The sequence below is a fragment of the Oryza sativa genome, chromosome 5 (assembly GCF_034140825.1).
Source record: "Oryza sativa Japonica Group chromosome 5, ASM3414082v1".
NCBI classification, from domain to species: Eukaryota; Viridiplantae; Streptophyta; class Magnoliopsida; order Poales; family Poaceae; genus Oryza; species Oryza sativa.
In genome coordinates, this window is record NC_089039.1 from 22,284,202 (window position 1) to 22,423,725 (window position 139,524).

At 45.3% G+C, this 139,524-nt stretch overlaps 11 protein-coding genes, 2 long non-coding RNA genes, 3 other non-coding genes and 1 pseudogene across 29 annotated transcripts; 11 read left to right on the forward strand and 6 right to left on the reverse strand.

The window, feature by feature from the left end:
* Positions 1-13,298: 13,298 nt before the first annotated feature.
* Positions 13,299-17,982, forward strand: LOC4338963 (O-fucosyltransferase 19). Of its 2 annotated transcripts, XM_015781945.3 has the most exons (9): positions 13,299-13,640; positions 13,721-14,360; positions 15,536-15,608; positions 15,696-15,766; positions 15,842-15,930; positions 16,013-16,145; positions 16,239-16,468; positions 16,574-17,050; positions 17,123-17,982. In XM_015781945.3, the coding sequence occupies exons 2-9, from the start codon at positions 13,785-13,787 to the stop codon at positions 17,325-17,327; spliced, it is 1,854 nt and encodes a 617-aa protein (XP_015637431.1). In that variant the 5' UTR covers positions 13,299-13,640; positions 13,721-13,784; the 3' UTR covers positions 17,328-17,982. The 2 variants fall into 2 exon arrangements, with proteins under 2 accessions (XP_015637431.1, XP_025881577.1); XM_026025792.2 differs by lacking the exon at positions 13,299-13,640 and having other exon boundaries at positions 13,645-14,360.
* Positions 15,852-16,645, reverse strand: LOC107280830 (uncharacterized). The gene is made up of 3 exons (XR_001545703.3): positions 16,505-16,645; positions 16,302-16,427; positions 15,852-16,169 (listed from the first exon to the last, which is right to left on the reverse strand). It is a non-coding gene; the product is annotated as an uncharacterized lncRNA (long non-coding RNA).
* A 3,523-nt stretch (positions 17,983-21,505) lies between the features above and the next one.
* On the forward strand, positions 21,506-26,465 carry LOC9268261 (uncharacterized). The gene is made up of 5 exons (XR_010741483.1): positions 21,506-22,134; positions 22,514-22,593; positions 23,327-23,399; positions 23,746-25,812; positions 26,221-26,465. It is a non-coding gene; the product is annotated as an uncharacterized protein (transcript).
* Positions 26,466-27,537: 1,072 nt separating this feature from the next.
* On the forward strand, positions 27,538-28,791 carry LOC136351123 (uncharacterized). Of its 4 annotated transcripts, none has more exons than XM_066310665.1 (2): positions 27,538-27,677; positions 28,196-28,791. In XM_066310665.1, the coding sequence occupies exon 2, from the start codon at positions 28,207-28,209 to the stop codon at positions 28,378-28,380; it is 174 nt and encodes a 57-aa protein (XP_066166762.1). In that variant the 5' UTR covers positions 27,538-27,677; positions 28,196-28,206; the 3' UTR covers positions 28,381-28,791. The 4 variants fall into 4 exon arrangements, with proteins under 4 accessions (XP_066166762.1, XP_066166765.1, XP_066166763.1 ...); XM_066310668.1 differs by having other exon boundaries at positions 28,203-28,791; XM_066310666.1 differs by having other exon boundaries at positions 27,538-27,656.
* LOC112939120 (small nucleolar RNA snoR26) lies at positions 27,732-27,827 on the forward strand. Its single transcript, XR_003242662.1, has one exon. It is a non-coding gene; the product is annotated as a small nucleolar RNA snoR26 (small nucleolar RNA).
* LOC112939121 (small nucleolar RNA snoR26) lies at positions 27,920-28,015 on the forward strand. Its single transcript, XR_003242663.1, has one exon. It is a non-coding gene; the product is annotated as a small nucleolar RNA snoR26 (small nucleolar RNA).
* Positions 28,792-37,843: 9,052 nt separating the features above from the next.
* Positions 37,844-41,585, forward strand: LOC4338967 (uncharacterized). The gene is made up of 3 exons (XM_015782428.3): positions 37,844-38,234; positions 38,321-38,837; positions 40,719-41,585. The coding sequence occupies exons 2-3, from the start codon at positions 38,326-38,328 to the stop codon at positions 40,939-40,941; spliced, it is 735 nt and encodes a 244-aa protein (XP_015637914.1). The 5' UTR covers positions 37,844-38,234; positions 38,321-38,325; the 3' UTR covers positions 40,942-41,585.
* Positions 41,586-43,895: 2,310 nt separating this feature from the next.
* Positions 43,896-48,813, reverse strand: LOC4338968 (phosphatidylinositol:ceramide inositolphosphotransferase). 2 transcript variants are annotated; one of them, XM_015781930.3, is made up of 12 exons: positions 48,438-48,813; positions 48,237-48,326; positions 46,834-46,920; positions 46,690-46,758; positions 46,341-46,421; positions 46,191-46,262; positions 46,008-46,068; positions 45,831-45,933; positions 45,615-45,710; positions 45,489-45,535; positions 45,253-45,398; positions 43,896-44,265 (listed from the first exon to the last, which is right to left on the reverse strand). In XM_015781930.3, the coding sequence occupies exons 1-12, from the start codon at positions 48,468-48,470 to the stop codon at positions 44,173-44,175; spliced, it is 978 nt and encodes a 325-aa protein (XP_015637416.1). In that variant the 5' UTR covers positions 48,471-48,813; the 3' UTR covers positions 43,896-44,172. The 2 variants fall into 2 exon arrangements, with proteins under 2 accessions (XP_015637416.1, XP_025881578.1); XM_026025793.2 differs by lacking the exon at positions 46,690-46,758.
* Positions 48,814-53,189: 4,376 nt separating this feature from the next.
* Positions 53,190-53,691, forward strand: LOC136356682 (uncharacterized; annotated as a pseudogene).
* A 14,543-nt stretch (positions 53,692-68,234) lies between these two features.
* Positions 68,235-70,861, reverse strand: LOC4338970 (uncharacterized). 2 transcript variants are annotated; one of them, XM_015785226.3, is made up of 5 exons: positions 70,334-70,861; positions 69,895-70,260; positions 69,488-69,794; positions 69,279-69,386; positions 68,235-69,194 (listed from the first exon to the last, which is right to left on the reverse strand). In XM_015785226.3, the coding sequence occupies exons 1-5, from the start codon at positions 70,532-70,534 to the stop codon at positions 69,088-69,090; spliced, it is 1,089 nt and encodes a 362-aa protein (XP_015640712.1). In that variant the 5' UTR covers positions 70,535-70,861; the 3' UTR covers positions 68,235-69,087. The 2 variants fall into 2 exon arrangements, with proteins under 2 accessions (XP_015640712.1, XP_015640711.1); XM_015785225.3 differs by having other exon boundaries at positions 69,488-69,812.
* Positions 70,862-92,319: 21,458 nt separating this feature from the next.
* Positions 92,320-96,269, reverse strand: LOC4338971 (guanylyl cyclase 1). 6 transcript variants are annotated; one of them, XR_010741510.1, is made up of 9 exons: positions 95,645-96,269; positions 95,298-95,425; positions 94,658-94,769; positions 94,505-94,579; positions 94,324-94,412; positions 93,726-93,787; positions 93,541-93,613; positions 93,069-93,164; positions 92,320-92,825 (listed from the first exon to the last, which is right to left on the reverse strand). XR_010741510.1 is itself a non-coding variant. In XM_026025790.2 (9 exons), the coding sequence occupies exons 1-9, from the start codon at positions 95,777-95,779 to the stop codon at positions 92,763-92,765; spliced, it is 777 nt and encodes a 258-aa protein (XP_025881575.1). In that variant the 5' UTR covers positions 95,780-96,269; the 3' UTR covers positions 92,320-92,762. The 6 variants fall into 6 exon arrangements, 4 of the variants coding, with proteins under 4 accessions (XP_025881575.1, XP_066166815.1, XP_015637405.1 ...); XR_010741511.1 differs by having other exon boundaries at positions 93,053-93,164; XM_026025790.2 differs by having other exon boundaries at positions 93,069-93,144; positions 94,658-94,733.
* Positions 96,270-105,510: 9,241 nt separating this feature from the next.
* Positions 105,511-107,956, forward strand: LOC4338972 (universal stress protein PHOS32). Of its 3 annotated transcripts, none has more exons than XM_066310704.1 (4): positions 105,511-105,840; positions 105,920-106,047; positions 106,141-106,259; positions 107,679-107,956. In XM_066310704.1, the coding sequence occupies exons 1-4, from the start codon at positions 105,648-105,650 to the stop codon at positions 107,752-107,754; spliced, it is 516 nt and encodes a 171-aa protein (XP_066166801.1). In that variant the 5' UTR covers positions 105,511-105,647; the 3' UTR covers positions 107,755-107,956. The 3 variants fall into 3 exon arrangements, with proteins under 3 accessions (XP_066166801.1, XP_015637839.1, XP_015637838.1); XM_015782353.2 differs by having other exon boundaries at positions 105,938-106,047; XM_015782352.3 differs by lacking the exon at positions 107,679-107,956 and having other exon boundaries at positions 105,938-106,047; positions 106,141-107,098.
* A 2,750-nt stretch (positions 107,957-110,706) lies between these two features.
* LOC9268604 (uncharacterized) lies at positions 110,707-113,158 on the forward strand. The gene is made up of 7 exons (XM_015782982.3): positions 110,707-111,017; positions 111,508-111,575; positions 111,777-111,890; positions 112,005-112,167; positions 112,244-112,390; positions 112,468-112,517; positions 112,809-113,158. Exons 1-6 carry the CDS (start codon positions 110,943-110,945, stop codon positions 112,492-112,494), a joined length of 594 nt encoding a protein of 197 aa, XP_015638468.1. The 5' UTR covers positions 110,707-110,942; the 3' UTR covers positions 112,495-112,517; positions 112,809-113,158.
* Positions 113,159-122,732: 9,574 nt separating this feature from the next.
* On the forward strand, positions 122,733-126,413 carry LOC4338974 (rop guanine nucleotide exchange factor 7). The gene is made up of 7 exons (XM_015782934.3): positions 122,733-123,283; positions 123,364-123,480; positions 123,572-123,726; positions 124,363-124,437; positions 124,555-124,845; positions 125,318-125,668; positions 125,766-126,413. Exons 1-7 carry the CDS (start codon positions 122,971-122,973, stop codon positions 126,168-126,170), a joined length of 1,707 nt encoding a protein of 568 aa, XP_015638420.1. The 5' UTR covers positions 122,733-122,970; the 3' UTR covers positions 126,171-126,413.
* A 500-nt stretch (positions 126,414-126,913) lies between these two features.
* LOC107276514 (pollen receptor-like kinase 3) lies at positions 126,914-128,005 on the forward strand. Its single transcript, XM_015783503.3, has 2 exons — positions 126,914-127,302; positions 127,397-128,005. The coding sequence occupies exons 1-2, from the start codon at positions 127,059-127,061 to the stop codon at positions 127,588-127,590; spliced, it is 438 nt and encodes a 145-aa protein (XP_015638989.1). The 5' UTR covers positions 126,914-127,058; the 3' UTR covers positions 127,591-128,005.
* A 502-nt stretch (positions 128,006-128,507) lies between these two features.
* Positions 128,508-129,806, reverse strand: LOC136356545 (uncharacterized). The gene is made up of 2 exons (XR_010741405.1): positions 129,391-129,806; positions 128,508-129,287 (listed from the first exon to the last, which is right to left on the reverse strand). It is a non-coding gene; the product is annotated as an uncharacterized lncRNA (long non-coding RNA).
* A 2,996-nt stretch (positions 129,807-132,802) lies between these two features.
* On the reverse strand, positions 132,803-135,590 carry LOC4338976 (uncharacterized). Its single transcript, XM_015784914.3, has 6 exons — positions 135,271-135,590; positions 134,919-135,006; positions 134,417-134,586; positions 134,269-134,329; positions 134,134-134,185; positions 132,803-133,035 (listed from the first exon to the last, which is right to left on the reverse strand). The coding sequence occupies exons 1-5, from the start codon at positions 135,367-135,369 to the stop codon at positions 134,169-134,171; spliced, it is 435 nt and encodes a 144-aa protein (XP_015640400.1). The 5' UTR covers positions 135,370-135,590; the 3' UTR covers positions 132,803-133,035; positions 134,134-134,168.
* Positions 135,591-139,524: the final 3,934 nt, after the last annotated feature.

Consider the following 139,524-nt stretch of genomic DNA (forward strand, 5'->3'; position numbering starts at 1 on the left):
TCTACGTCTTCACCGACCGGCCGCCTCGACCGCCGCCGACTGGTGTTTCCGCCTGAACGGCTGGCCTTTATGCCGCCGTTGTTGGGCGTCTACGTCTTCACCGACCGGCCGCCTCGACCGCCGCCGACTGGTGTTTCCGCCTGCACGGCTGGCCTATTATGCTGCCGTTGTTGGGCGTCTACGTCTTCACCGACCGGCCGCCTCGACCGCCGCCGACTGGTGTTTCCGCCTGCACGGCTGGCCTATTATGCTGCCGTTGTTGGGCGTCTACGTCTTCACCGACCGGCCGCCGCATCCGCCGCTGACTGGTGTCACCGCCTGCACGGCTGGCCTGTTATAACGCCGACTGATGCTATCTTCTTCACGGCTGGCTACATCGCAGTCACTACTAATAGGCATCAGTATCTTCAACACAAGCTGCCTACGTTTGCCATGGCTGCCGACTGGTTTCTTCACTTCCATGGCTGCATGATTCTGCCAGTGTTGATTGGCCTTACCATCTTCATCGCCGGTCGTCTCGTCTGCTGCTGACTAGTGCCCTCGCCTCTACATCTGGTTTATACAGCTACCACTACTGATGGACATCATCATCTTCCGTCGCCGACTGATTATGCCGCCGCCGACTGAGCGACTTCATCTTTATTATCTTCGGCACTGGCAAACTCTATTGCTGCTACTTCGCAAGTTTTGCTACTTCACCAACCACGACGTATTTGTGAGCCTCGACATCTCGGCATGCGATGCCATGTTATTTTACTACAACAAGAGGCTCTCCAATATTCATGATTTCTACTTGGACATCTTCAACACATATCTTCAATCAAGCAATAACTATTCGACGACAAGAGGCTACAGTTTTCGACTCTATGTTCAGTTGTTTCCCAACTAATCAAAGAGTCGGGGGCTACACAAATACAAGGCTCAAAATTTGACAAATTTTATGTCAAGCTGAAGAAATCAATTCATCAACCCACGAGTCAACTCCAGGAGTCATTATCTTCATCTTTGCTTCGGAGCAAACATTCTACTTCAACGGTTGACCTACTATGCAAATGCTGATGAGCGTCTTTGTCATTATCATTGGTTGCTACATTGCTATTGGCTGGATCACCGACATCGTCATCTTCATCATGTCGGTTGCGTTTGTCGTCGTCAACTACACAACTTTATCGCTGAGCGCCTTCATATTCATTGCTGGCTGACCTGACTGCCGCCGACTGGTTTCTTCGCCTCCATGGCTATGCGACTTCAGTACTTTTGATTGGTATCACTATCTTCACTACCACCAATATTTTTGCCACCTCTGGTGGGCAATATTCTCTCTATATTGGTTGTCTTGTCTCTATGCCAACTGCGTCAGCTACCATCAATGAACAATTGTGACTACGTGCTCAGGGGCTTACTAGCTCAAATACAAGTATTATATCTTCAATTTGGACTTGCTCCGGATACATGCAACATGAATTCATGATCATGGGTCTATTTTCTATGCTCAAAGACTGGACTATTTATTATTCCCCGTAAGGGTTATCAACCGAATACTTGCGCCAGTCGGGATTCAATTTTTATATCTATTTTGGAGTATCCCATAAGGGATAATCACTCAGATCAGAAGCTATTCATATGAGCTACGCTTGGTCTATATTACCCGGAAGATTTATTACTCGGGAGCATGTTACATGTGTCATCCTTTAAAGGGTGTCGAGGGCATATTTTTTGGCCTAGGCCTAATATGTCTGCAGCCCATATTTTCAGGTGTGGCCTGTCACGTTCTTTTAGGGACTTAGGCACTTTTTGCTTAGGCCAAAGTGCGCGTGATCAAGTGCCCAATACCTTAAAATCCTTTTATACCGCAGTTACTTAACTTTTTAGGAGTTGGTACAATGCATCTTAAAAGGTGTCAAACAGTAAAGCTTTATATAGCTGTCCCGCTGACTTTTTTATATATAAGTCAAGGTGCTGTTTGGGTTTTTAAGCAATTGATTGGATACAATATCATCGCTTTTCGCCACGTAAGTGTGCATTTTTATTGACCAATATTATGACTTAGGCTAATTATATATTGTGGCCATTTTCTAGGCGGTTGGTAAATCCTTTATGAGTTTATTTACTCGGATTTTACACCACATATGCCATATATTTCCAGGTGTGGTGAAACCATGTGTCTTCTAGGGACTTAAGCACATCTGTTAAAGCAGTGTGCGCATGGCGTATGCCCAATACTTTGAAAATTTCTTTATTCACAATATACAAGCTTCTTTATAGCTATTTTGCTATATCACTCATCATATTTTACAAAGCAGTTGGTATATCACTCGGATCATGTTATTTGGAGGATTCACACCGCATATGCTATATATTGATATCAAGTCACTTGGTTGAGTACGATTATCAAAACCACTCGGTTGGTTGGATTATTTATTCCTTGACTATATGCTTGGTTTGTTCAATTAACCACATTGTCGGGGGCTACACCTATTAGGTGCATCTAGTCGGTGCACCTGACTTTATTTTCCAGCCCTCCACAGTCTTCAGATTTGGTAAAAGTACTCGGGAGACCATGACAAAGATGATTGAAGCACTCGGCTTTGGAGTAATCTGGTTCGAGAGAAGATTATCTTTTCGACTGCGAAGGTCTCAGGGGCTACTGTGGAGATTATGGGTACCCCATACCCACACGGCATGGTTATCCGACTAGTTATAGGGGATAACTTATATATATGTAATATGTAACAGATCATGACTTGGGTGTTACGTTTCCTTGTATATTACGGAACGGCCTAAAGTCCTGATCTAGGAAACCGATACCGTATTGGTTAAGGTTTCTATCTTGTAATCCTGCCCCCCATCCTATATAAGGTGGGCAGGAGGCCCTCTAGGGGGCATATATAAGACAACCTGATCGTCAGATCAATACACACTCGGCGGATTCAAATCCCCAAACAGGAGTAGGGTATTACCTCTCATTGAGAGGGCCTGAACCTGTCTAAATCCTTTGTCTCCACATCCATCCACTTTTAGGTCTCGTGCGCTACCCCGTTTCATTATTGCCGAATTCATGTTTCGACAAATGCCTAAATATATTTAATGTTGGATTTAATAAAACTAATTTGGTATTGTAAATACATTTTTTATAAACTTGGTTAAATTTGATAAGGTTAGGAGCCTCTTCTACAGTAATTTTCTTTTAAGAAAATTTAAAAGTTTGATTCAGGACAAATTAAAATGACTTATAATATATGAAGCGGACTGGGTAGCATTTCTTAATTTTATCTCTAGAACGGAACTAACTTTTCACTAATCTGCCAGTATACCTCTCAACAGACTTATTTTTCCACTCCACTGTAGCACAAAGCTGGTACGGGCAAACCGATATAAAATTAACCTGCAAGCAAGATGGCGTGAAACATATTCTGGAAAGGAAAAAGTAGAGAGCGAGTATTAGTATTTTGTTGCGGAGAAAGACGACAAGAACAACACGATAATCTTGTCTGAGATAGCCGCCACAGCTTAGTGGTGCATTGCACACTAGGCTCTAGGTGATTAAGTGGTGTCCTTTTGCTTTCTGATGTTGGGTGAGTGTGTGTGTGTATGGAGGGGGGGAGCCGGATCGAGCTGCGTTGTGTGCTCCATTATCCCGGCGCATGCGACCATCCATACCCTGAAACCGACCTGTGGCCCGACGGAGAGTGACCCATACTTGACCATGCCCGACCCACTATCTATTTCTTTCTCTGTGTGGATGTTCGATGGTCGGCTTATAAACCAAAGCGAAATTTAAATTTTAAATTAATATTTTTAGTCTTATTTTTAACAGATTAAGAATATAAATATAAAAGTTGTACCATAAAATCATCATTTCTAGTTGTTTCGTTTATTTTCCACCTCTTGTTTATTGTTGTCACTGCTGGAGAAACCATCTTCACTCCCGGTTCGCAGCCCCTCACAAATTCACAAAAACCTCATAGATCATATCGCCACCACCCACTACCGAATCGCGTGCGGCTCGCTGCCTGTGGCCTGCCAGTGACGCGCCTCCTCCCGCTAACGCCCACGACGCGCCTCCTCCCGCTGACGCCCGCGACGCGCCTCCTCCCGCCGACGCTGCCGACCTGCCTCCTCATGCCGCCACACCTCCACTTGCCGCCGCACCTCCACCTGCCGCCGACGACGCTGGCGGCCAGCCTCCGCCCGCCGCCGCCCGTGGCCTGCCTCCTCCCGCCAGCCGCGCCTCCACCCACCGCTGCCGACGCGGCTCCGCCCTCCTCTAGCCACCGCTGATGCCCGTGGCCAGCCTCCTCCCGCCGACGCGCCTCCGCCCGACGCCCGCTGACGGAGAGAGCTGGTAAAGGGAGGAAGGATCTGAGGAGAGGGGGGGATGTCACCTCGGAGAGGGCTGGGAAGGGGAGGAGGCTGGGATCTAGAGGAGGGAGGAGGAGGACGAAGAGATAAAAGACTAAGGATGGGAGCGCGAGGAGATAAGGATGAAGGAGGAGAGGAGGCGCATGCGGCAGCGTTTTTTTTTTCAATCTTTGGTCCCGGTTGGTATAAACAACTTGGTACTAAAAATAGTGAGGGGCCTGACACAACTTGACAACATGTTGAACCGGGACTAAAAATGATCTTTAGTCCTGGTTGGTAACATAAAGTGTCGTGCCGCTTTTGAACCGGGGCTAAAAATGTTTTTTTGTCCCAGTTCCTATTCGAACCGGGACTATTGTGGATTTTGCACCACCTAGCAAAGATCAGTTTTTCAGTAGTGTGTGTTTACCTTTTCGATTAAGCGCCAGATCACTACCCTCGGCAGTATGCGGGTTTTCATAAATGTTTATCAAAATTTGACATATTTCGATCAAAATTTGGTCAATTTTAATGTTTTATATTTGAGTTCTCAAAAACTATTCGGAATTTCACCCGGAGTATACTTTCTTGGGGTATCGAAACATCAAAATTTCGCGATTTTCGGTCAGTTTTCATAAAAATGTGAACATGATTATTGCTCAACCAATGAGATATAGTTTGTGTAGTCCATTGCTACATCACATTCTGGTGTTTATACGAGAGTTACGATGACTATGTATGTGTACATGTACGATAGTCTCGTGCTCTCACTTAACACGTTCAGCGCACAAACACAACATTATTGTTCCTACATAGATCACGCATGCGTACGTTCAATCTGTTTGTGATATATATATGCATCTAAAAGAAAGTGAGCCATTATCACGAGATCTGCATATATACATGTTAGTATATTGCTCCGTACGATAGTCATTGGTGCGTGTCAACTTCGGTTTTGATCGCTCGACGAGTCGATGATAGGCATCAATGCGACTTTCAGGTCCCACGCCGTGGAACATTGCCTCTTACACCAACCCGATCAATCATCAATCAAGGCCAGCAATTAACCCCAACCGAACCCTGCACCGTAGAACCTATCTTGCCATCTGTACACAACATGTACACAAGCTCACGCTCGAATGTTCGATATATCCCTTTCGGCTTAATTAATTACACGCGTCGCATTAACCACTCAGATGATGACCAGGTTAACCATCTGTTATTAGTTAATTTACCGGACAAACACTACTTAGAAAAAACATTTTTTACAGACGGCCAAAAGTAATTTTTCCAGGTAGGGAAAGGACCGCCTGCAGATCAACGACTACGAAAATCATTCATTTTTATAGGCGGCCCAATGGCCCGTATGTAAAAATCCTCTAGACGAAAAAAAAATTGCGCCCAGCCAGCCCCGCACCTCGCCGCCGCCGCTCTCCCCCGGCCTTCCTCCGGCCAGATTTGTAAGGAGAGGGGAGGGGAGCCGCACCGGAGCCACCGTCGCCGCCCCACGCGGCATCGTCTTCGCCCCGCGCCTCGTTGACGCTGCCCTCCCCGGGCCTCCCTCCGGCCGGATCTGGGAGGGGAGGGGAGGGGAGCCCCGCCGTTGCCGCCGTCGCCGCCGCCGCCCCGCGCGTCATCGTCGCCACCCCGTGCCCCGCGCCTCGCCGCCGCCGCCCTCCTCCGGCCGGATCTGGGAGGGGAGGGGAGGGGAGCCGCACCGGAGCCGCCGCCGCCGCCGCCCTGCGTCGTGGCCGGCCCCGCGCCTCGCCTCGCCACCACTACCCTTCCCCGACCTCCCTCCGGCCGGATTTGGGAGGGGAGGGGAGCCGCGCTGAGAGCCACCATCCCGCGCGTCGTCGTTGCCGCCCTGTGCCTCGCCTCGCCGCCGCTGCCCTCCCCCGGCCTCCCTCTGGCCAGACCTGGGAGGGGAGGGGAGGGGAGGAGGAGGGGCCCGGTGGGGAGAGGAGAAGAAGTGTTGAGGGAGAGAGAGAGAGTTAAGAGGGAAATGAGTGGTGGAGGGGTGGAAGGAGAAGATAAGAGTTAAGTGGTCCGTCTGCGAAAATCATTTTCGCAAGCGCCGCTTAAGTGATCCGCAGCGAACTTCACCCCAATTTATATTTTTATAGGTGGTTATTTGGCTAAAGGGTTATGTCCGCCTGCGAAAAAAAGATCCTATGTCAGGAAAAGTGATTTTTCTAGTAGTGAAACCAAATTGCAAAAATATACCTGTTCGGGAGGGTTTTAAATCATTAAATCTAACTCTAAAAACGGAGTATGGAACGGACATATGAAGCAGCCTAAATTAACCGTGTTGAATCGGTTCCACTCTTTCATATCACTTTAGCCCTTCGTTTTCTGGGTGAAGTTTAAATCATTTGATTGGACTTTAAGAAGAGATGAATCTAGAGCTAGCGGCCGGAGCCTGTCAAACATGCCTTAATTATAACTCTCATAATCTAATATTGCGCTGGTTAATTAAGCTGGTGTTACTTTCTCACTTGTTACACGGGACCCATCCGTGGATGTGATTAGCTGTAGAGCCATGCTGTGGGCTGTGGCATGGTAATGATGGTACGAAAGCCAAGGCGGTGCCAAGTCAACTACTAGCTGCTTCTAGTGTAGCTTTGGCACGTACATACAACGGCAAAGTCAGCTTGTATATATACACGGCGCGTGGCAACCGTAGATGCCAGTAGAGAGAGCACGAAAAATTCCAGAAGAAGAAGCGTACGCTGCTATACAAAAGGGGCCTTCACGAGACCACGAGTTTCAAACATGAATTTAAAAATTCCAGCTCTGCTGTATGCTTCAAATGTCAACGACTTGCACGAGTTGAATCAACGGCAATTAAACAATTTAATCGCACGTTTCTTGAACCATTATGTTTTGCCTATTTCAAGTCACTACTACATAAACCTAGATAGGTAAAACTAGATAGGGGTCGAATTTTTCAACCGACACATAGAAAGCATAACATATTAGAAAAATCAAAGGTGCTGGTTACAGAACCGACACCTTTAAGGTCCAAAAAAAAGAAAAAAGCGGCTTAATGCATGGGCTCGAATCGAGCCGATGCATCGAGCAGCTCCCCTTCACCCGATTTCACCCAACATTTAATTCATACAATCAATTGGCATCAAGAATTCAAGAACATTGATCCAAGAACTTCAACAACATCAACACAAACACAAAACACAGAGAAGATGGAGAGGATGGACGACGGCCTCCGTGAAGAGGATGGAGTGGCATACGAGCAGCACGTCGGGTCCCATCTCGCACAGCTCGTCGGTGGTGGCGAAGAAACAGATCTAGCAGCACGTCGGAAGGCGTTGCCCGTCGTTGCCGCCTCACCTCCCACCATCGCTAGCCGCACGCCACTACCATCGCCTCCCCCCCCCCCCCCCGGGTCGGATCTGGCGAAGGGGAGGGTGCTGCCCGTCGTTGCTGCCTCTCCTCACACCGCCGCACGTCGTTGCGACCAAGAGAGCCGACAGAGAGAGAGAGGGGGGACCGAGAGAGAGGGGAGAGGATGCGGTGGAGATTATAATTAAGACGGAGAGGATATGGATAGATGGTGCTGTGCGGTTTGGCTCAGCTCGATTAAGGGGTGTCAGTTTTTTTAAGGAAAAAGTACGTTTTACCCCCGTACTATTGCGGTTGACCGAAACCCCCCCCCCCCACCGAACTCGAAAACCAGTCATTTCGTACCCCGAACTATTAAAACCGGATAGTTAACCCCCCTTAAGCACACAATGGGGCGGTTTTGACTGGAGTCGTGCGCACGTGGCAGTCCAACGTGGCAAGGCGGGCTGAGTCAGCATAGTCGCGCCTGGTTTATAGACTTGACCCAGAAAAATTTCCCCTCCCTCCCTTTCTCTCTCTCCCTCCCAAAAATTTCCCCTTCTCTCGAAAACCCTAGCTAGCACAGGCGATCTCGTTGGCGACTCCTGCACGGCGGCGAGGGTGGTGCGCTCCAAAGCAGGTGGGTGTCGTGGTCAGAGGCGACGGGGCCGGAGATCTCCACCACGGACGCGGCGGCGACGGTCTGCAGTACGGCCACCTCGACCTCGTTGGCATGATGACGAGCTCAGGTACGTCCCGGGGCTCAAGGTCGTCTTCTTGGGCTGGAGGTCGTGAACGAGGAAGGATGCAGCCGCCAGTACCATATAGGGAGGGGCCTCTCGATTATGAGCCGCCAGTGCGGCTAGGTGGATTTCGTGGAGTCCCAGTAACCCCGGGAGAAGATATTTCACATGCTACAATGCGCGTGTGAGTAAATTTGTATTTATTTTTGATTTGGCTCATTTGTTTGGTTTCAAACTCATTCGATCTTGGATTATACATTTATTTGTGTAGTCTGGTTGGTTGCGATTTTTGGGAGTGGCATGACCCTGAGTCAGATCCATATTGGAAGCAATTCCTGCTTGATTTGAGGAATGCTGTGTGGACTGTAAGAGAAAAAATCAATGGGCTAAAGGCTCATCTCCAGGACAGCAGGAATGAAGCCTTGAAGAACAGGTACAGTTGGGACAAGCTTCTATATTGCAGTGCAAAATAGAACAGTGAAATGGAAATACAAAGAAATAAGAGCACTAGTTATAGTTGGTGGAGCATCTGGCTGAACAACTTTCGTACAGCCTGCTAGGAATCCCTGTTTGCAAGCAGCCAGGCAAATATATATCCTTTTGAATATAGGACTAGGCTGGTCAGTATCTAACTTGACAACAACTGTACTCCCAGGATTACTCCTCAGCAACTCTAACTGATAGTCAAAGATTCTAAAGTATTCACCCCTGGTGGACTCATATATCTTCCTGAATACAAATGCTTTGGCTCTCTTGCACTGCCCAACACTAACATTTGCAAACATTTCCTCTGAAACAGTGGACTGCATGCTCTGTATACTCCAAGTTGGATTATCTGTGATCATCTTCTCATACTTCTGAGCAATCCTCTTGTATGTCACTAGGTGGTTATCCTTCCTTGGTGGGCAGGTGTGTTCATCAACTAGACTAGCTATTTGCCAGCTTTCTGTCCTGCTATTCTTTGATAGCAAACAAGCCCACGGGCAAGTTGCCAAATCACACTTGGCCCTTGTTCTGTAACCTTCATCCTTTATAAACCTTATGAACCTCTTGCTGTCCAGTGCAAGCTGCACCACTGCCTCTTTGAATTCTTTCTTGCCATCAAATTTCATTCCTAGTGCAAGCCTAGCAATTGGCCTATTCACATTAAATCTGGGGGTATTTGGACTTCTTTCTGACCAGCTGTCCATCACTATCCTCTTCATAGGAATCATCATCTGCACTGCTATTGTCATATGGGCTAGCACTGTCATCACCCTCAATCTGAACCAAAGCTCTACTATTTGTCTGCCTAGATGACCCCTCACATATAACATCATCCAAATTCCCTACCTCACCATCCTTCAGTTTCTTCTTGAACTCTTTGTAAGCCTTCCTGATTTGCTGAACCTCTTCATCTTCTTCTGATGAACATGAGTCTCCACCAACATAATCACTGTCAGAGTCAGAAATCACAGGTTTCTTCGGCCTCTCTTTACCTACTACCACTGCCTTCCCCTTATCACTAGGTTCAGCTACTACCATTGCTTTTTCTTTATCAGGTGTACGAAATGCTCGCACTTGTTCCAGATCTCTCTTTGTCTTCTCTGGTGTAGACACTATGACAAGAACTTCCTTCCCTATATTCAACTCAAACAAATCCTCATCTTCCTCATCATCCCATTCATCATCTGCAGGAGATATGTCCTGCAGTTCATCTTCAAAGTCACTATCCTCCTTGCTGCCAGACTCACTGGACCCCTCTGCCATTACTGTCTCCACATAAATATCAGCAACACCACCTTCCCCAACACAGTTTGACATATAATTGTAGACCTCATCATCAATCAAAACCCTCAGCCCATCTGCAAGTTCTTTGCCAGGAAACAACCATTGCAGAAGCATGCCAGGGATCACTTCACAATGATCTTTCAAATGTCCAACTATCTCAGGCAGAGAGACCTTATCACGTTTGATGTAGGACATCCCCTCAGATCCACCAATATAAAAGGTTTCCCTCCCATTGTTAATGAAATCCCCACCAAAGTGAAATCTAACAGGTAAATACTCTAGAGGATCCATTCTTAACCTAAAAACAACATAGTAATGGCAGTACACAATCAATCCTTTTGCCTAAATCAATTACAAAAATCAAAGGAAAACAAACTCTCACACATCCAACTGATTCCATATGCCCTAGTAAAAAAATCCTACACTTTTCTAGGATCTACATCACATACCTGCAAAGCCTAGCTGCGTCGCTCTTACTTCATCCTCCTCGACAAGCAGCTGGTGCTGGCCGATGTGGAGAGCGTGGCCGCCACGACCGTGCCGCAGAGATCCCTCCTCGTCGCCTTTGAGCGTGCCACCCTCGTTGCCTTGGGCGCAGCTCACTCGCCGGCGTGGAGTGCGCCGCCCATCCTCACCGGAGTCGCCGACGAGATCGCCTGTGCTAGCTAGGGTTTTCGAGAGAAGGGAAAATTTTTGGGAGGGAGGGGAAATTTTTCTGGGTCAAGTATATAAACCAGGCGCGACTATGCTGACTCAGCCCGCCTTGCCACGTTGGACTGCCACGTGCGCACGACTCCGGTCAAAACCGCCCCAATGCGTGCTTAACTATTCGGTTTTAATAGTTCGGGGTACGAAATGACCGGTTTTCGAGTTCGGGGGGTTTTTCGGTCAACCGCAATAGTACAGGGGTAAAACGTACTTTTTCGTTTTTTTAATAGGTGCATATTTTTTAAAAGAACCGACACCTATTTTTATATTATAGGTGTAGGTTTTTTTTTCCTAAAATTGACACCTCTAGTGTTTAAAGGAAGGTGTCGGTTCTGTATATTTTTCATCGTGTGGAGGTGGGAAAAGATCTATAGGTGCCGGTTGGTACCTATATGGCCGGTCCTTATGAGAATTTTTGTAATAGTGAGTTTGCAAAAGTAGTGTACTGAGTACTGTACGTACGTAAAATAATGTCTAATCAAGGCCGTATACGAAGATCTGGACGGTTAGTTTGATCAGTTTTTCTCGGCCAAGAGCAGCAACGGAGCAACCAAACCTGACTTAGTCGCAAACGGATAAATAATCTCATAAATTTATAACGTACGATCGGTGCATGGTCTTGCTCGTCTAACGAACTCCTCGTCCCTGCTACTGCAAATCATCGAAACTCCAGTTGAAAATTAGTTGGGCTTGCACACAAGTGCTGTCCTAACATATGCATCAGCTGGACCACCTCCACTGGCCATAAAGCTCACAATGGAAAATCTTGCACCTGTTTTAATTAGCTATGATCCACCATAGTATGTATATGGTCCATACATGCATGCAAGGGCACATAATTAGCTTAATTAATTAGCTAGTCCTTTTCCTGTGCCTCAAAAAGTGACAAAACATTTCTTATGTGCGGCTCTAGCTAGCTAAGGTAAGTGGACCCATCAAGTTCGAGATGATGAAAATGCATGCATGTTTGTAGAATGAGGCTGATTTGTGAAGGTTTAGGTGGTGTTTAGATTCAGGGACCAGTCCTGTTACATCAGATGTTTGACACTAATTTGAAGTATTAAACATAGACTACTTACGAAACTAATTGCATAAATGAAAGATAATTCGTGAGACAAATTTTTAAGCCTAATTAATTTATAATTAATACATGTTTACTGTAGCATCACATAAGCTAATCATGGATTAATTAGGTTCAATAGATTCGTCTCGCAAATTAGGCCAGAGTTATGAAATGAGTTTTATCAATAGTCTACGTTTAATACTTGTAATTAGTGTCAAACATCCGATATGATAGGGACTAAGAATTTTAGTGCCATCCAAACAACCCCTTAGTTTGCATGTTCCAAGATATACTTTGATGATCATCGACATGCATGTGGGTGTAAATTGGATTTGGATTTGTCTTATTGATGCTCTACCATATCAGGAAAGTAGTCTTAGACATTATAAATAGACGTGACATTTTTCATAAAATAGGGGGATACACTGTGATACGGGTACAAATTAAACTATACAAATACAACAAGACACTAGCTTATTTCCATCCAAAGTCATGTATATAAAGCTTGTTTCGGTTAGAGGAAAATTGTTTTTTTACTGTTTAATCTGCAGATTGAATATTGCAATCAGAAGGATGAAAAAAAATTAAAATTGGTGCGTCACACGAAGTTGCTAAAATTACAGACATGGCATGTTCTAGATCAAAATTGTTGTAAGATTCCCATTGGCCCAATTTGCCTTACCCACAAACTGAATTCCCTTTCCGGCATCTTTGTCTAGCAGGGGTACCGAGTGCCGAGTACAACCTAAACGACCAAACCGTTGCAAGCCCTGCTCTGAATCGATCATCTCCATGACTCCTTTCTGGTGTTTTGGAAAGCAAAGTCTTGCACCTTACCTCTTTCTGTCTTCAGTCCACCCGGGGTCAAATTGTAGATGCCTCTCTGCTTCCGTTTCTTGGGTAACTGTTCAGCACTCCCAAGTTCCAACTCCAAGTGATCATGATAGCAAAAGAAAAGGGGTAAATAATAAGGAAAAGAAAAAAACAAGACGCACAACAACGCAAACGTATACAGATCACATGTACACTTTCTGCATTTCTTAAACAAAAACAGTACAAAGAACATTCCATTATTCCATATACCTTCGAGCATGCTTGCCATATAAAGGTGCCATGTCTGAGTCATCCTACCAAAGTAGTCCCAAGGCAAACCCAATCAACCCGACCTAACTAACGCCCTCCGTCTTATCATAGCCGTCCATTGCCACGATCGGGCGGCCGCGCGCGTAGTCACCGACCTTTTCGTAACAATTCAGTTACAATGTAGTACTAGTACAAGTCTATTGTAGCACAGCTTCACGTTGCCGAAGCAGAGGTTGCGGTGCGGTGCCGCCGGTGCGGCTGTCACGTATATGCGCGCAGCGCGCAGACGATCGATTCGTCTGCGCATACGAGCTGACGCCCACTACTAAAAACCCACGGAAACAACGCCACGCGCGGCGTGAGATAGATCGATTCGTTCGATCGAGGCGCGGGACTCGCCCGGTGGATCGCGTTGCGTACGAGCGTACGAGGGAGACCGACGCTGCAGCGCACGTACACACGGGACGCGACGAGACGCTGCAGCGCAGCGCAGCCTCGCGCGCGCACGGCGAGGGGAAGAAACACGCACGCGGGGGCTGGATCGCGCGCTGGCTGGCTGGGGGGAAGCGGCGGTTGGCGAGCAGAGCAGAGTGAGTTCCCGTTTCTTTCTTTGTGTTCCCGGGCTTTTCTCCCATTCATCCACGCGCCACCACGCGGATCCTATTCTTAGGCTCCCGCGGCCGGACCTAACCGGGGCGGTTAAGCGAGGGCCGCACGTTCGCGGGAGGCAGGCTATGGCCACGGCCGCGACGACGACGTCGTCCACGGCAACCACCACCACCACCACCTGCTCGTCACCGTCGTCGACCACCAGCCCCATCCACCCGGCCGTCCCGCACCGGCGGCGCCTCAACGACATCGAGCGCGTCGACTACGCGCACGGCGCCGCGGCCGACGACTGCGCGGCCTGCGGCGGCGTCGCGCCCGACGCCGCCCTCGCGGACGACGACGAGTGCGGCCACGGGCACCCCGTCGTCGGGGCCGTCACGCCCTGCGGCGGCGGCGGGAGGGCGGCGCTGCTGTTGGCGCGGAGGAAGCGCGCGTGGGTCGTCGGGGCGGGCGGGCAGGCGTGGATGAGGGGCGTCGTGCTGTGCCTGCTCGGCCTCGTCGCGGTCGTCGGGTTCTTGGGATCGCACCGGCGAGGCGGAAGCGGCGGCGGTGGCGGTGGCGCAGGCTCTGGCGCCGTTGGCGGCGGCGGCGGCGACGACGGCGGGAGGCTCGTCAAGAAGGTGGAGGTGGCCGACGCCGACGTGATGGGGTGGACGGAGGAGAACCTGACGGCTCTCACGCGCCGCCCGCCCGACCCGCCGGTGCGTACGTGCACTCGCCGTTAATCACTCGATCAACTCTTACTTCACTTGATCGACACTCTTTTATTACCAAGATCATTTAGTCGGTAATAACTACTCCGACATAATCACACCTGCTCTTGGTTTTACTCTGGGAATTCAATGAACTCTCTGAAGTGTGTTTCTTTTCTGATCAAATGGGACTAATGTTCTAATCTAAAAGCATTTTTTAGTCAATGTCTAATCAAAACCATTTTTTTTTGTTACAAAACATTGGTCCAAAGGGAAAAAAAAGAAGAAAAAGAAGATACAGAGGTGTGCTTGCATCTAGGCCAGCTGAGGATTGAGTATATGAGAGAAAGGATGGATGATAACGACAAGGATATTTGCTTGTATTTGTTGCTAGCGTGATTCATTGGCATAAAAAAAAGGGAGGCAGAGACTATATGACATTATGACGTTAGTTTCAGAGTCTAGAAACAAAGCATCCCATTTAAGGCATTTATCTCTCGACTGCTTTTGTGCAAATGATTTCCTTGTTCTTTCCGCTGTTTATTTGTCTCTGCAAATAAGACGCATCGCTTTAGTTCTTTTTTTTCTGGTCGCTGTTGGGCAATTGCGGCCTCGCAAGCTAGTAGTCACTCGTAATGAGATGTTAGGACCTGACTGACCTGCGGTTGGTGCCGTTGAGGTTGCTTTCACTTGTAATTGTCAAGTGATGCATTTCAAGGTGTGAAAAAGGTTTTAGTGCATAAACAGAAAGAGTTTTGCTGGTAAAATATTAATCAATATCACATTTCTGTTCTCTAAACTAATGTTAAGTTTTATTGCACAACTGAGTTTAATTGACTAAAAAGGGACGTAATTTTCCATCAGACAGCTTAATATTGTAATGCTCTTCTTTTGGGGTTTGTGATTGATAGACTTCGTAAGATTCATATTTACCCAATCGGCGGTTCTCTTAGGCGATCGTTTTGAGTCAGAATATATATTGAGAAACCCTTCCTTACCTGGTAGTGGTAGGGACATCAAGATTTATGGCTGTATAGGTTTAGGACAGAGCTGGCAGAGACTGTCCGAAAGCAATATTGTGCTTATGTTCAGACAAGAAATTTCATTCACGAAAGCAAGACATCCATTCAAATGCCGTGCTGTGCGGCCTGAATTTACTCGAGTTTCCTTTATAACATCGACAGATACCTGAGATATGGATGAAGCCAGACAGTGAGGGTTATAGCCAATGCATTGAACGCCCAAAGAACCAGCGCAGTAATTTCCCTCTCTATATCTTTCACTTCAATCTGTTCCAGCTCCAGTTCCATGCTCATGTTCTCTAGTTGGGTGCTCTTATTGCAGGGACTAACAATGCAACTGTCGGTTATCTAATTGTTGATGCAAACGGGGGGCTAAATCAGATGAGAATGGGTGTACGTATCTATTTAAACGGTTTAACATGCAACGCTTTTCAGCTAACCCATACTCCTTCGAAATTATTCTTACAGATAAGTGATATGGTTGCAGTGGCAAAGATCATGAATGCATCACTAGTAATTCCCACTCTAGATCATCAGTCATTCTGGACTGATCCAAGGTCTGTACCTTTTCTACTCAAGGATCATCCCTCATGCCCTTATAAAACATCAAGTAAACTGACCATAAGTCCTTGAATATAGTGATTTCAAAGATATATTCAATGTTGAGCACTTCAAGGAAATATTAAAGGAAGATATTGTAATCGTGGATTCCCTTCCACCAACTTACAAAAGGGTGAAACCCTATATGAGAGCACCTACCTCCTGGTCCAGGGTAGGTGTTCAAAAACATTTGTTCCTGCAATTGCATAGCTTAGAAATTCAGGAAATATGAGCAAGCTAATGAATTGATAGCTCCATTTTGCAGGCTTCCTATTACAGAGATTTTTCAAGGATACTAAGGAAGTACAAAGTAGTGAGGTTTACTCACACAGATTCACGTATAGTCAATAATGGTCTTGCTCCTTCCCTCCAACGTCTCCGTTGTCGTGCAAATTACAAAGCACTTCAATATAGGAAGGAGATAGAGGAGCTCGGTCGCACCCTGGTAGATAGACTGAGAAATGGAATGGATCATTATATTGCACTTCATTTAAGGTATTGAAAATTCAAAACATTCAGAGACCACCTTACTTCATTTCCTGCAAAGAAACCGTTTACAGATCAGCAATCTTCCATTTTGCTTTGTTGATTGATTTACAGATATGAGAAAGACATGCTGTCCTTCACTGGTTGCAATCACAACCTGACAGTACATGAGGCAGATGAACTGACGGACATGCGACTCAAAGTGAGACACTGGAAGGAGAAGGAGATCAACAGTGAGGAGAAGCGACTCCAAGGCGGTTGTCCCATGACTCCTCGTGAAGCTGCTGTCTTCCTCAAAGCTATGGGGTATCCTTCCACCACAAAGATATACATTGTGGCTGGTGAAATATACGGCGCACATAGCATGGATGCATTAAAACTTGAATACCCGAACATCTACACACACTACAGTCTAGCCACAGCAGATGAATTAGAACCTCTTGAGTTGTATCAGAACAGGCTAGCTGCTGTGGATTATATAGTAGCTCTTCAGAGTGATGTTTTTGTATATACATATGACGGAAATATGGCCAGAGCGGTGCAGGGTCACAGAAGATTTGAAGGATTCCGGAAAACTATAAACCCTGATAGGTATGTACCTTCATACAGGTCAAGTTTTTTTTTCTGGTTTTCAACTTACAATATATATATTTTTATCTGTAGGCTGAAGTTTGTAGAGCTCATTGATAAGCTGGATGAAGGTTCCATGGACTGGAATGAATTCCAAAGTGAAGTGAAGAAGCATCATGAAAACAGACTTGGAGGTCCATATGACAGATTACCTGGTGAAAGTCCAAGGCAAGAGGAATACTTCTATTCAAATCCTATCCCTGGGTGCCTCTGCAGAAAGGTACAAAAGACTAGGTAAAATAGATTAATCTCAAAGGGAGATGATTCAGTCTTCAAAAAGACATGAATTGTACAGTCTTCAAAGGAAAATAGTTTCGCAGCTGCATTAAGGATGGAGATGACACTTCCTCACAAGTCACAGATTGCATCAAAGTGGAAGTCCTAGTAAACTGACAGAGACCGGTCATTTTGATTATTTATCCTAGACTGACAACACTCGTAGTTCAGGGCGTGGGGCCAAGAAGTGCTGCATTTTCAAAGAAATGTTCATCCAAGGAAGGAAGATGAGATTCTGAAGTAGTTGAAGAATTAAATGTATCATCGATTATAGGAACAGCCAGAAGGAAAACTCTTCATGGAGGCTGATTGTAGTTAGTCCATACACACTTCCCCTGTTCTTGACGTTATCTGATTCGTTGTAGTGGGCATCTTACATCTGGATGGATTCATAACAGTAATGGAACAAACCACACTATCAGTATAGAATGACAGACAAATATTTCAGTAGCTTAGGTCAGATCAATAATTCTTTGTAATCTAGCAATGTGCCAATGTCATGCACATCAGATTAGCTTCTTGTAAAAGTATGTTCTTTGTTGCAGTGGCATCTGCATCTGCACTATCCTCTAGGAGGAATCAATGTGAGTTTCAGAAACAAATTAGAAACAAAGAAATGCATGAAAACAAAAGGAAAACCGTCTAAGGAAGGTGGCTTCACCCCATGAGACGTTTACCGAGGCAGGAGGCAGTGTCGAGGCGGAAGTCGAAGACGGCGGAGAGGAGGCCTCAGACGCAGAGGAATCGGGACGAGCGGAGGTGGTCGGGGGATGCGAGTGTGCCATGACGGGCCTGAGCGAGCTCAGCGAGCAGTCGGAATCCGGCACTGACCACGGCCACGACGCGGCGGCGGGGTTCGGACGAGGCGAGGAATACAAACCTGCCGGAATCGGGTACCCCACTCGGCCACTCCCCGGAAGAGTAGCGGGAGAGCCGGCGGCGATCCGGCGGCGGCGCGGGGCGCTTCTCCGACACACACGGAGACCGGCAGCCGGAGAGGCCCTTCTCCTTCCGAAAGACACGGGCCGCGCGTCAGCCAAAGTCCAGTTCCAGCCCAATTAACAGATTTAACACAGACCGCACGTCATCCGCAGCCCCATTACGGCCCAACCAATATTGGGCCTCATCAAACATAATACTCTTTGGAATAAGTTCATCTTGGGTCCCTTCATTTTACACCGAATCTCAAAACCAGATACAACCGGTCCCTGAACTAACCGGTGCAAACGAGATCTCTCGGCATTTTGGATTTTGGAAGGCGGTTTTGTCTGACGTGGCACCTTCGTGGTTGGTTTGACTAGGTCTCCGTTCCACGTGGCATTGACATGGCGCTTACGTGGCAATTATATCTCGGAAAAATAACAAAAACCATGGGCCCACATGTCAGCTACACACAAAAAAAATTTAAAAAATTGTGAGGCCCACGTGGGCCCCACATGTCATATCCTCCCCTCACTCAACTTTCCCTCTTCTTCCTCATCGCGCCGCGGCGCCACCTCACAGTCATTGTCTAAGTCCTCACCGCCTCCGATGACAACAACGGCCGAAGCATGCCGGCGGCAGGCCGCAGGCGGCAGAGGTGGCCAAAGAAGGAAGAGGCAGAGAAGGTCGCCGGCCAGCGCGGCAGTTGTGGCGGGTTATCTCCTCCCACCGCCGTTGGTCGCTCGTCGCTCTTATTGCTGAGGTCGGGCGAGGATTTTCTCGATGCCGGGGAGGGGTCGGCAGCGGCAAGCCGCGGGCCGCGGGCCGCGGGCGGCGGAGGTGGCTGGAGGAGGAGGAGGCAAAGAAGGAGGTTGCTGGCGAGCGCGACAGCTGTGGCGGGTTATCTCCTCCCGCCGCTGCTCGCCGCTCATCGCTCTTGTTGACGAGGTCGGGCGAGGATTTTCTAGATGCCGGGGAGGGATCGGTAGTTAGGAGGATGGGGGGTCGGCAGCGGTGGTAGAGGGGTAGAGATGGCGGCATCGTTGCCAAGAACGACCTCCACCGCTCCAACCCGGCTGACACCCACCGAAAATAGAGCTCCTCGCCGGGGATGGCCAGGCACCGTGGGTGGGGGTTCGATGGTGACGGGCGAAGGGAGAGGTGCGCAACGGCCGAGCGTGTCCTCACCGCCGGGATCCAAGGCCGCCGTCGCCAGTCCCCCGGACGACCTCGATTCCCGCGAGCTATCCGCCTGCCCGCCGCCCCGTTGTCGTCACGCGCCGCCGCTCGCCACTGCTCCTTGCAGACTGCAGAGCAAGGGAGAGATAGATGGGGGATAGAGAGAAGAGAGAGGAGTAAGGATGACATGTGGGGCCGACGTGGGTCCCGCCATTTTTTATTATTTTATGTGTGAAACTGATATGTGGGTCCCACGGGTTTTTATTTTTTAATCAAATTGCCACATAAGCGCCATGTCAATGCCACGTGGGACGAAGATCTAGTCAAAGGAGCCACGTAGCACAACGTCAGCCAGAACCGGGAACAATATTGTCCGAGGGACCTCGTTTGTACGGTTTTGTAAGTTAAAGGATGCATTGTACCCGATTTTGCACTGAAGGGACGAATTTTGGACTCGGCAACAAACTGAGGGACGTAAGGTGAACTTATTCCATATCTTTAGTTGGTCTCTGTTCTGTAAATTGGCATATTTCTTGTTCTTTTGTTTGCTTGATCTTTTTTTTTAAAAAAATTAGTTAATACTTAATTAATCATGTAATAATATGAGCTTCGTTTTGTATGCCGGGGAGAAGGGTTGCCAACCCCTCCTTCCGAACACTACAATTCCTAGTTCTGTACAATGCATATGGAACTCTTGAGGCTTATTTCCAACGTTATCGAAGTGCTTGCTCTTAATTGCCCATCCTGAGGAACATTTTGCACAAAGTTATTTTGACTGTATTTTACGAATTTTGGTCTTTTCCTCGGTGAAATTTGTTTGAGCATACACGAGCCACTGACCAGAGCGGAGCATGACAAATACGGGCGTCGAAATGCCGATTGCATCCTTCATCTGGATCTGGATTGGCCCATTATGTCTCTATAAGCTTATTTGGGCCCATAAATTTCACTCAAAAGGAATAAGTCCATTTTACCTCCCACATCTCTTGCCCTTCGTCGAATAACATCCCTCAACTAAATAATTTTTTTAAAAACCGGTGCAAATCAACTCCACATGTGGTTCTGTAAGTGGTTTATGCTGATGTGGCAGCCAGGTCATCAAAGCGATTGAAATAGAAGTGGGTCCCACATGTAAGTGACAAATGCTAAAATAAAAAAGTGGTGGGGTCCACTTGTCAGCCCTATTTTTTCTTATCTTCTTCTTCCCATGTCCCTTCTATCTCTTTCTCGTAGCCGCACGCGCGGAGGCTGATTCGGCCAGCCGATGGCGGTGAACGTTAGTCGGGGGTGGCCTCGGAGGGCTTGAAGACGTGACTCATCTACTCCTACCCCCCGTGTCACCAGGGAGGGGGTGTAAGAGATGGCTTCATGCTAACCTTCCTGAAGGCGGCGAAGACGAACTAGGCGAGGCTCTTGAGCAGCGTGCCCGGTGGCAGTGGCGCCCTTCTCATCCCAGCGAGCTCCTCCTCTGCGCTCGGTGGGCCGCAACCACCCGATGAGCTCCCCGGCGGCTGGCCGGCCGTGGCCTCCCGATGAGCTCCTCTCCCGCGTCCGGCCGGCTGCGGCATCCCGGCGAGCCCCTCCCCCGCGCCTGGCCCGCCGCGCCCTCCCGACGAGCTCCTCCCCAACACCCGCCGCCGCCGCTCGAGCCGATGGAAGGCGTGAGGCTGTAAGATATGAGGAGATGAAAGAGAGATGGGAGGGGTGATAGGTGGCCCCACGTGGGTCCCACCTATTCTTTTTATTGTGAATGCCATCTAGATGCCACGTGGGATGAAGAATTAGTCAATGTGCCATGTGGATGCCACATAAGCTATAACTGGACTCAATACTGTCTTGGGGGTCGATTTGCACCGGTTTTCGGAGATGAGGTAGTCGTTATACCTGGTTTATCTACCCTATAGTTCAACAAATGCTTTTACTCATTCATCATTCATCATGTCACACATCCAATGGCCCAAAATCAACAGAGGAGGTAGATCCGACCGCCCAGCGCATCTCTCGCATCTCCCACCACACAGAGCCGCATCTCCTCTCCTCGCGCTCTCTCCGCATCCTCCACCATCAGCGCCGCATCTCCTCCTCGGCGTCCTAGCGCTCTCTCGCCCCCTCGCCGCCGTGCGCCTCCCCCTCGCTCCCTCGCCGCCGTGCGCCGGATTTTTCATTGAATCGACGCGCTCCTTCTCCGGACTAGGGAGGGGAGGCGCGGCGATGGGCGCCGGCGCGGCGATGTGGGGGAGGCGCGACGAGGGAGGGGTGGCGCGGCGATTTTTCGCAATACGGAGGGGCGCGCGGTGCGATGGTGGTGCGGACTACGGAGGAGGGTCGCGCCTCCCCCACATCGCCGCGCCGGCGCCCACCGCTCTCCACCGCGTCTCCGCCGCCCATCGCTCTCCACCGCGCCGCCATTGCGCCTACGCCCTCCCTCTCTTTCAGGTCGCCTCCCCCGCCGATTACCTCGCGATTCCCAACCCTAACCCCCGCCGCCGGCGCGTAGCGCCGCCGCCGCCCCTGCTGCCCAGGATCCCCCCGCCTTTTCTCCTTCCGCCCACCTGCCACCGACGCCGCCACCCCTGGCAGTGACTCCTCCTCCCCGCCGCCAACGCCACCGCCGTCGACGCCTACTCCTGTGGCAGTGTGGAGGACTGCTGCTTCCCTGTCTCCATCAGGTGTGTGCACGATTTGTGTTTGTTAAAATGCTTATGTGAAAAAGCTGTGGGTATACAATGATATGCTGCAGATTATCTTTTCCTGTTATAGGTTGATCAATAATGGTTTCCTTAATTCAACTTTCATATTGCTGAATCTTTTGGTCTACATTGATAGCTGATGCATTGGGGTGTGATTATACAAATGATTTCTGTTGGTAATGATTTTTCCCTACCTTGCAGACAGAGGAATACCGGACAGTTTTTTTTCTTTCTTTTCTTCTGTTGGGGTGGGTTCATTTCAGAAATACCCAATTTGTTAGGTTGACCACATGTCCCCATTTTGATCTGCAAGGTCACAGACAATTCTCTTGTAATGTGTATGTGCATTGTTTGTCAGAAACCTGTCGAATGGGAGGCACCATCATAATTATATGATCTAATAATATGAAGTAACCATCAACTGATCTGAGTGTGGAGGTAATTTCTAACCCTCACCTCTGATGTTTGATGAATTTCATTTTCTCGTATATACTTTGTTTGACCAGATTTCCTGCTATGTAAATACACATATATGATTGTGTACATACTAGCTAGATCTTTCCTCTTAGAGCATGGACAATATAATGGTTCAGGCGACTATTATCTACATAATCTAGACCACACAATAGAATATTTTAAGCAGATTTTTCATAAGTGCCAACCACTGCCTATGTTTTGCTATTAATATATAGTATAGTTCCTTTCGAGAATTTGCACAAAGTCTATAGAAAATCAGAATATAAGTGCGACCACGGCCTTCCTGAAAGTTAGAAAAATCTTCTCAAGCATATAGCATATAGTCTGATGGTCATTTCATAAAAATCTCTTGATATGATTTTATAAGTGAACATACCAAATTAGTTTGAATGTACATTGTTCGTTTTCACGGGATTCCGACATCCGTTGTCAGTGATCGAGATCCTGTTTTCACTGGGCACTTTTGGAGTGAGCTTTTCCGGTTGGCTGGTGTCAAACTACATATGAGCTCGGCATTTCAGAACACTAGGACAAATAACATGTTGTATACATTCTGGGATGCCTGAATATATGGTTGCTTATGATGGAATCAGAAAATGATAAGTTCTGCAGTATTTTCAAATGCGGAAGCTGATTTAGAATTTGAGAATGTTGGCTCATGATGACAACAACTCTGTACATGTACATTCTGCAGATAGAGAAGCTTTTCTTGATTGAAGCATTTTAAGACTTGTACTACACCAGATGTGCCCCCTTGAGAAACAAAGGTTAGTGTTCTGCTATCGAGTTTTTTTTTAGATTGTAGCAAATAGAGATTTTGTTAATTTTTAATCAAATGTGAAGCTAAACTTCTCATTAATCTGGGATTGTTTTCCATAATTGTCCCGGTGTCAGAGATTGACAATTGATTTCACAACCAAATGAAAGGTAGTGTTTTTCTGGGAATGCCATCAGGGGCGCAGATCTGAGTGTAGTCAAAATCCTTCAATTTTTCAAATCCGTTTGGTAAAAGTTACCACTTTCTGAATTCCATGCAAGGACTGACTTATGAAAATTTTACTGTATATTATTGTTCTATAATTTGTTTATAAAAGTAATGCAGTAATGCTATAGGAATGATGGGACCCTAGGAGTTAGTGGCATATATCATCGACACACTTGCATGGCCAGGGGAATTATAACTCAGGTGCTCACCGAGGATCAACTGTCCAGGATCCAGGATTTTTAGCATTTGTTTTATTGAACGCTGGAATTACTTTTCTCCTCGTGCCATCTAAAGGTAACTTCAAAGCTAAATGGCTGGCCATGTATAATCCTAGGAGCATAAATATTTTTACAAACTATATAAATTTCTTTGTGAAATTTTAATAGTGATTCAGTGTTGCAACGGGAAATGCTATATACATGGCCAGCCATTTATATTCAGTGTTTAAGTCGATATATTGACCACAGATTTGGTTTATATCAGTAAATGGCCATGTTTTTTTCCCAAGTTATGTTTCTAAATATGTAGACTGTGGTACGATATTTATAAAGTTCAAGTTGTCTTTGTTTCCCAGAAAATCTTAGGTCTAGCAGACTTACTTAGTTTCTGTTTACAAATGAATAATCGGGTAGTGAATACTATACCTGTATATTTGTACTACTCTCTTATTTAGTAATGTATCTAAAATAATGTAGACTGTACTACAATATTTATTTAGATGCATATGCTCAATTTTTATATAAGTATATGCTGCTTTTACATTACTTTTGTTTGAATGTACATGCTGATATGAAATTTGGAGAGCTTTCTTGGAATGTACGCTGTTAAGAAAATTTAGATAAATTAAATCCTTATGCCTTATATTGTTTCTTAAACACACCTATAAGTTTGATTGGAGAAGGGGACATTAACCAATTGCTTGAAAAAGGTGTTTTGTTAGCTCAAGATATGGTGGAATATTTACAACTGTTTTAGTAACTCCCAGATAATCTTTCTCTACATACATGCATAACTAATTTCTCTAGGATAATGACACATTTCTGATTCGTTAAGGGCAAACTTTGAAGTACATCTGTTATGCGCGAGATATTCAGTTTATATTTCTAAACTTGGGTGCACTTTGAATCAGGACGAATAGGCTCAGTTGGATCAGTTGAATATAAAGAAGTGGTGTGCGATTAGTTTTTTTTGTAAATAGCTCAAGTTAGTTTTCTTCCTTGTAGGATAGTTACAAAAAAATAAGGTAAACTTGCATTTCTTGCATGAGCAAAGTTCATTACAACCTATCTAAGTATAATTTCCTGAAGAGTGTTTATAGCTGAAGTTGTTTCTTCTAATTTTGCTGAGGTTAACCCTCCTATGGCATGCATCCTTCTAAATTTTGCTGAGGTAAACCCTCCTGAAATTAGTAGGGTGCACGAAATACTACTGTTTTTTTAATTTTTGTACAGTGGCATTGAACATGGTTTTGCTCTTTGAGATATGATGCTTCCCTCATGATCAATGAAGATTTGCATTACTTTAGGTGATCTGCTCATGTTTGGGTGTTTGGGTAAGGAGGAGAAGAAATGGCTGGGGTGTCGGTGGTAATGAGGTTGTTGTTTCAGTTATACAGTTCCGCATAATTGTGTGACGTCCTGACTAATCCTGACTAATCTGTATGACCTTTTCTTCCATTTACAAATGCTTGTGTCTCTCCAGTTCACCTGTGAGGGAGATATGAAATCAGGTATGAGTAATTCTTGTGGTTTTGCTTCTTTTTCTGGACACACTTATTTTCATCCATTTTGCAGCAAGCAATAGTTAGGTATGAGAAAGAATGTGCCTTACAATTAACTGTCAGTGGTACACATAAAACTATTCATTTACTCTTCTTTCCTGGTCATATTGATACAGGTTAGTTTATGCTCTTACTCGAAAAAAAAAACAAAGTACATGGTCTTACTATTTGACCGTTTGATTAATTATATAAGTTTCTGAGAAAGCCCTGAATTCGATGTACTAGACTCGATTGTTATAGGCAACTAAGTAAAAAAAACAAGGTGATCCAATAAAGTATTAAAACACCCATGGATCATGTTGCTACCCTGTGGTGATGAAAAGAGACATAAGTGCTAGCTACTATTTTTTGTTTAATCATGAAACAGAGGCTTCATGAAACCAGATCAAGCAAGTCAAATGGGATTGCATCATAGGTAAGATCAAAGTTTTCCCCTTTTTGACATCAACAGCGTATTCTTTTGTCTGTAGAGATTGTATATTTGTTTTCATTCATAGAGGTTACATCATATCCAAGAGAGTGCCAAATCTGTCATGTAGCATTTGTCTTTTTTTTTTTACCCGGCCTCTACATCCAACTGGATATATGCAACCTTTTTAAATTAAGAACTTAGCCCTCAAATAACCCAATCTGAAATTCGCTCCTATAGCGATTTAAATTCAGGACCTTGGGGTGCTACTCAGGTTACTGCAACCATTAGGCTACATACCCTTTTACATGTTGCATTTGTCTAGATTATTGCATTTATAAGCAGTAAATCTTTTTCGGAGCAAATAGCATTTGTGCAGTGACCAAGGGTACTATCTTCTTGATTTGCTTGCAGTCTCCCATTGTTTGCTGAGACCATCAATACTCTTGCATGGATGATGGTTCAATTGAATAATTAGGAACTGCAATACTGGACGAGGCTTGTTTGAGTTTTCTTTAGTTCTCTTCAATAAGTTACCTCTTTAATTATATGGCTTCAAACTTTTTCATATTCCCGAGAGCATGTCTGTATGGCACCAAACTGTTCACCTGAGCAAATGGTCCAATAATGAATTGTGCTTTGTCATGGTACGTTGCTAACTGTTTGGGCCTTCTGGTGCAATTTTATCATTGAGATATTTTGTGCAGTGATGAAATGCATATTTGTATTGTACGATACTTTTATATTATCAATAGTAATTTACTTTAATTATTTTTTCAATTTTAAAAGTTGACCTGTTAAATGAGGTTTCACAGGTGCATTAAAATTTATTGTGTTACAATGAAACCTGTTGCTACAACAATCCTAGGATATCAATGTGTTACCTAGGTGCACTTCTTGGGTGATGAGTTGTGGGAGTTGTCCATATCCTCCTGGAAAATGTGTTGACAGGTTATGCGAGGTTCTAGGACAGAGACATGGGGATATAGTTCTAGGACGGAAATATGGGGAGAGATATGTATATCGTTAGGCGTGAAGTTCTGATGGTAAATTTATGGAGAAAAATTTGATATTGACCGAATGTATCTGTGTGCAAATTGTAGATAAAAGAATGTCAAATGTTCTGTTTTGGAGAAGACATGAAACAATTCGTGTTATAATATTGGTGCATATACCTTTTATGCAAATATTTAATTAATTTATATTCTGTGCATATATAAGATGCGATTAATTGCTCCATCTAAATTTACTACTCCCTTTCACAAAAATTAAAACATATGATTTTTTGAATTATTTTAATTTACTACTCTCTTTCACAAAAATTAAAACATGCGATTTTTGAATTATTTTATCTTGGGGTTTTGCGTTTGACTACAATTTTATATTTCAACAACTTTATAAAATACAATAAATTTGTGATAAAGGGGAGTTATTATTTTAATGATAAATATGGGCAGATCATTTAGCATTCGGATAAAGACATGTATATCTTGCTTGGATATTTGTATTTTAGACATGTTTTGAATATGTTTCTTCAAAAGTTATTTTGATTTGTATTGTTAAATATTACCGTAGCGTTAGCACGGGCAGATTACTAGTTCGACGAAGGCAAGAGATGAGGGAGGTAAAATAGACTTATTCCCACTCAAAAAGCTTAAAATGACATAAGCCCGATACTAAACTAAAGGCCCATTATTAGTATAAAACACTGCTGGCCCACCGCGTTCTTCCGCCTTTACTGTAGGAGTGTTAGGTTTAGGGCTTCCGCCGCCGCCTCCTCCTCCAAAACCTCGTCGGCGCGCCGCCGCGGCCAAGCCGCTGTGCTGTACAAGAACCGGTTCGGCGACAACGTAAGTTCCGTGCCCGACGAGGTATTTGTTCGCTGCCCCCTCCTCCTCCTCTTCAGTGTTCCTTTTTTTTCTCCGAGAGCATCGGTGATGTTACATCCATCTAAACTCATCCTTGCACTATGAGGTCACCGGTGAAGAAAAAATTGGGGGAATATGTAGTCTGAGATGCTCTGTTGATCCTCTCCTTGGATCATTCTTTTCTACTGAGCTGATGACGCGGCTGGAGATTTCAGCTGCTGTTTGTTTTCGTTTTCTGAAGCCTGAGAGCACCAGTGATGTTTACATCCACACTCATCCTTGCACTATGAGGTTATTACCAGTGAAGAAATCATTGGGGGAATATGTAGTCTGAGTTGCTCCTGCTTTTCCTTTCTCGCGATTCTGCTTTAATTTGTGGATTTATGGTTGATTTTTTTTGGCTTTGCCTTTATGCTTCTTGATTCCTCTCGTGGATTTGTGGTTGATTTTTGGCTTTGCCTTTATGCTTCTTGGGTTCCTCTCGTGAATACTGATTTCAGCTTCTTTCTGTGGCTTGATAGCCACCAGGTAGATGGGGAAGGCAAAGCGTGCGTCGATTTTTATCAGGCTTGTTTCAGCAGCTGGAACCGGGTTTTTCTATGTGAAGCGCAAGAATCCTCGTCGGATCACAGAGAAGCTTGAATTTAGGAAGTATGATCCACGAGTTAACAAGCATGTTCTCTTTACAGAAGCAAAGATGAAGTGAGATGGTGCTGGGCAAATCTTCTCCACAATGTGCAAAGCTGAATAACCTGCAAAAAAAACTCGTGTCAGGATTCAGGAACCTGTCTACTGTTAAGAATGCTATGATCAGTTTATCACCCTGTTCTGGTTCCAGCGTTTTATGCAGACAATTTCAACAAGTATGAGTTTGATCTTGATTAGCACTGGAATTCTGATGTTATGCATGTTGGTTTTGTTTTTTGGAATGGGCTGTAAGCCTGCAAACTAGGAATGCTTTGATTGTTTTACCATATCCCCGTTAAAGCAAAATTCTATCATGGCAACTTGTAGATAGGATTCACCATACTGAATTTGACTGTATGTATTCCTTTAAACATGTTTGTCAATACCTGGAAGTTATCTTGAATTTGGCCATGATCTGCATTGAGACAAATGATTCAGTGTACCTTCTTTTTTTTAACATTGGTTTGGAAAACACTACAAAATTCCTTTGGAAACATTGTAAAATTCTCCGATCCAAATGGAGCCTAAACATGTGTGATTTGTAAGATTGGCAGGACCTGGTATTCTTCTTGAATATGCTGCAACCTGTACTGTAAGTTGTAACAGAAGTAGTTTAGACTCTACAATCTGAACTTGTTTGACAAGAACTCAAGATAAAGGACTTCAGCTGCTCCACAAGTTTTACCTGACCTGGCGATATCTGCTGTTAAGCAACACTGGGACTTCTCCGGGCTTCTCTTCATCACACGGATCACTGGACCTGGCTTGCTCATTGCTGCATTTTGATCATGGATTTTATCGTCGATGGTTGCTGAAAGCGTTTCAGTGTTGCAAATTTACATTTCTTTTTGTGCTTACGACCTTTCAGAATTGTAATATTGTAATTTTTCTCCTGCTCTATCGAAAAAAATTACAGCCGTTCGCATCTAGAATTTGTGTGGGCCGTTTGCTTTAAAGCTCCTGTACCGAAGGCTTCTTGTATCGTCTTGGGCTTGTGGGACAACACAAATTCGCAATTGTTTAGCTCAAAAACCTTGTTACTCCAAACAAAATGAAACATTTCAATCGATCAGTTAGACAGTAACAAAGAAACAGAAGAATTTCCTGGAGAATAAGCATTCGTAGTGGTGGACCAAATCGCTCGTCAGAATGTCAGAATCTGGCTCTAGCGACGGGTTCCTAGTTTCAAAGGAGGGCCAAACTTGGGCCTTTCCTTTTGCCGGGCGTGTTACAGCCTGGTAATTGGGCTTGGTCTTAGCTTATGCTTTCTTCTGCAACAGCAACCGCTCGTGTGACCTGGACCACTTTGCCTGACTGAAAACACTTGAACCTCTGCTACAATTTCACCCAAAAGAAACTACAAACTTCTGCAAAGTGGATAGCACATAACAGCATTCTTTTGGGTACCCTAGGTTGTCTTTAGTCCTCGTAGTGCTCGATTGACATCTGATATGGTAGTACAGTAGTTCCTCATCTTTTAGTGAATTTCTCCAATGGTGGTTGCCTGGTTGGCCCTGGTTAGATGTTTCAAAAATATTCAGCATGTATAATGTATTAATCCAACTAAACTGTGGGAGCTCGACAAGACTAGGCTGTGTATCACAGGTGCAGACTTGCAGAACTAATGCTCACCTTGGTTTTGTTTTTGTTTTGAAGAAATGCTCATCTTGTTCCTGGACATCTGAAATACTACAGTTTTTTTTTCGCAAACGCGTAAAAAAATTACACGTCATCATATTAGAAGAGAGCAAGATTTTAATATACAACGTAACAGGCCATGGAGACATTTGCCAGGGGAATGGAAGAAAAAAAAAAGAACACGGAAAGGAAACGAAAAAAGAACTGCTAACGAAAAAACTGCTCCTATATAGAGGGAGGAAAAAACGGTGGAGCCACCCTAATGTCCCAACAAGTCTTCAAAACCTACGGTGCCAACAACAGACCACAACCAGACTTCCTGAAGAATGGACTCCAAGACCACAAAGACCGAGACGAAAGAGACCACAGAGACTACAGTTCACAATCAGTAAATGATCATATCTTGTTAAAAGGCTGCGGCATTATCTACTTACATTTTAACAAATGCAACGCAATTATCACCGAGACAATTGCAACACACGCATGTTTTCGGTAGCTTATGTATTATGGATTATCACGGTGCACTTCCCAAGCTTTTAAACGGTACACCTTTTGCAAAACCTTTCTTCGTTCGTATTTCTTAGAGAACTTTTCAAAATTAACTTATGAACTTTACAAAATGCAATTCCCTCGAGTAAACTCAGTTTCATTTCACCATCCACTGTTTATAAAGAGTACGCGTTTTCTAATTTCGCTTCAAATCCTTACAGGTAATCCCCTTTTAAAATGATGCCTACAACAACGATGAACGATGATAAATTGGGTAGCTGCCATATGCACATGCCACTTCATGACGACTATTCCCTCCGTCCCAAAATATAACAACTTTTGGTTGGATGGGATATATCCTAGTACTATGAATCTGGATATGCCTCTTGTCTAGATTCGTAGTACTATGATAGGTTCTATCCATAAAAAAATTACTATATATTGGGACAGAAGGAGTACAAAGCTATAGGTAGCTAGCCCTGTATAGTGAAATAAATCTAGAGGATTCCATGATCTTGCTTGCAGCCCTGCGCCGTCAGTACAGTTTTAATGTAGGTCTTAGCTTGATCGTCTTCGACATGTCTGCCTCCGGTACGTTGCCATCCTGCGTTGCAATCATGGCGCGATCGAGCTAACCTGCAACCTAATCCTTGCCATGATTCTAGTGTCTCCTCGTCTCTTTGTCACGAAATGTTGCTCCTGTTTTTATCTGCTCCTACTCATCTTATTCATCATGTTTTGAGGCATTAATTTCTTACCACAACATTTGGTTTGAGTGTTCGCCAATCGACGTCCATGACGCCACAACATATGGCCCTATTTACATACATTTATTCTGCGTGATTATATTGAATCCTCTATCCTGCAAAGCCTACCTATATATCAGCCATGGCATTAACTCGACCTGATTCTTTTCACGCTTTAGTAATGACAATGCTGCTGCTACGACATCCACAGTGTGCCTTTGCATCAATACGTGCTTGTACACATGTAGTACTGTCATCGCCACTAAATGTGCTGCAAGTACGTACTTGCTAGAAAATCTCTAGCCATTATAGACTGTAATATCGGTTGCTAGTACACACCTCGCCTCTCTCCGTTAATTTATAGCCTTCCATTGGTTGCTGTCTGAATTTATGGAGACGCAAGCTAGCTAGAGTTCCTACTTCCTCTTATAATTCGGAAGATTCTTCTGCTCTGCACACTGATATTACATATATGGACACAATTGTTCATACATGCATGTCATTGTTTTCCTTTTGCCATCTTGCTTGGCTGCTTTCCATTAATAATTGGTTGCAAAGCTCCAGTAATTGTCTGCTATCTTATCTTTTACAATACATATCAAGTGCAACAAATGTCTGAGGAAAGTGTGGTAGAGGTCACCAACCAAACCATCTTTAGTTACTGCACCCAAATCACTACTAGCATTCACTATACATATATGCTTCTGTTGGACTGATTATTTGTTTGCTGTGCATGCAGCAGGAGTGTTTCAATACTCAGTGGGAGTAGAAAGACTGAGCATGCAGCTAACAGCCTAGGACCAAGAGAGTAGGTATCAAGCCTGGCTCCAAAGGCACTTGTTAGCTAGAAATGACTTAACAATTAGGCCCTGTTTAGTTTCCAGAAAGTTTTTTTCAAAAACATCCCATCGAATCTTTGAACACATGCATAAAGCATTAAATATAGATAAAAACAAAAACTAATTGCACAGTTAAAGGCGAAATTGCGAGACGAATCTTTTGAGCCTAATTAGTCCATGATTAGCCATAAGTGCTACAGTAACCCACATGTGCTAATGACGGATTAATTAGGCTCAAAAGATTCGTCTCGCGGTTTCCATGCGAGTCATAAAATTAGTTTTTTTATTCGTGTCCGAAAACCCCTTCCGACATCCGGTCAAACGTTCGATGTGACACCCAAAAATTTTCATTTCGCGAACTAAACGGGGCCTTAATCACACCTTGCTTAGAGGTTACAAAGACTATCTAGGACTTAATTGATGTTGTTAGTATGCTAGCAGTACAGTGTATGGATTGTTCCTTTGTTAATTATTGCCATTGTGGGACGGTTGACGCCTAACCACTGCTAGCTAATCCCCTTTTCTCTTTCAGGGCTTCAAAGTTCAAAGAGAGGGTAGCATCATGCTTGCTTTAGTCAGAAGAAAGTCACTCACATCCCTACTGTTCTAGCTTTCAGTTGAGATCAACTCAATCAAAGATGCCATGCCTTCGAACTATACAAGCAAATCGCATGCCCCTGCTTATAGTCACTGGACGGAGGGTCCTATGATCTTTGGGCCCCACTTTCGGTGACATTATGTACTTCAGAAGGATGGAGAAATTAGAGAATTTATTAGAAGTAGGAGTATTGTATATGTGTCTCCGGGAATGGACCATATATGGGGATATGGATAGCTGAATGGAAACAGCACGAAAACATAAAATATTTTTTGAACTTTGCCGTTTGGATAGTAGCAGGGTTGGTGATACTTTGCGTCTTTGGTTGTTAAGCAGTTAGCATGACGTTCTGGTCATTTTGCTGCTTCTATTATTTCGCTAGATTCCCTCTACTTTGCCTTTGCCGGTTTTGCCATGCTTTTAACAGTTTCCTGTTGTGCTTCCATGCATGTTACTGAACTAGTTAGTATCGTCTAAATTTGATGAACTTCTTTCTTTTTTTCCCCTTTTTACACGAAAACATGAGCTTATGTTCGTTGGATAGCAGCAGCCAGCAAGATTATAGCCTTGGATAGCTGGTACGTCTTACGTTCTTAAATAATTGATTGTTTAAGTTTAAGCTTGTTTTATCTTCAAAAAAAAGTTTAAGCTTGATTGTCTGTCTTTTTTTTTCCTGAAAAAAAATTATAAATGCTTTGTTGGTGCTAGATGGGATCTGCGCTCCGAACTCCTTGAACTTGAACAGTAGTACAGTACCATCAAGATTTTGTTGGTTTAATATACAATAGTAGTTCACAATCCCCTTAACTAGTTTCTAAAATAATAATGGATACGTGGAACAGGAGGCAATAACGCACACAATGAAAAATATGCCACTACTTCAAGTTCCGAAAGCAACCTTTATGGGATGGTTTTAGCCAATTTTCGTATTTAGGGCCCCTTTAAATCGCAGGATTGAGAAAACGTAGAAATAAGAAAAACATAGAATTTTGATAGAAATGTAAGTGTAAAACAGAGGATTGCAAAACACAGGAAAAACATAGGAATGACCGTTTGATTGAACCGCAGAAAAAACAAAGGAATTGGATGAGAAAGATAGACTCAAAGGAAAGTTACCAAGAGGTTAAAGTTCTTGCTAAATTTTTCCAAAAATCTCTATAAGTTTATCCATTCCATAGAAATTTCAAAGGATTGAATATTTCAAAGAGCTTCATAGGAAATTTTCCTATAGGATTGAACCTCCAAAATTTCTATGTTTTTCCTCCTAATAAAAAGGGTCCTTACTTTTGCAGAGTAGAATTCTGAATGAATTTTGAGATATTTGTTCTTCAAAATTCGTGTGAAGTTATCCATGATCCAAACATATAAAAGGGTTATGACTGCTTAGCAACAAGAGGTACCAAAAGATACCAAGAACTCTACACTATCTTCTCTTTTTTTTCCTTCGAGAAACTCTACACTAGTTAACTATAGGAAGTATCAAAGAGTTACTGAAAGCTAAGGGCCCCTTTGAATCTTAGGATTGAGAAAACATAGGATTTTGATAGAAATGTAAGTGTAAAACAGAGGATTGCAAAACGCAGAAAAAACACAGGAATGACCGTTTGATTGAACCGCAGGAAAAGCACATGAATTGAATGAGACAGAAAGACTCAAAAGGAAAGTTACCAAGAGGTTGAGGGCCCCTTTGAATCGTAGAAATGAAAAAACGGAGGAATATGAAAAACATAGGATTAGTGACAGGAATGTAAGTGTAAAACAGAGGATTGCAAAACACAGAAAAAACACAAGAATAATTGCCAAGGAGTGAACCTCTCTAGCGGGAGGACGTGAGAACCCCCTTTGTGAGTTCGGCCAGGGGAATAAGGCGCGATGATCAAGAGCGTATCTTCGCCGTGGGATTACGCTAACGTGGTGGATGGCGATCGAGAAGGAGACAGAGGATTTATCCAGGTTCGGGCCGCTGAGAAGCGTAACACCCTACTTCTGTATGTGGATTCAAGCTTATGCTGTTGCAAGAGTTCTCAAACCCTAGGGAGATGGTCGGCTAACTTTCTCCTAAGGTTCAAGCTTCCAAGAGTCGTTGTTTTGCTCGGTGGGCAAGGTCCTCCTTTTATAGTTCAAGGGGTTACCACATGCACCGTCTCTACACATATCGTCCTTGGAGGGGGGCCCACATCAACCCGGGCTGAGTAGCCAACCATGCCTTAGGCCGGAAGTAAGGTGGCAGCTTGTCCTCAGGTGGGTCCCAGCGCTATCCTTCGTCTGACACGAGGGACATCCCCCGTCATTCCCTCTTAAATTCATGGAGACTTTGGCGAATGCATGCACAGGAGAGGCACCAATTGTACATTGGTCTCCGAGCGTTGATGGGACGGGGCATACCTGCCCCCACGCTGCCTGACACAAGGCGGGGCGTGGGTGCGCTGCCGCCCATCCCATCCACCTGCGGCCGGTCTTAGCCCGGTCAAGGACGATTGACGCACGTCAATCGATTGGACGTCGCACGACCAGCCACGCTGTATTAAATGCGGCGGTGGTGGTTGGGACGCCGCCCATCAATGCGCTTGGCAGCGCCCCTTCCTCCACCCACTCAGCTGCGACGTGGCAGCCGAGCGTGGGCCCCGGGGCGACGCAGCCCCTCGGGCCCGAGGGGTGCAACGGGATACCCCGAGACCCCTAGGCGGTTACGGGCGCCTTTCGGCTACTTACTACCTGCGCGCCCGACCCCCCCCCCTCTCGATGGGGCCCAGGCCGCGCAGCCACGTGGCTAGGGGAAAGGACCCTTTCCCCTTAGCATGGGTACCCCCGGGCCCATATCATCGATAATGATCGTTTGATTAGACTACAGAAAAAACATAGGAATCGGATGAGAGAAATAGACTCAAAGGATTCTTACCAAGAGGTTGGACCTCTTGCTAATTTTCCTCCAAAACCAATATGCAATAAGCCATTCCATAGGAAATTTATAGGATTTGGAAAACTTCAATCCTTTAAATCAAAGGGCTACATAGGAAAATTTCCTATAGGATTTCAATCCTATGAAATTCCTTCGTAATTTCTTTGATTCAAAGGGGCCCTAAAGCTCTGGCTAAATTTCCTCCAAAAATCTATATAGGATTGTCAATTTCACATGAATTTTAAAGGATTGGATAGGATTCAATCATTTGTGTCAAAGGGCTTCATAGGAAATTTTCCTATAGGTTTAAAATCCACCAAAATTTCTATGTTTTTCCTCTAAATCAAAGGGCCCTAACCTAAACACTGTTCCCTGAATGATTTCTTCTATGATTACGAATGATCTACCAGAAACTCCATGCCCCTGACAGCAACACACCACCAGATAGCAACATCAAATTGGATTTTAGGAATTAAGCAACAAGCTACTCTAGTATAGCAACAAGACCTGACAAGTTTAGCCAGGGGGCCAGCCAGCCTCTCCCGACGAACGATCGAAGCCAGCTGCTGCATTATTAGTGTGCAGTGCAGAGCTCTGTAGCAACTGAATCATGGCGGACTCCTTCCTGCCTGCCTCCCTTCCAAAGCTAGCCATTGCGTGCTGGAGCGATGGATCGAGTACTACTAAGTAGTACTCCGTTCTAGTGGCGATCGAACTGCCGATCCATCGAGCAACGTATGCAACTTTGGGGCACATAATGATATACGATCATGTACTGATGTACCGAGTAAAACCATGGACAGGCCAGTACTTGACAATATGTACTCCTTCCTCCAAAAAAATACCTGCATCTTTTGTTACTATCTTCAACCCTGCTAAGTACAGGGGAATCTACAATTACCCATGTTTAAATGCATGTGTTAAGCTGCACCCTGTGAAATCTGTGATGTATAATAACCTACAAAATTAAGATGCAGTCATGCAGACAATCAATCAAAGTGGATGCATTTTGTTAAAAAAAAAATTCATAAGGCTGGTAGCCTCATTATCTGAGAAATAAGGCTGTCAATTCTGCTTCGTTGTTTGCTGGTTTGAGTACGGATTGAGCATGCTTCACTGAAATCATGAACTGGTTCTTCCCGAAATGAGATCATGGAAGGCTTGCCATTCACTCATCCACAACCGGAGCTTCTTTTCCATGATAACAGTATGGGTCTCATAAACTATGGCTCTGTGATGTATTCCTTACAAATGAGTCCCAGAATTCGACAAACACAATTGTAAATGATCTTATAATGGAATGGCCATGGGTCAAACATTTGCTCCTAAAATTGGTGAATCATTGATAATCTAGGAGGGCCAAGACATGATAGGTGTCTTCCTTTAACATCTCCCCTTTTTCTGTTGTTGCCCATTCCCTGCTGTTCTTTCTCAGAAATTTTACCCTACCATGCTACCAGCAGTTTATGATTTATGCTTGATTTTTACAAAAACACGCTATGAAACAAACACTTAATTTTCACCTGACAGGTAATTAACAGGTCCCATGGTATATGAAGCCATGAACATTTCTTTAATTTCTTAAAACAAAATTGTTATTAATCGAACCTTTCTGAAGCAGTCTTAAGAAAAATAGAGATTTTCTTTAACCAAAACATGGACAGGAAATCACGATGAGATATGTTCCATCCGTCTCAAAAAGAATTAAACGCTACGAATGTCCAGAACTCCAGATTCATTTCTAAGATTTGAATTTTTTAGAATGAAAGGAGTATAACCTTCTAATTGCACACAGTATTTGGTAGTAACTGGCATGAGAAATTGACAGAACATATGATTTTTTTTCTCTGTTTCACGAAAAAAAATATCTTTTTTTTGTTTGGTTGAGTCGTTGTTTGCCTACTCCACAGCATCCATCATCCACAGCTGAGAGATTTGATAATTTAACACTCTTTTCAATGGGTTTCGATTATTTGACATCCTGGCCCATTTTCATTCACTCAGATGGTCTCATATATCATCCTCACAAATGTTAATTAAAGTAATTAGACAACGAAAAAATGTCAAATTATTAAATTTTTCTCCACAGCTACACCCTCCTCCTCTCCCGAACCCCAATCACCATGGCCATAAGACGATGAGCTGAGAGAGAGAGAGAGTTCCAACCATCTCCTCTCCTCTCTTCTCTTCTCTTCTCTTCTCTCTTCTCTCTCCTCTCCCCGACAAGCACAGGGCTCGTCTTTTCCTTTCTTCCCCTCACTCTTTTCCCCTTCACTCACACACAGTCACACTGTGCGAGCCTGTGTGGGACTGTGGGTGTTGGCCATTCCAGTACAATCCGTTCTCTTTATTCCTCCCTCTCCTGCTTGTCTCGTTGCGTGGCCGTGGCCTTGTGCGGTTTTATGGATCAAGAAACCTCACGAGAACCCCGACGCTTCGGCCGTCTGGTGGCGCGGCGCTAGCCATCTCTTTGGATCGCTCCTCGCGATCGCATTGCGGCCGCGTTCTTTGATTTTTGGTTTTTTTTTTGTCCGGTCAAAGGTTGGTTCTTGGTGGTGTAGATTCGGAGTGGCGTGTCGTGGCGGCGGTTTTTTGTTGTTGTTGTTGTTGTTGGTAGATACTGGTTCGGATTGTTTCTTGGAGGAGGAGGAATTTCGCGTCTTGGTGAGTTGGGATTTGATCTTTGGGCCGGCTGAAATTGGGATTTTGTTTTGTTTTGATTGAGTTGCGGTTTGTTTTGTCTGGATTAGGAGCAATGGCGGGCGGCGGCGGGCAGTCGGCGATCGCCGCTGAGGACGACGACCTCGAGCGCGGCGCGGAGCGCGACGAGGAGGAGGAGGAGGGGAGCCAATACTTCACCGACGCGGAGGACCACCAGTCGTGGGCGTCGCACTCGCGCCACAACTCCACCGCCTACGAGGACTACATCTCCACCTGCGCCTCCGTCCGCGCGAGCTCCTACGACGGCGAGGCGGAGGAGGAGGAGGATGCCGGCGGCGGCGGCGGCGGCGTCGAGCACCACCGCAGGAAGTCGTCGTGCGTGTCGGAGTGCTCGCTGGACGACGTCGACCTGGAGGCCGGGCTGGCCGAGGTCATCAAGGGCAGCCCCGAGAAGGCGGAGAGGTGCTGCCGCATTTGCCACCTTGGCCTCGAGACCGCGGCGGCGGAGTCCGGCGCCGGCATCACGCTCGGCTGCTCCTGCAAGGGCGACCTCTCCTACTCCCACAAGCAGTGCGCCGAGACATGGTTCAAGATTAGAGGCAACAAGTAAGCTCCAGACTCACTCATCTAATCCACTCTCAATTACTATTTGATTAGATGCAATGTTCGAAGTCGAACTCCATATGTTAGCTCGGATAAATCGATGAATCAATTAGTTTATTATTATTGGATAAGGCATCACGCATCAGCGTAAGAGCGAAGTAACACAAGATTTATTTCAGATATATATATATACTAGGGCATATGGGTGTATGAACACATGGTTAAGGAATCTTGATAGGTGTCTGTTTTTTTTTCCCTTTGCTTTCTTTGGGCGGACAAAGGTAAAGGAGCAGATGGGGAGGAAAAGGCGAAGTAGTGGATTAATTAGTAGTGTTGTAGGAATCGGGAAGGTTGAGATCATTGGAGAGGATAAAGGTAGGATTCGTTCTTTCAATCTGCTTTTCTCACAGATTCTCCGTGGCATCTGATTGTTCCTCTGGAGTGTTGTGTTGACCAAGTTTGTTTGTTGATAGATTGACATGGTCTGATACTATGATGCGCCAGTCTATGTGACATGCCTTTTTTTTTCCTTCGATTTGATGGTGCGAGGGAGGTGTGATTGTGTCATCTTCCATTCTGAAAGTGTTTGTTTCAACACAATTGTAGTTAGGTGATCCACTGAGTCTCAGTCACAACCATAATGTGCTCCACTTAGCCTTGATCCACTTAATAAAATTGTTGTTAAGAGAATCAACCATAGTGTGCTCCACATAGTCTCAGACTCTGAAGTGATAACCGCTTCCAGCGTAGGAAAATGGCCTATTATAGACAGGGGATGGTTATAGACAAAATTGGTTTTAAATTTTAATAATCATGGCTTAGTTGCTAGTCAGTGTAAAAAAGGTGTTGGGCAATACAAACTAGTCTGCAAGTCTAATTTTTTTAGTGGTTGGTGTTTTCTTTCTCATAAAAATCGGTAGCGCAAACCGACACACAAGTACCTGTTTTGTTCTTGATATTATTTTTTACTTTATTTTTGCTTATATATTGTTGCCACAGCTTGATCACTGTAAGATTTGCTCAAACTACTAACAAGAACATTTGCTGACTAATGCAGTTTAGGCTAATGAGATTAGTTCAACAATATAATTACACTAAAGTTTGAACCACAGATATTGTAATTGGAAACTGTGAACCACGGCAACTCTTACTTTATAAAATTATTTCGATTCTATTTCTAGAGCCAAATTTCTCAAATGAGTCTGAAATTTCAGACCTTGGTGGTAATAATGATTTACTTATGTGACATCAGCTTCAGCAATATTCATTGCACCGATTATTGTTTTCACACTATGAGATGTAATAGTGAGCCCTGAAATTCCTATGCTGCTCCCATGCTGAGAAGAATAGACTGAATTCTGATCACTGTGTTTGTCTGCACTTGGATCTTTTTGGACAATTAGTAATTTTTAAGTTTTAGCTCCTACCTTTTTTCCGTTTGCAGTACAAGGCTATAGGAAAACACTGCGGTAATTCTTGCAAATATATCTATATTTACTGAGGCTTTTATCCTTACTCGCCCAATAATCAATGTTAGAGTATATGGTGGTTAGAGCAATAATGTTGTTAGATTGATTTATATCGTAGTCTTCCTTTTCTGTAGATCCCTCCTTATCTCCACACCTTTTGTACTCTTAACAATCAAAATTGCATCAATCATACTTGTACTGCTTAAATCATTTTTTTACACTGCTTAAATCATACTTGATAAGTTGATATCCCCAACATTTTACACTCATTTAATGACATAACCTGTCAATCACCTTATCAAATTTCAGTAAAATAGAATTGAATGGCCCTCAATAATTTCAATCTTACTTCAAGTGCGAAGGTGATAGGTTTTGAGTACATTTAAACTAAATGATCTATCCTTCTGTTTGCCAGGATATGTGAAATCTGTAGCTCTACCGCATGCAATGTGGTAGGCATTGGTGATTCAGAATCCGTTGAGCAATGGAATGAATCGAACAGCACAGCACCTGCACAAGCACCACCAGCTGAAACTCAGAGATTTTGGCAAGGGCATCGGTTCCTGAACTTTCTTCTTGCTTGCATGGTTTTCGCCTTTGTTATCTCATGGCTCTTTCATTTCAACGTCCCGGGCTAAGTTTTGAAACACATGGTCCTCAATAAAAGCTCCAATGCCATTACTACACACCTGTGGGTTGGATTTAGTAAATCTGAAGAACAGGCTGAGGTGAAGGAAAGTTATGAAGTGGTACAAAAATGTTGGGTGGGGCATGTTGATCTTAACTGTGTCAATGGCAATTGCCTCCTTTCACAACGACCAAGATTCCATTAGACAAGAAGCTGGAAGGACAATTTCCTCCTGTTTCCCTTGTCTGGATGGAGATGAAAACAAAGAATGGAGAATGTGTTTGTTCCGTCAATAGTGCTGTCATGGTTTTCAGGAAGAGATTGTGCTGTATCCATTCCCTATCTTCTCAGGCAATTTATCATTTATTCTGCTGATTTGGTGTAAGTGTTATCTTCCAGGAGAAAAATGTGCTGAGTTCGGAAGCATGTCGCCAGAAAGAATAAACAATATTGTGAAGTTCCTGGGCATATCGCCGCACATGAAATTGTCGATTTTGTGGAGATAATCCTGTAATGGTCCTTTCGACGTTTGTGACTCCGTGTTCGGTTGTTTGTTGGATGGAGTACATGATGAAATGTCACTCTTTGTTGGACGTTAGTACTCTTTGTTGGATGGAGTACTACAGAATAGTACTAGTAGAATTTTTTTATCCATGCTCATTCTAAACAATATATCATTTCATCAGTCTTTTTCGTGGTACTAATGTGGATATGTTTGACCACGAAGAGAACTGTTGAGTTGAAGAAATTACTGACTTGTGGCCCAACTCTCTCTGTCCTTAAAAAAGCCGGCCTCGTACTGTACGTGATACATATATTATTTCTAGATTCGTTATACTAAAATATATCACATTTTAATACAGGATTGGTTTCTTATATTTTAATACAAGGTTGGTTTCTTTTGGGAGAGACAGAGGGAGTAGCGGGGGAAACCCATTTGGTCCATGTCGAAGCTTGTACTGCTCTTTTTGTCTTAAAATATAAGGATCTGGATTTGTATCACATCCATCTAAAATCCCTTATATCTGGGACGGATGGAGTACAAAGTACACGTGGTACAATCTTGCGACTAGAGATTGGAACTCCTGTGAGTGTTCGATTCAGTGCGTGTCTGGCATAAACACGCAATAAATTGCACGATACTTGGTGGACGTATACTGGAGTACATACTACCACCACCACCGTCTTTTAGTTTACACACTTAGACCTTGTTTAGTTGCGGAAAATTTTTGGGTTTGATTGTCATATCGGATATACTAACACACATTTGAAGTATTAAACGTAGTCTAATAACAAAACAAATTACAGATTCCGCCAGAAAACCATGAGACAAATTTATTAAGCCTAATTAATCTGTTATTAGCAAATGTTTACTGTAGCACCATATTGTCAAATCATGCGTAATTAGGCCTAAAAGATTCGTCTCACAATTTACACGCAATCTGTATAATTAGTTTTTTTTCCTACATTTAATACTCTATGCATGTGTCCAAATATTCGATGTGACAGTGTAAAAATTTTTATTTTGGAAACTAAACTAGGCTTACACCGTGCTGCAGCCAGGCCCAGATATAAATGCAAATTGGTTGCTGGAAGGCCACGGTGCCAAGACACGGCTACAGGTTGATGTTGAATTGTTGATGCAGGTTGAAAGTATGGACGCGTATGATGAGATCGCGTGCTGTGCCACCCTGCGGCGGTGAAGAAATTTCACTTTTTTCAGTAGACTGTATCGTCCACTCGTTTAAAACACCGAAAAAACAGATGGTCCCTCCTGCAGTTACTTCCAAGTTCATCCATCCATCTCTGATCTCACTCTACCCGTGTCACTCCACGATCATCACCAGTGGCTCTATCCAAGCCGGTGATGTGAACAAAGCCTAATCACACACGCAGGGGCGGATTTAGCATATAGCTGATGGGGTCTAGGACTTTAGTCAATCTTTACCTATGAGATGTGGAGTATATTCTTATGTGTATGACCTGAGTCCCCACATTATCTGGAAAGAAGGCCTCCACTCTCAGTTTTTGTTACTATTCTTGCAATCTCTGTTTGTGCATCGAGGCGTTACTACCAAGACTCAAACCAATCACTCCCAATCCCCTCGATCTAATTGGCAATCAACAGAAAATCAAGATGAGGAACAAAATTTGATGCATTCTACGCTCGCCGAAAAATTCTTGCGCTTCCACAGCCCGCAATGTGTCCAACAAGTAGCCACCTAGATGCCGGATGAGTCGCCACTCATGAACGCTGGCGGCCTGTGGTACTTCCTTCCACTACTCTCCGTCTAACAGCAATGTACTTTCCTATTCACCGGGTGACGTCGCATGTTGTGGCCGATCTCTGCGCCACGCCCTGGTCTGCTAATTCTTAGTGTACCTATAAAACCCACCCTTCGCATTACGCTGTATTTAGTTTTTGAAATTAGAGAGAAGTTAGGGGAAAGTTGGTAGTTTGAAAAAAAAAAGTTAAAAGTTTATATGTGTAGAAAAGTTTTAGATGTGATGTGATGAAAAGTTGAGTGGGGGAAGTTTGGTGTGAACTAAATAGGGCTTTAGTTATTAAGTTGTGATTCGATGTAATCCCGTGCCCCGATCAATTTTTATCCTCCATCCGCCTCTGCACACAGGCTCTCTGTCGTGCGATTGTTGCCTCCACCTCGACGCGGATAGCCGAGCTGCGCACACCATCGCTCTGCGCTCCCCTACGTCGCCGTTCGCGCGACGCGCTGGCACGTGGTCTCCCGCTCCGCTCACCCACGCTGTCGCCGTGCGCGTCCGTGCCACATCGCGTGAGCGACACGCTCCAGGCGAAAAGCATGTGGGGTGGGCAACCAAAACCGTCGGTGAGTGTGCCAATACACGAATGAACAAACAATTGATCAGAAAGATTAAGCTGGCCACTATGTACAGCGACAGCTAGTGACTCCGAAGAACGTACTACGGCGGCCAAGATCCTGATTCCTGAATAGCGTCTACCGCCCGATTGATTAGAGCACCAAATCATCCATTCATTTCATTCGTTTTATCTGCGATCATGCTATAGTACCAGGATGGTGGATGAGCAGAAATCGACAAGGAAACCATGTGTAATGCTGCCTCTGCCGCTGGAATCTTGTTCAGGATGTGCATGCACTATGCAGATGGACCGGGCGGTTGTTCTCAATCCGCCCCCAGAGGATTCTCCTCGGGGTCGACGCGAGAAGACAAACTCCCGGTGGAAAGCAGATGCCGCGGCTCATGTACCACCATTGACAGCAGCGTCGGAGAGCGTGCTGTGGGCGTGATTGATGTCTTCATCGTGCCTCCCGTTCATCTGCGCGCGCTGTCGCTGAATTGATAGAAACAGACACGTCAGAAAAAAAAAGTGCAATGTGACAGTTTGTTCCAGTATGCCTAGTAGATGGCTCCTCCAATCAAGATCGAGGTTTTTGTTGTAATCCCTCTCCCAAAATATAATACTAACCTAAAACCAGATTGAACGTATATATCCAGATTCTCATAGTACTAGAATACAATCCGATACTAAACTACTCCCTCCGACCCAAAAAAAAGACAAACCCTGGTTTCCGTGTCCAACGTTTGACCGTCCGTCTTATTTGAAAAAATTATGAAAAAAATTAAAAAGACAAGTCACGCATAAAATATTAATCATATTTTATCATCTAACAACAATGAAAATACGAATTATAAAAAAATTTCATATAAGACGGACAATCAAAGTTGGACACGGAAACCCAAGATTTGCCTTTTTTGGGACGAAGGGAGTAAGCTGCTACTAGGTTACGTCAAATCCAGATTATCTAAGTATATTCTAGGAAGTACTTCCTCCGTCCCAAAATGTAAGCATTTTTTAGGTTGGCACGGGTATTAAGAAAGTAGGTGAGAATGATTGAATAAGGTGTGTAATTGGTTGAAAAGAGAAAGTAGGTGAAAAAAAATGGTTGTGATTGGTTGAGAGGAGAAGGTAGGTAGAAAAATAGCTTCATTTTGGGATAAAGTACTGTGCTAGAAATAGCTACATTTTGGGACGGAGGTAGTATATTATTAGGATGGAGGGAGTAATTAAACTAGCAAGGGTTGTAAACAAATTTAGTAGTACTCGCTCCGTCTCAATAAACAAATCATGAGATGTGACGTATTCTAGTATAATGATCTGAGCAGGTTATCGCATCTCATAATATGTTTGTTTATTTTGGGACGGAGAAAGTAGGATCCAGCATAGTATAAAGTATAGGCAAGTTCATCTAATAGACAGGCTGACTGTACTAAGCTAGGCTTGTTCAGGGAGTATATAGGGAGAAGACTTCTACAATACCCGATCAGTAGGATCCCCATGGTTTCCGTTTAATAGCTTATGGAACTCTTCCTTCAGTCTGCTGTCTTTCTCCTCCTTCAACCTGCCATCCTTTTCCCTGGTACTCAATGGAAGCAAAGGTACTCCATTTGTACGATCCGGCATTTCTGTAAATATCTCAACAAAGCTTGTTACAAAGTGTTTGCCATACAAATCCCTGTAAAGGCGTAAGGCAACAAATGTGACAAAAATATAACCTGGGAGTTTGTTGTCCACGAAGAATACGACTAAATTAACGGTATACCTGCATGGGAAAAGTATGTGAAAAGAGAGGTAGTGGCCACATTATGACAATAACAAGCAAGGAGCTAAACTTATCATACCAAGCAACAACAACATCCACAGAGTAGTGTTTGCGAGAAGCAATTATAAGAAGACTCTGAACTATGGCCATGAACCAAGCAAGAAGCTTAACAAACCTGTAACAAAAGGTCCACCAGTTAAATTTTAGTGTTCAGGAATACACTCAGGCAAAGTTAATATTCAGGGGTCTCAGAACTTGGTAATGTTCAAACCAGAAAACATTGGTAAGAACATACCTTTTTGAACCATATTTGTGGTATGTTCGAACAAAAACAAGAGTAAAAATCATGTGAGATGAAAATATCAGATCACCGCAGCCAAAAAGTACTCCACGAGGAACTGAAAAAGAAAAATGAACTTGTGTGATCAGGAAAAATTCCTTGCGCAGCTGTCAAACCACAATAGAAACTTACAGTTAATCAGGAGCACTTCAAATACATTGTTGGGTGGTGGAAGAGTAGCCAACTTTGAGCCCTATAAAGGTAAAAGCTTCGGATGAGTGCTAAAATGAGTAATTGACAGGTTTACAAGTTTTCACATGTCCAAAAGCAGAGCAAGAGTGCATGTAAAATTCTTGGCTAAAATGAAAAAGGCACCTCACGACAATGGTAGTTTGGGCCCGGAAGCTGGGTGGAATAGAACGTAATGATTCTTAAAACCTGCGAAGCCTGAAGAAGAAATATTCAGTTACTTTTCAGTGGCATGCATAAACTATATCAATGGAAAAATAGGAAGAATGCACTCACAACTAAAAAGGCTAGCACCCGGCGCCAGATTAGGACAGTGTAGAATCTTTTGCTATGATAAATAAAAGGATGAAAAGTCCACTGCACATAAATATACTTGTGAGACCCAGCTTGATAAGTTGCAGTATAAAAAGGAATCACATAAATGCATGAAAGGAACTATAATCTTCAATATGTCATGACCAGGAATATGACCCATCTCTCAACAGAGAATGATGATAGATCACGCCTATTATTTTTTTATTTATGCTTAGGTGTTGATATCTGAATGATCTAGTTTTTCTTGGTTATACAAATTATCAGTTATCAATTAAACAAACAGAAATAAGTAGAGTACAAGGATACATACTAAAACAAAGGAAGCGAAGATGGAAGCAAATATGCTCTCACTTAGATAACCTTTGTCTTGCCCAAACTCCTAAAAACAACGGTAATAATTGGCTGTTACATATGCAAATTAATCGATAGCAAAAAGGATAAGTGATTTACTTACTGGAAGGGCCATAAATCCAAGGTCCTGCAGAAGTGGACCAGGTCGATGCAAGTAATGCACTCCTCGAGCAGCCAGCCCATGAATATACTAATTATAGGCAAAATATTGTATGAATCTCCAAAGTAATCCATTAATCAACTGACAAACACAGAAGAATAAGTAATCCTATATAACTAAATGCAGAAAAAAAAAAGAGAACTGAACACAGAAAATTTCCATCACGCCAAAAAGAAAAGGAAACAACAAACAATATTGATCTGTCAGAACTATGGTCTTCCAATGAAAGTTAGGAATTGCGATCTAAAACTGCATGAACTTATTGACCAAGATTTTCAACCGTTATGCTGTGAATGTGCAAGTCACATGACTTGAGTGCACACACAGAAATATTCTGTTTAGTGTTCAGAGAGACAGCACACTTATATCCCAAATGTCAAAATAATATAGGAATCAGAGATTGGATCAGTGAGTGGTGGGTCAGAACTCAGAAGACACTGTCTACTATCAGCAAGACTGTATCACAGACAAAATAAGTTGGATTGAGTAGCATTTAAAAATAGTTCTCATGAACTTTTATTGTGGATTTATGAGAAAGTAATAGTAGTTACAAGAATACATCTAGGAAAATTCACAACATGCATAGTAACTATTATTTCCATGCATGACATGATAGTTCAGGCGATATACTGTTAAAAGAAACATAAACCTATATTAATTTTTAAAACAAGGCAATGAGGATAGATTTAACATGTCTCAGAAAGGAAAACAGAAGACAGATGAATACAAGAGTATCAATTGACACAGATGGCGACAATTCACCTCTACAATGGCATATACCATGTAAGAGCGCGGCACTAGCTAGACAAACATTTGAACAAAGTGTTTACCCGCTCAATTTTCTTATACTGCTCACGGCCAATGAATTTTTCATGCCATGCATACAGCAGGACTGTTCCTTATTATGACATTCCATTGCAATTTCAAAACCGAAAAGGCAATCTGTGCCCAGGGCATCATTCATTCATTCCTTGAAAGAGCAGCACTGAATCCCTAATCTACACAGACTACAAAGAATGCACTCCAATATACAACACAGAACACTTGTAAATGTTACTGACTACAGATTTAGTATAGCTATTTAAGGTCTCGCCTAGCAACCAAAAAAACCCCAAAGGCTAATCACATGGCTACTAAAAAACCCCAAAACGGCAACATTATCAACGATAACAAAGTGCAAATCGCGTTGCAACAGGGGGGGGCAAATTTGGCAACCTCTCATCAACTCGGCATTAAAATTCTGTAACGCACTCCACCACTAGCAATAACCACATCACGCGCGAAATCAGTAATTCCACGCACACGACCGAAAACTAGTACTACTAGTAACAAACTGACGAGCTCACCTGAAACACAATTCCGGCGAGGAGCAATCCCCACTTCTCGCGCAGCAGCGAGAGCTCCACCGACGTCTCCGTGGTCACCTTCCTCCATACCTACACAACAAGAGGTGAAAAAAATAAAAATCGCAAATTCACACGACGCGATCGACAAAGAAATCCACACTAAAAAAAGCACAAGATCGAAAAAAAAAACAGAGAGAAAACCTTGGAAGCCTCCCGCGCTATGTAAATCGTCATGGCCGCACCCCGCCGCGCGACCCCTGCTCCCACCCCGACCGCTGCAGCTCCTACCGTGCGACGCGATCAAGTCCATGCTCCGATCCACACATCACGCCACAGCCCGCCGCATCCCCGCGTCGGGATCGCCGCCCCAGGAGTAAAAGACACCGCCGAGAAACCAGAGAAGCGGGCGGAAAACTCGTTTCCCAACAATCTGGCTCCGCCTCCGGCGCCGGCAGACGAAGGCCGCTAGCTCCCTCACCTGCGCGGGGGCGGGCCACGCGGTGTACGGACGGGGGGCGGCGGTGGCCGGCGGCGGCGTGAGCACCGAGAGAGACTTGGACTTTGGAGAGAGCTGGAGGGGGGGGGGGAGTTGTGGAGAGATCGAGAAAACGAGAGAGGAGAGCGATGGATGGTGGAAATATGGGAGAGATGAGGGGGTTTTATGAAAAAAAGGGGGGTGTTGAGGATGGAGCACGAAGGTCGTGGGGGGTTTTAACTGAACCTTTTGGGAGGAGGCCGTTTGATCTGGATGGACGACGTGGAGTGGAGCAAAACACATGACTTCGTGCTCTAAAAGTTTTACTACCCTCAAATCCATCCGGACATCCTTATGTGTCTCGTTAAGATTCTTAATTTAGGGTTGGTTTGGTTTGTGGTCTAAATAGGCCTTACCAATTTTTATCAATGCCAAATTTTGGTAAGTTTTGGCATGTCTAATTTTTTTGTTAAGATAAAGTTGTGTTTGGATTGAATCCAAAATAGCTTAATTTCACTATTGAAATGACATATTTTTTTAGGCATGCCAAAATTTGGCTTCAAACCAAATACACACTAAACACTATTGAAAATACCAAATATTGGTAAGCCTAATTTAGGCCTTAAACCGAAGCCCTTACTGAATTTCTCTGCTCTGCTCTTCTCTTCTACTGTTACTCTAAAAACGCAATCGTTCTATACTTCCATTCTCTTCTCATGCCGTATACCGTATTTTTGTGCATTTATAATGGTGCTACTAGAACTTATTCAGTCCACGTAACAAACACCGTGATTGAATTATGACGAAACACAAGCCACAAACCACAAAAACTTTTCGTTAGACCGGCCTTTCGAAATGTAGTAGAAGATTCAGATGCAACTCTCCTGGTCTAGTGGAGTCGGCTGTTGCACGAGGCCCCACGGCGTTTTGTTGATAGAGGTCCAGATCAAATACCCTGTCCTAGTTGCGGATACCGACCCGAGCGACGGGTGGCCGGATCATGCTGCTACATGACAAGTCAGTGCTAACCTTCTCGCAAAGAGACAGATTCGTGCTTGCGTATTTTAATACTACCGTATAGTAGTATCTGCCACATGCAGTGATGCAGAGCAAAAAGGCCATCGATACTGTATCTCCTAGCAGCTGTAGCAGACTGAATAATGATCAGTCATGCCTCAATTACCGATTCCTCCCTAAAAAAACCTATTTTATCTCTTTTTATTATTTTTCTAAACAAAATAAACATAATTGTAATCTCCATACATATAATACTTAGTAAAAGGTTTTATCTTTTTATTACTACTCAATTGAATTTTTAATCGGAACCGAACAGACATCTTAAACCCACTTCGAATCAAAGGAAATTCACATGAATTTTAGAGGATTTTATTCCTATTGGAATTGAAAGGAATCTTAGGCCCCCTTTTTATTCATAGGAATTCATAGGAATACTCATGGGTTGTCTGCTTGAATGTATTTCTTTTTTCTTTTTGTCTTTGTTACATGTTGTATCGCTAGTATGAGTTAATTTCTTCTTCCTTCTAGTAAAAAAAATAGTACATTCATCTTAGTTTGATCATTTTTAGGTCTTTTCAAAATAATCGTCCTCTCTAACAAGTGTCTCTTCGTTTATTATTTGTGCAACGAGTAAATGTGTTGCATGGAATTAACCAATATTAGTTTTTGTTGGTGCAACTTCATGTAATATTTAAAATGTAATGCAATTCACAAGGCATAAAAGCGACGTAGCACCTTGATTGATGATGATTAATTTTCGAATGATGAAGGTCTTGTTGTCCTTAGTCCCTACCTTTTTTTTAGACGATGATTATATTGGGATGGAGGAAGTATGCCCTAAACTTGCGTATAGATGAATTACTATACATTGAAAAATGATTACCAATAAGTCTTGAAAAGTTGAAATTATTGGTGATTTGGTACTGGTCGTTTTTTTTTTTTTTGCTATGGAGGCACAGGGCTTATTTAGTCTGGACGGAAGTGATGTGTTGCTTGCAGTACATATAAATGAAACGTGCATTTGTTGACTTTAAGCAATGGTTCACTTGAGCGCATGATCTGCTAGTTGCGCAACACGCAGATGCAAGGCTATGGGCTATGTGGCGTGAGAGTACATGTTCGATGGTTGCAACGGCTTATGCCGGGTGTGATGGGCAATTTGCACGCCACGATGAGATGCTTGTATTCGACGGTTTAATGAAGGATTATACAGCAAATGGAGAGGTGTGTATTGATTAATTACTTCGTGGCTTGGGGTATAAAGAGCACTAGGAATCTTGGATCTCTCGCAAGAACAAGTGACATGTTAGGTTGTTCTGTGACATGTTAGCGTCCAGTGGGAATTTAGCTGTGACAGTTAGGATAGAGGTAGGTTGGTCAAAATTCTAAATGCCAGAGTTACCCATGTGATGTTGAAATAGGAAAATATTGATGCCACGGCAAAAGGTCAGCTTTGACTGGTGCCATGCCAACAAAACCTGGTGGCCTGGCCCTCCCAATCTCCTATGTTGCCAATGCCAATTGCTACTACAAGGACAAAACTGCAATAATGAATTTTCTTGAGCTTGTTTGTGCAAGAATCCCAGTATGTTTTTTTTTTTCTATCGAAGTCAACAGGTTTTTAGCTTTGACCTATCAGAGGATACCGTGTCCAGTGTATTTGCATTATGAATTTTCTTGAGCTTGTTTGTGCAAGAATCCCAGTATTTGTTTCAGCATTGGTAAAGGGTGAGATCACAAGACACAGGACTATAAGCCGGAGTTGATTTCAATCTATAAGGGGATGTCCCATCGTTATCTACATGTCACTTAAATAGTTATAAATTTTTTAAAAAAAATAAGTATCAAAAATGTATTAACATGTGATATATCACTCCACAAACATGCAAGTTTAAATTCAACTTCCACATCTCGTAACGAAAAAAATCAAATTTGACTCTGAATATATGTTAACTAGCTATAGTTTAATTTGTTTTTTCGTTGCAAGAACGTAGAAGTTGAATTTGAACTTGCATGTTTGTGGAGTGATATATCACATTTTAATACATCTTCTCAATTTTTTTTATTTTATTTTTTCATAACCATTTGAGTGACATGTAAATAACGAGGGGATATCCCCTCCCCTCGAGTAATCAAAATAGTTTCCCGACTATAAGCATATGCGTTTGGGTCATGGATGAGGCAGGGTGAGACGAGGCGTGCTCACCTTTGAGGGTGTTTGGTTCAGCGACCGGTTGAATGAGTTTATATCTGAGGTTACGTTTGGTTAATCCTTTCTACAAGAGGATCTGAAAGAGATTTATTCTAAACCTATTATAGTCTAAGATTATTCACCCTCAATCTACTCCATTCCCTTTTACTGCCAATTGACCAAACAAGACCTAAAAGAGAATACTCCTTTAATCTAGGTTGGTCTTGTCTCTTACAAACTCATGGATCGATTCAAATTAGTTTTCTCTTACTGACATATGGGTCATCTCTTAAAAACAAGACTATCTCATACGAAAAGGATAAATGGTTACATCCAATTAAAAACATATATGAGTACTCTAACCTGTTTCCCTTCGTCTCCAAATCGAACACATGCTAGGAGAAAACACAGTGCAAAATGCCCAACCAACATCTACACTGCTTCAAACAGAATAAGTATCATGTTTTTTTTATGTGTTTTTTTAGTGTATTGGTTAGTAATATGCTGATAACATGTGTAACAAATTGAAGCATGAGAAAAGGTATAACAAAATAGTTCTTGATGTCACGATGACAAAGTAGTGTTATTGGATAGAGGGGAAAAATGGGAAAATACAAAGAAACAAAAGGTCAGCTCACGAAATTGTCTGCCTAATTCTGACAGTCCTTATCAGCATCCAACATTGCCCGGTCAGCTAAGAGTAACAGATAGCAAAAGCCAACGTTCCAACAAATGGCATGTTCTCTCGCATGATAAGGTGGTTAACGCCCAATGGACAACCGAGTTTTTGCTAGCACAAATCCTATCATGCCCTGTCTGTAACTGTAAGTGGAACAAGTATACGCTGACGGGACGATTTCACCGGATCCAGATTTTGCTGCTGGTGTCTTAGTTTTCAATTTTTCTGGCCGGTACGACGGTACGCTCGCCACATTTCTGTTGTTTTTATACTTTCGTAAGTTACAACCTTATTACTGCTTTAGAAAAAGGAGTTGGTGCCGCTGGTATACCGTCCTCTCCAATCTCCATGGCTCACGTTTAACCCTCACGTTTGGCCTTGAAATATGCTCACTTCATCTCCAAATAAACAAACAACATATCCTCGGCTGCGTTGGAGGTGGCGGCGGTTTTGCATCGGCGGCTGCTGGCGTCGGTGGCTGATGACAGCAGCAGCGGCAACGGCGGCCGGCTTGCGGCGGCCATGACTGAGGAGGCGGCGGCGACATCGGCAGATGCGGCAGTGGAGGCAGGGAAGGAGTCGGGTGTGAGGTGACGGCGGCGACAGTGAGGTGGTGGTGACCATGACGGTGGTGGGAGGAGGCATGGCGGCCTCGGACGGCTTGCCGAGGGCGTCGCAGACGGCTACATCGGACCGGCGCAGCATCGTTTGGAGGAGGGGTCGGAGACCAGCTTGACGCAGAGTGGCGCAACCGATGGCAGTGGAGGCCGACTCGACGCGAGAGGCGCGAGTAGCGGAGATGGAGGTCGGCTTGGCGTGAGAGGCGCGGCCGATGGAGGGAGGCCGGATTGGCGCGAGAGGCGCGTCCGGTGGAGGAGGCTGGCTTGGCGCGAGAAGCGCGGCCGGCGGTGGAAGAGGCGACCTCGGTGCGTGGTGGAGCTACTGGTGGGTGTGGCACGGTCTTCGGCGTACGAAGGTTGGCCAGCGGGGGGGGGGGGCATCGGTGCAGGGGCCCCACATGTCGGCAGAGTTTGAGTGGTGGTGGAGCATTGGTGCGTCAGCCGTGGATTCGCAGGTGGGGAGCGGCGGGTGAAAACCCAGCCCGGCCTTTGCCGGACCGACAACGATGGTTAATTCCCCCTCCTGAAGGTGTTGTCGTGCTGTCTCACCCCTCAAGGGTGGTTGCCGGGTGAAAGCCCAGTCTTGGCTCCTTTGAGCCCTGACGGACGGTGGCAGCGGTTTTCCGTCGCTTCTTTTCTTGAAGACGCCGTTTTGGCACCCCCTTGCTGTAGGGCGATCTCGTATGTGTTCATTTGTTGGTCTAGCGGCGGCCGGTCACGCTTAGCAGCGGCCGGTCTAGTGCTAACCTTCTCCTGTCGTGTGTGTTGGCGCTGCCGGTGCGTGGGTGGTGGTATATTTTTTTTCTTTTTCCTGGTTACGACCCTCCAGGGTTGTAATCTTGTAATCTTTTTCCTGCTCTATCAATAGAATATCGCACCGTCTCGTGCGGGTTGTTAAAGAAAAATTTAAGCTTGTTCTTTCGTATCACTATGTATCACATCTCGTTCTAGTTTTATTTATTTTAGAACGGATAGAGTACGTGTGAATGTGTTCAAAAATCAAAACCCGTATTTGTGTAAGCATCTGTATCTTACGAACAAGAAAACTGACGTTAGTTTAGAATCAGGTTAATGCATTATAAAATGCACAAAAAAGACTGTGGGTTGGTTTGGTTTGTGGCATAAATAGGCCTTACCAATTTTTGTCAATGTCAAATTTTAGCAAGTTTTGGTATGTTTAATTTTGATAAGGTAAAGTTGTGTTTGGATTGAAGCCAAAATAGCCTAAATTCACTATTGAAATGACCTATTTTCTTAGGCATGCCAAAATTTGGCTTCAAACCAAATACACACTAAACACTATTGAAAATACCAAATATTAGTAAGCCTAATTTAGGCCTTAAACCAAACCAGTCCTGTGTTTCGGAAACAACGTAACCTTAGTTTTTTAAGACAAATTACCAGGCCAGTTATGTCCGTGAGACAGTAATTGGTCCGAACAAAATTCTCTTATCCATAAAACCTCATCTTCCGTAGGCCTTGTGCTTGGGTAGCAGTTCTAAAAAGAATAAGCCCCTCCCTCCATATAGGTTTAATCTTGTTTGTATTTCCACAATACCAGATATTATAACACCCTAACTATTAGAACTAGAACTGGTGTAATTTAACTCCCTCAGCGGTTTACGCTAACGTGGCTTGTTGACTAGTCCAATCAACAGAGTCAGCATACGAGCCCCCCTCCTCCATTCTTTCTTTCTTTCCACCCTCGCCGATCATCGCCGTTATCTCCCCGGTCCGCTCCTCGCGTTACTCTCTGGGTGAAGTTCTCGAGCTCCAGATGGCGCCCTTGATCTGGCATGTCAAGGAGAAGCAGAAGTAGCCACCACGGGCAAGGAGTGGTAGCACCAGAAACATCCCGAGCAGCAAGGAGCAGCAGCTCGCGCGGAGCAGGTCCCACCATCACGATGGTGGGTGGAGTAGGGAGCTAGCAGTAGCGAGCATCGACTTCTCCCTCGATCTCACCCCAGCAAGAGCTCAAGCCGTGAGGTTGACGGCTCCTTCCTGGCGGCGCGTGGGGCAAGCAGAGCTCGACCTTGGAGCAGCTTAGAGAAAGGAGGGGCCGTCGAGGGTTGGCTTCTGCTTCTCCATGGCTCGATCAGGTGGGCTTCCCAAAGCTTTTGGAAGGTTCTCGCCCAATCGATTGGAGACGAGGGAGCAGCAAATGGCTGCCACGGTGCTCACCAGCCTCGCCACCACGTCCTGTGGTGTTGTCCAACGGTGGACACCGCACAGGCCGTCCCTTCTTCCTCCTACCACAGGGCAATGCTCCTCGCTGACCACATCCTCCACCGCTGCTGCAGCAGATCCCTCCCTCTCCTCCGCTGGCGGTGATGTCAGGGTGAGGCTGCCCGCCCAATTCTTCCTCATACCACAGGCAGCGCTCCCTACGGACCGACGCCTGACTAGCGCGTTTCCACCGCCGCAACGGATCCCTCTCCCTCCTCCGGCGGTGGCGATGCCATAACAAGACCATCGGGGCCAAACCTGAGTTGTGTAGTTGCGCCGAGCATGAAGGAGAAACTAGATTGACTAGGGAAAAGGAGAGAGGGGGAAGAGCGTTGATAAGTGGGTTCTGTGGTTTTTTAATTTTTTTTTCTTGTCACTTACATGTGGTCCACACTTATAGTTTGTATCTAGACTATTGCGTCAGTACAGATGGACCAAGTCAATGTGATATGTTAGCAAGCGATCCCGGACTAGTTGGATCGGCTGGTGTTTGATCAATGTCTGGTTGTGGCTGGTGTTCTTTTTAGCAAAAATGGAAAGAAATGTGTGTATTTAGTAATCGATGCATGAGTGCATGATTAGCGAGTTCAGAGTGCCATGCCCTAATCAGGCTATCGCAGGACTTGTGAATAGAAGGGAATAATATCATACATGTATATATGTGAACCGCGGTTCAACCGCCTAGGCCACCAGTCAATCGGGTCACCCACCAGTTCATTTTTTTTTACTATGAATAATGGCGGCATCGGTGACGACGGAACGGAGACACAGCATGAGGAAGAGTCACTGATGATGGCACTAGTATCTGGGAGGGGGGAGACACGGCGTGTGGAAGAGCCGCTAATGCTGGCATCGTGGAGGGGGAGAAGGAAGGGTGTGACAAAGGGCTTGGGAAGGCTTGGGAAGGAGGCATTGTCGCGTCGACATCCTCGAGGTAAGGAGGAAGGGCAGGGGGCTGCGAGCGACAGTGACCCCAACATCTGTCTAAAAAAATGTGGCCTCCTGAGTCCACACTAGTTTTACCAGCGGAATGGGCCCAAAACGGAGGTATATTTGGCCTACGGACCATCCATTCACCATTTCTACATTTACCCTCGAAAATGATTTGGGTTGGTATTTTACATCTGTATTAGGCAAAAAACAGAGCTTCCAAGCAGACTCTGAGGAAGTCAAATTAGTTCGGTTTTAATAGGCTAAGGATGAAGATATCCGGTATTGCAGATCAAGAATACGGATGAGATTGCAACTATATTGGAGGGAGTCAAGGTGGACTTATTCTGTTCTAGAATCACTTTACAGGCCCAGCTTACCGTACATTCACTCATCAGAGCAACACGACAGCCGTCCAAGTCGCGGCCATGCGTAGCAGAGGGCCAGAGCCCAGACGCCAGCCAGACAGGCAGCGTCGTAGTGCGTTACGGAGCTTTGCCACGAACTCTCGTAGTCCCGTGTACTCCCGGACCGGAGCAGTAGGGGTTCGGGAGCAGTATGCCGTGCCGTGCCCGACGGGGAATGCATGACCTGACAGTAACAGTACAACCCACTACTAGCTTCAAATCATCTATAGCCAATGTAATAGTCAATTCATACAATAGTTGATTACTACACTATTAATACATGGTCCCACATATCATACACATATTACGTCTTGGAGTTCGTGCTACAGCTGGCTATAGATATGTAGTCCGCTACTATTTTCTCTCTTTTTTTATCTCTTTAAAATATGTTTATAACTGGCTTATAGCCTGTTATTGTAGTGAAGACGTGCTGTGGGCCCGCACACCATGAGCCATGACACCGACTACTGCCGTTTGGTGTTTTACCGTTCTGGGTTTTCGCTCGCATGGTGCCCACGTAGAGACGATAGACGAAAAGAATTTGAAAATGTACTTTTATTTATCATATTTTGCATTTATATACCTGTATAAGATTATTTTATAAAAATATATCTAATCCGTGCGGAATGGTTGCGCGGGAGCGAGGGCGAACCGCAGACTCGAGCCGGTCAAGCGGAACCGGGATGCGCGACTGAGCCGGTCTCGCATGGCTACACTGCGGGATCAAGTCGGTACCATGGCGCCGAAGCGCGGGAGCGATGGCGTCGGGGGAGCGTGGCGGTACTGCATAACGGCGGCGCGGCACCGGCGCGGTCCCGCGGTTCCAGCGCGTGGTATCGAGCCAGTCTCCGGCTCCGTGTGTTATTCCGTGTTAATCCCCCAATTTTTTCCAACTCATCTCCTTCATTTTCCGCGCGCACGCTTTTCAAACTGCTAAACGGTGTAATTTTTGCAAAAAGTATCTATACTAAAGTTGCTCAGAAAAATCATATTAATCTATTTTTTAAAAAAATTAACTAATAATTAATTAATCACGTGCTAATGTACTGCTCCGTTTTCCGTGCGGACATGTATTCACGAGTTGGGAAAGGGCGTGCGTATGGCAGCGGTAGTCCGCGCATCCGCCATGTGGGAGAGAGGCCGGTCCCACGCATCCAATATGCAGGAGCGCTCCGGATCCGTGTGTTATTCCCCTAATATTTCCAACCCATCTCCTTCCTTTTCCGCGCGCACGTTTTTCAAACTACTAAACGGTGTATTTTTTGCAACAAATTACTCACATATTATGGAAACGCTCTATTAAGAGAATCCGTTTCAATTTTTGTTGTACTCATGATGTTACACTACGTATAGATCAAATGTTGCAGTGAATTAAAACATCTCGCTATTTGCTTAAACATTTTTTATATATGGTAAAACAATACCCGATTTTTTGAAAACCATTTGTTTCATACATTGTAGCAAAATGTTCCATGAGGTGATTTGGTTGTATTTCATTTTTTTAAACGATTGAACATTTTCGATCTACTTAGTGAAATAATTCCGATCTACTTGGTGGAATAGAGCCCGATTAATCGGGCGTCCGATTCGTAGTCGCCTCGGAAAAACTCTTATACGTGCAATGCGCCGGCTCTTCAACATCAGATCCGAAAATGCACCCTTCCCGAAAACTTTTCGGCGAAAGGGGGTAACTATATTTATAGCGCCATATTTTTCACCAACAAATAGTCAGCATGTATTTACATTGTAAGTCCCTAAATTACATATGTAATTTTAGTGTATTTACAATGTAAATTCTAAAATTACATATGTAAGTCTCTAAATTACATATGTAATTTTAGTATATTTACAATGTAAGTTCTAAAATTACATATGTAAGTCCTAAAATTATATATGTAGTAGTTTTTTTCATGAAAACACATGCTGACGAGATGAGAAATTTGAATTGATTGGCTTCACGATGCAACACGAAACACGTAAAGACGTTCCATGCACATGTGTAGCGCCCGTTCCGTCGTGGCGCCTAGCGGGAAAATTAAATTCTAAAAACCATATTTGCGAAAGTCGTTTCTTTGCTTGTTGTCTATGTGCGTGCCAATCTCTGATCTCGAATCCCCGATCCATCGTCGAATTCAAATTTCAAGTCCAAATCTCTCCTAAATTCCATCCCTCTGAAAAAGTCTAGTTTGCCTCCCTCAGGTTCAGTGGGCCGATTTCCCTCTCGGCCCATCTCTCTCTCTGTCTCTCTCCCTCAGCTTTCCCCTCGCTCTGCCCGTGCGCAGCACGCGTGTGCGCGTGAGCCGACGCCGAGTCGAGCCGAGCACCATCTCCTCTCTCTCGTTCTCTCGCTCTCCCTCTCCCCGTCTCTCTCCCCGGCGACCCCCCGCCCGTGAATTTCGAACCCGCGCACCGTTGCTTCGCGCGCGCGTGCCCGCGCGTTCGCCGCCGTCGTCAGCCGCCTGCTGCCCGTGCCTGCGCCGTCCGGCCCTGCGCCCTGCCACGCTGCGCCTGCGCCGCGCCCTGCCCCGCGAGCCAGCACGCGTGCCCGAGCCGCGCCGCTCGCATCCGTCCAAAACCCGAAGACGGAGCTCCCGCTCCCATCCCTCTCCCTTCCCAAATTGGCATGGCGCGCCCCTCCTTTCTCCCCTCCGTTTCTCCCTTTCCCCTCTCGGCCCGGCCCCTGCTTCCTCCGTTCGGTTCCCGCGCCATGGACACAGAGGAGCAGCCGCCCAAGCCGTTGCCCGCGTTTGACCGCGCCCGTGAAGCCTATCCCTTCCCCTCGAAGCTCCCTCGCACCCTAGTGTCGCCCAAGATCGGTTTCCGAACCGACATTGCCGCCTATAAACCCGAGCCCCTCCCCAAACCAATCTCCCCCGTTTTCACCCTCGCCATTGCCGCTCTCTTGCCCTGTTTCGTCGTCGCCATCCGTTGTTGAGCGTGCCGGAGGAGCCGGCGCGTTCGTGGACGCGTGACGTGGACTCCGGGCGCTCGTCTTCTTCCTCTTCCTCATCCCGAGGCCGAAACGATCACGTTTCGCGCCGTCGGCCATCGTCACTACGCCCCTTCACCCCGTCGCGGTAGTGCACTCCCCGTTCTCCCTCCTCGTTCCCTCTCCTCCCCTTAGACTCGAGTAGTAGCACGACTAGACCCCCCGTAGCTAGCTGGCGTCGCCCTAAGCCTTGCCGCCGCCCGCTATGTGCTCGCCGCCGTCGCCGCCCGAGCTCGGTAGCGCCTCTCATCGCCGGCCTCCCTCGGTGCCTTTTCTCCTAATCCAGCGCAAGGAACGGACTCCGGTGGCCGCGTAGATCCGCTGGTCCGGAGAAATCGAACTCCCGTCACCCTTTCCCCTTTTCTCGCCACCGGATGCCGCCGCAGCAATCCGCTGCCGTCGAGCATCCCTCGGCGAATCCGAGCCATTGGCTCGTCTCCCCTCGTCCCGTGCTACCTCCCGGTGTGCTCGCTTTCGCCTGTATCACCGTGGTTCTCCCCGCCGTTCGCAGCCGCCGTCCGTCGTCCGTTCCGGCCGACGCCTTCTTCAACCTCCTGCCGGCTAGCGTGGCAGCCATGTAGGCGCCACGTCGGCGCCACCTCGGCCGCGACCAGGTCAAGCTAACCCTGGTCCGCCGCTCCCCTCCGCCCCGCCCTCGCGCGCGGTCCACCGTGATCCGTAAGGCTGCGCGTGGGCCCGCCGCATCCGCACCCACCGCGAGCCGCGCGCGTGCACCGCGTCCCTCCCCCAAACCCTAGCGCGCGCCGCGTGCTCCCTCCGCGCGATGAACCGTGTCACCAACAAGCGGGTCCCACTCGGGACCACGCGAGGTGAGCCCGGTCCACCGGTTCCCTCTCTCACCTCCCGCGCACCCTACTGGGCCGAGTCCTCTCGGGCCGGCCGGCCCATTAGCTCGGCCGAGCCGCGCCTCTTCTCTCGGGCCGCGCCCTAGCCGCCCGAGGGAAGTCTACTCGTCCTCCCTCTTTCTTTTCTTTTCAAAAGGATTTAAATAAATCATTTTTCCTTTAGATCAAAAATCCAATAATCTTAGAAATTCAATATCTTCTTAACCGTACATCCGATTGACTCCGTTCAACTTCCAAAAATCCTCAATTCTCGAGATCTATCCAATGGCACGCATAGAGGTCAATAATAGAGCTTTATTTTCGCCGTTTGTTGAGTTGTCCCGTTTCGTGTGTAGTTTCGGAGCCCGAAGACCCGCAGTGCGAGGATTTCGAGGATCAAGCTCAAGATCTCAAGCAAGGCAAGTCACCTTTGATCATCTTGCACCTATAATTTAAATCTAATTATTTCTTTTCCGCAAATATTGCATGAATATGTTTAACACAAGTATTTCGGCCACGGCTTGCGAGATAGCCTGCCGGCCTCAACCCTAATTGCTGCAATTACCCTCCTTGAATTATTGAACACTTAAACCTCCTTTGTCGACTGTTGTGCTTCGATGCACGGGCCTTCGGGCACGCGCATCGGAACACCTCCCCTCAAATTTAAAATATCCAACGATGGGTAAAACTTGGGGTTTTACAAAAGACTTGGAAAACCCGACACCTGGGTCGGTGCTTGCGAACTAAATGAATTTCCAAAATCGCGGACCGGGGAACGTACCGGGAGTACGGTTTCCCACTCTTGCACTTAAGGATCGTTTCCTTGGAATTTCATCCGAACATAAGACAAGTGCGACCACATGGGTGTAATGGGACACCCCTGGTTGAGTAATTAGCTAATCGGGGGAACCATGATGCCAAAAGACATGTGGATTCAACGGGGTGGTGCCGGGGAGAACCCCCGGATTTCCTGGCACAGTATGGTGTGGGACCTAACCTGGTGTTGGTCTGGGACCCCTCTCGTTGGCATATGGTGAACCTGTGTCGGCTTTCAAAATGCCTTGTCATGAAAGCCTCAAGGTCTCTAGACGTGGCCGTTATGCATGGGCTGGGTGATCCGGGTTAGTAATGTCGTGTGGGTAAAGTGTACCCCCTCTGCAGAGGTTATTAAACTGTTCGAACAGCCGTGCCCATGGTCATGGGCGGATGTGAGGTGATTCCTAGCGTAGTTTTGTATGACTACTGCTTTGTGAAATTGTTGCTGTGAAATGGGTTCGATGTTTGGAAAATCTGCGGCTGATGGGGTCAGCCAGGCCCGGGTGGCCATTTGAAAGCTGTTGGCCGGGTGCCAACCTTGAATCAATTCAAAGATTGATACATTGCACATACTCCGACCAGACGAGACACACTGTCACATCCGTGTCGTTTGAGAAGTACTCACTTAGTTGTTTTAAAAAGGAGTTTAAATAAAATCAATTGCAAAAACAACAGCCTTTCCTTTGAAGCCTGCATTAAACACTTAATTCCCACGGCTTGCTGAGTACTCCTGTACTCACCCTTACTCTATAAAAATAATCCCCCCGGTTGCTGAAGAAGATGAAGTGGATCCCGCTGACGAGGAGTTCTTCCAGGAGCAAGTCGGCTACGATGAGTTTTAGGGTTTCGGTCTAGTTCCCAAGTCGCGCCTGTGATGATTGGTCCAAGTCTTGGCTTCCGTTTTCCCTTTTGTAATGCAGTTATGAGCTCGGGATCTGTCCGCAACCCAACATGACTGTACTCCTACTCTGTAATAAAGAGACCTCTGTTGTTGTGATATTCTGTTTTCCTGTGATACCAACAATGTTTTCTGGGACTGGTATCGATTAACAGGTTAATTTGGAGCGTCACGAGCTAGTTCCGTTCGGGACTAGTTCGGGGCGTGACAACATGGTATTGCAATCGTACACGAATCTCAAGGGAGATCAATTGAACAAGAAATCTACTGTGATTACTCACAAAATGTGTCGATATAATTATAGCAACACCGCGGCGAAAAGCGACGTCGCCTTCTATCGATCGTAATGTACGCACGACGCTTCCAGCAAATTAACAACGGGACAAGCCAATCCATGCAGCACGCCATACTCGATCGATCACAACTTCGCAGGGAATCGAGGATAGCCGAGGCGTGAAGCAGACGCGACCCGGGCCGCATCCATCCATCTGCCCCCGCGCGCCGATTCCTCGTGCTCGTGCGCGCGACATGCGGGGCGCGTGTCCTCTGCCACCCGTCCCGTCCCGTCCGTGCGCGCGCGCGATTTCTTAAAGCCGGCGACATGCCGTCGGCGGGTGCACGACAGCGACCGCCGACCGGGGCCAATCCGTGGCTTGTACTCTTGCGCCACCGTTGGCCCCGCCGGCCGGCATGGCCGCGAGAGGAGGCCATTTATCAGTTGCGTCTTGGCAATATATGGTGTGTTTTCTTGCTTTCTGCATTAATGAGAGCAAGTTTAATAGTATAGCCAACTACTAGCTCCAATTCATCTATAGTCAATCTAATAGCTCATTCATATAATAGTTATATACTGCACTATTAATATCTGGTCTCACCTATCATATATACATTGCGTCTTGGAGTCCGTGCTACAGCTGGCTATAAATCTGTAGCCCGCTGCTATTCTCTCTCCTTATTTATCTTCTTAAAATATGTTTGTAGCTGACTTATAGCCTACTATTGTACCTGCTCTGATGATCAATCCAGCACCGAAATGGAAGCCATCTTTAAATAAGCAGATTGCTGGATGGAGCCCATCCGTGCACCGTGCCATGGTCCATGCGTCGCGTTGATTAGCGCTAGCTGCTGGTCGAGCCGACTTGTGTTGCTTGCAGCGTCCGTCGACGGCAGCTTAGCGCGCGCTGGCACGTAGAGTTGCCTTATTAATGTCGGGGGTGGCTCGCCATGTTCTGCGACAGCAGATCGAAATGAGAAGTTAAGAAACCCATGTTCGGAAAATGGATTGCCGCGTGCTCGAGATCACACTGGCCGACAGGTGGGCCTCTCAGTTGCATTCCTCAGCTATGCTCTGGACAGCAGTGCCTGCCAATTGTGTCAAACGGTCAAACCCCATCCTGAAGAAAGCTTAAAACAAACCCTTTTTGCACAGTAGACCATACATAGGCACATAGCTACAGTCTGTGAGTAGATTAGATCATTAGAGTACTTTGTTACTGCACTAGTGACCACTGTCCTAGCTTAAGAAATCACCCTCCCTCTAGTACGCACAGCTGTCTTTCTTGACAATATCTGTACTACTATGTGTTAAAAATACAGAGAGAACATGAACACTTGTCCTTAACATAGAGTAACCCATTTCGGCAAGTTCGGTAATATATCCAACCACTCTACATAAATCCGTTTGGTTACATGTGTTACTCTATCTCATATCTGATGCTTTCTTAGGTGGTTAAGCTATCAACAAGCTACCTGCTCACTTGAATCAACAGTTCCTCGACGCCAATGAGTAGGCGGTTGTGAAGAGCCAATTTTATCATGTTTTTCAGCCACACATGAAGTAGAATCCACCGATTCATAATCATCTATAATCGTTTTTACGCGCTTTGCAACTAGACAAAAATCGGTATTGGAGAGCAATGCAATTCCCCTTACATTCTCGTCCAATAATCTAATTTGACGATCCAAAAGAAACCAAATCCATGGGGAGGAGATATAAAACATAGTTCACCCCCATAATGCAATGCCCCTCCTGTAGATATTTTTTGGTCACCAAAGACAATAGTGTGGACCCCTGCAGGGTCCTCAAAGGGAAAGGCACCAGAGTTAATTAACTGGTTGTCTTACTAGATCCTAGCTGTTCCTCTGCTGACAGTGGTTGTGTTTGTGTATCTCGGTCCCCTCTGCATCCTTCCTCGGTTTAGTCCTGACGAGGAGGGGAAAAAAAATAACCCAGCCACTACACACCTGCTGGTCCAACAGCTAGAAACAGCTAACCGCTGCCCCAGCAAGCCGGTGAACTGTCATCACGCCCAGATCCAGGGACATTCTCTTTTCGCTTTGTCGGCGTCTACTCCATCGATCTACCACACCCTGTTCATACGCATTTGTCTCGGTTGCCGCCATCCGCCACCAACGTGATACCTGAAAATTTTCATTCATACGATGAACAGAGCCATCTGCCATCTACTAATCTAGTTGCTGAACAAAGTCTAAGGCCAGTCACAATGGCTAGTGTCATTGCACGGCTACCCAAAATATTATACCATCTTCTCTCAAATGAAATCTTTTATGAAACAATCCCCACAGTGGAGGGGTTTCACTTTGACGTTTCCAAGACTAAGCAAAGCATTTAATTGATACAAGTTGCTGGGATCATTTGTACCCAAAATCCGGCGCGGCGCGGGAGAATGCGGAGGTCGCACGGCGGAGGCGGACGCAAGAGATCCGGTGAATGAAACGAATCGGCCTCAACGGGGGTTTCACTCTGTTACCGAGGACTTGGAAACGACGCTGACGAGTTTCACCAGGATGAAACTCTTTCCTTCTCTCTCATCCCCATTTCATGCAAATAATCATTTTTTATTCAGTCTTACCCCTATTAAATGTGCATGACACACCAGTGAAACCCCCATTGTGACTGGCCTAACAGATCCTCCTCCTCTCCCAAGATGGAGAATTAGTTGCCGACAAAATTATTAAGGATTAGTTACGACTTCTTAGAGGAGGTACAATAGCATGCTATAAGCCAGCTGCAAACATATTTAAAGCAGATAAATGAGGAGAGAGAAAAGCAGCGGGCTACAGATTTATAGCCAGCTGTAGCACGGACTCCAAGACGCAATGTGTGTATGACAGGTGGGGCCATGTATTAATAGTGTAGTATGTAACTATTATATGAATAAGCTATTAGATTGACTATAAATGAATTGGAGCTAGTAGTTGGCTATACTATTAAACTTGCTCTTACCGGTGTGTGCAACCATATACTCCACTTATCATATATATATATGCGCGTCGGAGCGAAATTTTGCAGGGTGGTTGTGATCTCTCCGGTGTTTGTTGTTATACAGACGTATGTATGTTCATACATAATGTTGCCAAACGGCAACCGAATTTCACACATGCTTTCAAGTTTCAGCAGATGTTGGTTATCGAGGGATTGGTGGGTGAACAACACAGAGCAGAAGAGAGCTGTACGTTCCAACAAACCATTGAACAAGTCACTGTATGTATCTGAACAACGCCATACTATGGGGGTGTTTAGATGGGGCTAAACCTTTTTAGCCTATGTCACATCGGATGTTTAGACGCTAACTTGGAGTATTAAATATAGACTAATAAAAAAACTAATTTCATAAATGAGAGCTAATCCACGAGACGAATTTTTTAAGCCTAATTAATCCATAATTATCAAAAGTTTATTGTAGCATTACATTGTCAAAATTATAGCGTAATTAGACTCAAAAGATTTGTCTCACGAATTAGTCCAAGGTTATGAAAATAGGTTTTGTAATTAGTGTATGTTTAATACTTCAAATTAGTATCCAAACATTCAATAAGACAGTGACTTATTCTAAGTCTCTCGAAACGAAATAGGCCCTATACATTTTCTTTTTCTGCAAAAGAAAATGAAAACGTAGGCCGGTTGCGAGTGCGTGCTGAGGCAATCAATCATACATTCGAGTTCATTCAACTGAGCACAATCAGTGGCAAAGCTTGCTGCAAAACGGGGGTCCCAGTCGTACTACCTTCCTATGATTTGTTAAGGCCCTAATTATAGAATCTAGTAAGAGACAGCGGAGACCAAAAGAGTGCAGGCTGAGCACTCTGCCCTCCATTTGCTAGCAGAGGCAAGGCTCTGTGTAGATGATTACTCCTTTTAACAATTCGATTATACAGATTACTGAAACTTCACCTTCGATTTAACAATTCGATGGTTGCCACAGCTATATTCATCCATGTGACGACCTAGGCTTAGAGCAGATAGATAATGAACGCCCACCATCAGCCTGACCAACGGAGCAGCACTATACATTCGTGATACGGAGAACTACTCCTTTATTTATGTGCCCCTATAGCCGGAACATTTGATTACGTCCGCACAAAGCACGGTTCATGTACATGAAAATTGCAGGATAAATTGCACCGGACGGCAGCGACATGTATCCTCCTCTCATGTCAATTCGCTCTGGAAGCTCGCCAATTGGATTTGGGCCCCTACGTGAGTCTCCGAAAGTTTTTACTTCCACTCGTTCAAGGAGTGTGTAGTTCGCATCCGATGTCCATAGTGAAGGTGCAACAAGGCGTAGGGATACTAATAATCTGTGATTACTCAACTTGTGGTTTGAGATGTAGAATATGTGCAAGTGACCAGTATGCAAGTAGTACTAGCACCATACAGGCTAGTAATACGCTCGAGAGAATAGGAGTACATCTTAAGCTAGGCAGGCAGCAAGCATTTCTAAACTGATTGGTCGGAGCTGATTAAAACGGATTACAGGGTGGTGGCCCCACAACACTAGTCCAGTTTAGGTTGCCAACCCAGTATCGCCATTGGTTCATTGGCTAGTACTAGTAGCAAGCCGAGACCGGCCGGTGGTGGTGGCCCTCCTCACCAGCGCCTCACCTCGGCTCTTTTTGCCCCTCCCCCCGCCGTCTCGTCCCCAACGTGACGGCCACATGGGTGCCGGTTGCCCCCCACACCGATCGATCGATCGATCAATCCACCAGCTCACTCCTCACCCCCATCAGGTGCGCGCAACCACCTTTCCACCGATCACGACGCTCCCCCATCCCCGTCTGCTCGGCTCGGCGCAGCGCACCCACACCCACGCCGTCGTGCGCGCCACCCGAGCCCGCAAGGCGGAGGTAAAAACTGGGATGGGATACCGTGCGGTTTACCCCAGCGGGAAAAAGGGACAAGATCATCGTAACACGGCCCGAGGCGAGGAAGAGAGGGGGTCTACTTTCGGGGGTCGAGTCGGTGGAACCCGAGGGCGCTTTCTCTTGGAAACACGCCTGGTGCGCCATGCGACGCAACGCAATGGTGAGAGACGGACGGACGGACGGAAACATCGAGCAAAAAGAGAGGAGGGCTTTGGGCCTTTGACCGGGTCAAGAGAGGAGAGGACGCATGCAAAACACAGAGAGCAGAATATAAACCGGCCGAACTCATGCGCCCATGAATACGCATGCCAGGGCCAGTCCAAGAGGAAGACGGGGGATGATGACATGATCCAATCCAAAATTGCTTTTATGGCGGGCATTGGAGCGGAGCGGAGCGGAGCAAGCAGAGGCTCTCCCGCCAAAACTCTTCAAGGCCATTAAAATCGGCAGAGGCAGAGAGCTACTATGACGGAACGGACGGACGGATGGTGATGGCTCCAGCGGCTGAGCCACCCATTCCAGCTAGACCCACGCTGGATCCTGCGATCGAGCTAGCCGAGCCAAGCCTGGGACTCTCTTTGGGGATGCGTCGTTTTCTCGGCGAGCACGCAGGGGACTACCGGAGATCTAGTCAGATGCTGACCCACAGCCAGGCAGATTCCTAGGCGGTTAGTCGCCGGACAAACTGTTCATCCTCCATTGTGCAAGTGTACTACACCATCCACTCTATAATCATGTATTTATTGTCAACTAGTAAGAAATACTCACCATCATTCATATATTAAGGCTTTGATGGTACAAATACAACTGTTGTTTAACAACACCCAGCCCAACTTTGCTGCTGCTGCGGCTAAGCACCGAACTACTACACCCCTAAATAAGAATCTTATTGTACCGAACCAAAACAGAAGGTTAGGGCACCTATAAGCTAGTACAAGAAAAATGGCAATTAAATTCATAGTTTCCTTTTCTTTTTTTTCCTTAAGAAAGGAACGCCCTTATTCACGGAGCCCACGGCAAGCTTCTTTTGCAAGTAAAAGACTGCAAAAAGGAGGGAGGAGGGAGAGAGACCTTATAGCTGGGTGTGCGCTGGTACTTCACTTCTTGGCAAGCACCCAAAGCAAGCAAAGCCATGGATGATGTAGAAATGGGTTTATTTTTGGCTCCCCCAAGATGACCCATCCATAAACCACTTTGATGATACCTTGTCACTTCTTGCTTGCAAGCTGCACAAGCCGCTAACATTTCTCTCTCGCCCTCCAAAAGAACCACTTATTATTATTCCTTCCAAACCACTCTGCCAAACCACCAAACCGAAGACATGGATTTCCTCTACTGCACGTCGTCTCCGTCTCCATCTCCGCCGCTTTCCGTCCACACCAAAAAACCAATATATCACCAATCAAACAAACAAACCTAACGCTGATGATACTACTGCCTCCTACTACCCTCTTTGGCTAATACTACCACCTAACAGACGAAGTACTGTTACTAACTTTAATTAATATGATTAAACTTGACGCAAAGCCAGAAGGGGGCCGCCGGAATCTTGGTGCATCATCCTTCGTCTGCTCCGGCCGACACAAAAAAGTTCACGAACTGTGGCAGAGCGCAGGCGCCGGCGCCGGCGACGGCACGGCTGGAGACGCGCGCCGCTTCTGGCTGGCCAGCATGGCGTTGCTCCGGTTAATCAAAGCGTCTGCATAAAAAAAAACAACTCGACATAAGCTTTTGCTTGCCATTTCCGTCGAGAAAAGAGGATTTCGCCGCATGTGGTGGTTACCGTGATCGAGAACGAAACCGCCGGGGTAGCGAGGCTGGGCGCCGAGGTCGTCGAGGTTGAGATTGAGCGCTTGCACGACACGGGCGGGGACAAGAACAGTCGAGCAGCCTGCAGGGTCGCGGAAAACACCAAAGGGGAAGAATATTGAGCCAAAAGAACAGGGGAATACGCCGGCAAAAGCAAACGGCCAAAAATGGCGGACACTGCACCTGTCTTTCTCTTGGGCTCCGCCGGTGCGCCGGCCGGGCGAGGGAGGAAGACGCCGGTGCCGTTGCGCTCGCGCTTGGCGCCGGGCGGGGTGAGGAACACGGCGCGCATGCCGCCGCCGCCGCCACCCCCGACTCCGGGTGCCGGCGCGTGCTGCTGCTTCTGCAAGGGAGGCCACGCCGCAGGGTTCATGTCGACAGGCGACGCGGCGACTCCGCACCCGGCGGTCTTCGCCGCTGCCGTCTGCCTCGCGCCCCACGCGGCGGCCGCGGCGAGATGCCGATCCCTCTGCAACTTCAGCAGCTGCTGCTGCTTGAGGAGATGAAACTGAAACAGGAGAAAAATGTCGGGGAGAAAAAACCGCGGAAAACGACGGTGCAACTGAAGAATCTCTGCATGAACCAAGTACCTGTGCGGCTTGAATCTGGCGCTGTGTAAGCAACTGGGCGAGCGGATGGTAGTAGGCGGCGGGAGCGACCTTTGTTGCCGGTGGAGAAACGGGAGGCGGCGGCGAGGCCTTGCGCGCCGGAGCGGCAAAGCCACCGTGGGCGGGGAAGCCGTAGGGATTGTTCGGCACCGGGATGCTGTTGGTGACCCGCATGCGCGCCACCTGACCTGCCGCCTCATAGAGCATGTCCCACGGGTCCGCCGGCTTCTGCTCCAACGGCGACGACGGCGGCGAGCTCACCTGAGACGCCCCGCCGTTCGGGCTCTCCTGGCCGGACTTGGGCAGCCCACACAGCGTCGACTGCGGCGAACCAACCGTCACCTCCGCCTGCACACGAAAAACCAATCAAAAACCACGACACATCATCCCCCTTTGAAAGAACCAAGAAAAATCAAACCACCTTGGGAGGCGCGTCGCGCTCGCCGTCGTCACCAAGAAGCCCGGCGAGGCGGCGGGAGAGGCCGGCCAAGCAATCCTCCTCGTCGCTGCTATCGCTCCTCGCGGCCACGGCGGCCTTCTCCTCCTCGGAGAAGAAGTCGTCGTCGAGGAACTCATCCGGCAGCAAGAACTCCTCGCCACCGTCGGACCACTCCGTCGCCATTTCCCTCCAATTCCCCACCACAACAATCCTGACCTCCTTCCCCCCCGAGAGTTATGGCGTGCCGGTTTGGTGGGCGAGAACCTCTGCCCGCCCGAGGACGACGAGAAGAACTAGTGACAGCTTCGAACCGTACGGACAGCGGCCACAACCAGCTATCCGGCCGGTCCCCCCCACACACAAAGGAGGCGGAGAACGAAGGGCGCGAAGCCGAGCGCGACGCAAGCGGCGGCGAGTAGAGAGGTTCTTGTCGCCGAAAAGAAGCGGGCGGAGAAGGAGATGGGGGGCGTGAGAATGTCGCTGGACGGCGGCACCGCGAGTCAAAATGCTGCTCGGCCTCGCCGCGACGGGGGCTATAAAAGAGGCGAGCGAGAGGAGAGAGAAAGGGAAGCCGGATTATCATCTCTCAGTGTTTTTTTTTTGCGTAAATTAAGCGGTTTAAATCAAATGTTTTTTTCTTTTTTTTTTTGGAGTGGTGAGCAAGTGGGAGTTGAGTGACGGCCGGTGAACCGTAGCGCCCCCAAATGCCTCTCCCCTGTTCAGCGTCAGCGAGGGGGATTTCGAGTACTCTTGCGCGTATTTTTTGGGCCGTGCAATGCAAGACCGAGGGAGTTATTATGGGGTCAGTACGTAGTTGTGGTACGAATTCATCTCGGATCTACTCCTATATTTTTGCCGGATGTTTGTGTGCGTGGGGCGATCATGTCAAGCGCATTTCACCCACTACACCGTTTGCTAAATGGTGGTTCAACCGATTTTAGAGAAGATCACACCACCCAAATGGACCCAAAATGGAGCAGAAGCAAAAGCTTAATTTCTTTTACATCGGCGATACAACACCCACTCTACCCTGGCCGCTGTACGCACCACCTCTCGTCAATCCCCAGTTGTGAAAATCTCACACCGAACAGTGCCCAATCACGGCGTATTCACGGCGTGTTTCGTGCGTGTACCTAGTGAGATTGTTATTGCTCCATTGAATGCACGCCACGTCGGCGGGGGTAAAGGGATGGGTTAGCGCCATACGGTCACGAGAATTGCATATTCTCAGGACGATTTTTTTTTACAGCGCATTAAAGTCGTGAGCGCTTTAAAGCGGGGAGTTTTGGTACTACGGTGAGTGGAAAAGAGAAAGAGGCAGTGGTATGATGTGTGTGTGGTGTCGGGCACATGTCACGTAGCAGCAGTAGTAGGCAAATGCTGCGCACCGTAACGCACCACTGCATCATTGCATTTTTCACATCGCCCGATAACCCGCCATAAATCGAGTGAAAAGCGGTGAAACTGAACCGGGACCGGGTGGCCCGTTCGGCGACGAGCCAGATGAAACGACGCCGACGGCGACGAACCGCTGCATCGGTAACTGACCACGGGACCCACCCGAGGCGTCCCTTCTGGTGATCGGGATGGTGCTTCGTGTGGCGGGAGGGGAGTTTGATTTCTGGGGAGACCGTTTTTTTGCCCCTACGCATGCACCGTTTCGAAAAAATAATTTCTCATTTTTTGTTTGAATTTGAAGCCTTGCCTTTAAAATCAAGTACTGATCGAAACTGCAGCAGGTTTTCCAGTGGCGTGTCAGAATCCCTTCCGTGGAAGTGGTGGCAATGCGGATAAGGGCGAGGCAAGCAAACGGCAAACTGCTGCCATGTAGTCCTCGCTTAGCCCACCTGTCGCTCTCTCCGTGGGCCCACATGTCAGTGAGCCGCACCCCAGTGCGTGGGTCCCACCGAGGAGAGCGGCCTCTCGGATTCCTGTGAATCTCCGCGCGCCTGGCTGACGCGCGCCACGCCGGAGATTCCCGATACGGCTTGGCGCCCACGTCGCTGTCGGGCGGGCCCCGCGCCACGCACGTCACCCTCCCTCTCCGTCAATTATAACGGCGGCGCGGTTGTCGCGGTCGGTGGGGTCCACGGCAACCGCTGTGGCCGACGTGGTGGGACCCTTTTGGTCCTGCGAACTCGCCGAAACCATCGTACCCAGAGTTTTTTCGCGTCCTTTCGTTCAAGTTTTTCACGTTTCCCTCTCAATAAAAAGCTTTTTCTGTAGTTCTTTTTCCCATAAAATTTCTTTACAAGAAAAAGTGTTTGTTGCGTAGGCCGCTGTTATTATCGTGTCCAATGAAATTCGGGAGGCCACGAAAAAAACTACGCTAGCGTTTGCCCCTCTTTTTTCAAGTGTTTACGCATTTTTTTTCTCGGGTTTTTTTCTGGAAAAAAAACGCTATCCGGATCAGGAGGGTGAGGCGTTGAGGCGGTGGACGTGGGGACGTGTTCACCCACCAGAAAATGACTGGTTTCATCTGGTATATAAAAAAGAAAGAAAAAACGAAAGAATAAAAGATAACCAGAACGATTGATTGCATGGTTGAATAGGAAAAGAGAGCCCCATGCACACAGGGGAATACGGTTGTGACATGATTTCCACCGTTTGCGTGGTGCTAATGTTGCTTTTAGCGATGATTACTGACGATGACAACGGATGATATTATTACCTCAATGTATATTTACTAAGTGGGTAGTAAGATGAGACCCACAAAACTGGATAGTAGGTGTTTTGATTCTCACAATGTATAGGTAAGCTGGGTCCCACATTTAAGAGGAGTGGATGGGTGAGGTAGAGAGAAAGAATGAGAGATAATAGAGTTTTAATATTTGTTTATTACTTGTTACATGATAGTAGTGCTACTACCCAGATGATACTATTGCTCACTTTATTACATGCCTCATAATAGTAAACTAGGTAGTAGGATTTCTTACTACCTACTTTTTAGCACATTGTAGATGCCCTACTCTATACGAGCGAAATGAAAACATGAACCTGCAGTGATGCAAGCCCGGGGTGTCCTGTGTCGGATCCCGATTGGGTGAGCCCGCTATTTCGTGACGTGCCCGGAGAGCGACGTGATCCTTTTTATTCAAGAGCGGCCGATGAGTTGCTGATTACGGTAGCGGTAGTAGTACTTGCACTTAGGACACCCACAATGGTTATCTATAGGCTCTCTACAAGAGATCCATGTCAGCATATTTTTCTACTTGAAAGATATTAAATGAAGAGAGAGAGCAAAACTATCTACTAACTTAGAGATAGTCTATAGAGAAAAACGAGGCAATACATGAGAGAGCTATAGATACTGTTGTAGACATACTATTGAGGTGGTTTACTATTAATCTAGTCTATTGCTGAGATGTACATGTTTTATAGAGAGCACCTTACTTTACCATTGCGGGTGCTCTTATAGCATTTACAATAGCATGCTATAAGTTAGCTGTAAACATATTTTAAGAAGATAAATGAAGAGAGAGAAGAGCAGTGGGCTACAGATTTATAGCCAGCTATAGCACGGACTCCAAGACACAATGTGTGTATGACAGGTGGAACCAGTTATTAATAATGTAGTATGCACTGTAATTATTATATGAATTAGCTATTAGATTTGGCTGTAGATGAATTAGAGCCAGTAGTTAGCTTATACTATTAGACTTGCTTACAACTACAAGTTCTTTGCTTTTTTTTCCTTTTGAATCGGATGGGCGTCATGCACGGTTGCCTTCTTTTTTGAAAAACGAAATGTTGGTGTGTGCATTGGATGCTCTCTGCTGCGAGAAAGACGCAACTTTTTCCAAAAGCGATCTTGTTTCGAGTGGAGGAAGAGAGCAGCGAGGGGCCCGAGTGTTCTTCCCGACCGATTCAAGCGAGCACAGTTCATAAAAGATGGACATCAGTAGTAGTACTAGTACTATAACCATACATTACTCCCTCCGTCTCAAAAAAAAAAAGACAAATCTGGTTTCCGTGTCCAATATTTGACCATCCGTCTTATTTAAAAAAATTATAAAAAAAATTAAAAAGATAAGTCACGCATAAAGTATTAATCATGTTTTATTATCTAACAACAATAAAAATACTAATTATAAAAAAATTTCATATAAGACGGACAGTTAAACATTAGCATGGAAATCTAAGGTTTGTCTTTTTTTAGGACGGAGGGAGTACTCTCTAACCCTGTCTCTACATTGCCAAGACATGCAAGAACACCAACCAGGAGACAGGCGAAAAAACAACGATAAAGAACGCGCAAACAAAGACTCGACGGTTTGACGAGCATTTTGAACCTCAGTAGCTCGAGTAGTAGAGTGTTTTTTTTCCTCTTCTTGTTTTGGCGTTTGTCTCCAGACCGGCCTGCACGCTCCCACAGCACGCGGCACGGCAGCGCAGCGCAGCCGTAGCTCCTCCCCTTTCTGGGAGTCGCTCCGGCCAACCTTTCGCCACTCGCCTGCGCCGCCGCAGCGACACGCCCGTCGCAACAGCGCACCGCTTCGGTGAAAGAAACGCACTCTGCCTCTGCTGCTGCTGCTACTGCCTGGCTGCCTGGCTCGTGAGTAGTAGTAGCTGTTGCGTCTACACTGCATCGCATGCGCGTGCCGTGCGAACAGGTCAGAAAATGCAGCTGCAGCGGCGCCCGCTAGCGTCCATGGATCGATATAATTTTCACGTAGCTACAGTGTAATGAAGTACAGTACTCCTGCTAGTAGTGTGTTTTTATTAGACGGATAATTAGTGCCGGACTGCCGGTGGTCGTACCAAATGGACGTTGTTAAGAGGGGTTTTACCGAAGAAAACAGAGCTCCAAAGCTGGCGAAGTTTGGTGATAGGACGATCAGAGGAGACGGAGACCGTACGGTTTTCAAGATAACCGAGAGCATTTCTTGGCTTGGAGCTTGTGACCGAATTGACCGAGGCAGCAGTCAGTGAAAGATCGATTATTTGTATTTAGAGCGAGGTCAATAGTGCAACACACTACTTGCTCCAAATCATCTATAGTCAATGTAATAGTTAATTCATACAATAGTTGTTTACTATACTATTAATACCTGATCTCACCTATCATACACATATTACGTCTTGAAGTCCGTGCTGCAGCTGGCTAGCCCACTGTTCTTCTCTCTCTTTCTTTATCTTTTTAAAATATATTTATAGATGGCTTATAGCCTGCTATCGTACCTGCTCTTATGGCCAGGGCCTGCGCCTGCCTGGGTGGCGTCTGCAACTCGTGTCACTGCGGCTCGCGTTTGCTGCGGTCGCAGGGCCAGCTGTTCCCGGTCAAACCCAGTTTGGCGCCTCTGTAGCTGGCTTTCCCGCCATTTGTGGACAGGCCGGAGCTTTCCCGCGCAAATAGAGGCGCCTGCTCGCCGCTCCCGGTTGCAGGGGCACGGGCTAACATGGACATGGCGCGTATTGTCGTGTTTTTGTTTGACTTTTGGCAAGTTTGAAAAGAGTATACTAATATTATCTACTATATATACTAAAAGTCTATTAAACATCTTATAAACACCCTTAAGATACCGCGTGATGTTCTAATAAATTAGGAAAAATCTAACGAAACTTATAAGAAAAAAAATAAAAATATATAGCCATTAATTTACACTTAAATCAGTGGATACATTATTAGTAATATCGTTCCTACACTCTTATAAACTCTTCTAAGATGGCATATGACGTTGTAATATATTAGAGAAAATCTAAGAAAAATTATAAGAAAAAAAAACACCTAACCATTGATTTACACTTAAACTGATGATCTATTATTTTAATTATTAGATTATATCTATCAAGTAATCATTCATTGTTAAAAACCGGCTAATCCCTCCGTTTGTATGTAAGTACAGAAAGATATGTCAAAAAGAAAAGAAGAAGAAGAAGAAGAAGAAGAAGAAGAAGAAGAAGAAGTAGTGTGTGTACGCGATCAATCCCATCGAATAGTTCTCTCTCTTTCTTTGAAAGCTCTACGCTTTTTTCTCGAATTGTGCATATATAGCAACTATTCCTGATGATGTTGTCAAAGAAGCCACATCAACAATGCTTCAAACCATCCCGCCAATTCTCTTGAAAGTATTTTTTTTACTAGTGATATAAAAGACAATCACAAGTGATCATATAAACGCGTGCACACTCGTCATATAAGTACACATATGCACACCTACCCTATGAGAGAAAAGTATGTCCCAGGAAGAGGTAAAATTATGTACGTATGGAACACTACTATTCGCCAAAAAACATACATGTGTACAATAAAAAATATCACATAAACCACATTATATCTTTTAATTGTGTCATAATCATCTAGATAGTGTTTATAATTAGCATAAATAATTTTAACAATATTGTCAGGGTTACGGATAAGGTATACCTCCTATCCTACGACTTATGGAATATCTCGATAAGGTATATCTTAACATATACGGATTGTACCCATAAATATCACGTGGAAACCGTTTCGGATGGAACGAAATATCTCTACGAGTCAAGTAATTCCGAAGTCCTACTCGCAAGAGATAGAATTTCTGTTATACCGTACCAGGTCCTATCCCCTCAAACCTTTCTTGAGGGTCAAGAAGATCCATGGTATAAAAGGGACCCCCTAGGAGGGGTTTCGGGAATCGAATTCCATCTCCGACACACCCACCAAAGTTTACGAAGCCGGAGTACGCGGAGCCAAGTCGCCGGGAGATCTCGTCGAGTCCATCGACTATGATCTCGTCGGTATCGTCTGTTTCGACTACTCTCTTTGTAATCTGTTCTCATCATCATCAATCCCATATAAACTGGACTAGGGCTATTACCTGATAAGGGGCCTGAACCAGTATAATCCTTATCTTTTGTCTGCTTGATGTCATACTACGTAGACCCTCGTTCCAACGTACCCCAATACTCTACTCATCCGGTCTACGAGCATCACTCGTCGACAAATGTATATTTTTTCCATCATATACCTACAAATTTACAATAAAACAAAAAAAAATCAAAACCCATATTAACTCGTATGTTTGCGAAGGATGGTGTGATAGGTTCACATATAACCAGAAAAAAGTGATTTTTGTTTATGTCAAAAGCTATGGTATATTTTATGATATAATTTTTTTTCTTGTATGATTATAAGATAATCTATTGTTCTTATAGTAAATATGGTGAGATATGACTAGTTTTCTTTTTACAAACAATAATAAATTGCTCGCATAGATGCGTGGGTTTTGTTCCTAGTTTTATGTAGAGTTACCCAATAGCTTTGGAAAAAATATATAAGCAATACTGACGAAGTAAGTTTTTGGACTAATATTTTTACAAGCTGAAATGTAAAAATAAGCTCAATATTCCATAACGGATTTCCTATAAAATTTTCGCAAGTTTTTTGCCTCCAAAACTTCCAGATCTGTGACCATCAGATCACCTTAAGATTTGTGCATGAAGAGAAAAACATTGCTAGAAAGAATTTTTTTCACACGCATCAGGCGTAAGATCCTAGTGCTACCTAATCAAAGCATTGTTGAATGCAAGTTTTAATAAATTATATTGTAGTCAGTAGTTATAATACAATTACAATGTAGTTACAATGCAGCTATAATATAATTATAAATCAATTATACTGTAGATACATCTTAATGTTTTAGAAAAAAAAACTTACTACGGTTTTTTTATTCTCTCATTCCATAATTTGGTTTTAGCTAAAGAAAAACATACCCTTACGTTATTGTTATGGTTTATGGTTCACCAGTCCGAATCAGGGGCGGAGATAGAGTATATTAGAGGGTGCCCAGGAACCCGGTCAAGAAAATTTTTTAGCTATACCTCGTCTATTTTTACCATATATGCACCCCCTTAATACGAATTTAGGCACCCACATCAGCTTAAATTTGATCTACAATAGAGTGAATTAAGTAAGTGACACCACCCTCTATTTCGGTCCAGCTCCGTCCCACTCCGAATGGATAGCCCTGATAATTAATTGAGAGCAATGAGAACTTTCAACTTGTACGTTCAAGGGTGACGAGTACTAAATAGAAACAAAGGGAATACAACTTTTTTGAGAAAAAGACATGAACCCAGTATTGATCAAATGGGTATAACACCCAAGGTGATGTGTATGATACTTTTCACCAACAAACAAGGGCTGCGTAATGCAGTTATTTGCAGTAGATTTGGCCAATATGCAATTTGCTGTTCCAAATGTCGTAGACTTGTAAATACGCTGAGTGTTCGTATTGAGGTAGTATTGTACTATAGCGATAGTTCTGCCATACGGTAGCTAGCTCACGCTACTTGCGACTAAATTGAAGTTGAATGTAAGAACAGGTTGAAATGTGCATCATCCTTGTTTCCAACAAAGGGCCGTATATCACCTTCTAAAATACGAGTACTGCTCTTATCTACTCCAACTATTTGTTGACCTACAACTCCTAATTTCGTACGGAAGACTCTCATGAACATTACGAATCAGTGCGGATCTGCGATGCCATCAATCTCCATGTATAATCAATACTACATCCATTTCATGTTACAAGATGTTTTGGCTTTGTTAAAGTTAAATTGCTTTAAGTTTGATAAAGTTTATTTAAAAAAATAGTAATATTTTCGTAGAACTACTATTGGGAGCGTTGCGCGCTCCCATATTCCAAGCGCACGTGTATCAGCCAGGCCCACCTCACCCCACGTTCCATCATCCCGCTCCCACCGTTATCGGAGTAAACGATTAACTTCGATAAAAACAACTTACTGGTTACGATCCCACCCCACGTCCTATCATCCCACTCCTACTGTTATCGGAGTAAACGATTTACTTCGATAATAAAAACAACTTCCCTTTCGATCCCACCCCACGTCCCGTATCGTGCTCCCACCATTTTTGATTTACTCCGATAAAAACAACTTCTCTACTTCTGGTATATATTCTATTTTTCCCGTACCCAACCAACCACTCTCGCCCCCTACTTTATTTTTTCTTTTTTTTCGGATCTGAATCGATCCACCATCCCAGCCCACAGATCGGCGACGCACCATGGAGGAGGACGACAACACCGTGGCGGTTGATGGCGGTGACCGGCAAGCGGTGGCCGGCGGCGCTTGAGGCGAAGGCATTGCTTCAGGACTCGCCGCCGCAGCATCTGCTTCAGATCAATGTTGAAGAGACGTCTGGCCCATGGCGAACGAGGTGGACGTCATGGGGACGGTTAGTTCTCTCAGCAATTCCTAATGAGATTCTTGATTTCTTGCAAGAATTGTATACAATCTATGATTAATTAAATTCTTTATCTTTCTTGATTCTATGCAGTCTAACTTCGATTGGGTTGAGCGCTCATCTTGACGTGCTTCTCTATTATCCCTTGCATGGCGGAGATCATGTTTGTGATGGTCAATCGATTTGGTAACATCGGCAAGAAACTGTGATTTGTTTCATCACCTCTGTCGTTGCCCAGTTTATGACAGTGAGGCGGTGAAAACAGCGATGGCGACCTCTATCTTTGGCTCCGTCGCCGGATCCGGCTCCTACTGAGGTCGCAGCGGCCAGACTTGGTGTTGCATTGGCTCCAGCCTGCATCTCCACCACTTTGTCTTCTTGCTCTCTCTAGCAGGACAGAAACTTCATTTAGCCGTCACGAGGAACTGGCGATGGCGTGTATTGTTGTATTTGTGTGTAAAATTTTTATTCTTGTGCTTTTACCATGATGTGCATGTAAAATCTTTATTTTTTGTCCCATGATTTAGGATGGAGTGATTCAATATATAAGGAAAAAAAAATTCACGTATTATTTGGGGTAAACTAATTAGACCCCAGTAATTCCCTCCTTATTTATTTTTTCCCTTTTTTCTTGCTTGATGCACTCACTATAAGAAATCATCAACCAAGGCTGGCAATAATGCAATTACTACAAGTTAATGCACCATCAATTTTCATTTACATCGATAGTAATACGAATACTACAAGATTTGATCAACCAATGTTGTTCATAATCCAACTACTACAAGCACATGTACCATCTATTTTCATTTAGGTCGACAATAACTCGATTACTACAAGATTTTACTTAGCATGGTTGTCGTTAATCCAATTACTACAGGCACATGCACCATCAATTTTCATTTACATTGATAGTAATTTGATTACTACAAGATTTGGTCTCAGTTTATTGCACACCATATCGTAACTACCTCGATTGGAAATAGAGATAAACCAATTACAATGATTATTTTCAACCGACCACCGATTTTACGAATCTGTAATTGATTTACCCCGAATTCAAATAGAACTAATCTAGACAGATCGAACATGGGCAACCGAACACCAGTTTTTGCGGACTCTAGGCGCGATGTGTGGTGCTCGGAATAATATTCCGCGCTCTAGCGCTCGGAATAGCGCTACCGATATTTTCGACCCAAGATAAATTTATTATAAAAATATATTTAGTTATTAATTTAATAAAACTAATTCGGTAATGTAAATATTACTATATTTGTCTATAAACTTAGTTAAACTTTAAGCAGTTTGATTTTGACCAAAGTCAAAACATCTTATAACCTGAAACAGATGGATTATAACCTGAAACAGATGGAGTATTTGTTTGTCGTTGTCAACATTAGACATAAGGAATTTTGTCAATATAATCACAGGGTCATCAGAATCTTTTATATCATAAGATGAAGATAGTAGTATAAATCCCAGAGATGATGATTGGAGGTAGGCCGACCAACCCCAAAGCTAATTTCATCACTGTTGTGAATGAAAACAGGACCAATAAATAGACTTGCAATACAATGGAATGAAGTGTACATAAAAAATAAAAGGTCAACTACTGCATATATAGAGAAAAGATAGCATGATAAATAACTGCAGAGTGTAGAAAAATGGATCCTAGAGAAGAAGATTAACTACTATAAGGCCCTCTTTGGACTTTGGTTTAGCTAGTGATGTAAGATTTTTTTTTTAGAGTTGGGTATTTTCACCTCCACAAATCTATGCAAATAAATAATTTTGTTCCTATTTTAGATGATATTTAATTTTTTTTAACCGCTACAGTTTTGCATATAAACTTTAAATTTACCGTGGATGTGGTATCTAGAATTGTGCTAAACAGTATCTAAATATTTGGTAGCATGAGGAATTTGTAAGTGACGTCTTTGTGAAAAATTGGAGGTCTCGTGTACTTTTCCTTGAAGAGAAACTTGTAGTATAATCAATTTAACAAGTTATCAATTGGTAGAAATTACTCCTAATTGGTTAGTCGAAGCAAAGTGGGAATTCACCAGGGTTTTATATGAAAATATTCAACTGTTCAACTAAAAAAAATCAATATTTCAATTAAAATTCAAAAACCTTTCACCTGTTGAACGTGGCATCCACTCTCCACAACCTCTCTCACCAAAAGAGTGCCAACCTACATACTTACATAGAAAAGCTTTTTCCCCTTTTACTATTAGCACGTTTTTCAAACCGCTAAATGTCGTGTTTTTCTTTTAAAATACATATATCAAAGTTTCTTTGAAAAGTTGAATAAAAAGTAGGTTGTGTTCATTTTAGCAATTAGGTTGGGCTACTTCGTCGTTTTCCATAAGCACACTAACCGATATGCTAAACGACACATTTCGTGCAAAAGTTTTCTATATAGAAATTTCTTTAAAAAGTCAAATAAATATGTTTTTCAAGCTTGTGATAATTAGTACTAGATTAAGCATGCGCTAATTCTTGTCTTCTTCTATGGGCCATCGAATACTTCAGCCGATGTACACTTAGAACGCAGTTGAATTGAAGGGATAAGATCGCTCAAATGGGAAAAGATAAGGGAAGGTTCTCCTTATTTTACCAAAAGAATATGAGTGACACCTACATGATAGCAAGCTCAAACAGGAAAAACGAAAAAACATAAGGAAGGGGCAAGGTTCTTTCTATTTTGCCTGAAAATATAACTCTCGAAGCCTTTAACACTACTCAAGAATCGATTTTTCGAACAACACTCCTCTAGGTTGCAGGCGAACTATAATTGCCTCCCTATACAGAAATCGCTCCCTCGAGGACAATTCAAGACCCGCATGCAAAAAATCATTTTTGTTAGGCGAGCCTATTAACAGACCACATGTAAAAAGAAACCTATTTTCGCAGGCAGGCCTGCTAAAAGACCCGCCTGCCACCAACCCACCATTGCCTGCTATCATCCTAAAATATCTAATTTCCCCTCTCCTCTCCTCCCCCGGCGCCCCTCTCCTATCCCCTCCACACCCGAGGCCGACGGCAGGGAGCGGCGGCAAACTGCGACTCCGATAGCGGCGGGCGAGGAGGCTAGCGGAGGAGGCACGCATCGACGGTGACAACGGCTTAGCCTCATAGGCTTCCTCTCTCTCTCTTCCTCCTCGGATTCCTTTCTCCCCCTTCCTCCTACGACGATGACAAGAAGAGGTGGCGACGGCGTTAGATGTGACATATCTAGCGCGCCGGCCTCAGGAGCGGTTGGCCGCGCCTCTCCCCCTCATGCGCGAATTCAGCGGCAAGGATGATGGAGGTGCCTCGATGCGCAGATTTGGTGTTGGCAGCAACGTGGTGGGAAAGGAGCAACGATGGAGTCACTGGATCTGGCGCGCCGGCCATCGAAAGAAGTCAACCCCCCTCGCCTCTTCCCCTCGTTCACAGATCCGACGATGACGGAAGTGGAGGCATCCCGACTGGCGGATTCGGTGGTGGTGGAGGGGTGACAACGATGATGACGACAATGGGAGGGGTGGGGTGTCCACAATGATGACGGCGAGGAGGGGTTTCCACAACGATGAATGGTGACCTGAAGGACGGCAGGTCCAGCGGCGGAAGCCTTTCAACGATGGTGGACTACGGCGGCAACGATGTTAGGTGTTGGTTTTGGGGATTTTTCTTTTCACATGTGTGGGGCTTAACTAACCAACCGCAAAAGTTGATTTTTCTTTTTTATACAGTTGTGCTACTGGCATGCAAAAATAGTTGATTTTTACATATATCTCCGGACAGACGGTAGTCCAACCGCATGAAAAAAAAAATCAGTTTTTATGGCGAGAAAAGATATTTTCTCTAGTATTCTACAGAAAATATTATCCTTCGTACACTTTTGTGTACACTGTACCTAGCTAGTTCGCTTCAGGCCTTCTGCTAGTCAACCACTCCTACGAAAGGCACTGTGGTTTTCTCGCGGCATGTCAAACTACCAATCAAACGCCAACACCGGCCGTCCGAATAATAATCCGTAGGCACTAGCCACGAGCCCACCAACGACGTCAACCACATGAATTGTCCCTTGAAGCTCGTACAACCTCGCGAGGCCGCGAAATTCTCGAGTGTCAAAGGCCTCAATTTGCAAGCATGATCGACGCGCGCCGTCGGCGTCGTACGCCGAACTCTCGTGCTCGCAAGCGACCACACGGACGTGGCAGGTATAGAGAGGCCAATAGACCATGCGTGCTACATAGTTTGCCCCCAGGTGCGTGTACGAGCGTTGTTTGCTAATAACGTAACGACGATTGCTAGCAATTACTGCATGCGTATGATTGTGTTTTGCGTATTCCATTGGGCAGATGATGGAGGCATGGATTGTTCCTCGATTACTCTCAACTGAAGTGATCGGGCTACAGGAACGGCAATCCAGTGTGCTTGATTAAATCATCACATATATAATTGTAGGTACATGCATGATGCATGCCGATATTACAAGTCTTACGTGCTAAAAGCACGAGCAGATGCTCTGGTCAGCTAGATTTTAATTGTTGAGTAGAAGCGAAGAGTTTTTAGGATGGAGGTGATTGGAGATGAATGGGTCACTACATTTAATTGTTCATCTTCGGAGACGTGTGCAGTTACTAGTACGGATGTCTTCGCGCTTCCCGACCATGTGCAATGTACGGTGCCAACTTACGAGGAATGGGAACCAAAATCTGTTAAAGTGTAATTAAACAAGCTGAACATAAGCATCAAGCCATCAACTTGACCTAAAACATGAGCACCCATGGAGAAATTAGAGAAACTCTGAAACTGGCGTGGTGGCATTGTTGGGAAATTTTATTTCTCGGCATGGAAATCTAGAGAATTCCCGCACAGCAATTTTTCACCCGTTGTCTACAGGATTAACATGATTTAATTTGTGATTATTTCCATAATTACATGACTATGCGCATTGATCGGTAGCACCAAACATTTCCATGTTTTCAATTGCCCCCGATCTCCCTCAGCGCCATATTAATAGCGGAGACCGGTGTCGTGGAAAGATGACAATCTCTCCACGATCGTCTTCTCCCTGAGAAAACCAAAACCGACTGTTCCAGGAGTGTAGGTGGCGACCGGAAGGCCACCGCTACCCTGCTAGTGATCATTGGCAACCCCTTCGGGATCAAACCGGCGTCCTCACTGCTACGACTACTTCCCCTACGCCGATGCTCACCGGAGCAGTTCGAGGACGTCCTCTACTTCCACTCAGGTTGACGACATTGCAGAGGGAACAAGGAGAACCACATCATTGGCTTCAAACAACGGTCAGTAACTCTAAAAATTCCGCATTAGGATGATCATGTTTACGCTAAGCACTCATGTTAGTAGATCACAAAATCTACAGTCATGTGTAGATTGCGCGACTATTATATTGCAAATTTCTCTAGTAATAGTTAAATTTCATATGTGACATCAATACAGTGCCACTCATTCACTAGTCATAGGATAATTCTACCTTTAGACATGAACGAGTAACCGTGCACGTGCAATGCACGTAGTAACAAATGTAAATTAAAACTATTGTGGGAGAAAAATAAGAATAACACCAAGCAAGTTATACATGCATGGTAGCACCAAAGAATCCATCACCAGAATAAATATATACTGTATATAAATAAGTGAAAGTGCTAAGCCTCCGCATTAATTTGCATTGGATTTATACTCTTATGCCCGTTAACTGGGTCTTTGCGAGGAACATGGACAGAGGATCAGGGCATGTACAATGGTCTTTATTAGCGGTCTCTCTTTATTGTCATGTAAGTATATTTGGTGATGTGGAAGAGAGAGAAAGAAGAAAAGAGAAAGATGGTTGCTACGCATGACAACAGCATAGAATCGACTGTTAGCATTTATTAGGAAATTTTTTATTGCATTGAGTCTAATAAAGGAAAGATGACTAGTAAGAAAGTATTTTGGTACATTAATGATTAGAGACCGTATTGTCTTAACTATTGTAACGTGATAGCCTCTAATTAACGTAGAGACCATATCGGTCTCTACCTTTGTACTTGCCCTCATACCCGCCTCCGCTAGACCCGATGGCCAATGGGGACTTTCCCCCTCCATTTTAGTTCCATGTGAAGAACCAACTACAACCGTCATCATCTCCTAATGGTAGAGTTTCCTGCGGGAAAAGAGAGAATGGGACCATTATATTGACATATCTACTATTGCTTCTTTGCCGGTACTCTTCGGCCACACAACTCTTTTTATGCATTTCCATATTGTTAGAATAAGTATCGAATATACTAGTTCTATTTGATTATAGTTAGATTTGGAGTTGTAAATTACAAAATCATGTGGTTATCATTTGCCATAACCTTCTTAGTTTTTAAAACCATGATAAACCTCGCAGTAACCGCACGGTTTTCACGGTAACCACGTGGTTATCGCGATAACCGACTTACCACAGGGTGGCGGTACCACGCCCAAAATGATTTGGTGAACCATAGTCGTATAATAGGTGGTAGGGGGTAGAGTTAGATTCGGCCACTGTAACCCGGTGTTAACACCAAAATTTGGTAGGTCTCTTTGGTGGATTTGGTTAAGGAAAGAAATCGATTAGTAGATGAAAGTTTATCTAGATAAGGCCAAGTTCAAGGATGAATCATGAATACCATGACAAGACATTTTTATATTTTCTTAGTATATCTTTTAAATAGGCAGGATTAGTCATTTTTATTTTCTTGTTATGAATTTTTATCTCGTATTCGATTTGAACTTGCACAAATTCAAAGGTATAAATATGTACACTCGATATCTTTGTAATCATCTCCTTATATCAATACAATAATATTTTGGCGCATCATCACCCTTGTAGTTTCGACATGTTCTTGCCCTCAAGCGGGGTTGTATCGGTTAAGTTCAATTTTTGGCGAAGTGGTAAGTCCTGTAAACCCAGCAAAGCACAATTAAGACTTTCTCAAGTTCCGCTTGATATTCTAACTAGTTTTTATGGTTATCGATTTATTGGTTATCGATTTATCTTGATATATGGCTTTGACTAGTTCGATCTAGTATATCCATCATATGTGTATAGATCTATTGGTTAAATAGATTTTTCTTATTATTTTCGATCTTATACTATCTCGGTTTGATTTGATCGATTAGATTGCTGCTAATAAGTTTATTTCTACTAAGTCGGTAGGTTTTTATACAACATTCGTCGGAGTTGTAGCCAATGAGATATCATTATTCTAAACATCAATTGTCAGATGTATCGGTTAATTTGTCGATATATATTTTAATGTACCTGCACCAGGCCTTCAACCGATGAATGCTAAAACCATCGGATCTACATTTACCACACTATATCAGTATTGGTCGATTGGTTCATTAGTTCAATTCTTCCAATTTATCTTGTTAGTTGTAAGATCCAATTAATTAACATGCCTGAACCTCGTCAAAATTAAGGATATGCACTAGAGTTAAATAGATCTCTCATGCCTTCGTATGTTAGAAAAATTTTATAGCAACACCTGGTAACCCTTTAAATACAGAGGGGACACACCACACAATGTAACTATGGTGATTGCAATATAGCGTAGATACACAGGAAGATAATGGCAACAAGATCATTGACTCGTAGCAATTAGGTTGTATATACGTTGATTGGGGAGGAGCGTCCATAATCAAAGCCCCGAAAATTAGGTTAGGATTGAACTTCATTAACAAAGATCGTGTGCTCATACGTTGTCATCTGGCATGTATTTGAGTGATCAATGACATAAACAATCGGGAAGGCTAGTCGTCGTTCCACTATATTAACTATCTTTTATAACACACATTTTATAAGTTTTTTTTTTCTGAAATGGTTCCCAATAAACCTTTGTGTACCGCAGGTCCAAGAATGATCCCTACATATGTGTTACTGTAGGAACATGCTACTGGCAAATGTGCACAGCCGAGAAAATCACCAACCGCAGCCAATCCGTATATATTTGTGCGCCGAATGTATTTGCATGGTCTAGCACTAGTAGTAGTAGGGTTTTTTTTTTCATCAGTTACTGTGCTAGCTACTGCGGATCTAAAGCAAAGATACGCGGAGATATGGCCATGCCGGGACGGACAAGATCTTGCATTCAAGGTGGGTCGGAACCACTGCGGATGGATGAACTCTACGTTACCCCGTCGCCCGTGCACGCCTGTTACTGTCACGCGCCTGCGCCTGCGTGCATATGCACGCGCGACCCTCTAGTGACAAGTGAGTAATGGGTCGGAAGGGACGGCACGCCGTCGGCCAGTCGCGCACAGCGCCATATCTCTTGAGGGTCGTAAAGGTGATCAGTCTCCCTCCACAGATTTTCCTCCGTGCAAAGGCCCCCTTTTGTTCGACCACTTTTGTGCGACCCCTTTTGTGCGATCGGTTTCGCTCGTTTCTACTTCGTACTCGGCTTGAACAGGAGATGGAACTACTCGCCGTCAGTCCGCGGAGAAGCTAGTACTACTTCTGTTTCTCTTGTCATCGACTGGCTTGCACAATTGCACCACCGACCCAGTGTCGGGCAGTGAATGAGCAATTGAGCGTGTGTGGCTACAATTTACTGCCACCGGTTCGACTAAAAATTCACTCCGCACAGCATATGTCCCCGCGTCACTCCAGCCTCAGGGGCGACGCGGGGCCTGGCCGCCGCCGTCCTCCACCTCCTCCCCTTCGCCTCGCTGCCACCCGACCAGCCCATGGCAAACGGCTGCCTACAAGGACGGTGGCGACGGGGCTTCTTCCACCGGTGGCATCGTGGTTAGAGTACCTATGTGTCGAGGTGAAGATGTTTCAGATTTGGATCAAGCGAGGAGAAGTTGGGAGGCGCTGCGCCAACCATGATAGGAGGTTGCGAGGCAATAGGAGCGGCTGGACGACAGGCGGCGAAGGAGACCGTGGCTAGCCATAGCTGCCAAGATCGGATCCTTCCAAATTTGCACGGTGGGTGCCTGGCGGTTGCGGGGATGGCGTCTAGATCCGGCGTGCTCCTGACCAAAGCTGCGGTGGGGTGGTCGGCGTCAAGGCGGCGTGACGACTGGCGATGGCATGCGGCCAGGGAGGATACAGTGACCGCCTACATTTGGCGTCCCCTAGTGAGGTGGCTCTCGACAAACGGGCGATGGCGGCGGTGCCGTGGTCTATGCAGAAGGGGAGAGAGGCCATGTGATGGCAACTTTCTTCCTCTGCAGCAATAGGCTACAGCACAGCTGGCGCGGTGCTGGCGCTTTGGCTAGAGTTTCAGTGGCGGCAGGAGACAATAGGACAAGGTGGCGGCGATGCGGATGGGCAGCCTATGGCGACATGGTAGTCTGGCCAAGGCAGCGATGACGGGGTCCTGATCCAAACGCCTGTCCTATTTTGATGGCACCTTACCTCCACAAGATGACTACGTTGGCATGCTAGTGTGGGGGAGAGGGGATGCATTCTTCTCTCTCACCCTCTCCCTCTTCAACTTAACCATATGCATGGATTAATTTGGAGTGCATTGGATGTCGAGCTCCTACTTAATGGCCGTCCGGCGACGAGACACCGGTGCGGTGATTGTGCATCAAAGGGGTGTGGTTGGTGGTGGTCTCTATGTCCAGCAGGAGACCTCGACACAAGAGTGCAGGAAGATTATGAGTGAAAGCCTAGCATCTTTGTCTCTTTGGGCCAGCAATGGCGACGCATGTCTGCGCCATTTTTCTCCTTGGGGGTGTTGTTGAGTGATTTCTCTTATCCCCTGATGGATTCCTCTAGGTGAAAACCATGTCCTGCACCCTATGATAGACGGCGGTGGCACACTCGAATGAAGGCGTCGTTTAGATGATTCTTTTTCTTCAGGATGTCATGTTTCTATTTTTTTAGCGAGTTTCTGGTTAAGACACGTGGTGTGGTTATCTTTTCTTTTCCTGCTTATAGCATTTTAGAGCTGTAGTCTTATTTTTTTTTCTGTTCAATCGATATACACAACGTCGCACTCTTATGTGCTATGAAAAAAAAGTCGCTCCGTTTCTCGTTTCCGAACCTCTCAAAGCCTTGAGCTCGACGAAAACATCGCACGCTTGCGCAGCACGAGGCGGAATGGTGCAATTGCTAGCTTATTCACGGTGAAATATTGCTGCCGAGCCGGCCCCCGACCGACCACGCGACGGATGGCGACAGCGAGGGGGCGGCGCAACACCACAACCACAAACTGGACGGCGCCGTGCGTGCGTGCGTGTCGCGTCGCGTCGGCGGGTGAAAGTTCGATCGACCGGACGCGCACCGAACTATCGATCGCAACGAGAGATAATAGGGGATTCGCTTGGTATTACTGCTGCTACTAGCCCACTATGCGTTCCATTATCGATCTCCTTTTGCATTAGAGGACGAGAGCGAACGAAGCCGAGGGGTGTTTTTGCCTTTCCGGCGTTGGTTTTTCCGGGGGCTCGAAACGATTGTAACCACAAGCTCAAGGTAAGGCTGGGATCACGCTGTGTGACTCGGACCATGGGTGGGCACTAGCCGAAATAGCCTACCTGACCTGTCGATCGTACTCGTGATTGCCTCTGGCTGCACACCCTCGTTCGCAAAGTCGGTCCCTTTCTTGGGCTGTTGCTACTAGTACAGTAGTACGGTCACGGTAGCAACAAGTGCTCTGATGTGAATGTGAATATGTGATGCGACCCTTTCGGAAAGCCGGATTAGAAAAGGAACAAATTCGTGCCAGTTACTTCCGGATTACGTTCGGCAACCACGAAGGATTAATCAAGGAGGAGAGACGGTTAAGACGGCAATGCTTTTCCGTCACCTCTATTTTCCCAAAGTGCGATCCAACTCCAAGTCTTGCGCGGCTGTCACGTTCGTTCTGACGGCACTATCACTCACGAACGAACCCAAAAAAAGGTGAAAAACGACGAGCCCCGATCGGTCGCCGTCGCATGAACTCAGAGACGTCGTTTTCCACCCGCGTCACACCGCAGCGATAAATAATTTGGCCCGTTGCGTCTGTTGTTTGCTCCGCGGTTGCATGTTAGGTGAGTGAATCCGAGACGGGAACTGCTCAGCTCAACCACGAAACGAAACCTGTTTCATCATTCGATAAAGCACCTCGTCTTGCCGGATCAGCTGGGGTGGCAGGAAAACCGAAACGTGTTCGTTGATTTTTCCCATCGGCTTTGGCTTTGTCCATCCGCTGCTAGAGAGGGGAAACCGTTGCTGCAGTGTGCTCGACGCCACTATCATCTGAACTTTGCCTGTACAAGAAATCAAGATTGAAGAATGCATAGGGGGGCATCACTGTCAGGTATAATTGCTACGCAGCCATGGACGTGTACTAGTATGTAGTGAAGCTTTCGCGGCGTGTTTACGTGTTGGGGAAAGGTGTCGTGGCTGCGGGTGCGAATGTTCACTGACAGCGAGACGGCTGTTCCCGGATCAGCTGTTCCAGTCGTGCAGGTAGGCAGGCAGGCAGGCAGGTGTGGCTGGTGAGAGCTCGCTCGCTGCGACCTAACGCTGATGCCAAGCGCGAGCTCAAATAGTCGGGAGATTCAGATCCCCGCCGACACGGTGGTGGCAGCGACGGCGGCCGGAAATATTCGTAGTATATTTCTTGACACTCCCAGGTCCCAACTGCGCGGTCTATAAAGCTCGTGGTTCAGGTATCTGAATCTTTCGGACTGCTTCAGTGTTCTGAAGATTTGCAGGTTAAAAGCAAAACTGCCCGGGCGATGGCCGACAAGTCAAAAATCGTGAACACGATTGCGCGGCTTCAGAGTTTAAGATATTTGGGGCTGGTTTGGTTTGAGAACTAAATTAGGTTTATCAATATTTGGCAATTTCAATAGTGTTTAGTGTCTATTTAGTTTGAAGCCAAATTTTGGCATACCTAATAAAATAGGCCATTTCAATAGTGAACTTAGGCTATTTTGGTTTCAATCCAAACACAACTTTGCCTTATCAAAATTAGTCATGCCAAAACTTGTCAAAATTTGGTAAGGCCTATTTAGGCCACAAACCAAACCAAACCTTGGTTCCATCTGCCCGTATCTTTGTAGGGGTCATGGCTGGTTAAAGATCATTACTTGCAAGTTAAATCACTAGCGAGAATTTGGATATTCGATACGAGGAACGGGTGGGAAACATCTGGAATAATAATGGAGTTTATTCAGCAAAGGCGTATATGATCTCAACTGCTTGCGCATTGTGAAGTTTGTGGTTCAGATATCTATTAATAGAGAAGGGATAAGGGCAGTGGATGACCGACAAGTCTGAACTTTGGACACAACTTAAAGCATGTACTACTAGCTTCAGCGTTCAGATTCTCCAAGCTAAAGCTATGACCGACAAGTCTAAATTTTTGGACACAGGTGCGTTGTGCCGATTCGCGTGTACTTCCTTCAGAGTTCAGACTATATGGTTCCACGCGCAGTAGTTCAGAATGAATTTTGGAGGGTTTTGTCCTCCTTTCTTCTGTTTTAGGTGTGTTTAGTTCCTGAAAAAAGATAGAAAGTTTGAAGAAAGTTGGGAATTTGAAAAAAAAAAGTTAGAAGTTTATATATAGGAAAGTTTTTGATGTGATATGATGTAATGGAAAATTGGGAATAGGGGAAACTAAACACGGCCTTGGTGCATGTTTCTCTAATGCAAGTTCAATAGATATAGGCCAAGTTTAGTTCCAAAAATTTTCTTCAAACTTCCAACTTTTCTATCACATCAAAATTTTCCTACACACATAAACTTTTAACTTTTCCGTTACATCGTTCCAATTTCAACCAAACTTTCAATTTTAGCGTGAACTAAACACACCCATACGCGGGCAACATCCCTTCTTACATTGCATTAAGAATCATTCAGAGAAAGGCAGGCGAGCACGCGAGATGGTTTGGAATTTACAGAAGAGGATTCAGGGAGTAGGATACACATGGCCACAGATGCAAGGATATATGTACATATGATACATCTCTGTCCGGCTATAACGGTATGACTTTTGCTCGCTACAGAAGCTGCTCTTGCTTACAAGAGTAGTTCCTGCGCAGCATTGTTGCTGCTGCCTGCTGCGTCCTTTGCAGCTTCAGTGTGATGAGCCATGAGCTAACAAACCTAACTGGGTACTTCACTAGCTCACAGTTCCTATAGCTGTAAGAATGATCTTGAACTACATACATGACTTAACAGATGACAATCATAACTACAGTGGCATGTACAACGTATATACACATGGAACCAGGGAGTTGAGGTTTTCACAAGGAGCCCACCAGGAGTTTACGTGAGAGCTTCATTCCAATTTTTCCAGTTAAAGAAACCTGCAAAACACCATGCAAATCAATGCTTAAATTATTGGCTTGTGAACTATGCTCAAACGAGTACTCAGTAAGTGGGCTGGGATTGCATTAACATGTTATGTGAACTGCATCCATAAATAGCGAAACGTGCAATATGCTCAATGGTAAGACTAGAAGTTAATGTAAACTCAAGAGTGACAAGTATATGCAAGATTTAAATATGAACAATAGCAGATTGAAACAGGCACCTAGTATTATTCCTACCAAAATAATATCCTCATCAGTTCCAAAGGACTTGCGGGCCTGATCTAAGCTCTTCATTGACACCCTTTCACGCTGTCTGAAAGAATCAACAAACAACTGTAACTAAGTTAAATCTTGTCAATAGGGACATGCTGTCATGCACATAAAGTTAAGCGGAAAACTTTTTTCTTCTAGCGAAGGAAATTAAGCAGAAAACCGTACAGCGATAGGTTTCTCAGTCAAATATGGCGCCATTACTTGATAATCATACATAGCTATAAATGGACCCTGACATGTAGCATATAAATATGTTCAAAGCAGAAGGTGAATGTTCTCGGTTACTGGTCGTTACAAGAAACTAAATGATCCTTGCTTCTAGTGAGTGTTATGCCCATATCAGCATGACGCTATTAAAGAAGCACAGTTTATCCATCTGAAAACTCAAGTGTCCGCTATTAAAAGATGTCATTAACAAAAGGTGAATATTAGGTACCTCGAACTGGCAGGGTCCCTTATCTCAAATTCGCAAGCATCAGCATCATACCCACATATTACAACATAATGCCCTGCAATGGAAGACAGTATTAACCATCAGAATGAATCCTTTTTTATGGGCACTTTTGCAGACAGCAAATGGATTCATGGAAAACCAATCCATCAACGAGCTTGGCCACTCACCCATGTAATCTGAATCCTCACTGAACTGTTGCATATCTTGTAGATCATTGCTCCATGAGGAACTGCATTCCAAAAATCAAGTTACTGACACACTATTATTGCCCATTTCAAATGATATGCAGCCACTTCAAAAATGAAATCAAGGAACAATGGTTATTGTTTGTAGAAAAATTATGCATATAAAAATCCATGGATACATCCATGAACCATTTTGTTCCGAACTGTAATCTTCTCCGAGATATTCTCTCAATTACCAAGTAACTTTGGGAACAGAAAGGGTAGTGCCAACTGTATATTACTCAACTGCTTCATCAACATTATCAGTTTGTTACTACATAATGTTGGCACGGTTGCAAAATATTAAACTAATAATCACCTTATGATCGTTAAATCAAAAGAATTTGAGATATTAAAATGAGACAAGTACAGCAAGTAACATTGTCCACCCATTGCATTTACCATTGGACAACTTGCTTATGAGGCGATGTCTGAATGCCGAAGACAAATGTAAGACTGTCTTAAAGGAGTAAAAGTATTGACAGAAATACAGAACAAAGTATACTTCATCTCACTTGCTATGACCAAAAAAATCCCTTACTTCAATTTTGTTTTGTCCACTAGTGCGATAGCAATGCAGTGCCCAGATAACAGTAGAAAAGCTATATCATACGCACTGATGGATCTGCACTGAGAATAACCACAAATTGAAAAATTAAAAAAAATTGAAAGTGAGAAGTACATCAAATAGACAATTTTTATGATGTGCGCTGTGATCTTACTTGAATACTAATTCCAGCTTCAAGGGCTCTGCCAAAGAGCTCATCCACTCGATCAATGTCTTCTTGCAATTGCTCCTATCGACATTGTTATTTTTGAAACTGTTACTACAGTGAACTTCAGAGGAATCGGTAACATTAAATTACAATTCATACCCTATAAAAGGTTTCAGCAGAATATTGCGGATTTGCTCCTAGAGTCACAGTGAAGAAGGAAAAACAAACTGAAAACCTGTTTAACAGATATGCCAAGTCAACTGTCCATATGCTGCACAACCCAGAAATGTCAGATTGTTAATACACCAGACGTGCTATTAAAATTTTTAATAGGCCAAAATTAAAGAGAATTAAATATTATGTCCAGCTCATCTAGGGAATGATTGTATTGCAATATAATATATCCACGAATATTTCTCACGTCTAAGCTACTTTATGTCCTCATAAATAATTGTCATATTACAATTGAAATGCACAATTTTTTATTCTCTTCCAAATTAATTTTCACCTAAGATGGAATTATTTGCAAAGAGCATTTTAACTACACCGGATAAAAGTGATTATGCAGTGCAAAATGTGGGAACAATCAAGTGGTCAAAGTAGTAACAAGCATTCATGAACTGACAGAGTAATCACTGTTCGTTATCCACGCAATCTCATAAAGAAAAGAAGAATAATTATCCATGAATAAACAAATGATTCGGGGTATCAATTTTTTTCATTAACTAAGGAGAATTGCGCCCCCCGTGTTTAGTTGTAAACTCAAATTTGAAGTAATAATCTAGTCCAAGAGAGGAACCTCGTGGTGCGGCAGAGCTTCTCGAGATCGGCAATGCCGTCGCAGCAATCCATCCCGAGTGTCCTGAGCACCATGAGCACGCAAGCGAGGCCGCAGTCCCACGTGAAGGCCTGCTGGACATGCGGAACCTAGCAAGCATCCATCACCAGCGCCACGAACCCAAAAAAATTCGTCAGATTTAACAGCAGCAGTAAACACGACGATTATTACACAGCCACACGACACCGCCGCGGAAACACAGGATCAGCAACCGACACCACCCCGAGAGACAATAATTGATCGCAACCATAGAGCGAGCGCGCGAGCGCGCGCGAGAGAGAGAGATAGGGAAGGAGGGAGGAACTGACATCGACGTAGTACGAGCGGCGGGCTAGAGGGACACGGCCGTCAGGGGCCGGCGGCGAGTCGTCCGCCCCCTCGCCGCCGTCCCCTTCCCCCGCGACCTTGAACAGCCTCTCGGAGAAGAACCCCAGGGGCCACATGGCACCATCAACCGACCCCCTCGCCCGCCGCGCGCGGCGCCAGGCGACTGACCTCGAACCGCAAGAGCCAGCCGAGCCAAGCAGTGCTCTGCTCGGTAGCGCGGGTGGGAAGGAGAAAGGAGGGAAAGCGGAGGAGGAGGTTGGGATTCTCGCGGGTTCGCGACGAGACGACGGTGGGAGGGAGGGAGGGAAATGATTGGGTTCTTCTTCTTCTCGCTCCGGTGCGTGGTGGGATTATTAAAAAAACGGGGGTCCGCGTCACCAGAAGAATCGGTGGAGGGATGTGGAGCGCCGGAGCGCGGCGCCTTTAAAAAAAAAAACGGGGGCCCTCGTCGCCTCGCCTTCCAGAAGCCGCCGTAATTTTTAGGTGTCGTTGGGCTGTATGGCCTTTGCCGGTGGGAGGAGGAGCAGCAGCGCAGCCAGCGTGTGTTTGCGTCGGGGAAAAGAGAGGATAGGGATTGGCAGAGGATTTTTGCTCTATCCATCGGCCACCGGGCGGGGTGGGGATTGATGTCGATCTAGTATAACCCGAGAGGCTCGCGGAGGGGCCGGGATTGGTCAGGGGGGTCAGGACCTGGTACCGATTTGGTTAGGGAACAGGAGGAGATTTGTCCTATAATTCTTGCCTTTTGTTGTGGTGTTCTCTTTTTTCTTTCGATGATAAGGATGACGCAGGACATAACTAATCGCTATCTACCGACACCGAGAGTCTGTTTTCACAAGTTTTAGGCCACATTTGAATCGCAGGATTAAAAAATAGAGAAATAAAAAAAACATATGATATAGAATGTACACTTAAGATCCCTTTGAAACACAGGATTGAGAAAACAGATAAATGAGAAAAACGTAGGAATAGAATGCCACACGGGCCCCTTTGAAACATAGGATTGAGAAAACACAGGAAAAAGAAAAACATAGGAATAGAGGGCCTGTTCACTTTGGTGTCATTTTCAATCATACTATTTTTTTGGGTAAAGTTGCTAAAAAATGTCTACGTTATTCTGTTGCCAAATTTAGTCAATACATAAGAAATCATACCAAAATTTTGATAATAGTACCATCTTACCAAAATTTTGGCATTGCCAAAACTTGATAAGGTTTATTTTAGCTATAGTATGAACATGCCCAGAATGTCATACTTATTAGAATCCTATAGGATTTTGAAATACAGGAAAGTCCCCAAACTGTCGTTTGATTAGCAAAAAAAACACATAAATTTTGAGACACATGAAGAGGAAAACATGAGGTGAGAGACCTCATGCTTATTTTCCTCCAAAATTGCTCAAGCAAGGTCCATTCCATAGGAATTTCAAATGAATTGGTAGGAAACAATCTTTTGTTTCAAAGGGCTCTAGAGGATTATTTTTCATAGGATAAAATCCTCTAGAATTCCTATGATGTTTCCTTTATTTCAAAGGGGGCCGAACTATGGGATTTTGAAACACAGGAAAGTTTCCAAACTATCGTTTGATTAGCACACAGGAAAAATACATGAATCCTGTTTGGGGAGCTTAATATTCTGATAAACAGCTGGTTGGTAGCCAGCTTCTGAGAATCTGGAAAAGCTGGGTTTACCAGTTTCTGGCTTCTGAGAATCTGGAAAAGCTGGGTTTACCAGTAAAATACATTCCATAGGAATTTCAAATGAACTCATAAGAAACAATCCTTTGTTTCAAAGGATTATAGGATTATTTCCCATAGGATAAAATCCTCTAGAATTCCTATGATTTTTCCTTTGATTCAAATGGGGCCTAGTAGCTGCATCTTCATACATAATTTCCAATTCCTCGAAACAGTTCAAATTTAGGTTAGCACTCTAAGGGCCACTTTGAATCACAGGGTTGAAAAAATAAAGGAATAAGAAAACACAGGATTCCGACAGGAATTGAAGTGTAAAATAGAGGATTGCGATACACAGGAAAAATACAGGAATGATCGTTTGATTGGACCGCAGGAAAAAACGTAGGAATCGGATGAGAGAGATAGACTCAAAGGAAATTTTTTAAAAGGTTGGAGGTCTTTCTAAGTTTCCTCCAAAATCCGCATGCAATGTGTCATTCCATAGGAATCATAGGATTTGAAAAACTTCAATCCTTTGAATCAAATGGCCAAATAGAAAATTTTCCTATAGGATTTTAATCCTATGAAATTCCTCATAAATCCTTTGATTCAAAGGGGCCCAGGTTGAATATGTAGTTGTATAAGCAATAAAATTTTGCTATCTATTTATCAACAAATTTTCTAAAAAAATCGACAGATGTAAATATAGTATAATTACTTCGTAATTTGCATGTAACTAAAATATAACTTAACTTGTATGTAACCTTAAAAAAATTTGTGATAACATGTTTTTTTCGTGAAGCGGAGGTTACAACACCAAATCCTCTCACTTCTGTGTGCGTTGTGTTGTTTTCTTCCTCGCTTACATGAATCTTAAAGCAAATTTAATGGTTTCATAATTACATGAAAGTTACGTACCAGTTACAATGTAATTACACTACTATTGTATTATATTTACATTTACAATTTTTTAGGAGAAAATTTGTGGATAAATTTGTAGATAGTCCCGAAGCAATAAGTTAGGAAAGTCATATCTCAAAAACTAAATACCAACCAATAGATTTTTAGAATCTTAATCCCCCAAAACCTCTTCAGATGTGCATAATCTCCCCCAACCTCTTCAGATGTGGATCGTGTGTTTGTCGAATTGGATAGGGCATTAGGACGAGTATCCTTTTCTTTAGGTATTGTACAAGGTGGCGTTACTATGCACCGGCATTTATTTAAACCTTATCTGGTTTGTTGGTTTTTATCAAAATTTAGTATTTTTTCTAAAAAGAAAAGTATTGGTATGGTTGAGACATGCTTGGTCTCAAGCCTTACTGAATCTTGGTGGTGTTAGAATGGAACACGTATTATTTTGGTTGCTCATGACACGTATAACCGTTTATAAGTCAGATTAAAAAAATAGGGAAAAAATAGCCACCATCTATGTATATGGCGTGTAGATTTGTGTAATAACTAGAAAAAAATGTTCGCGTGTTGTAACAGGTAAAAATGTTTTTCCAGTGATGCAATAGCTATTAGGAGCTGAGCAGTAAATTAAAACATTCGAATAGCTATACGTTATAATTTGAAAAGATTAATGAAAAATATTCCTTGGTTTTCAGTTGAAAGCCTTTTTTTTTCTTCATTTTCAACATCAGCCCAGACCGCTATCTCCCCGTGCTCGGCCTATCTCTTCAGCCCAGCCCACAAGTTGAGCCACATGCCCAACTTGTATAGTAGACTATCGTCTTCAACCTCCGGAAGATAGTCTCGTTACTGCATGCCGAAGCGACCCTCCCAATCAAATTTGGCAGAATCTTTCTCGATCTCCTAAAATTGATTGAAGGCTTTTGATCCACTTGATCTCCTCTTTATGTTTTTCCTAAAATCCGAGCGAATATGCAAAACTCGGATAAAAACAGCCGAGGAAGCTCACCGGCTGGCCATCATCAGCGACTGAGATTAAATCCAGCGAATTAAAACTGAAATGAAAGGTAAATCATGACGAAAATGATGAGGGAAGAGTGATAATTGATTTTTGCTATTAATTGGAGGAGAAAACACATGGGTAAACATATCGATGTGGCAGCGGTACTAGGGTTTGGGCCAGTGGTAGTGGGAGGCAAAAAAAATGAAGATTGAACATCTAGTGCTACCTTGCGCATTTTTAATTAGGTATAGATACATCTAATGTTACCTTGACATGTCAAGGCGACGGGTCCAATAGGATAAAGTCTTGTGTTAATTTATTCTCGTGAACAAGTAGTATCATATATGATGCATCGATGGACCATCTTATATATATAAATACCACAACGCGACCTTGCTCTTCTATGTGTATCCCACTTCACTGCTACGTTACATATAGTTTCTAATAATAGAATCACATAAGAGCGTGTATGATAAGGTGATATAAATGGGTTATAATGGTTGCCACCTTAAGTGTTGAGTTAGAGGAGAGAGGGGACGAGCGAAGAGAAGTTGTATCCACATCTATAACCACATGCACATGGTTGTTTTTAACAAACTTTATGAGAATGAGATGAGTTAGGTATTAACATAGTAACATGTTGGGAGAGCCAACGTCAGGATCATGTCCCCATTGCCTACACAATATGTATTCCTTCTATTCAACTCCCCCTCCCGGAAAGAAAAACCCCTCCTGCACGCTAACCTCCCACATAAGGCATGCACCCTTCTTGAACTGTGATCCCTCTTTTGCGCCGCACCATCTATATTGAATCATCCTGGCACACCATGTCTTTTACTAAGCTGCAATCTGACTATCTAGGTTAAGTGAAATAAGAAAGAGGATATGGAGTAATATATATCTAATGAAGGTATCGGGTTGATATCTTCGGATACCGCAACTCCTTCATGTATTATGATTTGATGATACTTTCTGACATTATTTTTTTTAGGAACACAGTATATGTGCTCAGAACACACGTATACTCATCCTTACGAGCGTAGACATGCACACCATATCCCTTTGAATATCTTCCGAATACCGGATCGACATATCACGATTATCTTTTAAGTATCATGAAGGTATTATAAATGTATCATGTATCATCGTATTTTAAGGTGTCACGTAGGTTTCAGATAATAATACCACTTGATTTTATTATTATTCTTACTCTAACAGCGATGCATAGACACGCATCCTCTTTTGCATTCTGCCGTTGTCGTTTGGTGGTGCATGTTGGTCAAAACGTCCGACTCGAGACGTACGTAGAAGCTGTGATGGATAAGGCCGGAGTTCTTATTTTTGTCGTGATGCCACATTTCAGCGTTCGGTGTGACCCACTTTAGGTGCGTCCACCACACCATGTGACAGGCTAAAGTGGCCCAAACATGGCCCAGTCCAAAGAGCTCGATCTGGGTGGAAGAGTTGAAAGCGACCCGGCAGATATTTTGCTCTTGATATTTTCACAGCAGATACTTTGCTTTTTGGGTAGGAGCAGATACATTTTTCTTGTGTTCAAAGAAAAAAAAAGGAAAATTAGCATGTTCTTGATGTTAGCAATGGACTTGAAGTGGGCACCAGGCAGTTAGGTATTCTGGCCCAAACATGTTGGGCCGTACTAGATTCTGTACTTAGTGGAATAAGTTCATTTAGGGTCCCTTAACTTGTCAACGAATCCGATTTTCGTTCTTCAACTGAAAAAACACAGATATAACGAATCCCTCAACTATCAAAACCAGTGCAAAGTATGTCCCTCAACGGTTTTGATGGTAGTTTTGGCTGATGTGGTGCCTACATGGCCGGTTTAACTTGGTCCTCGTCCTACGTGGCGGTGATGAGGCACTGCAAGCAAAATATAAAAATAAAAAATAAAAACAAAAATGTGGGACCCACATGTTAATCAGACAAAAGGAAAAAAACAATGGGACCCACCATCCTCTCTATCCACAGACGACGGGAGTATAGATGGCCAAAAGGCCCGACCGGCATGGCCTGGCCCAGGCACGGCCCACCAGCCATCGGGCTGGCACGGCCCGATCGGCACTTCGTGCCGGGCCGTGTCGACCCATGGGCTGCACCTCCCGCCCAGGCACGGCCCACTAGCTGTCGGGCCGTGCTGTGCGGGCCCGAAGGCACGGGTGCCCCCATCGGGTCTTTTTTAAAATAAGTCTATTTTTTTGTCCCTCCTCTTTGGGCTGTTACATATGTATATCAAAATAAGTCTATTTTCCGCCTCTCCTCTTTGGGCTGACATATGTATAGCTAAAATAAGTCTATTTTCCGTCCCTCCTCTTTGGGCTGACATATGTATAGATAAAATAAGTATATTTTACATCCCTATTCTTTCGTCCATGGCATATAATATGTGTATTTTTACTCCCCTATTTTTTTTTGTGTGTATCAGGCCTGACTGCCGGCCCATCGTGCCATGCCGGTCCGGTCGTGCTGGCCCAGCCCAACGTGCCGGTGGAGGGCCCAGGCATAACCTGGTGGTTGGGCCGGGCCGGCACGGGCCCGACCTCCGTCGGGCCGTACCATGCTTGGGCCGGGCCAAAATATCGTGCCATGGTCCGGACCGTCGGGCCTTGGGCCTTTTGGCCATCTATACGGGAGAGGAGCGATCGACGCGTTCTTCTCTCTCTCCCTCCCGGCGATCCTTCCTCGCCGGCGAGCGCACACGGAGAGAGAAAAAGGTTGCGGCCGGCGAGGAGGGCAGAGACGGTCGCTGTCCACCGCCCGCTGCGCGCCTCTTCCTCCGCCCCCAACTTGCGATTCTCGAAGCAGCAGAACATGATCTGCAAGGAACAAAACAAGAAAGAAAAAGGAAATAAATCAAAGGATGCACACGCACGCCAATTAGTTAGCAAGAATGATCAACCAAGCAACCAAAACTAATCAAACAATTAGTTGGAGTAGATGGCGGAGCCGAGCCGGCAAATGAAAGGCAGGATTAATTGAAAAAGGAATTTTGTTTGGGTTAGCTAGTACTACACACCTGGTGAGGAACTCGGTGATGGGGTGGGAGGAGATGATGTTCGAGCGGTCGCCGTTGGCGGTGCGCTCGATCTCCGGGCGGAGGTCCTCGTAGGTGACGATGGGGACGCGCGCCTTGAACACCTCCCGGTCGGTGCGTCCTTCCATGCCGTGGCGGCGGAGGTACTCGGTGCCGTTGTTCCGCGCCAGGATCGCCGCCAGCACCCGCTCCTGGACCGCGTAGAACCCCCTCGTCATCTCCTCGATGAACTCCAGCTTCTCCGCGTCACGCTCCCACGCCGCCACAACATCCCCCCCCCCTCCTGCCACCTTCGACCCCGCCTCCGCCGCAGCCACCGCAGCCGGAGCCATGAAGCACTCAGACGGCGCACGGATCCAATCCGAACACCAACGGAGGGCGGCGACCAACGGATCCGCCGCCTTTTTCCCTCTCCGTGCGCTCTCGCCGGCGAGGAAGGATGGCCGGGAGGGAGAGAGAAGGACGCGCCGGTCGCTCCTCTCCCGTCGTCCGTGGATAGGGAGGATGGTGGGTCCCACTATTTTTTCCTTTTGTCTAACTGACATGTGGGCCCCACATTTTGTTTTTATTTTTTATTTTTATATTTTTCTTCCAGTGCCACATCACCACCACGTAGGACGAGGACCAAGTCAAACCGGTCACGTAGGCGCCACATCAGCCAAAACCACCATCAAAACCGTTAAGGGACCTGCTTTTGCTGATGCGAAAAACACGAGGCGTGAGAGATCTGCTTAACTCCAGTGCTGGTCCAAAAATCTTGCCTTTAGGTTCGTGAGCGTGCCAGTTGATTTGATCCTGCCATCAACAAGAAATAAAAACAGAAAAGTAGTAGTTAAATCCACAAACGATAGTCGATCGGTTAGCTGCCGATGACGTTTCATTTATCTTTGAGCCGATGTCATATATGAATCGATCGGCAATCATAAATAAGCATAAAAGAATTAAATCTATTCGATCGGCTGTAGATATCAATGGTATATAATACTTCTGTCGATATATACTTAAATCAAGTGATTGGGATAGATCGGTCGCCATGCCGAGACAGTATAAATCACTTAGATCAAAATATATATTAACAAAAAGATTATAAACATTTATAGCATAGCCGATCAGATAAATCTAGCATGTATCGGCTAATACTCCGATACTACTCTATATTAAGATATTAAAGCAAGTAAAATATATATCAAACAGAAGCCTAATATACTTTGTTGTAGTAAGATCTTAACATAAAGGGCAGATCTAGCATATCAATTAAGCACGTAAGATTTAAAGCTAAATCAGGTAAGATCGGCTGAAACCCCAACACTACCCTAATCGGCAACCAAAAGCAGGCTAGAGATTGAGATTCTAAGCACGACTTAATAGATCAAACTCAACTGATGCAGCATTAAGTATGAAAAAAAGAACAATATCTTGACAATCAAGCTGTTGGATGTTTCATAGAGTGGTGGATACCCTATATAATCTAAGTCAACGTTGGTATTTAACCTGATCGGCTGCCTTCTAGCGATAAATGTTAGCCGACTAAGGGTTAAATAACAATATTGCCAGAGATTATATAGGATATATGATAACTCGACAAATTACATAAACAAGATTAGAGTATCATAAAAATGAAAGCACTAATCCCGAGAACGCAAGCCGCCATAACAAGTTTTACCTCTAGTTGAAGATCGAAATCGATGCAGCTCAACCCGAAAGAAAGAACTCGTCGAAACAAAACGAAAGTAAAGGGTGGCGATGCGCCAAGATTGTATTGAACGTGTGTTAAATTGATTATATGGGGCTCGGGGTCTATTTATACTCGAGATTACAAAATATGTCAATGTCGAACACGACTCTTATCTCTAACAAACTCTAAGATACCATAAGTCTTTGCGGCTGACTTTTACTCAAACCTATCTCTAAGGAAATTACATAAAATATCCTAATTAATAGATACAATTGTCTTTTCAGGACTCAATCTGTGCATGGCAATCTATATGAAGCACTTTAACCTAACCCGATGTCGTGTAACGAGTCATATTGTCGGAATCGGCTTAATCGGCTAACCTTGTCCGACTCGCACTCTGCCGATCCTGATCGCGGCCGATTCGGACTTTAGCCGATTCTTGCTCTGTTTCCGAAACGATCTCCATCTTGGATTCCGCTTCAGTTTTACCTTAACCTCCGATAGTTGAATTACCAAATTTGGTTATTAAGAGCTTTGCACCGGTTTTAGTAGTTGAGGGACCCGTTATATCTGGTTTTCCAGTTGAAGGACGAAAATCGGATTCGTTGATAAGTTAAGGGACCTCAATTGAACTTATTCCGTACTTAGCAGCCAGATCGATGGGAGAGCAGTGTGCAGTGCATGGGCCTGGCCTTTCAGAGATGTTGAAAGCCCTCGACACATGCTTTACACTCCATGGATCAGGTGATCAGGTCCTGTAGTTGTCTGAAACGCTGCAGGCTGCGGCTGACACACCCTACCCGTGCAGGCACGTGGCTGAGAAAAAAAAAAGGTTATCGCAAAGCTTTTGACAATGCCGACTTGTCCAGTGCTTGTTGCGTGGTGCGTAGCGACTGGAGTAGCGATGGCACTCGGTGCTACGAGTAAACGAAAAGATGGCACTCGTCCATCTGTTACAGCACTACAGTAACGTACGTGGTTTGAGTGTAAGCAACCTCAGCCTATTGAATAAGCACACTGAGAAGGTGCGCTTATCTCGTTCTGCTCTAAAGCAAGCAAGCAATGTCCATCGAGCCAACATCACATGACCAGAAAGGAAACCGAGAGAAATCCGGGAGACCCGCCAGGGCAAGAGAACGTTCTCCCGCACGCGAACCCGAAACAGCTAAACCTTTTCCCACGCCTCACGCGGAAACCTCGTGGATATCGACGTCGTCGTCGTGGCGACTCTACCGCGACCGGCTGCGACTCCCGCGGTGCAAATCCTAAGTCCAAACCAACGCGCCCATCCACAGACCAAACCCCACCCACCGATCCGCCGCGCCGCACCGTGCCGCGGCGTCACGCACAGCGTGCGAAGATTCGCCTCGCGCTGCTGTGCACGCTGCTCCCCCACGGCGCGCAGGCGCAGCGGCTTGGGCGCGACACGCCTCCCTGATGAGTCGTGAGTCGTGACGCCACCCCGCGTCTCGTGCCCCGCGCCCCGCCCTTTCCCTTTTTATACCACGCTGATCGTCTACTCCAATGTCTCCATCTCGCCACATTCGCCGCGCGCGTCACACGAGCAAGGGAGCAAGCGAGGAGAGAGGAGAGGCTTAGCGAGAGAGGTGAGGAGAGGAGAGGATTTGGAACTTTTGATCTTTGGGATCGCGAGACGACGGAGATGGCCGGTGGCGGCAGGGCCGATGACGAGCGAAGGATCGGGGTGGCGATGGACTACTCGGCGAGCAGCAAGAGGGCGCTGGACTGGGCCATCGCCAACCTGCTCCGCCGGGGCGACCACCTCGTCGTCCTCCACGTCCTGCATCACGGCGGGGAGGAGGCCAAGCACGCCCTGTGGGGCAAGTCCGGATCCCGTAAGATCCGCGAACCAAATCTCCTCCCCCTTTCTGCTTCTTGCTTTTGCTCGATCGATCTCGGCTCAAACTAATGTAGTGGATTCCATTCCTCCAGCGCTGATCCCTCTCTCCGAGTTCCGGGATCCGACGGCGATGCAGCAGTACGGCGTGCACTGCGACGCCGAGGTGCTCGACATGCTCGACACGGCGGCGCGCCAGTTGGAGGTACGTGCGCTCTCGTGTAGTACTAGTAGCGTCACGGTTTTGGGGCTGGATCGGAGACGAAAATGACCGCTGTTTTGTTGCTGTTCTGATCAGCTTACCGTAGTGGCGAAGCTGTACTGGGGCGACGCCAGGGAGAAGCTCTGCGACGCCGTCGAGGAGCAGAAGATCGACACGCTCGTCATGGGCAGCCGCGGCCTCGGCTCGATCCAGAGGTATAACTCCTACTTCTGTTTGCAATGTTGTTGCCTCATCAATCAAGAATCAAAATTGCAGGCATTGACCATAGAACTTGCCTTTGGGCCAGTTGCTAATATTCCTGTTCAGATAGACAAGCTCTGTCGAGAACGATGCACTGCTTAAATCGATAATTAAACTACATACTGTGTCCAGTTCCGTGGTACGGTAGTTTTTAATCTCAACACATAATTGCATTGCACTGGAAATTTGGGGGCCAAATGCGTATCTGACTTGGCCTTGCAACTTGAATCATTACAGCCAATGAGATTGGATTATCGAGCATTTCAGTTGCACTTGTTTTTTCTGTGGGACCGCCAAGGCATCAACTTGTTGCCTTCACGATTAATAAATTGTAAGAGCAAGTACAATAGCTGGCTATAAACCAGCTGTAAATATATTTTAAGAAGATAAATGAGGAGAGAGAAGGGTAGTGGGCTACAGATTTGTAGCCAACTATAGCACGAACTCCAAGACGCAGTGTGTGTATGACAGGCGGGACCAAATATTAATAGTGTAGTATGTAATTATTGTATAAATGAGCTATTAGATTGGCTATAGATGAATTGGAGCTAGTAGTTGGCTATACTATTAAACTTGCTCTAAAGTCGCATGTTCATCCTTGAGACATGTATATCCTGATTCTTGGTCGGCGCGTTGTTTTATGTTCTCATGTGAAACTCCTTTTCATATTCAAATGTTTCCCATGTACAGTTTGAGCATAAGAATGATGTATATATATAGAGTTAGTTCAACAACTAGAATGCTTGTGCTATTTCAATATCCAAATACAGAAGTTTATATACAGGAACGTGATTATCTTGGTTTTAGCCTCTTAGGTTAGTGTCCACGTCCAAAGACTATAACTATTTAGTCTATAACATATTGAGTGGATGATATGCATTGTTAGCTTGAAACTTACTATTGTCATCTTGATTCAGAACAGAAAATTGTGAAGTTTGAAGATGCGATGTCTAATGAACGTTTGGGAGTATACGCTTTGCGCATATGGCAGTATTTGTTTAGGGCTGGTTTGGTTCGATGCCTAAATTAGTCTTACCAATATTTGGCAATTTCAATAGTGTTTAGTGTCTATTTGGTTTGAAGCCAAATTTTGTTATGCCTAAGAAAATAGGTCATTTCAATAATGAACTTATTAGACTATTTTGGCTTCAATCTAAACACAACTTTGTCTTACCAAAATTAGTCATACCAAAAATTACCAAATTTTGGTACTGATAGAATTTGGTAAGGCCTATTTAGACCACAAACCAAACCAACTCTTTAGTGATTCTCTAGCTTCTGAATTGAATCCAGCACACCATATAATAGTCTCATCGACTTTTTAGCTCGTTATGATTTCATCTGCAACTTTCCTGTCTGCCAACATTTTACAGGATTCTTCTGGGGAGTGTGACAAACTACGTGCTGTCAAACGCATCATGCCCTGTAACAGTCGTCAAGGGGAAGTGATCGATGATTCGACTTGAGTGGATATACTGTTACTGTTGCTACTGTATCTGAATAAAGCGTGTATGGAACTTCTTTTGTGTTTGTAATGTTGCAGCCTTCCCAGGTTCTTCTAGACAGTTCACTTTGCAAACAGTCCATGCTTGTGTGCTCAACCATGTGAATCACTTTATATATATAGACCGAATTTGAGGTTTTACTTTCATATGCCTAGTTTTGTTGGACCTAACTCTGTGAAGTCCAAATTCTGTACAAGTAAAAGAAAAATAAACATACAAGGGATGTTTAAATTGTAGCCAAGATAAACTTTACCAAATTTTGGCAATGCCTAATTTTTGGCAATTTAGCAATATTGCTAAAATTTTGATAGGATTTCTTATGTGTTTGTTAAAGTTTGACTAAAAAATTAAATGGATGCACATATTTGATAACTCTAAAAAAAAAGGAATATTTAAAATGACATCAATCTGAGCAAAGCCCACATACCACAACGGCTGCAAGTTTGCAACAAAGAACCAACTACTTACCAGAACAAAAACAGAAAAGATCAACAAGTGCACAGAGAGAGTGCTGAAACAAAATTGAGAGGTTTTTTTTATGGGAAAATTTACTGAACTTGCCGTAGTATTGGAGTATTGGTCCGTTCCATTTAGCGGCACACCGTACAAAACCATCCAGCTATTTAGCAAAAAAAAAAAGGAAGGATAATTCATTGCTTATGGCAAATCAATCCGTTGGGCCTGGAAAAGAAGAATTGGGGAAATGAATAAGTCCACTATACATCCCTCATCTTTTAGCCGAGTTTAACTCATATCCCTGAACGTAATAACGGAAATCTCTAACCCCTCAACTTACAAACCTGGGTTAAATTAGATCTCATGATAGTATCAATAGTTAGTTTTGTCAGCGTGCCACCCTAGTCAGCAAAACTAAAATAAAAAGAAAGCGTGTGGGTCCCACCTTTTTTACTCCTTGCTAGCTAGGATGTCACGTCAGTAAAATCAACCATTTATACTGTTATGACCTAATTTAAACTAGTCGTGCATGTGTGTGTGTGTTGGGGGGAGGTGTTCAAAATTTCTGATAATGATAGAAAGACATGAGACAACAAAACCGTTCACTTAAGGTTCTTAGGTGGTTTTCACCCCGGTTTTGTCTGACGTGGTGGCTAAGTCAGCGTGGGACCCATGTGTCAGGGTGTCCACGTCACCCCTCTATCTCTCTTTCCCCTCTTCTCTCCTTCCTCTCTCATTTTTTCCCCTGGGTGGCGGCGTCTTCGATGCGGCGGGGAGGAGGGCCGGCGTGGCCGGCGGTGGGGGAGGAGCGCAGCGAAGAGGAGGGCCGATGTGACGGGCAGCGCCGCCGATGGCTGTCGTCGCGCGGTGGCCGCGGCGGTCGTCCCTTTCAACCGTCGGCCTTAACGTAGCCCAGCAATCCAAGCCAAATCAAAAATCGGTGCTCGTCGTGATACTCGACCTCGCGCTCCCGTTCGTGCTCCTCTCCGCGTACCTCCGCGCCAGGGACGCGTCGTTCGTGGAGGCCGTCGTCGCGCAGGTGTGGGTTTTCGACTTCCGGTCGTCGCTCGTCGACCTCCTCGCCGTCTCCGTCGCGCGCTTCTGATACTCTGCGTAGGAGGAAGAGAGAGGAAAGTGGGCGGATGATGACGTGGCCACCCTAGCATGTGGGGCCCACGTGGGTCCCACGCTAATTCAGCCGCCTCAGAGGATAAAATCGGAGTCGAAACCACTGAGAAACATTATTTGCACTGGTTTTATAAGTTAGGGGATGCGTTGTATCCGGTTTTGCGGTTCAAGATCGATTTTGTAACTCGATGATAAGTTGAGGGTCCTTCGGTGTACTTTTTCCAAAAAAAAATATCACTAGACATACCAGCCCAAAAGGCCTACTAGATATAACGCCTCCTACGGTCCTACCAATTAACCCAACCCATCCCGAGCATGGCTCCACCTCACTGGCCCATCGACCAACTTTGGCCCATCGAGCATGGTTCCCCAATTTTTTTTTCGAAAACTTCACATCGAATCTTTGGACATATGCATTGAGCATTAAATATATAGATTATAAAAACTAATTATATAGTTAGGTGGGAAATCACGAGACAAACCTTTTGAGTCTAATTAGTCCATGATTAGCCATATGTGCTACAGTAATTCACATATGCTAATGACGGATTAATTATGCTCAAGAGATTCATCTCGTGCTTTCCAGGCGAGTTATGAAATTAGTTTTTTTTCGTGTCCGAAAACCCCTTCCGATATTCGGTTAAACATCTGATGTGACACCCAAAAAATTTCTTTTCGTGAACTAAACAGGCCCTTTCACGAGCATCGGCACTACCTCCTCCACCGCTCCCAGCTAGTCGTAGCTAGGAAAAAGTACACGGAAATCTTTCACCGAATTACAAAACTGTTATTTGAACCATAAAATTGGATATAATGCATCCGTCAACTTATAAAATCAGTGAAAAAAAATCCCTCAGGAGAATAATCCCCGGTTTTCATTGGTCTATGTGGCTCTTTTAACTAGGTGTTCGTCCCATGTTGACATTAATGTGGCACTAACGTGATAATTCGATAAAAAAAATAAAAAACAAAACGCCTAGTACTCCCTCCGTCCCAGAATATAGCAACCTAGGATGGGATAAGGTCAGGACAACGAATCTGGACATAGTCTCACCCCATCCTAAGTTGCTACTAAATCCGTCCTAAAATAGAACAACTTTTAGCTATATAGTTGTTCAAATTCATAGCTAAAAATGCTTATATTTTGGAATGGAGGGAGTATTAGAAATGAGGGAGCCTATATGGGACCTACATGTCATCCTCATTCTCATCTTTTCTCCTATCTACTTTTCCCGTCGGAGCCAGTCACGCCCGACCGGGTGTCGGGCGGGGCCCCGTTACCAACCCGCCACCTTCCACCTCCCCTCCCTTCAGCCGTACACTCCCGCCTCCCAAATTTCCTCGAAAATTTTTCCCGCGCGGCCGCACCAAAAATTCCCCTTCCACTCCGCCCCGCACCGCCCCCTAGCACGGCGGCGCCCCCCGTCCACCGCCAGCCGCGCGTGCCCGCCGCCCGCTTCTCGTGCTTCTCCCCGCCGTGGCAGATCCGGCCCTGCGCTTTAGCGCCATTCCGTCGAACACCTCGAGCGCGTCGGAGGCTGGAGGAGGATGTACGGGCGGCGCGCGTCGCAGCTGCTGAAGGAGGTCGACTCCTGCGAGGCCGGACAGCTCGTGCCGTTCAACGTAAGTTTCTACCCCCCCCCCCCCCCTAAGCGCTCGCGTTTCTTAGCTCTGGGGATCTGAGTGGCCGGTGATTAGGTTTCGTTTGTGGCTATTTTTAGGGCGGAATTATGGTTGGTCTAGCTGCATAGTTGAAATTGAGTTCATAAATGTGCATTTTCAATCCTACGGGGGGAATGTTATCTGCATGGTGTATAACTATCAGGCGACAGTTTAAATTTAAACGATTTGGCTTTTCGGTCTGGTTTGCAAAATTGTATGTAATTTGTGAGCTTTCATTTGTCTATCTTGATGATGAAATCTAGTTCTGAAATATACTGAGCTTGCAAATTGCAATCACATGAAAGCACATAAAGTCTGGGGCTGGTGGTCTGGTGGGGGTTAATGTAAGTTAAGATTACCGTTCCTGTGATGTGACTGTGGCAGCATAGTTTAATTAGTTCGGTTAGTTATTATGCTTGGTCCCTAACTTCTTTTTCTTATGGATGTGCAGAGCGATGTGTTTGATCAGGTTATTAGAGAGTGCAATGAACACAATACACAGTTTCAGTCATTGATAAGGTAAATTGCTTCCTATCAGAAAATTGATCATCTTCATCTAGTTCTGCAATAAGAGTTATGATCAATTAATCAATTTCTAGGATGTATTTCACAGGAAAAACAGCACAGAACTATATCAAACTAATAAAACTCTTACTTGACTTCTTCACCATTACAGTTTACTTAATTTTGATTGCCTGATTTGCATTGTGTTTATGACAGGAAAATGGTGGAGCAGAACTTAGACATTGAAACAACCAGAAATGACGACCACTATGGGGCAGCCGTCCATCATCTTTCGCTGCTTCGTAACAAAAGATGTCTCATGGCTTACATGTACAAGACTGAAATCTCACAGCTGAACAAACTTTTTACTTTCTATGTTTTATGCTGATTTTACATGCACGCACTAATTTTGAGTATGGAACTGAAAGCACTGAGTTCAATCAGGTATAACCGAGCAGAGGTTATTCAGAGCTTTAGATGGAAAATCGGCCCAGTGCTTCCTCATGAAATACAAGAAAAGCTCCATTTTTCTGAGAAAGAGTACTTCAAGAACCACTCAGCAGCCATTAAATCATATATGTCAGAGATGGATATAGATTTAACAGTGGTACAGCATTTTTCTGTTTTATTTACTTTCTTTTGGATGAAATACAGTTAGCAGATTTTCTGTACCACTTCTATAGGACATGGTGCCTCCCAAGGATCCCTACATCCAGGTTCGGGTGCTTGAGGACATTGGTGAAGTATCTCTTGGTGACCATTCCATATCATTGACAAAGAACTCACTTCATTTCCTAAGGCGCACTGATACTGAACAATTTATATCACAGGTTTGCTATCTTACTTTTGTGATATTCTCAGTGTGTTTATTCCATCTGCTAATAATGTTCTATCAAACTTACAATAGGGTCTTATGGAAGAGTTTCTGGAGTAGAGATCACATATGGTGTACAATAGGTATTACTCACTACCTTACAATATATGTACACGTTTCATGATGACAGTTGACAGATGACCAGAGCTAGCATGTCCTATATCAGAAAAGGCTTTGATGGTCAATTGGTTACTGATGAATATTTTTCATTTTACACATATAAATAGTTAAATATCACATTTTTTTAAGAAAGAAAATTCAACTATCACCACAACATGCATATATTGAATTTACCAGTTCTAATAGACACCTATTCTGAAACACTGTTTGTGTTTTTGATCTGATTTCTCAAACCATACATCTCTGGCCTGCAGATTGTAACTGAGGATATGACTCTACTACAGCATTTATTCGTCATTGCTATCCAATGGATTAAACACTACTGAAATTCTGACAGAGCCTATGTGAAAATCAAAGAACATATGCTGTCTCAGCTGTGAAGGTATGATGCAACATATATGAGGGGATTGTGTACCGGGGTGCTCCTAACTTATCCATTTCAGTGATGTCTAGCTTTAGATGAATGAATTTAAGTTTGTTCTACACTGTGACCATTCTTTGCATGTTGTATTATTTGGTGATAAAATCGAAACTTCGTACACTGTACAAAAATCTTCCTAAATTTACTGGAGTAGGAAGGTAACAAGCTCTGTTTTAGTGTTTACTGGTGATGAAGACCTGGAGAAGCCTCATGCGTTCTGATAAATGCAGTTTGATTGACTGCTGTGTTCGTTTTGCTAAAACTACAGTTCTGGATCTCGGATATGGAATTAGTCAGAAAACATAACCAAGCTGATTCCAAGCAAGAATGGTGAACACGGTTCCTGCTTTCATGCAAAGGCGTAGTACACCATACATCACCTAGTTAAGTTTGGTATCTTCTTTTACTCACTACAAGTTTCTTGAGATGCTCTTCTTCTTGCTAACTTAACTTGCACACTGGCATTACTTTCATCAGACTAACTGAGCTCTAAAAGTTGCAGTCTTTTACGTCTATAATATCTGCATGACACCTTGAAGGTTCACTTGTTTATAATGCAGCGCTAGCCGCTAGCTGTCTAGCTCCTGTTGAACATATTACATATTCATGTTAGTTGTGTCATTCTATGATTCGAAATCATTATATTCATGAGGGCATGGTTAATGCTAACTACCTCACAGGACCATAAATCATTCCAAATCTAACCGGTACCCAATTCTTCTTAAAAATGAAAATGCCCAAACGTGTTTCACTGCTATCTCTTTATCTAATCTTCGCATGGATGATGCTTTGTACAATTACTTTGTCGAGTGGTTTTATGGCGACTAATAAATTAATGCTGGTGACTTGAGAAGCTAATCCCTAGTTGTGTGGTCCATGAACATTATCACTACTTCATTTCAACCTTGAAAATCCACCAACCAAGTACCCTGTACCCAACGCCAAAATCCTACATATACGCTCAAACAAGCAATCAACTTTACTCCGTGTTCTTTTCTCTCTGTTGTTTTGGTATTCTTGGGCACAACTAACTTGTGGTCTTGTGGGCCATGATACTTATGTATCTGTTGTCCCAGTTGTAGACGAACCTAAGGTTGGTCACCGGCTACCAAATGACATGACATGATGTCTACATAGTTTTGACACTACTGCGGTAGTGCTAAACTAGCCAAACAATGACAAAGCCTAGGTGCTAAACCTATATATAATCTGCATCCGAGACTTCCAAGTGAAGAATGTCTTTTCCTACCCTTGTTAGGTCCACGGACTCCTGAATCATTAGAAAACCAGTACGTTAAAAAATATCACGCTCAGAAAAAAAAAAGAGCTTGGTTATCTTACTTCTAGAACTAATCAGTAATCATCAGCTCTTATTTCCAAAGATCACATTAATCATATTGCAGCTTGGCAACTACTACTACTTGAGTTCAAAACTTTATATTTTGGGGACAAGCCATTGCTTCGACGGATAGCAACCGATCCTGTGAAAAATTCCCCATAAAACCCAAATCAAGAAATTTTCAACTGCTATGATTTTATTTTTTAAATCACTATTGATGATGAATAGTGATTGTGGGATCATGTCGAATTCAACTGCTATAGTACCCTGTTTGACAACAGATCGAGACCTTGTGAGACAACCAATTATGGTGAGTAGCTACGCGTATTAATCCTGTTCTGGCCCTTCGGTGTACGAATTTGCTAAAAGATGTCCACGGTTTTTCTAATCGATCTCAGTTGATTTGTCATCCTATTGCTTATTGATGTCTTCCACCAAATGGATCTTTTGGCAAGTCTATCTCCTTGTGTTGTATCCATCTACTCTGCTCTATCGACAAATATTACTAAGCTTCTACTCGTGTGTCAGTTTGCACTTTACCCTTTTATCTTCTTTTGAAAAATCAAAGATATGTAAAAATTATAGTGCAAGTATATGTAATTTACAATGTTAAAATATTTAACTGGTTTTTATGAAAAATATGGCGTAAAAAATATAGTTAGTTTCTTTAAAACTACTGGCACATACATACAATGGCACGTACTTATGAAATATTTACTCCCAACTAACATCACATGAGATCCAATGTAAGAAATCATAGTGAACTTCACTATACTGTTCTGTAGAATATTCTCGCAGAATTTCTTCACGTATACCATTTCACTACAATAAATAACTCCGGACTTCCATTTAATTTTAACCCCAGAAGATCTACTGACATCTCAAATCCTCGTATTGCACATTTGCACGTACGTACCGTCCTCGAGCAAGCAAGCAGGGACTACCGCATTTGCACCGTGGTACTCACCCAGTCACCCACTTCACCCAGGCGGCAGTGCCCCATGTGCAACGCCACGGCCATGTGAACCGAAGTACCAGGTGACCGGGAGATATTTAACTATTTGCCGGTAGATTCAAATATTATAGACACATAAGAACTCATATGTCATATATTATGAGTGGCAAGTTCTTAATTGCCATATCTTAAAAGTGACAAAAAAAAGTTAAATGCCTAGGTGACAAGAGCCATCTTTTCACTAATTAGTTACCAGTCTCTTCGTTTAACTTACAATTTATTATAGACCTTAATATTTATGAACAATAAAAAGGTAATTTATAAGTAAAACTTTTGACTTTTGCATATAACTTAAAAATCAATGTTGAAAAATAAACCACAATTAAGAGTTTATTCACTGTATTACTAAAATCAACTTACCAATATTTACCAATATTAATTTTTGGTACATATTTTGATGTTACTGTATTTTAGTGGTGTTAAATATGTTTAGTTTTTAAACCTTTTTAAAATTTTGGTGATGTTTTTATAAGAGAATTTTCGGAACTTCCAAACAACATATTTAGTTTGTCATCCTATAAAAATTAATAACAACAAAATTTACTAGAGTTCAAAATGGCAGTAAAGCAAACAACCAGAAAAACATCAAAAGAGACAGTAAAGTAATATTAGAAATTCAAATTTTAGTTATCAGATTTTGGAAGGAGACAGTAAAGTAAAAGATAAAAAAAAAATCAAAATCAACTCTAAAGTTAATATTTAAATTTTAACTACGGCTGGTAATTCCTCGAAGGCGCCGTTAATGACCGATGCGCCAGCGCCGCGGAAACGGACGGCATTTCGCCGGACCACGGCGTGTCAGAGAGCTTCATGTCACTGCCACGGAGTACTTACTGTTGTTTGAAGTACATTCTGTTCAAAAATACAGGGTACAAAGGAGCAGTGGTGAGCACCGTTATTACTAGGAGTAGTGAGCACTCATGCGACAGCACTTGTTATTGTGCACTACAGTAGTACTCTTCTTGCTCGAAAAAAAAAAAAATCTCTTTCGAGTTGACAGGACAGGAAGTCCTATTCACTTAACTATACATTTGGATCTAGCTGCCGAGTTAGTAGGCAGGCTTGGACCATCTCCCGTTTACTGAACCAAAGCTACTCCTTGATTGTCTTGTTTAATTAAGCAAAGAGGTTTTGACCCTGATGAGTGATGACCATCCATCCCATCCGTGAGATGTACGGAGTTTTCGAAGTGACCCATAGCCCATTCAAGACCGGTAAAGGTGAGTTATACGAGTGTACGACATGTGACCGTGTGGCTGGACAGCGCCGTGCTGTCACGCTACACACTGTCCTTGCTTGAACAAGAAAAACACTTTTAAACACTCATCCAGCCATTGCTCTCGCTGGTGTTTATGAGGCGCCTAAAATTTTGTCATTCACGGCCTCAGGGGACCGGCTACGTACGCAATTCTGGACCAGCAATAGTGTGCTAGGACAGGAGCACTATAACTCTTGTTTTGGTCTCATCCAATCATCCGTGGATGGAAAATTCCAGCATCCTAGATGGCCTGTGCAGGTAATCTGGCAGTACGCCAATTGGGCGATGCGGATCTTGTGTCGCACAGGGCTACTTTACAGAAGTTTCACAGTCGCTGCAAATTTTGAGAAGCTTCGGCGCATCAGCAAAAGGACACCCACCACCAACCGGTAGTACTACTAGTAGGAGTAGCTAGGTAAAGCTGGAGGAGGTTGCATCCATGATCCATAGATCATCAAACGAGGCCACGAGGGGGGATGGGGTGGCCCCCGTTCCCCATCATTCCGGCCAGTTGCTGGCTGGCTCGCTCGAATGCTCGATGCCTCGATCCATCGATTGCTTCCCAACCAAACACCTTCCGATCGACCTTGCCCAAACCCCGGGGGGTGATCGTTCCTTCTTAATGAGCACTAATCACGATCAGTCACTGCAACATTAGCGAACTCATCTTTTCGTTTATGTGTATGCTTATTAATTAAAATTTGAATTTTCAACCTTAACGATTTTAGGGTTTCTTTTATTGTGGTTTATTTATCAGTATTTGCTTTTAGTTCGTTAAAAACATATATATAAAAGTTTTATTCACAAATTATTTTTCGTTTGTAAATATGCCGCTAAACGATGGGAGCAGTAGATTTGAAAGTATTCAACTTAAAAAGCTTATGACCGTTTTTTAATAGTCCTTTTACTAATGTTTATGTGGCTCCTTTATATGAAGATATCTTATATTTAGGTTTATGTTACATTTGAAAGTTTTTAAATAAAAAAACTCACGGCGCCGTCTTTTACAGTCTACTTTTTTAGAAGTTTTACGTGCCTTCTCTGTATATATGGAGATCTCTTGTTATTAACACTAGCAGTACGGCAATACGTAGTATTTATCAAAATGCTACAGGACTACTTGGGAAAGAGTAGAATGCCGGAAAGAACTGGACCAGCACGGCCGCAGTAGCAAGTTTTGATGATTTTATAACGGGGTAGGTGCGACGAGTGCCATATGGTCCATATCACCAGATGGCTCCCCTTTCAATACGCGCTCGATCGGCTCGCATGCGCTCGTTGCATGCATACGAGCAACTCGGCGACGTGGGCGCGTTTTTTCGTGGGTGGGGGGACGACGACGACGTGTGGAGTAGGGTGGACGAGGCGGCAGCTAGCGTCCGACGCGGGATGCATTTTTCATGGCGCCGCAAAAGGTGGTGGATAGTGTAGTGTCGTCGCCTTCGGAAGTTCGGATCCTCGCCGAGCGCGGCTTCCGAGTCAAAACTCGCCTTTTTCGCTTCCACCCTCGCCGTTTCTCTGACAGTGGATGCGTCCTGATCCGCAGATGGTATCCCCCTTCAAAGTTCAACCGTGCGCCCCCACACCATTCTGCTTTCTTCCTCTCCCGGATTTCAAAACTCAGCTTTCGAAGTCACTACCAGCAGCGTAAATGGAGCGTTTTGCCTAGAGAGAACATTAGGCATGGATGCATGGTCAATATAAGCTATAACGAGAAAAAGAGAGAAGACGTTGCTAACGAAACCACGTTATAAGGGCATCCACAATGTGAGACACTCCTAAAGTGTCCTCACTAACTGAGGACACTCGTAGAAAACTCAGCTCGCAATGGGAGGTATCCTTGGATGGGCTCCTCAAAATTTGAAGCAATCCGATGAGGGTACTACAGCCCATAATGGGTGTCTTGGCCCAAAGTAACCCCAGATGAAAAAATCCCCAAATACCCCTCCCCCAGTCCATTCTTCCTTTTTCCTTCTCTTTTCTTCCGCCCCCTCTTCTCGCGTCTTCTCGCTTCTTCTTCTCGCCCTCCTGGTCGCCCATTCGCCGCCCCCGCCTCCCAGCCTGCCGCCGCCACCTCCCTCCTCTCTCCCCTGCCGCTCGCCGCCGTCACTTCCCTCCTCGCCCTCCCCAGCCACCGCTGCCGCCTCCCTCCTCGCCCTCTCTAGCAGCCGCCTTCCTCCTCCCTCCGCCAGCCGCGTCCCGCCGTCGTCGCCGAAGTGGTTCCAGCGCCGGCGGTGGCCGGAGGAGGCGGATCCGGCGCCGAGGCGGGCAGATCTGGTGGGCGGGCGCGGCGGCGTCGAGGTGGCGGGCGCAGTTGTCGCCGGGTCATCGTCGTCCTCTCCGTCGCGGAAGCCGAGCCCGTCGCCAGCTGGTGGCCGCCGGCTGCCGCGGCGGTGGCCGGATCTGGTCGTCGCCGTTGTGGATCCTTATCGCCGTCGCCTCTCTCTTCTCTCTCTCTCTCTCTCTCTCTCTCTCGTTGTCATGCCGCCGGTGAGGGGCAAGAAGGGGAAACGCCAGGAGAGAAGGTAGAGGACGAGGCACCGAGTCGCTGCAACGCGTAGCCTCGAGGGAGTGTCTCTGGAAAAAGCAAGCTGGGGAGCTAGAGGGGCGCGTTCCCCGCGTGGGGATCGCGCCTCCCTCCAGAGACATGCCGCGCGGACGAACGGCGGACGGCGTGAGCGGGGGGACGACCCAGGGACACCGATTGTGGATGGCCTAACATTCTCCACACAATATAAGTCTTAGCCACGTGCTATTTTTTTTACCCCTCGGTTGGTTACATTTTTATGTATAAATCCTTAGATTGTTTCTATTCATATATAAGTCCAACATTTTATAGTTAGAATCTTATATAAGAACATAGGAAAAAAAATTGAATTACCCCCTAAACTATTGTGGTAGTACAAATTACCACCCATTCAATTTAAAAAACAGACATTCTTCACCCTCTACATTTTAATTGGATGAATTACCCCCTTGACAGACACTATAGCGGTTTTGTTCCTATGTGGCACACATGTGATAGTCTAATCAACATAAAAAAAAGGGGTAATGCCCACATGTGGTGATCTAGGGAAGAGGCAAAACCGGTAAGTGGGCCTCACCATTTTTATATATTTTTTAATGCTAACTGGATTACCACGTGTGTGCCACGTAGGAACAAAACCGCTCCGAAGTCGGGCATGGAGGTAATTCGTTCGGTATGAAAAGTTAAGGATGAAGAATATCTGGGTTTGAATTGAGGGGAGTAATTAGTACTGCCACTATAGTTCAGAAGGCGCAATTCAAATTTTTTTTCCAAAAACCTACCCTTACCCTTTTATCATCTCCGCCCTTCTACCTTTTCTGAGTGCCTCGCAACCTCTACCCTCTCTCCTTCTCGGCATTGTCGTCTATCCACTACCCCTTCTCCTTGGCGCCATTGCTAAGATCCCCTCCCTCCTCCTTGGCTCGAACTCCCCACCCCCTCTCCCGTGCCAGCGGTCTCGCCGGATTAGATTGGTCCTTCCTAATACGGTTCCAGTTGTGCTTCGCTGGCTGACGAACTTCTAGGCGGCGTGAATCGAGGCGAAGACAACCATATGGGGTTGGTGCGTCCTCGTGCTCTTCGACGGGGCCTTGGTGGCGGATCTATCGTGGATGTGGTCGAGGCAATAGAGTAGTCAACACCACTGCAAATCAATGATGATGAGTCTGGGTAGGCCCTTCCTCTCCCCAGCCACCCCCTCGCCATCTTTGTTGTTGTTGTCAGGTCCGACCTCGAGCTTGCCAAAGCTACATGGCGACAACGACCTTGACCTTGTTCGCGGGGGCAACAATGCGGGAGTTAGTTGGCAGCTACCCGACACGAGGCATTGGCATAGGGTGAGACCTCTCCCCAACGTGTTTCTCCACCCATTTCTTGCACAGAAACCACGCATACCTTAATTTGTTGGGGTTCACACACTCCTTCGGGGGTACGGGTCCCTCCTAGCTGGCATGAATATTTTCCTTGGGCGGGGGGTGGCGGGGAGTGAGACCAAGCTCCAGCTTGAAGCGTTAGCCATGGCCTCAGTACTACCTTTACCCCGAAATAACATTTATTTTTTCTCTATCTGACACATACCAACAATAAAAAAAAGACTAGAATAGCCACCACTTATATTCAATGTTAATGCAGTTGTCTCTTGTTTTATCTTGTTCTAATTAATATATTTGTCCTCTGCTTTCATAATTTTTTATATAGTGGTAGCTTAAAGATGAAATTATTTTAAGATAAATAAGATGAGGATAAAAATGATCTTATTTTAGGATTGAGGGATTACGCTGCAGCAAGAGCAGCATGGTGAGCACGATCCTCTGCCGTGGTTCGAGACGTTCGGCGCCGGACATTAGAACACGTACGTCTAGATCGTCCAATCCGCATCCAACGGACCGTATCATCACTTGGCACGTCAATTTAAGTGCCACTCCGACAAACTGTGCAAAAAATAACGTAGCTGCAGTGCTTCCGTACTGTTACATGTAGTCGGTTACTGTAGCTGCACGCTTGTCTGCGGTATATGAGTATGTAGTGCAGTGCAAGAGATCTCTGTATCCGCCAAGAGGATACTAGTACGTACCACTACAGCAGCATATATCACTGTAATGAATAAACTACTGTCATACAGATTACAGACTACTACCTCCTCTGTTCTGAAATAAAATTATCTTTATCCCTGCTATTTGTTCTATTATAAGCTTATTTGTAGTTACTATTGTATCAAAATTTGTGAAAGCAAAAGATGAATGCATTTGAGTAGGGGTGGAAACGGGCGGGTATTTCCTGCCCGCCCGCCCGGCCACATTATTTCAGGACAAATTCGGTTACCCGGGGCTTTTCATGGATCCGAATACGGGTCTTTTTTGCGGATATGAGATCGGGTTCGGGAACGTAGTATCCGACGTATACGGATTATCCGGTAAAAAAATCGGATATTACCCATATTATGTTTTTGTGAGGAAATTTTTGGTACTATGTATTGGTTCTATTACGATGTATTGTTTCCTATTTATTTCCTAAGGTACTAATGGACTAATATAACCGTATTATAGATAAATAGAATTGTTAAATGGTTATTGCCCATGTGATATATAAGATTGTTTCTTCGACTTGATATCCAAATAAAAATTTGTAACCAATAGTGTACATATCTATTTTGGTACGTATTCGCTATGTATTTTTGCCCGACATTATCCGAGTTTATATCCGTATTCGACACTATCCATGTCCGACCCGATTCTGATTATAAAATGTGGGTTAGGATATGAGAAGGGTGAGATCCGATCGAACCCGACCCGTTTTCACCCTTACATTTGAGTAGATAAAATAAATAAATAAATACATTTAGATTTGATAAAGTAAAGGTATTTTATATTTTTAATATTGTATTGGTATATAGGGATGGTGAAAAAATAAACCAAATTTATTTTATGACGGAAACAATACTACTACCCCCACTAGAGAAATTGACCGTTTGGTCACGTTCAACGCCACTAAATTAAGCCAACGAGGAATCAACGGCCCCTCTAGCGTACAGATGCTGCAACCGTTTTGTTTGTTTCTCCCCCATCGACCTATCCCTACACGGTTGCACATGCCGATACAACGGCCGCAGCAAAATGACCACGAGAAGTGACTCGCCTGACCGACCGAACCATCCGAAAGGTCCGAGCCGTAGCTGCCACGCCGCCGACCTACTCTGTCACACACACGCTTCCCGAACTCCACTGACCGTTGCCGCTAAAAAGGAAAAGGGAACAAACACTACAGTAGCAGTAAGAGCAGGTACAATAGTAGGCTATAAGCCAGCTAGCAACATATTTTAATAAGATAATAGAGAAGAGAGGAGAGCAGCGGGCTACAGATCTGTAGCCAGCTGCAGTACGGACTCTAAGATATAGTGTGTATGACAGGTGGAACCAGATATTAATAGTATAGTAAGCAACTATTGTATGAATTGGCTATTAGATTGACTATAGATGAATTGGAGCTAGTAATGGTCAATACTATTGAACTTGCTCTAAGGAGTAGAAGCCCACCAAAAAAACTCAAAATCCAACGGTCACTCGCCTCGCCTTTCACCTCTTTTAAGCCTTTACTCCTCGCGCTCGCCGCGCCATGCATATACCACCACCACCTCCCCCGTCCTCCTCTCCTCCACCGCAACCGCAACCACGGCCAGCCACGGGCCAAGCGAGTCACGACTGGCACAACGAGGCAAAAACACCATTGCTACCCCCGAGGCGTCCCTCTCAGCTAGCCCTGGCACCCGCACCACCTAGCGGCGGCGCCGTCGTGTTCGTGTCGGCCAAGTCGTCAAGAAGCTAGCTAGTCATTGCCAGTGGGCGCATTGTGCTAGGGGATGGCGAGAGGAGGAGGAGGAGGAGAGGAGGCGGCGGAGGAGGAGAGGGAGGTGAGCGAGGCGCTGACGGCGGACTCGTCGGCCGACGAGGAGTGCCGCCGCGGGAGCAGCAGCTCCAGCGCAAGCTCCGGGGACGCCTCCAGCGAGTCCTACTGCCCGCCCGACGAGTGGCAGAAGGTGGCCATCAAGACCTGCGTGTCGTCCGACCTCGTCGTCGTCTCGGCCGAGCCGGCCAAGGAGAAGAAGCCGCCGCCGCCGCCGTCGTCGCCGCGCGTCGACGCCGCCCCGGCGGACAAGCACCACCGGCCCTCAGGTACGTGCGCCGCCGCCGCAAATCCCCAGTTCACTCCTCCCTTCCAACACACGCGGTTAAATTAATTGAATTGGCTGCAGAGATGGAGATGATGAAGGAGAGGTTCGCGAAGCTGCTGCTCGGCGAGGACATGTCCGGCGGCGGCAAGGGCGTCTGCACCGCGCTCGCCATCTCCAACGCCATCACCAACCTCTGCGGTAAGTGGGAGGTTTCGAATTGCACATTGCGATTAATGCGGCGGTTTCATGGACACGGACATGGAGGCTGAGCTGAGTTGCGTTGCTGCAGCGACGATATTTGGGCAGCTGTGGAGGCTGGAGCCGCTGCTGCCGGAGAAAAAGACGATGTGGCGGCGCGAGATGGACTGGCTGCTCTGCGTCAGCGACCACATCGTCGAGCTAGTCCCCACATGGCAGACATTCCCCGACGGGAGTAAGCTTGAGGTATACTAGTACTTCACTTCCCCTGACGAAATTTACTCTGCACTTCTGCAGTAGTTAAGCTAGGAGTGATACAGGAATTACTAGGATCATCAGTGCGGGCCGTTCGTGAGCACTGAGTAGCAGATGCAAGATTTAATTTGGCGTCCTACGGATGAACCATGAAGCGAGTGCAAAATTCGATTTGAATTTTACATGAACATATGGACCACAAAAAGAAATTATATATAGTCATTAAATACGTGGTTAGCCGTTTGGTACTTAGTAATCCCGTTTATATTGAAACAGTTGGGCGCGCGACGCCGTATTTCTGAGGCCCAAAAGAGTTAAGGCCACATCAATGTGCTGTCCGTTTAGTTGTGTCCGATTTGTTTGTCCTCAAATTATCCGGTCCAAACGTGATCCATTACTACTCTAGATCAAATGGAGATCCATCATTTCCCACTTGCTGCATCTGTTTACACCAATCTTTCTTCTGTAGTGTCCAACTTTATTCGACAATGCAATGTTCAGGTCTTTTTTTGGCAAGGAAATGTTCAGTTTCTTTTTTTTATGAACTCTTACACAGACACATTATATAACTTGTGGTGAGAACAATGATAAACTGACTGTTACTCTACATGTGGATTACTACTTCAGATCATGACAAGCAGGCCACGGTCTGATCTCTACATCAATCTGCCCGCACTCCGAAAGCTAGACCACATGCTCCTCGTAAGTCTGACGAACTCTATCTCGGATCAACGATCTGTCCATCCATCCGAAAATAAAAGATGAACTAGTGCTGTAATAATGTGCATCTCCTGACGAAACGAGCACATCTTCTGCCAGGAAATTCTGGAGAGCTTCAGGGACCCGGAATTCTGGTACGTCGACCAGGGGATTTGCCCGCCGGACCGCGACGGCAGCGCCCCCTTCATGCTAACGTTCCACCGCCGCGACGAGAAGTGGTGGCTGCCCGTGCCCCGCGTCCCTCCCGGCGGCGTCGGCGAGACCACGAGGAGGCAGCTCGAGCACAAGCGCGACTGCGCCAGCCAGATCCTCAAGGCCGCCATGGCCATCAACAGCAACGCCCTCGCCGAAATGGACGTCCCCGACTCTTACCTCGACTCGTTACCCAAGGTCCAAATCAATTCTACTACCTGTAGAGAATAGGAGACGGATTCTAATCAACCGCAACTAAATGGTTATGAATTTTTTTTAAAAAAATAACAAGATAGATTAATATGTAATATATTACTCCACAAACATACAATTTCGAATTTAACTTTTACAAGTTATAAAAAATAACAAATTTAATTGCAAATATACGTATACTAATTTAAGTTTTATTTGTTGTTTTTGTTACAATTTTTAGAAGTTGAAATTTAACTTACATGTTTGTGGAGTGATATATTACATATTGTTCTATCTTTTTAATTATTTTTAAAAAAGTTTTATAATTATTTAGATGACATGCATTCACTTGGGTGATTAAAAGAGTTTTCCGTAGAGAATACTGTAAAAATTATCAGAAAAAAGAAAACTACACTAATGCTCATCATACATGAACGTTTGCTGTTTCTTGATTCTGACATTGATGTTTGATTGTCAGAACGGGCGTGCGACGCTGGGCGACATCATATACAGGTACATCACGTCGGACCAGTTCTCGCCGGACTGCCTGCTCGACTGCCTCGACCTGTCGTCGGAGTACCAGGCGCTGGAGATCGCCAACCGCGTCGAGGCCTCCATCTACGTGTGGCGCCGGAGGGGCACGTCGGGCGCCGCGAGCCGCGCCGGAAACAAGTCGTCATGGGGCATCGTCAAGGACATGATCATGGACACGGAGAAGAGAGACGACCTCCTCGCCGACCGCGCCGAGGGCCTCCTCATGTGCCTCAAGCAGAGGTTCCCCGGACTGACGCAGACCAGCCTGGACACGAGCAAGATTCAGTACAACAAGGTTGGTGAATCCATCATTTGCAGTTTGCAAATCTCGCTATCCGTGTTGATGGTGATCGGGTTTGGATGAACTGATCGTGAGATGACTCTCTCTTCAGGATGTGGGGAAATCGATTCTGGAGAGCTACTCGAGGGTTCTGGAGAGCCTGGCGTCGAACATCATCGCGCGGATCGACGACCTGCTGTACGTCGACGAGCGGAGCAGGCAGGCGGAGCTGCTTCCAACCGCGGGCGCCGGGAGCGGCAAGATCTCTTGCATGCCGGCCATGTCGGCGTCGTCGGTGCCGGCGTACCCGGTGGTGTCCACCTCGGGCACCCCGCCGCCGTACGCGACGGCGTACGCCACGCCGAGCTTCTCGCCGGCGCAGCTGTCGAGCCCATCCAACATCGGGAGGGCACTGCTGGTCGACCGGCGGTCGCACGACGGCCGAGCGTTCGACGGCAGCATGGAGTTCATGGGGATGGCGGTCAGCAACGCCGTGTTCGACCTACCGGGCCTGTGAATCGATCGATCACGGGCCCCGTGTCTAGTGCTTTACTTACCCTCGCCTGTGTGCAGTAGTTGTAATGTTGTATGGCGTGATTTCTTCTCGGGAGGGCGGCCTGTTTTTGCCGTTTCGCCGTTTCGCCGCCCTCCAGTTTTATGATGTGTTTTGACAGTGCCTTTGTTAACTTGCTAGTGTTGTAAGAGTGCTTAAGTTCGATGTTGGTCGGATGGCAAAAGAGAACCATCGCGTTTGTGCAAACCACAGAGTTTTCTTGGCTGTTTTTGAGCAGGTTCCGATAACCAGAACGTAACAACTTTTATAATTTTACCGTTAACCGGCAACCGTACAGACAAAATTGAAATTTAAATTGAGTTCAAATTCCTAGTCTTTCTAAAAGGATGGTTTCCTCGGAACGTACGTCCAAACTCCAAAAGGCCTCGGCTGACGGCCTGCGCTGCATCCCACACTCCAGGGCTTGGAATAAGTTCACTTTGGGTCCCTCTATTTGTCGCCCAGTCCGATTTTCATCCCTTGACCGTAAAACCAGGTACGACCCGTCCCCCAACTTACGAAAACCGGGCAAACGAGGTCCCTCGACAGTTTTAATAGCGGTTATGGCTGACGTGGCGCCTACGTGGCTAATTTGACCCGGTCTTCATCTGACATGGCACTGACGTGACGCTTACGTGACAATTCGATTCAGAAAAATAATAAAACCCGTGGGACCCACATGTCATCTTCACACACAAAATAATAAAAAATGGTGGGACCCACGTGGGCCCCACATGTCATACTCACCCCCTCATCTTCTTCCTCCCTCTCCATCTGTCTCCCCTCCTCTCTCCGGCCTCCAGGCGCCATGGCCCACGAGGTCACGGGGAGGTTATCGGCGTTGTTGTTGGGATGGAAGGGCGCGAGGGTGGGGAGCTCGGGTCGGCGTACAAGGCCGCCATGCGCAACAGCGTCACCATCACCGTGAAGCGGATGCGCGACATGAACCGCGTCAAGTTCGAGGAGCACATCCAGATGCTCGGCGACCTCCGCCACCCCAACGTCCTCTCCCCCGTCGGCTACCATTACCGCAGGGAAGAAAAGCTCATCGTCTCCGAGTTCATGCCACGTGGCAGCCTCCTCTACGTCCTCCACGGTAATAATAATCACAGCAAATACTAGTAGTTCTTAATCAACTACTAATCTCGATTATAGTTTGCTAATTACGATGTGTTTGTTTGTTGGTTCAGGTGACCAGCGCCCGGACAGGGTGGTGCTGGATTGGCCGGCGAGGATGAGGATCGCCGTCGGCGTGGTGCGAGGCATGGCATACCTCCACGAGAAGCTGGGGATCCCGGCGATGAGGCTGGTGAGCATGGACGGCGCCGACTTCGACGCCATCCACTCCTGCCGCCGTGGACGTCTCACACCACTCGCCGTCTGAGGTCTGCACCGCCTCCACATCGAGCTGCCAACCGACGAGCTCGGCATCGAGGACGGCGTGCTCCTCAAGTGGAAGGCTGACTTCGGCGTACAAGGCCGCCATGCGCAACTTCCATCCCAACAGCAACGCCAATCGGGGGGAGTAGGTGGAGCTCGTCGGGGCGGGCGGCTGTCGCGTCGCCGGCCGCCACCGCCGGACCTCCCCGTGTCCCCGTGGGCCATGGCACCTGGAGGCTGGAGAGAGGAGGGGAGAGAGATGGAGAGAGGGGATATGGAGAGGGAGGAGGAAGAAGATGAGGGGTGAGTATGACATGTGGGGCCCATGTGGGTCCCACCATTTTTTTACTCCCTCTGTTCTAAGAAAAAATACAAACCCTGGTTTCCGTGTCCAACGTTTGATCGTCCGTCTTATTTGAAAAAATTATGAAAAAAATTAAAAAGACAAGTCACGTATAAAATATTAATCATGTTTTATCATCTAACAACAATAAAAATACAAATTATAAAAAAATTTCATATAAGACGGACAGTTAAAGTTGGACACGGAAACCCAGAGTTTGCATTTTTTTTGGACGGAGGGAGTATTATTTTGTGTGTGAAAGTGACATGTGGGTCCCACGGACTTTATTATTTTTCCGGATCGAATTGCCACGTAAGCGGCACGTCAGTGCCATGTCAGATGAAGACCGGGTCAAATTAGACACGTAGGTGCCATGTCAGCCAAAACCACCGAGGGACCTTTTTTGTCCGGTTTTCGTATGTTGGGGGACGGGTTGTACCCGGTTTTGTGGTCAAGGGACGAAAATCGGACTGGGCGATAAATAGAGGGACCCTAAGTGAACTTAGTTCCCCAGTGCTTTCATGATGCCCAGTGGGCTTGGGATAACCAAATTGGCCGACGGGCCAGTGCTTTTGTGATGCCCGCGAAAGAAAAGGTCCACTTTTACTCCCTTAAATTTAGGTCCAATCTAAGGAAAAAGTACACCGAAGATCCCTCAATTTGTCGTTGAGATACAAAATCGTCCCCCAACCACACAAAATCAGATACCGGGCATCCCTCAACTAACAAAACCGTTACTTTAGATCTTTCGATGGTTTTGACCCCGTTTTATCCGACGTGACGGCTGAGTCAGCATGGGACCTGCGTGGGCCCCACATGTCAGCGGGGCCACGTTGGCCTCCTCTGTCTTTTCCCCTCTTCTCTCCCTCCCTCATCTCTCTCTCACTTCTCTGCTCTGCGTTCTGCAATGCGGGAGAGGAGGCGGCGGCGACGATGGCGTCGCACGAGGCGGATGGGTGCGCGGAGGAGGGAGGGGACGAGACCCACGAGGCGGCGACGGGGGAGGGCTACGCGCGGGCGGCGGGGCAGCCGCTGCTGGTGCCGCTCAAGTGCGGGTGCCCCTCCCGCTCGCCCAATGCATACTCGCCTATGCAGTACCAGATCAACGCCGGCGACACCTTTTGGATCGTCTCCACCACCAAGCTGCAGAACTTGAAGCAGTACCAGGCCGTCGAGCGGGTGAACCCCACGCTGGTACCCACCAACCTCGGCATTGGCCAGATCGACATGTTCCCCGCCGCTTGTTCCCCTCCGTTCCCCGCTGCGTGTTCCCCTCCGTTTGTCGCCGCAGCCTGGTCGCCTCCCTCCGAACGCTGCCGCTGCCTGGTCGCGGGAGGGCGTCGGCAGCAACACCAGACCTACCCAATAAATTATTTTTGATTTTCACCATCAATTCACTAGCAATGGCCAAGCTAGCCCGAGCAAAACAAAAAAAAAAAAGTCATGTACAGACATACAGACCAGATCCTTCCTTGGAACTGGATGACGTCGTGACGATGAGGAGAGAGATCACGACGGCGGCGACGCGGGTGCCACGAACTAGAGTGCCTGCGTGAGCGCCTCCATGGCGCCTTCGCCTTGCTCGGCAGTGGCGGCCGCGAGCGCGCGGTAGGTGGCGGGGGCGCGGTGAGGCGCACGTGGCGGAGCGCGCGTGTGCGGGCACGGTAGGCATCGGGGGCACGGCGAGGCGCACGCGGCGGAGAGCGCGTGTGCGGCACGCGCGCGCGGGAGGCGAGGCTAGGATGGCACGGTTCCACCGCGATCGCCCTCACGCCCAGCTCCTCCCCCGCCGCCGCCGCCCAGTTCTTTCCCGTCGGGCGCCGGCCGCGCCCAGCCTCTCCGTCCCGCGCACGTCCGTCGCCCGTGGAAAGAGGATTGGAAAGGGCAGTAGAGAGGGGAAGGAATAAGATGCTGACATGTGGGATCCACATGGGCCCCACGCTAACTCAGCTGTCACGTAGGATAAAACCGGGTCTAAATCACCGAAGGACCTATTGAGACCGGTTTTAATTAATTAAGGGACGCCAGATATTTGGTTTTGTGGTTGGGGGACGATTTTGTAACTCGATGATAAGTTGAGGGACCTTCGGTGTACGTTTTCACCAATCTAATTCATATAACTCAACCCAAATACAGGATATTTAGACCCTCGAACTACTAAAACAGTGTAATTTGATTTCCAAAGAGTATTTGCTGACGTGGCTCGTTGACCTGTTCGAAACGGCTAATGTGTGGGGCCCACATGGTTAGTGTCGCCTTCTCTTTCTCTCTCCTTTTCTCTTCCTTTCTCTCATCTCCTTTCCCCACAGTTGCACGTGGCGAATGCCTCGAGCGACACGATGCCCCCAAGGGAAGGGTGGGGGGCTCAAGTGTCAGTGCTTCGGTGGCCAAAAAGACGGCGATGGCGGTGTTAGGATGTGTACCACGATATGACTCGTCCAATTAAAGGTCCCAGCGCTTGACATATTGGATGATGACGACGGTGGAGAGAGGAAGATGGCCAAGCGAGATTCAATGCCGAACATGCCCAAGTTAGTGCGTCAAAACGCGTTCTCAGAGGAGGGGAACTCGTTTCTCTTGAACTTGTTGATGGAGGTAGACTAGGAGTGGCTGACAGCATCAAGCATGGCAGCGAGCAGAAGAATGGCCACGACGGCCAATCATGGCGGCACAGAGAAAGTGCAAGATAGGGAAAAACCTTATAAATCTTGATGCCCTCGCTGTTGCCTGCCAACCCCACCCCACCCCACCCCTCCCCTCCCGCGCGCGCCTCGATGGGGAAAGCCTTCTGGAGCTCGAGCTGTAGGTCTATCAAGTTATTGTCGTGGTCGTTAGCTAATGGTTTGATGCATGGTTTCGGTCACATTGTTGTGTGCAGTTACGGCCCACTAGCGAGGAAGGGACCCCTATTTTCTTACACAATGAGGCATGCACACACGTGGATTTAGAGGAAAAATCATGATTAGTTTTATTTTTACTTCCGTTAATCATTAACTAACCTTTCCTTTTCTCAAGGAGTTTTTTTCCCTTTTTTACTAGAAATTTAAAAATCTATACGTGAGGTTTGAACCTTTCAACTAAAATTTTGAAAACTTTCAACTTAAATTTGGAAACATTCAACCTAAATTTTTGAAAACTTTCAACTCAAATTTGAAATCTTACAACTCAAATTTTGAAAGCTTTAACTCGAATTTTGGAAGCTTCAAACACGAAATTTAAACTTTCAAGTCAAATTTTTGAAAACATTTGACTCAGATTTGAAGATTTTCAAGTAAAGATTTGAAAATATTCAAATCAAATTTCAAAACATTCAGCCGAAATTTCAATATTTGCGAATTGCAACCCAATTTCAAAACTTCAACTCAAAAGTTTGAACTTCCAAATCAAATTTTAGAAAAACAAAAAAAAAGCGTCGATGCTTTGCGTGGCGAATTTTTTGGCGCGACGTGAAATAGGTCACGTGGCAACATTTTTTGTCGCGAAGCGTAGGGAAAGGGGAAAACGCCGCTACCCTAGCTCGGTCAACGTGCGAATGACTTGATTGGTTGGCGCACACGCATGCCATATAGGAGCCCCCAGCCGTTGAACCACTCCTCACGACAATGATGGCCTTGGCGAATGATCGCCCCAATGCATCCATGCCATGGGCAAGATCGATGACCCACTCAAGCTCGGTGAGGAGTTCCTGGAAGTAGGCTCACATGGTAGCAGCAAAGATTTGTCCGTCACAGGAGACCTTGGGGGGTGCAGTAGGCTGCGTCACCGTTGCTCCGCCTCGAGGCTGCTATGTCAGCTGCGGAAGCGGCTCCGTCGACCGCTGTTCGAGCCTGTCACCGTGTGGCATTGTGGTGAAATGAGAGGGGAGCAAGGAAGAGAAAAGATGGGAGAAGAAAAATGTGGTGTTGGCATATGGTTCTCATAATGATTCAGCTGGTCGAACCAAGTGAACAAGCCATGTAACAAATACAACTATGAATAATGCCTTGGAAGTCAAATTAGATCGCTTTTAATAATTGGAGGGGGTAAGATACCTAGTATTGTGATTGAGGGATACAAATTATATTAAACCTATATTTAAGGAAATGAAGTGGACTACTATGAATAATGCCTTGGAAGTCAAATTAGATCGCTTTTAATAATTGGAGGAGGGGGGAAGATACCTGGTATTGTGATTGAGGGATACAAATTATATTAAACCTATATTTAAGGAAATAAAGTGGACTTATTCTGCTCGTAAATTACTGTGGTTGAGAGATACAAATTAGATTAAACCTATATTTGAGGGAAACGAAGTGGACGACTTATTCCACCCGTAAATTACAGCGGCACGAAGGTCACTTGTTCTCCTACAACTCCACTAAGTGTGAAACGCATGTACAGTCAACAGCTTTAGGAGTCATTGGGGGCAACAAGGGTAAATGGTGCGCACAATTAGGCCTGGTTTAGTTCCCTAAAAACATCACATCGAATCTTTGGACACATACATGGAGCATTAAATATAGATTTAAAAAAACAATATAGATAAAAAAAACTAATTGTACAGTTGGAGGGAAATCGCGAGACGAATCTTTTGAGCCTAATTAGTCTATGATTAGCCGTAAGTACTACAGTAACTCATATGTGCTAATGACAACTTAATTAGGCTCAAAAGATTTGTCTTGCGGTTTCCAGACGAGTTACGCAATTAGTTTTTTCATCCGTGTCCGAAAACTTCTTCCGATATCCAGTCAAACATCCGATGTGACACCCTAAAATTTTCTTTTCGCGAATTAAACAGACCCTTAGTAATGTTGCAAGTAGCAACCTTTTCTTTTATTGAAGGCTACCTGTTGCTGCCCTACCATCTCATCACATTTCATCAGGTGAAAACAGCAAAACAAAGGGCTACCTGTTGCTGCCCTACCATTTCATTATACTTCATCAGGTAAAAACAGCAAAACAAAGGGCAAGAGGAAAAAAAAAGGAAAACAACACACACATGCACAGTAACACACACAACCACATCTGCTCAGGTGAAATGACGCATCCAAATACTGCCTCCACCGGTAGAACAGATGTATAGTTCCACTATGACTTGCAAACCGGCTTGGACCACTCCTTTTATTTCTGGTACAAAACAATCGAATAAGATGCACAGAAATTGCTATCGCAATGATGAAAGCATTGTATGGATTTTTATATAGAACAGTCTGATTACAAAACCTTAAAAACTTAATAGGATAATCTGAAAAGCTTAAGTTCCTACTGCAAGTCACTGGGAATTGGCTGCATACATCCTCATCCTGTTTGGATGTAGAGGCTCTGTTTTAATCCATTTTCTAAAAGAAAAAGTCACTAAGCTCCTATCAAATGTTTTCGTCATATGCCAACAAAAGGAGAAATGACACCAAATATGCATGGATTGCTTAACAATAATAAGTTTATAAGGGAAAACCTGACAAACTATGGTTGTGAGTCATTGTGGCCTACAAATTAAAATGCCTTGGGGAGTAACTAAACTGTAAAATGTTAAACAGGTTTCTTGGGTTAAGAAACGCGTAAAATGAACATCTTCATCAGATGTTCATATCATTCTAAACATGAGGCGAAATTGCTCTAAGCATCACCCATGTCAGATGTATGTACTTTTTAGAAACTACTAACAAGATAAACTTTTACTTCAAGACATTTGACCAATTTTGCAGTAGAGCCATCATTGTCAACCTCCACTACTATCCAATGATTGTGCGCAGATATGACAAGTAAAATTATTGGCACCAGAACTATGAGGACGGCACTAATGTAAACAAGGATATTTTCCTAAGTTCTTAATGTCTGCATTAGGAACGAAAACAGATTATATCATTGAGCCTATGACAAGGCAGTACCACAAAGAGCAAATTAGATTATCCTTAGTTCAGCTGCTTCAGAAGTTCCACATCTCTAATGATAATCCTCTTACACAGCACATAGTTCATGGTCCTTTAATAATAAGACCAAGCAAGCTCTTTATTGTAAATATTCAAAACAAATAAAGAGTATCTACTATTAGTTGACTCTACCAGAGAAATAAATGTCTTAGTTGCGTCTGAGTCTATGACAGATAGGTCATATAACACAAACAATCGAATACTATCTGATGCTGCCGCCAGCCTATCATGCTCAAACTAAAGATAGATAATGCTTACAGAGACTTTTTAAAATAAAGTTGCTGCTATAGTATACCTTGTTTGACAAAAGGAGAGCCCTCTGCAAAGTACTTAGTAATAGAGTGAACCTGCCAGTAGATTATAGTCAGTACACAACTTCACATGTATTTCGTCATGTATAAATTATAAACAATATCCAAATAATACATACCTTGCCACCAATCACCTCTGGTAGCCAGGGAGCCATCTGGATTCTGCTCCTGCTCCTTTTGCTGGATTGGACATACAAAGAGAACATAAAAGTGTCAGTGATACAAGCAACCAGAAGCTGATAATTAAGAGTGTCAATTTCTACGCACATTTCCTGGTGATGCATCACCCTGCTTTGGTGGAGTGTTGCCATAAAACTCCCGAGCACCGTAATGCACAGAAGAGCCAAAATATGGCGACTCCGATGACTCGTTTGGATATGATTGTTTACCATCCTTGTATGCACCACGAGCTTTAGTAGGGCTGTGCGATTTGCCATCTGCATGACGAAAGATTGCAGTTAAGCGGCTGCTGTATCACATAGAAATGGAGAATCTCCTCTCCAAATCAAGATGATGCATTAAACATGGTTGAAAAATTTATAAGAGGTAGCAAAATTACTACAAAGATCAATGTGCTTTGATGTTGGATCAAATGCAACAGCGTGTGTGCGACTGTGCGTGCATGATCGTTGACGTTAGACATAACCTGAAATCCTAAATCCATTTCTCAGGACAACTAATGACATGAAAGATGATTATCCTACTCTGTTCACAAGTTTAGCCGCAATTAAATACTAGTGTCAAATAAAAAGGATATCACACAAACTACCTGCAAAGCCACCGCCATTCTGCCCTTTGGAGTTCTGCTTGTTCAGCATCGCGTACAGGTCCGCCTGCTTCGCGTCTTTCGTATTTGCCTTTCATGTAAAAACAAGGGCAGCAACATCAGAGGGATACCCAAATAAGATTTCCTAGAAACCAAGAACTCATCCAACACAAATGAACCCGCCCGAAACAATTCCCGAATTCCCGAATTCAGAACAACAAAAAATCCACCAAAGGAGGAGCCAACCTCTCGCGCGACAATCGCATAACAGAAACAGAGAACAATCCTTAAAAATCTCACGAATCGAACCAACTACGAGTCTACGAGGGCGCGAGAGGAGAGAGACGCGGTATACCGTGGGCGACGCGGAGAAGACGGTGCTGAAGTACCCGTTCGCCGCCGCCGGCGCGGCCCCGGCGGCGGTGGAGGGCGGCGATTTCTTCCTGGAGTCCATACACGTCGGTGGTTTGGGTTTCTTGGCGCTCGAGGAGAGGAGAGGAGAGGAGAGATGAACCTAGACTTCCGTGGAAGGAGAAGAAGAAGAGGAGGACGAGCTCGTGAGCGAGGAGGCGGAGAAAGATAGGGCACGTGAAGTGGTCGTTATAGGCGGCGGCGCGGCTCGGGGTCGGAGGTGGGAAGCGACACTTCTCTGCTCGCCTCGTGGCGCCCTGCTCCGGCCTCCATCTGTGCCCGCGGCCCCCTCCTTATAAAGGGCTCGAGTCGAGGAGGGGCGGGCGAACCCCCTGTTCTGAATTCTGATGTTTGTATTCCGTAGATCTGCAGGGGCTGAATTGCCAAAGTGCGATCGATATCCGAACTTCTGGCCGCCGTGAGTACAAAACCGGCGATGTAGTATTTTTTTGGCAAACTTTTTCTACAGTACAAAGCTTTCAATATAAATTTGATCGCACCTGGCACATTGCGAAACGAAAAAAATAGGGCGATGTTTCATTCCTTATGAAAGAATGTTGCAGCACTTAGAAAAAATATTTCAGATCTTTAAAAAAGTGAAACACAATTGGATCATCAGATAAAACAAATTATTTAATGCCATTGAAACATCAACAAGATCCGAGTGAAATCGAAGATAAAAAATGAAATACCATAAAAACCCAGTGAAACATACATATACATAGGCCAAAACATTAAAACATACCACCCCCGGGGTAAATGGCACCACGATCTGGCTAATAACCGGTAGTTAGCCAGATCATCAGTGGCATATATCGGAGACATGGCTGACGATGGCATGTAGCTGCTGGAGATAGTGATGGGACCGACGATGACCTACAAACCATCACCATCCACTCCTACAGTCTCTCATGACAATGGAGACATCGTCGTTGTCTCTGTTGTCACACAAACTTAGCCAAGTCTACGCCACCACCGCTTCAACTGCCTACCATTGTTGCCCCTATCCGCCACCGTCGTTGGCCTGCTGCTGTCTTGCTGTGGGCTTCTGCCTTTTACTACCTTATCGCTGCCTCTGTTTTCTCACAGATAAGAGAAGATAGAAGATAGAGGAAAGAAATGGTGGTCAGAGAGAGAAAGGAGGGGAGTGAATAAGACCAAGAATAAAATGAGAGAAAGGAGGGTTGTTGAGCGCAAGGCGCACAATATTTTTCTTCCTATCGGTGTCCGAACCAAAGCATTTTCGGATAAATTGACAATAAATTTTGCTTTAGAGGTCGTAAACTTCTGAAGGAGAAAAGAGGACGCCACTACAAATTGAATGTACGATCTTTTTTAAAAATTGATTAATGTTTCATCACACGTAGAGAAATATTTCATAGTTAGCCCAAAAATATTTCACACACATGCAATATCTCCTAAAATTAGTTGAAATAATTTTCTACATGAAACAACAAAGATAAGTTGAAACATGAAAAAAATCACAAACATTTACACGCCCGTAAACATCAATACACATTGACTGAAGCATCAAAATTTCAATAAGATACCAATACACGCTGCTCTCTCCTCTTCGGTGGCCAAATTTTCGGCTCCTTTTTCTGAGCCGACCACTCAACAGTGACAAGAGTTGGCACCTCCCTCCCCCGTTAACGCAGAGAGGCACAATGCCATCTAGAACTCGTGCCATTGCGACTGAGGCAAGGCCACGGTGACACTAAGTGCATTGGCTGCTACAACCTGCTTGGTCCGCACCAACCCATCTTTGACAAGCTCCCACCCCAGCCACTAGCTGCAGTCCCTTCTTTGCGACCTCCGCGCATGGCACTAGGTACATCATGGAGTTCATGGGTATGAAGGTTAGAAACGGCATGTTCGACCTACCAGACTTGAGAATCGATCAATTACGATTCACTAACTACGAGGTTGCATTGCACGCAATCATGAAGTGGCCAATGACCTCCCTCACCTCCTACATCGAGGCGAAGGCAGCCACACAACGGTAATGATAGCAGTAGATAGCACTGTTGGTAGCACGGGATAGGGGAGAGAGAAGAGGGCCTACGTAGATTGGAGTACCTGATAAAATAAGGGGCGACATCAGGCGACCGAATGCAAGCATTTTTAGAGAACGTGGTTTAAATTTGCTAATTAATTTACTACACATGACAACGTTCGCCATGTCGTAACAACAGTACTCGATGCCACTTTGATATCTCAAATAATAATGTAGCATTCGATCTATATATTCATTTTAGATCAAACGGTATAAAATGCCAACCAATGCACACTATTGTGAACCCATAGAGGATCCCAATAGCTGAGAAGTCGTCATCAGTAGGTGTGCGTGGCGGATGGATGATAACAACTGAAGATGCTGGGTTTCCCTTCTTGTGTGGAGTGTAGTGCAAAAGGAGGAAAGGGGGGAAAAGTTTCTGAGAAAATTTGTTTTTCCGGAGAAACAAAGAACTTGCCGTTTCTATAAACCTCCAATCTCATCACTCCCTTTGTCCCTTATAGGAAGTCAAATAAATGCACATGCTTCTGTCCTTATTTCAGTTCTTTCAGTTTGATGACGTGCCATTTTTTCCCCCAAAATGATCGTAAGAATTATCGCGTTCCAGTTCTTTTCCCATGCTTGACAATCTCACATTTAAAACCGGTACCTATCTAGCTCTATAGTCCATGCTAGACCAAATTGACAAATTCCTTCCACGGTTTCATCAGCAGCATCGGCTGCTGCACACGTGAAAGGTAGACAAAGCACGTGTAGGCTGCATAGGATGATAGGAACATGGTACATGGATATCGGATAGCACGCTAGCATCCGTCACTTGGCTTCCTACACCCTATAATTAATCGTGTGCACTCTCCTACTACATGCACACAGACCAAAAGCAGAGGCTGGTTCAGCGAACAGATCAGCACGCAAGATGCTGCCAATTCCTTTCACCTACGACCACGAGCAAGTGGATGATCCATCAGGGGTAGGGTGCTGGTTATCCATCTGAGAACTTTTTGACTAACCGATCGAGCTCTTCTTCTACTGTGCTGGTCTCAACGTATCACTCATCGGCATCATCCCTCCAAATCCAAATCTTAACGATCCCGCTCGATCGGAGAGATCGGCATCGATGCGGGCGGCGAATCTTTGCCCCCGGTCTGAAAAGCTACTACTTCACAACAATAATTCAGTGAACAGGAAAGAAGGTTCTGAGCTCGGTTTCTAGATATTATCACGCAATTCACAACAAGTGGTGTGGGGTTCTCCCAGCTGTAGATATCTCGCTCATCTCACCCAGACATCCACGAGAGAGAGAGTGTGTGTGTGTGTGCTCACTCGTCACAGATGCGAGCAAGCACCAATAATTAGCTCATCCTTATCTCACAGAAATTTCTCATGCTTTTCTCCATCGGGCTGACCAGCATTGATAGGTAGCAGCAGGGGGCCAGAGGCCTTCCCTTTTTATCCTCTTGCCGTCCAAAAGCGGCTGCACGATGATGCACCGGATTAGCTTAGCATCCAGTCTTTACCTATCGCGCTCTCTCTCTCTCTCTCTCTCTCACTTGCTGCATGCGTTTGGTGGTGTGGTTCCCTGAACCAGTGAGAGACGTTCAGATTTGGGTTCAGGTTCGAAACCGGAAAAGCGTCGACGACCCCACCACCAAATCCGGAGCGGCGAGGAGGACGGAACTCGCCGTGGTTATCGCGATAGCCGACTAGCCGAAGCCGATACGATCATCCTACCGGGCGCGCGCGGGCGGGGATATGATACGCGTGACGCGCGGTCGGTCCCGGGGGATAATCTAGTTTATTGCGCGGCGCGCGGTGGTTTTTATCCTGATCTGCACGTATCTTCCGCTTCGACGCGTCGGAGGAGCGGAGGTCGTCGCCGCGCCGCCGACGGTTGGGGCTTGATGGGCCACCACCACCCCGGTTGACGACGCGTGCGAACGCGTCGCTTTCGCGAGCGAGCTAGCAAGCGCGCCATGGGGTGCTTGCTGGATAGATGAGGCAGTGTGGCGCGCCGAAAAGTTGGCAGTGTGCGTGCGCCGCTCACACGCGAGCGAGCGATCTCGCGGCTGGCCTCGTTGTCGCCGCGACGTGAGCGGCGTTTGTGTGTCCCTTGGCGCTGCGGAGGGACGCGGCTAAGCTCGTCGAAAAAAAGAGATGGTCCGTCATGGGTCAGCGTCACAC

Excerpts from the sequence above, each read along its gene's own strand:
- LOC4338974 (XM_015782934.3), top strand. The coding sequence starts at position 122,971 with ATGGCGAGAGGAGGAGGAGGAGGAGAGGAGGCGGCGGAGGAGGAGAGG. Across the intron at positions 123,284-123,363 it reads CAAGCACCACCGGCCCTCAG|AGATGGAGATGATGAAGGAG; the intron begins GTACGTGCGCCG and ends AATTGGCTGCAG. Across the intron at positions 123,727-124,362 it reads CCGACGGGAGTAAGCTTGAG|ATCATGACAAGCAGGCCACG; the intron begins GTATACTAGTAC and ends TTACTACTTCAG.
- LOC107276514 (XM_015783503.3), top strand. The coding sequence starts at position 127,059 with ATGGAAGGGCGCGAGGGTGGGGAGCTCGGGTCGGCGTACAAGGCCGCC. Across the intron at positions 127,303-127,396 it reads CCTCCTCTACGTCCTCCACG|GTGACCAGCGCCCGGACAGG; the intron begins GTAATAATAATC and ends TTGTTGGTTCAG.
- LOC4338970 (XM_015785225.3), bottom strand. The coding sequence starts at position 70,534 with ATGGCGACGGAGTGGTCCGACGGTGGCGAGGAGTTCTTGCTGCCGGAT. Across the intron at positions 70,261-70,333 it reads AGCGCGACGCGCCTCCCAAG|GCGGAGGTGACGGTTGGTTC; the intron begins GTGGTTTGATTT and ends TTTCGTGTGCAG. Across the intron at positions 69,813-69,894 it reads GCCAGATTCAAGCCGCACAG|TTTCATCTCCTCAAGCAGCA; the intron begins GTACTTGGTTCA and ends CTCCTGTTTCAG.
- LOC4338963 (XM_015781945.3), top strand. The coding sequence starts at position 13,785 with ATGGCCACGGCCGCGACGACGACGTCGTCCACGGCAACCACCACCACC. Across the intron at positions 15,609-15,695 it reads ACGCCCAAAGAACCAGCGCA|GGACTAACAATGCAACTGTC; the intron begins GTAATTTCCCTC and ends CTCTTATTGCAG. Across the intron at positions 16,146-16,238 it reads CACCTACCTCCTGGTCCAGG|GCTTCCTATTACAGAGATTT; the intron begins GTAGGTGTTCAA and ends TCCATTTTGCAG.
- LOC136351123 (XM_066310665.1), top strand. The coding sequence starts at position 28,207 with ATGGGGAAGGCAAAGCGTGCGTCGATTTTTATCAGGCTTGTTTCAGCA.
- LOC4338972 (XM_015782352.3), top strand. The coding sequence starts at position 105,648 with ATGGCCGGTGGCGGCAGGGCCGATGACGAGCGAAGGATCGGGGTGGCG. Across the intron at positions 105,841-105,937 it reads GTGGGGCAAGTCCGGATCCC|CGCTGATCCCTCTCTCCGAG; the intron begins GTAAGATCCGCG and ends CCATTCCTCCAG. Across the intron at positions 106,048-106,140 it reads CGGCGGCGCGCCAGTTGGAG|CTTACCGTAGTGGCGAAGCT; the intron begins GTACGTGCGCTC and ends TGTTCTGATCAG.
- LOC4338968 (XM_015781930.3), bottom strand. The coding sequence starts at position 48,470 with ATGACGATTTACATAGCGCGGGAGGCTTCCAAG. Across the intron at positions 46,422-46,689 it reads TCTTCGCTTCCTTTGTTTTA|TGGACTTTTCATCCTTTTAT; the intron begins GTATGTATCCTT and ends ATTTATGTGCAG. Across the intron at positions 45,399-45,488 it reads CGTGGACAACAAACTCCCAG|AAATGCCGGATCGTACAAAT; the intron begins GTTATATTTTTG and ends AGATATTTACAG.
- LOC4338976 (XM_015784914.3), bottom strand. The coding sequence starts at position 135,369 with ATGGACTCCAGGAAGAAATCGCCGCCCTCCACCGCCGCCGGGGCCGCG. Across the intron at positions 135,007-135,270 it reads TCTTCTCCGCGTCGCCCACG|GCAAATACGAAAGACGCGAA; the intron begins GTATACCGCGTC and ends TTTACATGAAAG. Across the intron at positions 134,330-134,416 it reads GTGATGCATCACCAGGAAAT|CAAAAGGAGCAGGAGCAGAA; the intron begins GTGCGTAGAAAT and ends TGTCCAATCCAG.
- LOC9268604 (XM_015782982.3), top strand. The coding sequence starts at position 110,943 with ATGTACGGGCGGCGCGCGTCGCAGCTGCTGAAGGAGGTCGACTCCTGC. Across the intron at positions 111,891-112,004 it reads AGATGTCTCATGGCTTACAT|GTATAACCGAGCAGAGGTTA; the intron begins GTACAAGACTGA and ends GAGTTCAATCAG. Across the intron at positions 112,168-112,243 it reads TGGATATAGATTTAACAGTG|GACATGGTGCCTCCCAAGGA; the intron begins GTACAGCATTTT and ends CCACTTCTATAG.
- LOC4338967 (XM_015782428.3), top strand. The coding sequence starts at position 38,326 with ATGGCGGGCGGCGGCGGGCAGTCGGCGATCGCCGCTGAGGACGACGAC. Across the intron at positions 38,838-40,718 it reads TTCAAGATTAGAGGCAACAA|GATATGTGAAATCTGTAGCT; the intron begins GTAAGCTCCAGA and ends TCTGTTTGCCAG.
- LOC4338971 (XM_015781919.3), bottom strand. The coding sequence starts at position 95,779 with ATGTGGCCCCTGGGGTTCTTCTCCGAGAGGCTGTTCAAGGTCGCGGGG. Across the intron at positions 95,426-95,644 it reads GCCGCTCGTACTACGTCGAT|GTTCCGCATGTCCAGCAGGC; the intron begins GTCAGTTCCTCC and ends GATGCTTGCTAG. Across the intron at positions 93,145-93,540 it reads AGGGACCCTGCCAGTTCGAG|ACAGCGTGAAAGGGTGTCAA; the intron begins GTACCTAATATT and ends TGATTCTTTCAG.